Source organism: Aquarana catesbeiana, linkage group LG02 (assembly GCF_042186555.1).
Source record: "Aquarana catesbeiana isolate 2022-GZ linkage group LG02, ASM4218655v1, whole genome shotgun sequence".
Taxonomy (NCBI): domain Eukaryota; kingdom Metazoa; phylum Chordata; class Amphibia; order Anura; family Ranidae; genus Aquarana; species Aquarana catesbeiana.
In genome coordinates, this window is record NC_133325.1 from 43,920,473 (window position 1) to 44,064,651 (window position 144,179).

At 45.3% G+C, this 144,179-nt stretch overlaps 1 protein-coding gene across 1 annotated transcript; it reads left to right on the forward strand.

Annotated features, from left to right (window-relative positions):
- The first annotated feature begins 1,399 nt into the window (after positions 1 to 1,399).
- Positions 1,400 to 112,841, forward strand: LOC141126529 (uncharacterized). Its single transcript, XM_073612464.1, has 2 exons — positions 1,400 to 2,644; positions 112,554 to 112,841. Exons 1-2 carry the CDS (start codon positions 1,457 to 1,459, stop codon positions 112,839 to 112,841), a joined length of 1,476 nt encoding a protein of 491 aa, XP_073468565.1. The 5' UTR covers positions 1,400 to 1,456.
- The last annotated feature ends 31,338 nt before the right edge of the window (positions 112,842 to 144,179 follow it).

The following is a 144,179-nucleotide window of genomic DNA, read 5'->3' on the forward strand; positions in this document are numbered from 1 at the left end:
GTCTGTAAACACTATAGATGCAGATATATGAATATGTATTGCAAAATCTACCTGGGACGTGGTCATGAGTGTAGACACCTCCCAGCAACCAACCCCTAAAACAAGATGACTAGACGATTGGTTACTGGTCACTGTCAACACCCCCTTTGATGGGCAGTTCTCCTTTTACCATCCAAGAAGAAACATCTGCCAAGTCGAGAACCGATTACCTAGCTCATCGATTGAACTCTGATCAACCCTCGGACATTAATTGCAAGTATTCTTTCTTCCCAATTCTACCTTATTGCTTTGTGGCTGTATATTGTCTTTATCTTTTTGAAACATCTTTTTTCTGTAAATTTTTATTTTCATAATAAACCCTTATGTTGAAAAGTGTTAACCTTGTCTCTAAAGCTCTTAATGCAAGCTATAAACGAACCTGCCTCTTGAAGGGCGCTACTGTTGTAGAGTAAGACTCTGAGCAGACCTGTCTGTAGTGGCAGTGTGTGTGGCAGACGCTTATTCTAAAATTATAATTGGTATTGCAAAATTATGAGTCTCCCCCGGCTCGGTCTTTTAAACGGGGGTGGTGGCAGTTAAAGGGTTAATTGTGTAATTAGCCCAGTGACATTCGCTCTCAGGCTGCTCGCACCTAGATTGTGGTCCTGCAAGCTGGAAAATCTTTGTGCTGGGCGCAGCTGAGAGTGGCATTGTTACGTAAGTGACAGCGTGGTGTGAGGTTGGCCGGTCCTTTGTTGCAAGTTAGCGAGGAGGGCTGGGATCTGACACCCGCGTTCGTCACATATTGGCTGGCAGCGTAGCGGGATAGTTTCGCATTAAGAGCATTTAGTGCATTGTTAGGAATTAGCTCTGCACTGAAGGATTGTAACCTTTGTGGAAACAGTCTTTAGAGACAAGCTGGTGCATATTTTTTTTGATTTTTATTTTTTCAAGAGAGACATACAGCAACAGCTCCTTCCTACACCTTCTTCCTATCTCTTCTTTCTGTTCTATCTCTTCTGCTTGCAAAATGTCTGGGTTATCAGCATATAAAAAGATGAGCAAGAATGAACTGGCTGTTGAGTGCGCAGAAAGAGGAATTGACGTTGGTGGCAAAAATCATGAAGGCTTGATACATGCCTTACAGGAGTTTGATATCCGTGCAGACCAGAACCTGGGGGAAACTGGACCAGAAAGGGTTTCCGCTACTCCAGAGCCCAGTGGTTCAGAGGCGGCCTCACCAGATGGGCAAGCAGAGACTGACACTGGAATACCACGGATTGTTACCTCCAAGCCATCACAAGAGCAGGCTAGCATCAGATTGCCTGAAACCATCATAGACTCTCTTTAAATGCAAGAAACTCTACAAAACCTCAGGGAGACGGATCCTGTGGTGTACTTGCAGTTTCTGGAACGCCAGGCCGAGCGAGAGGAACGCAAGGCTGAGAGGGAGGCTGATCGTCGGCACGAACTGGAGATGGCTAGGCTCCAGCAGCAGCGACAGGCTCAGAACCTCGGATCCCTAGAGCACAGGGATGCCTCTCTGCCAGTGACCCCGGCAGCCAAGTTTCCAGTTATGGAAAAGGACAGTGATATTGACGTGTATCTACTGTCGTTTGAAAAAACTTGCCGTCAGTATCATCTGCCCCCAGCACAATGGGCCCAGTACCTGATGCCAGGGCTACGAGGCAAGGCTCTGGATGCTTATGTCGAACTGTCAGAAGAGCAGTGTGACGATTATGAGGCCCTAAAGGCTGCAATCATCCAAAAGTTTCAGCTAACCCCGGAAGTGTACCGGAAGCATTTTAGGTCCTTGCAAAAGGGGCCTGGGGACTCATACATGGATGTGGTAGGTCGCTTACGTACCACATTCCGGCAGTGGACTAAAGGCTTGAAAGCCGATTCTTTTGAATCCCTGGAAGATCTTATGATTGAAGATCAACTTTTGCACATCTGTCCTACAGACGTCAGACAGTTTGTGCTGGAGCGAAAGCCAACCTCTGCCAAAGCAGCAGCAGAACTGGCAGATACCTATATCCACTCTCGGGTATCTGACCATCGCAAGGTTCCTCCAAATGGCTGGAAAGGAGGGAAATCGCACACGGCAACCCCTCCTCTGCCTACCAACCAAGTTCCTCAGCAGCCGGAACCTGCAGCTCCTGGAACCAAGACCTTCCTAACTGACAAACGCAAATGCTACAACTGTGGGGAAGCCGGACATCTCAGGACGCAGTGCCCTGAGCGGAAGAAGAAGACATCACCTGGCCATCCGGCCAGCAACCCTTCTTCCGTGCTGTTCGTCCGCAGGAAAACTCGGGTAACCACCGCCAACTTGCAGCCAGTCACTGTGGGACACCGGATCATTACTGGTTTCCGTGACACAGGAGCTGAAGTCACTTTGGTCAGACCAGAGGTGATAGAAAGAAGGGACATCATCCCTGGAAAGTTTTTTACCCTCCCCGGAGTCGGGGGGACCCGCTCACGAGTACCCCGTGCCTATGTTTTCATTGATTGGGGTGCCGGAAGTGGGATGAGAGAAGTGGGAGTCTCGGAGGAGATCCCCACTGCGGTGTTGTTGGGTGCTGATTTAGGTACCCTTGTTTCTTACTATACCCCTGCTAAAAGCACCCAGGATGCTCCCACGGAACTCTCTGGACCTACCAAGGTACTGTTTACAGATGTTGGGGTAATATCTGGGCAACCTGTGGATGGACAGAGGGAGGGGGAGGGTGGAGTGGAGGTTCAGGGGTCTTCTTCCCCTACAGAAGGAGAGGAGGCCCCCTTGCATGTGCCAATATCAAATGCTTGTGTAGCTGATGTTAAGAATGTAATAACTAAATGTAATGATGTTATGTCGTTGTTGGAGGTCACCCACAATGCTGGGAGGGTGGAGAAGATAGAGTCTCTGGCGGCAGAGCCCAGGAGTGGCCCAGGTGGCCCCATTCCTGACTCTGACCCAGAGTATTCTGCCTTGACTACACCCCAGCAGTTGTCCTTGTGTGTCACAGGATGGCTGGTTGGTACTTGTAGTCCCACGCCTCAGCCAGTACTGCTGAGAGACAAAGGCTTTGCAGTGTTCAGCAGGCCAGCTGTTAGCTCCCCTGCTGAGAAAAATAAACAAAAGCATGATAGGGACAGTGGGCAGAGAGGCTGTACTGGTCTACAGGCAGGAGGCCTGGAGACTGAAAGGGTTAAACAGTTGCTCACTGTGTCCAGTCAGCCTAAGGGGAATGTGTTGAAGGTGTCACCTGATATGGTCTGTGAAGGTCCAGGTGAAATCAGGAGGGCCAGGGTTGGAGTGAAACACAATGGTTTGTGGCCTAACTTGATGTTCACACAATGTCCCAGCACAGCACCTGTCATTGGCAGAGACCGTATACCTGAATGGAAAGAGTTAGGTGCCCTGCTAGAAGTGATAGCTGACACTCAGGGAGTGGGCTTAGGCCTTCAGTCCCACTCACCTTTCCTTCCCCTCCAGGCACCCATGATGCTGGCAGTGCTTACAGCATGCCGTGTTTGGGTCATGGGAAACCCTGGGAGGGCACCCCATGGCGTCCACAAGGTGGGCGACCGGGTGTATCCTCCCCTCACCCTTGCAGCCCACCTTGCCTTGCAGGAGGCGCAGACAGACGGGGCAAAGGAGACTGAGGAAATTATGCAGTTAGGGGTCGTTCAGGGAGCTCGGACAGTCTGGGCGCCACTGGTAGTCTTGGTCCCCAAAAAGGACCAGACGACCAGGTTCTGTGTGGACTACCGGAAGCTGAATGCCATCACTACTGCAGATGCCTACCCCATGCCCCGGATTGATGAGTTGTTAGATAGGCTGGCGGCCGCCCATTATATAACAATCATGGATCTGAGCAGGGGGTACTGGCAAATTCCTCTGGCCCCTGAGGCTCGGGAAAAGTCGGCCTTCATCACCCCATTCGGATTGTTCGAGTTTACCGTTATGCCGTTTGGGATGAAGAATGCCCCAGCTACCTTCCAGAGAGTCATGAATGACTTACTGGAGGGGCTGGAAACCTTTGCCGTAGCCTACCTGGATGACATCGCCGTGTTCAGCCCTACCTGGGAAGAACACCTGGTGCACCTGTCACAGGTCCTGGACCAACTGACAGCTGCCAATCTGACTGTAAAACCCAGTAAGTGTCAGATTGGCATGACTGATGTGCAGTACTTGGGACACCAGGTAGGAGAAGGTACCCTGAAACCCGAGACAGGGAAGGTTGAGGCCATCCTGGCCTGGCCTACCCCCCAAACCAAAAAGCAGGTTATGTCTTTCTTGGGGACCGCTGCCTACTATAGGAAATTTGTATGTAACTATAGTAGCCTGGCCAAACCTCTGACTGACCTAACCAAAAAGAAACTGCCCAAGGTGGTGTCTTGGACACCAGAATGTGAGCAGGCCTTTCAGGCCTTGAAGGAGGCGCTGGCCAGCGCACCTGTGCTGCTGGGTCCAGACTTCACCCGCCGTTTCCTTGTGCAGACGGATGCCTCTGCCTTTGGATTGGGTGCAGTCCTGAGCCAGGTGGACGAGGCCGGAGAGGAGCATCCCATCCTCTACCTGAGCAGGAATCTGCTTCCCAGGGAAGTAGCATATGCCACGATCGAAAAGGATTGTCTTGCGATCGTGTGGGCTCTCCAGAAGTTTCAAACGTACCATTATGGACGGCACTTCACTGTGATCACGGATCACAATCCCTTGAGCTGGCTAAATCGTGTTGCTGGGGAGAATGGCAAACTACTTCGGTGGAGCCTAATTCTTCAGCAATACTATTTCACCATCCAGCATAAGAAAGGCAGCGCCCATGGCAATACTGATGGGCTGTCACGACAAGCCGAGCCTGCAGGAGTTGGTTGCGTCAGGAGGGAAATTGTAGTTCCCTCCCATGCAACCACCTAAGGGGGAAGTGTAACGATATCACGTATGGGACATGAAAAGCTGTAGCTAGCTGCCATCTTGTGTGGAAGTAGCCATGACAGTTTGGCTAACCATGTAACCTTACAGAAAACTCTGAACTCCCTCCTTCCTTGTCTTAGGAATTCAAAGCTTTTTAAGTTCAACAGAAAAAGTTATCTCAACAGAGAAAACAGAACCAGGTTAGGTCAGTAGAAAACATTTGTTGTAAGGGCAGTGTTCAGGCCTGTCGTAAAACTGTCACCCTCCCCATTCAGAGACCTAACAGGCCTCGGCTGTAAATTGTCTGAATACACCTCAGTAGAATAAGTATGAAATTTCAGCATGTTTCATAACTTCTGACTTAGTAATAGCACAGCCATAATCTGGACATATTTAGTTTCCTCAGATAATATGGAACGTTTCAAGTCCAGACACCCCTATGTCAAGTCATATGGGAAACCCCTGGGACCACTTATTCCTCCAAAGCAGGCTATACCTTATAGAGATGGCATGTTTAGACTTGTTTTGAAGGAAATCTCAAGTTGAATAATAATATGGATATTTGGAGTCTGTAAACACTATAGATGCAGATATATGAATATGTATTGCAAAATCTACCTGGGACGTGGTCATGAGTGGAGACACCTCCCAGCAACCAACCCCTAAAACAAGATGACCAGACGATTGGTTACTGGTCACTGTCAACACCCCCTTTGATTTGACAGAAAAGAGGAGATGCCAAGACAATGGGCAGTTCTCCTTTTACCATCCAAGAAGAAACATCTGCCAAGTCGAGAACCGATTACCTAGCTCATCGATTGAACTCTGATTAACCCTCGGACATTAATTGCAAGTATTCTTTCTTCCCAATTCTACCTTATTGCTTTGTGGCTGTATATTGTCTTTATCTTTTTGAAACATCTTTTTTCTGTAAATATTTTATTTGCATAAACTTTGACCTTTTCATAATAAACCCTTATGTTGAAAAGTGTTAACCTTGTCTCTAAAGCTCTTAATGCAAGCTATAAACGAACCTGCCTCTTGAAGGGCGCTACTGTTGTAGAGTAAGACTCTGAGCAAACCTGTCTGTGGTGGCAGTGTGTGTGGCAGACGCTTATTCTAAAATTATAATTGGTATTGCAAAATTATGAGTCTCCCCCGGCTCGGTCTTTTAAACGGGGGTGGTGGCAGTTAAAGGGTTAATTGTGTAATTAGCCCAGTGACATTCGCTCTCAGGCTGCTCGCACCTAGATTGTGGTCCTGCAAGCTGGAAAATCTTTGTGCTGGGCGCAGCTGAGAGTGGCATTGTTACGTAAGTGACAGCGTGGTGTGAGGTTGGCCGGTCCTTCGTTGCAAGTTAGCGAGGAGGGCAGGGATCTGACACCCGCGTTCGTCACAGCTACTCTCTTAGTTCAGTCCTCTGCTCCCTATGTAGCAGTAATCTTCTGGTGCTTTAATACGAGCATGTCATAAGCATTCATCAAAAGTGGCAACTATGACCACCTTTTCCACCCCCCTCCTCCATTCATAGAAGCTGTACTATAGCTTCCAGCAATGAAAATCCACTCTTGAAGAATGTCTATGAAAGGTCCAGCGGCTTTAACCCCTTCCTGCACATCTGCGTACTCGGCTTTCGGTGGTTATACCGGGATGATGCCCGCTGCTGCAGTACCGTTGTTTCGAGCGGGCGATCGGCTATCCGTATATAACAACCGATACGGCTAAAAGCCGCTCGGCTGTTATACCAGAGGAGCGGGAGGGGACGCCCCCCCTCCCGCTGCCTCCTGCCGCTCTTACCGGGCCTCCTGTGCGATCGGGAGGCCCAGTGTCCAATCGGCTACCTCCGGCTGCTGTGGGTGGGCTGGAACGAAGCTGTGGGTGGATTTGTTCCAGCCTTCTCAATGTAAACGCGGAAGTGACATCATGACGTCACTTCCCGTTTACTCGGCTGCCAATGGCGCCGAATTTTAAAAAATACACAGTATTCAGAATCGACGTTTTCAGCAATCTGAATACTTTGAAGTGCAGAGGAGGGATCGGGGGTCTTTTAGACCCCCGATCCCTCCATAAAGAGTACCTGTCACCACCTATTACTGTCACAAGGGATGTTTACATTCCTTGTGACAGCAATAAAAGTAAAAAAAAAAAACATTTTCTTTTAAACACAATTTATAAGTATAAAAATAAATAAAATAAATAATAAAAAAAAATTTTTTAAAGCGCTCCCGTCCCCGCGAGCTCACGCAGCGAAGAAAACGCATATGGAAGTCGCGCCCGCATATGTAAACGGTGTTCAAATCACACATGTGAGGTATCGCCGCGATCGTCAGAGCGAGAGCAATAATTCCAGCCCTAGACCTCCTCTGTAACTCTAACCGTAAAAAAAATTTAAAGCATCGCCTATGGAAATTCATAGCTACCATAGTTTGTCGCCATTCCACGAGTGCGTGCAATTATAAAGCATGACATGTTTGGTATCTATTTACTCGGCGTAACATCATCTTTCACATTATACAAAAAAATTGGGGTAACTTTACTGTTTGGATTTTTTAAAATTCGTGGAAGTGTCCCTTTTCCAAAAATTTGCGTTTAAAACACCGCTGCACAAATACCGTGGGATATAAAATATTGCAACAATCTCCATTTTATTCTCTAGATTCTCTGCTAAAAAAATATATATAATGTTTTGGGGTTCTAAGTAATTTTCTAGCAAAAAATATGGATTTTAACTTGTAAACACCAAATTTCAAAAATAGGCTTAGTCATAAAAGGGTTAATAACCCCCACATCACTGGAAGATTACCGGTGCTGAGATATGGGAGGGCAAAGAATGGAGGATTTCAAGAGACCATCCACCAGCACAAGGGACATTTCTCATTTAATATTAGCACTGTCCCTTTTGCTGATTTAAAAAAAAAAAAATGAACTAAATCTAGCTTGTAAGATAGCCAAGAGACCAGCATTTTCACTCTGAGGTCAGCAATGACAGCGTAAGAAATTGAAGCCAAGGGAATACCATGACAGCTAACCAACTAGAATTTTCAAAAGAAGGCCAGCAATGCCAGCAAACCTATTTCATGTATGTAGCCTAATAAAGGGATCATTTATTGTTAGTAACGTCCTTTGTGCGGAATTTTTTTTTAAACTAAATTTAACTTAACTTGTCTTTAATGATCTGGCTTCAACACATTCTGGGACACTGATATGCAGGGCTTTTTTTCAGCTGGAACATGGAGGAACTCCAATCCGTCACCTCCGCCTCTTGCCCTCCGCTCCCTGCAAACCAACGTCATTTGCAAACACAGAAGCCTTCTGGATTTACAAGGAGAGCTTTCCTCTTGGTGGCTCTCACAGATCATGGCGGGAACAAGGGAGATTCAGTGTGGGATGGAGCATTACGTGGTAAGCTGCACTGTGTTCCCCATCTGTGTTTGGGTGCACAGATACCGACCAATGATCTCCCTGCAAGTGAGAGAGAGAAGGAGGAGTAAATTCGACTTGAACACCAGTTGTCCGTCCTTTTGCTGAATTCCGAACATTATGGAGCGTTCGCTGGAAATTTGAGTGCCGTGGAATGCCCCATAATGCACTGTGAGATCGCATTGCATTGATGTCCGATGATTGGCTTAAAGCATGCACCTGGCCTGCATGCTTTGGCCAATCACAGTGTGCTCTGCTGTGAGAGCCATGATTGGCCAAAGGCAGAGTGCCTTTGGCCTATCATGGCTCAGGTGGCTAAGTCCACGCCCCACACTATGTAAGGCTGTTTACAAAGCGGCCGTATATAGTGTAATGAATGAGAGCAGCAAAATGACATTTCTAAAGGAAAATATGTCATTTAAAACTGGATGCCGGATCCCGGCAATATAGATAAAAATCAATGAAAAAAACGGTGTGGGTTCCACCCCCCCAGTCCATAACAGGCCCTATGGGTCTGGTATGGATATTAAGGGGATAGCTGCACCAAAGTGTAAAAAAAATGGCGTGGGGGTCCCCCTAAAATCCATACCAGACCCGAGCATGCAACCTGGCAAGCCACAGGAAAAGGAGGGGGGAAGAGAGAGCGCCCACCCCCATCCTGAACCGTACCGGGCCACATGCCCTCAACATAGGGAGGGTGCTTTGGGGTCCCCCCAAAGCACTTTGTCCCCATGTTGATGGGGACAAGGGCCTCATCCCCATAACCCTTGCCCGGTGGAAGTGGGGGTCTGCGGGCAGGGGGCTTATCGGAATCTGGAAGCTCCTCCAGATCTCAGCCCCCCTTATGTGAATGGGTATCGGGTACATTGTACCCCTACTCATTCACCCAAAAAAGTGTCAAAAAAGTAGAAATGACAGGAGACAATTTTGGACAATTCCTTTATTAAAAAAAAAGTGTCCCGCGATGTCCATTCATCTTCAACCACGGCGCCGACGGTTCTGAAAAGAAAAAAAACAAAATGGAAAACTCTGCCTCGATGGGAGGCGTCCCGTTGACTGCTGTCTTTTCGCTGTGACAGCTCTTATATAGCCAAGGACGGGGCCACCCGGTGATGTAAATGGTTGACGTCATATGCTTTTTTTTTCTTTAATAAAAGGAATTGGCAAAAACTGTCTCCTGTCGTTTTTAATTTTTTTGACACTTTTTTTGGTCAATGTACGCGATACCCATTCACATGGGGGGGCGGGATCTGGGGGACCCCTTGTTAGAGGGGGTTACCAAATTCTGATAAGCCCCCCACCCACAGACCCCCACAACCACAGGGCAAGGGTTGTGGGGAAGAGGCCCTTGTCCCCATCGACATGGGGACAAGGTGCTTTGGGGTCAGACCCCAAAGCACCCTCCCCATGTTGAGGGTATGTGGCCTGGTACAGTTCAGAAGGGGGGACGCTCTCTCGGTCCCCCCCTTTTCCTGTGGCCTGCCAGGTTGCTTGCTTGGATAAGGGTCTGGTATGGATTTTGGGGAGGACCCCCATGACATTTTTTTTTTAAATTTGGCACGAGTTCCCTTTTAATATTCATACCAGACCCAAAGGGCCTGTTATGGACTGGGGGGGGGACCCACGTCATTTTCTTCAATGATTTTTATGTATATTGCTGGGATCCGACAATATATTACAGCCACAAGCAATGCTAAATGACTTTTTTTCCTTTAGAAATATCATTTTGCTGTGGTATTGTTATGAACATGGTAAAGTGCGTTGCTTTGCAGGTAGACTAAGAAGACCCCCCAGTCACAATTTTTAAAGGAATATTTCATTTTTATTGTTTCACTTAAAATCACTGCTCCTGAAAAAAAATGGCCATTTTTGAAACTTTTTTGGCATTGGTACATGTTCCCTGGGGCAGTACCCCATACAATTTTTATGGCAATAACATGCATATGAGCCTTTAAAATTAGCACTTTTGATTTTAAATGTTTGTGTCCCATAGACTTTAACAGTGCTCGCACAAATTTTTTGCCTGTTCTGCTGCGAACTGAACTGGGGGGTGTTCGGCTCATCCCTAGTGCCTACACAGCTGGGAGGTACTAGAGACGGGCTGGGTAGGTGGGACGCAAGGAAGTCCCCTGATGAAGTCACGTGTTGTGATGTAACACATAGGGAGTGGCCGGATATATACCGAATGAACCGGAAGTGATGTAAGAGGTGTCTACAACGCTGTCTACAACGCACTGTTTGCACTATTATTGCTTTTATAACCGTTTTTAAATGTAAGAGCCCACTTTGGCCTTTAATAAATTTTATTGATCAAAACGTTTTTACGCTATGGGAGGTTTTTTCTTTATCCTTATATAACATTTGGAAACATCAGTACCACCATATGTTTGGGAGCCTTGGAAGTCAGTGACATCATTGAAAACCCTCAACCGAGTCCAGCAATACCAGGAACTGAAGTTTCGTTGAGCAATCTGGAGTTGGAGAGTGGAACTCTCCCGAGGAGATCGTTAAGGCTGATTACATCCCTCATTGAGATAGGAGCTCTGGGAGCATTACGTTTACAAGAACCACAAAGATTACTCACAGAAGAATTGTTTGTCACATGATTTTTTGACACATCACCTGAAAGGACTTTTTTCACATTTGCACAGCAATTAGTCATTTATATCATTCTATATTGTGTATTTCATTTTTATTTAGATATATAGGAAGTTGCGCTGATCACTATTCATTCATACCCATTTTTGTGCACTGTGTACACTTAAGGTCTAGCAACAGTTTTCACTCATATATTTAAACGTATTTATTTAGTTTATTTTGTTCAATGGGTAGCACGAGGGATCACACCATTTTCTTTATGATAGTGGTGCATAGGTCAGAGTCGAGGAGGGGTGGAATTGAGATGTGGACAGCCTGTGAAAGAGAGTTGAACCCTGTACACTGTGAGTAGCACACCCTTAAACCCTGTACCCTGTATGTGGTGCACTCCTCAACCTTGCACTCTGTACATAGCGCATCTCTGAACTCTGCACACAATGGGGGGGGGGGGTGGCGTGGTTGAGTTCCTGCACCAAGTCTCTGAGAAAAAAAAGCCCTGCTATGAGTATAATAATTTTGACGTCACTTGATTTACACTAATGTCATTGAAAGTAGAGAATCTGGAAGATCATCGTGATAACAAGCCAGCTACCATTTTCAGAAGACAGTCAGCGACGGCAATCGATGGCAATCTACTCTACATAATTCTGTCTTACCAGATTTCTTTACACTTATTTATTTATTTATTACAGGTATTTACATAGCGCTCAATTTTTGCAGCGCTTTATATATACATTGCACATTCACATCAGTCCCAACCACTTGCTGATTGCCTAACTGTAAATGTTCGTCATGTTTTTGACGTTAAATACTAGGAGGAAGGCAACGGCTAGCGGCCATAACCCTCCCGGTATCTTTTTTTTGTTTTCATTAGGCACCAGCTTTCCGATAAAAGTGATCCCAGTGGCGGATTCACCACGGAATCAATTTTATAGGCGGCGGGAAAGGTGCCCCCTCCTGCTGCTTCTCAGTTGTTTTCGGGTTCACCGGAGCCGTCCGTAAACCCGGAAGCAATGGCTTGGCAGGAAGTCAAGTGAGGGCAAGATGGCACTCATTTGGCTCTATGCTCTTGGAGGACTGTAGCGACCTCTGATTTCACTTCCAGGTCTCGGCCATGAATACATTTTTTTTTTTCCTAAAGTCAAAATGTTAAAAAAAGTTTTTTTTGCTTTTGCTTTTAAAGGTAAATGAGAGATCAGGGGTCTTTTTGATCAAAGTGATGAAAAATAAATACATTAAATTAAATTAATTGAATTAAATAAATTAAATAAAATAAAGTGACAATGTAAAAATAAAAAATAAAAAGTAAAATAAATAATAAAATGCATTTTTTTTTTTAAAACGCCCCATCCCTCCGAGCTCACACACAGAAACAAATGCATACATAAGTCGCGCCCGCATATGTAAACGGTGTTCAAACCACACATGCGAGGTATCACCACGATCATTAGAGCCAGAGCAATAAATCTAACTCTGTAATTCTAAACAACCTGTAAAAACATTTAAAGCGGAGGTCCACCCTGAAATAAAAAAATTACATTAACATTCTCCAAAAAAATCTATAAAAAAAATTTGAAAATTTTTTTTTTATACTCGAGTCAAGCACTTTTCTGCAGCAGAGAATGACATTTCCAAATCGAATTTGGGGGCTCGTATCTCGGGGCCACTTGGATCTAGAAACCCCAAATTTGGTGTGCAAACCCAGTGGAACTAGCACTACAATATATCCAAAGCTGGTGTTCTTAGCACTAAGTGGCTTTGAGATACGGGGACCCAAATTCAGTTCGGAAAATGTCATTCTCTGCTGCAGAAAAGTGCTTGACATTTTCCGAACCGACTTTGGGGCCCGGTATCTCGGGGCCACTTGGTGCTAGGAACCCCAGCTTTGGATATGTTGTAGTGCTAGTTCCACTTGCTAGTTCCACTGAATTTGCACACCAGAGTTGGGGTTCCTAGCACCAAGTGGCCCCGAGATACGGGACCCTAAAGTCGGTCAACTGTGTCCATCTGCAGCAATGTCATTTCGGGACCCTTTGGGTCCAGAGACCCCAAATTTTGGCTGCAGCTAGGGGGCATCTAGGAACCCTTGACTACTGAGTTTGAAATTCAAGGGACCTATGGCTGCAAATGGGCACAGTGAGGCTGCAAATGGGCATTGTTGACCCTCTTTTCCACTTACAGTAGCTGCGCATTTCTCACCCTAGGCTTATACTCGAGTCAATAAGTTTTCCCAGGTTTTTGTGGTAAAATTAGGTGCCTCGGCTTATATTCGGCTTATATTATATTTTGGCTTATACTGCCAAAACCAATGGCCACTACTCCATACTCATACTTTTAGACCTCTCTGCTGCCTTTGACACAGTTGACCACCTGCTGCTCCTCAGCAAATTACACTCCCTTGGCCTCCGTGATTCTGCTTTATCCTGGTTCTCCTCCTACCTATCTCAGTGCACTTTCAGTGTCACTTACAACTCCATCTCCTCCGCTCCCCTTCCTCTTTCTGTTGGGGTACCCCAAGGCTCCATCCTTGGGCCCCTTCTATTCTCACTCTATACCTCTTCCCTGGGCCACTTGATAACCTCCCACGGCTTCCAATACCACCTCTATGCCAATGACACACAGATCTATCTCTCCACTCTTCAACTCACCCCCACTATCTCCTCACAGGTCTCAAACTTGCTGAATAACATATCGGTTTGGATGTCACACCACTTCCTCAAACTTAATCTTTCTAAAACTGAGCTTGTTATATTTCCTCCTTCACGGTCCCCCTCCTGTGACTTCACCATTAACCACTTGAGCCCCGGACCATTATGCTGCCTAAGGACCAGAGGTCTTTTTCCAATTTGGCACTGCGTCGCTTTAACTTTTAATTGCGCGATCATGCAATGCTGTACCCAAACGAAATTTGCGTCCTTTTCTTCCCACAAATAGAGCTTTCTTTTGATGGTATTTGATCACCTCTGCAGTTTTTATTTTTTGCGCTACAAACGGAAAAAGACCGAAAATTTTGAAAAAAAATGATATTTTCTACTTTTTGTTATAAAAAAATCCAATAAACTCAATTTTAGTCATACATTTAGGCCAAAATGTATTCGGCCACATGTCTTTGGTAAAAAAAATGTCAATAAGCGTATATTTATTGGTTTGCGCAAAAGTTATAGCGTCTACAAACTAGGGTACATTTTCTGGAATTTACACAGCTTTTAGTTTATGACTGCCTATGTCATTTCTTGAGGTGCTAAAATGGCAGGGCAGTACAAAACCCCCACAAATGACCCCATTTTGGAAAGTAGACACCCCAAGGAAATTGCTGATAGGCATGTTGAACCCATTGAATATTTATTTTTTTTGTCCCAAGTGATTGAATAATGACAAAAAAAAAAAAAAATATTTACAAAAAGTTGTCACTAAATGATATATTGCTCACACAGGCCATGGGCCTATGTGGAATTGCACCCCAAAATACATTCAGCTGCTTCTCCTGAGTACGGGGATACCACATGTGTGGGACTTTTTTGGAGACTAGGCGCGTACGGGACCCCGAAAACCAATCACCGCCTTCAGGATTTCTAAGGGTGTAAATTTTTGATTTCACTCTTCACTGCCTATCACAGTTTCGGAGGCCATAAAATGCCCAGGTGGCACAACCCCCCCCCAAATGACCCCATTTTGGAAAGTAGACACCCCAAGCTATTTGCTGAGAGGCATATTGAGTCCATGGAATATTTTATATTTTGACACAAGTTGCGGGAATGTGACACTTTTTTCTTTTTTTTTTTTTTTTTTGCACAAAGTTGTCACTAAATGATATATTGCTCACACAGGCCATGGGCATATGTGGAATTGCACCCCAAAATACATTTAGCTGCTTCTCCTGAGTATGGGGATACCACATGTGTGGGACTTTTTGGGAGCCTAGCCGCGTACGGGGCCCCGAAAACCAATCACCGCCTTCAGGATTTCTAAGGGCGTGAATTTTTGATTTTACTCTTCACTGCCTATCACAGTTTCGGAGGCCATGGAATGCCCAGGTGGCACAAAACCCCCCCAAATGACCCTATTTTGGAAAGTAGACACCCCAAGCTATTTGCTGAGAGGCATGGTGAGTATTTTGCAGCTCTCATTTGTTTTTGAAAATGAAGAAAGACAAGAAAAAACATTTTTTTTTTTCTTTTTTCAAATTTCAAAACTTTGTGACAAAAAGTGAGGTCTGCAAAATACTCACTATACCTCTCAGCAAATAGCTTTGGGTGTCTACTTTCCAAAATGGGGTCATTTGGGGGGGTTTTGTGCCACCTGGGCTTTCCATGGCCTCCGAAACTGTGATAGGCAGTGAAGAGTGAAATCAAAAATTCACACCCTTAGAAAGCCTGAAGGCGGTGCTTGGATTTCGGGGTCCCGTACGCGGCTAGGCTCCCAAAAAGTCTCACACATGTGGTATCCCCGTACTCAGGAGAAGCAGCAGAATGTATTTTGGGGTGTAATTTCACATATTCCCATGGCATGTTTGAGCAATATATCATTTAGTGACAACTTTGTGCAAAAAAAAAAAAAAAAAAATTTGTCTCTTTCCCGCAACTTGTGTCGCAATATAAAATATTCCATGGACTCGACATGCCTCTCAGCAAATAGCTTGGGGTGTCTACTTTCCAAAATGGGGTCATTTGGGGGAGTTTTGAACTGTCCTGGCATTTTATGCACAACATTTAGAAGCTTATGTCACACATCACCCACTCTTCTAACCACTTGAAGACAAAGCCCTTTCTGACACTTATTGTTTACATGAAAAAGTTATTTTTTTTTGCAAGAAAATAACTTTGAACCCCCAAACATTATATATTTTTTTAAAGCAAATGCCCTACAGATTAAAATGGTGGGTGTTTCATTTTTTTTTTTCGCACAGTATTTGCGCAGCGATTTTTCAAACGCATTTTTTGGGGAAAAAACACACTTTTTTAAATTTTAATGCACTAAAACACACTATATTGCCCAAATGTTTCATGAAATAAAAAAGATGATCTTAGGCCGAGTACATGCATACCAAACATGACATGCTTTACAATTGCGCACAAACGTGCAGTGGCAACAAAATAAATACATTTTTAAAAGCCTTTAAAAGCCTTTACAGGTTACCACTTTAGATTTACAGAGGAGGTCTACTGCTAAAATTACTGCCCTCGATCTGACCTTCGCAGTGATACCTCACATGCATGGTGCAATTGCTGTTTACGTTTGACGACAGACCGCCGCTTGCGTTCGCCTTAGCGCAAGAGCAGGGGGCGACAGGGGTACTTTTTTTTTTTTTCTTTATTATTTTTTTGCTTTTTTATCTTATTTTTAAACTGTTCCTTTCATTTTTTTTTTTTTTTATCATTTTTATTGTTATCTCAGGGAATGTAAATATCCCCTATGATAGCAATAGGTAGTGACAGGTACTCTTTTTTGAAAAAATTGGGGTCTATTAGACCCTAGATCTCTCCTCTGCCCTCAAAGCATCTGACCACACCAAGATCGGTGTGATAAAATGCTTCCCCAATTTCCCAATGGCGCTATTTACATCCGGCAAAATCTAAGTCATAAAATGCTCGTAGCTTCCGGTTTCTTAGGCCATAGAGATGTTTGGAGCCACTCTGGTCTCTGATCAGCTCTATGGTCAGCTGGCTGAATCACCGGCTGCATTCTCAGGTTCCCTGTTGAGACAGGAGAGCCAGAGAAAAACACGGAAGACGGTGGGGGGGGGCATTCCCTCCCACGGCTTGTAAAGGCAGTCTAGAGGCTAATTAGCAGCTAGGATTGCTTTTACATGAAAGCCGACCGCTGGCTGAAAAGAATGATACCAAGATGATACCTAAACCTGCAGGCATCATTCTGGTATAACCACTCAAAGTCGTGAATGGCGTACCTGAAGACAAAAAAATGGTTAACAATAAAGCACAGTAAACGGTAAAGTATAAATAATTACATACCTGAAAAACAAACATGATAAAACATAATAACAATAAAACATTGCAGAATAGAATACAGTAAAAAAGAGCAGAACAATAGAGAGAGAGAATAGAGAGAGAGAACAATAAAACGACAACAATTTTTTTTTTATTTTATATATATATTTTTTTTTACACTTTTTTTGTAACTAACTTTTATAACGGTAACCGGTTCCAGGTTCGGGTCTCTCAAAATGCGATGGCATCTTGGGAGACCCTGTGAAAGTGTGCCTAGTCTGTGCAATGCTGTACCCTACGCTAATACTCAACTAGTGAATGGTAGCGTTCAAAACATTCACCAATGCAAAGACCAGGATTGTCAGGACAGGAGGGACAATAATAGCGGGTGTCACGCCTATATCCGCGCTTGCTGCAGACACGACATCTTTTTTGGGGGGGTTCGTTGGGTAGGGGTACTCGGGAGGACATAAAGAAAATGCCTCTCATGCAGCCGACTGCATTTGGTTGGGGATGTGAATGGGGGAAGTACGGGCGCTGCAGAAGTGGTGGGTTCCCAATTAGGATTGGCGAATGCAGCAGGAAGGGCACTATGGGCACGACGGGCCTGTGTTTGTCTTCTTGGTGGCAGCGGGACACTACTTGTGCTTGCCACCTCACCAGCTTGAACTGCACTTATGGGACTCGCCACGTCACCAAGTGTTACTGCAGTGCTGGTTTGACTACGACCGGGGTGTACTAGGCCGCTGGTGCTTGCCAGTTCACCAAAACGCTACAAAAAAAACTGTTAGCGATCGCAGGGATCAGGCCTGACTCTGCGAACGCTGCAGTTATGCGTTTAGTGTTTTGTAAGTGACAGTGATCAATCGATACTGCACTTGGGTGGGCTGGGCCGGGCCGGGCGGAGGGGCAAAACGCAGGTGCTAGCAGGTATCTGGGCTGATCCCGCTAACACTGCGTTTTTGGGAACCCTAAACTGCTGGGGACGCCAGTATAGATCTGATCGGATCAGATATTGATCCGTTCAGATACTATACCACTAAGGGAGGTGTACGGTGCGTGCGTGGGTTATAGCGGTACTGGCGCTAACCTGACGCTGCCTGGGGCTGGTGCTTGCCAGTTCACCAAAATGCTACCAAAAAAACTGTTAGCGATCGCAGGGATCAGGCCTGACTCTGCGAACGCTGCAGTTATGCGTTTAGTGCCTTGTAAGTGACAGTGATCGATCGATACTGCACTTGGGTGGGCTGGGCGGAGGGGCAAAACGCAGGTGCTAGCAGGTATCTGGGCTGATCCCGCTAACACTGCGTTTTTGGGAACCCTAAACTGCTGGGGACGCTAGTATAGATCTGATCGGATCAGATATTGATCCGTTCAGATACTATACCACTAAGGGAGGCGCATGCTGCGTGCGTGGGTGTTAGCGGTACTGGCGCTAATCTGACGCTGCCTGGGGCGCGCATATCACCGCCGGGCGATCGGGGGGCTAAACCTTTATTCGGTAATAAACGGCGGGTTCCCTGACACTATAAAAAATAAACGAACTAACCAGCGTCACCCGTAACGGTTATACGGTGATCAGTGGTGAAAGGGTTAACTAGGGGGCAATCAAGGGGTTAAAACATTTATTAGATAGTATATGGGGGTCCCTGTCGCTATAAAATGCTGACGGCGAACCTAAATATTTACCTCACTAACTAGCGTCACCAGCGACACTAATACAGCGATCAGAAAAATGATCGCTTAGCAACACTGGTGACAGGGGGTGATCAAGGGGTTAAAACTTTATTAGGGGGGGTTAGGGGGGTATCCTAGACCTAAAGGGGGGTAATACTCACTGTTCCAACACTGTAACTGTCACAAACTGACACCAATGCAGTAATCAGAAAAAAAAACAAAAAAAACAAAAAACTGCTGGTGTCAGTTTGTGACAGGGAGGGGGGGGGGTGATTGGGGGGGGATCGGGGGGCGATCGGGGGGGGATCGGGGTGTTTTGTATGCCTGGCATGTTCTACTGTGTTGTGTAGTGTTGGTGCACTCACATTGATGTCTTCTCTCCTCGGCGCTGCAACGGAATACCGAGCCGAGGAGAGATGACATCATTTCCTTTGCTGCTGTTTAGCATACAGCAGCAAAGGAAGTGATCTGATTGGCCGGCGGCGATCGCGAGGGGGGGGCCACGAACGGATGGCCTCCCCCTCATCTCCGATCGCCGGGGGACCAAACGGGACCGCCTCGGGCAGCGGGGGGGGGTCCGATCGGACCCCCCACCCGCGGGAGGCAAATCACGTACATGTACGTGATTTTGCCTGCCCGTGCCGCCTTGCCGACGTAAATCGGCGTGAGGCGGTCCTTAAGTGGTTAAGATCAACAACACAACCATTGGTCCCTCCACACATGCTGGGGGGTCCTGGGTGTAATCCTCGACTCTAACCTCTCCTTCAGCCCCCATATCCAATCACTGGCTAAATCCTGCCGCCTTAACCTCCGCAACATCTCCAGAATTCGACCCTTCCTGACTAATGACACCACAAAGAAACTTATTCACTCCTTGATTATTTCCCACCTTGACTACTGCAACTCTCTCCTTAATGGCCTACCCTTAAGCAGGCTATCCCCCTTCAGTCTATTATGAATGCTGCTGCTAGACTAATACACCTCACTAATCGATCCGTGACTGCTGCTCCTCTCTGCCAATCCCTTCACTGGCTTCCCCTACCCCACTGTGTAAAATTCAAAATGCTAACCATAACATACAAGGCAATTCACAACATCGCCTCCATCTATATCACCAACCTCATCTGCAGATATCGCCCAAATCGCCCCCTCCGCTCCTCCCAGGACCTCCTGCTCTCTAGCTCCCTTGTTACCTCCTCCCATGCTTGCCTTCAGGACTTCTCCAGAGCCTCTCCCATCCTCTGGAATTCTCTGCCCCAGTATGTCCGATCAGCCCCTACCCTGTCCACCTTTAGGAGATCCCTGAAAACTCATTTATTCAGGGAAGCCTATCCCACACCCACATAACTGTCCCTGAGCCACCCCCATCAAATCATTCTTTGCAGCTATTACCTTTTGTTCCACCACCCCCTCCCTTTAGAATGTAAGCTCTACGTCCCTTCTGTATTGAACTGTACTGTAATTGTGTTGTCCCCCTTATACATTGTAAAGCGCTGCGTAAACTGTTGGCGCTATATAAATATATAAGCTCTACGTCCCTTCTGTATTGAACTGTACTGTAATTGTGTTGTCCCCCTTATACATTGTAAAGCGCTGCGTAAACTGTTGGCGCTATATAAATCTCGTATAATAATATTCGGGTTAGCTTATACTCAAGTACATATAGGTATAATGTTTGGGGGTTCTAACTAATTTTCTAGCAAAAAATCCAGATTTTTACAACAAATGTCAGAAAAATGCCCGGTCTTGAAGTGGTTAATGGCAAAACAAAAGTTACCAACTCAGAAAGTATACATATTTCTAATGGTTTATCTCTGGCATACACATTGCGGGACAACAGCAGATATTAAACACAAATCACAATTCTTTGCTGAATATTCATAATACATTTAAGAAAATTTGCATCTAATTTGTTTGTGATCTGCATTTTATTGCATATTAATTGCAAACTGGGATTCATTTTAGTGGCCACCTGGAAAAGAAGAATTTGCCTATTGGGGACCCAGCTTGTTCCGTGACCTTGGTCAATCCAAAAAATCTTATTTACATAATAAAGAACACAGGTGGATGGAGAACTTTTATTTTCCCGTTTTATCTTGGTCAGCGAAGCGCGATAATGATGATCAAGGCTTTAATGATCCAGAAGTATTTATGATGCAGCTTTCAGAACAAGTAAGGGGAAGACATTAAAATGAATCGAGGATTGATGTCTTTTTAATTTGCTCACTTATTAAAAGTGGGAGTTGAAAGCTTCCATTCAAACTTTGTTACAATGAGATCTCGTTCTTGAATGTTAGCATTTCCATATCAATGTAACATGTAAAGTGTTGTTTTGTGTTTGCGAGTGTTGCTTACACGCACCAGTAGGCCAGATACATTATATAAAGAGCCGAGAGAATATGATTTCTTTCAATTGACATCCAGGGTCCAGTACGTGATTTGTATCCCTGTTAGGAGTATTCAGTTGCGTTCCATTGGGACATCGAATATAACCAGTGACTTGGACCGCCTCTACAATATTGCAGACAAACACGTACAGATCTAATCTGCTGATAAATTTACCATTTTTATAACCTTATTCACAGTCACTAGGGATGAGCCGAACACCCCCCGGTTCGGTTCGCACCAGAACCTGCCAACGGACCGAAAGTTCGCACGAACGTTAGAACCCCATTGACGTCTATGGGACTCGAACGTTCGAAATCAAAAGTGCTCATTTTAAAAACTAATTTGCATGGTATTGTCCTAAAAAGGGTTTGGGGACCCGGGTCCTACCCCAGGGGACATGTATCAATGCAAAAAAACCTTTTAAAAACGGCCGTTTTTTCGGGAGCAGTGATTTTAATGATGCTTAAAGTAAAAAAAAAAAAAGTGAAATATTCCTTTAAATATCGTACCTGAGGGGTGTCTATAGTATGCCTGTAAAGTGACGCGTGTTTCCCGTGTTTAGAACAGTCCCTGCACAAAATGTCATTTTTAAAGGAAAAAATCTCATTTAAAACTGCTTGCGGGTTTAATGTAATGTCGGGTCCTGGCAATATGGATGAAAATCAGTGAGACAAACGGCATGGGTACCCCCCAGTCCATTACCAGGCCCTTTGGGTCTTGTATGGATATTAAGGGGAACCCCACACCCAAATTAAAATAAGGAAAGGTGTGGGGCCACCAGGCCCTATATACTCTGAACAGCAGTATACAGGCGGTGCAAACAAGACAGGGACTGTAGGTTTGTTGTTAAGTAGAATCTCTTTGTAATTTTGAACGGGTACATTTTTAACGTGTTTAGCTCCAGCCAAAAAATCTTTTTTAAGCTTTTTGGAAAACATAGGGAAGGGTTATCACCCCTGTAACATTTGTTTTGCTGTCTTTCCTCCTCTTCAGAAGATTTCACCTCACTTTTTGTCCCAATGGATTGGAAAGCATCAGTGGAAAGGAGAAATGTTTTTCCCATATTAACTCTTACAGGAGAGAATTTCCCTTCCTAGGGGTAGATTTCATCTCACTTCCTGTTGTCTACTTCCGTTTGCAAGTAGGAGTCGTTTGTAAGTTAGTTGTTTGAAAGTAGGGTCCTGCCCTATATATTCAGCAGAAATTTGGGCCTTAGGTGTTGCTGTGGCCACAACACTGTAAGCCCTCACAGGGCCCTGCTGTGAAATATTAGATCAAGAATTGTAATTACATGCCCCTGTTGAACAGGAGCTGAAAAATTAGGCCTTAGGCACTGGTGCCACAACACTGCAACCACTCACAGACACTCTAGTTGGAACGCAGGAACGAGCCCTGCTGCAAAGTATTGCATCAAAAATTGTAATTACACGCCCCTGTTAAACAAGAGCTGAAAAATTGGGCCTTAGGCACTGGTGCTGGTGCCACAACACTGCAACCCCTCACAGACACTCTAGTTGGAACGCAGGAACGAGCCCTGCTGCAAAGTATTGCATCAAAAATTGTAATTACACGCCCCTGTTAAACAGGGGCAGAAAAAATGGGCCTTAGGCACTGGTGCTGGTGCCACAACACTGCAACCCCTCACAGACACTCTAGTTGGAACGCAGGAACGAGCCCTGCTGCAAAGTATTGCATCAAAAATTGTAATTACACGCCCCTGTTAAACAGGGACAGAAAAAATGGGCCTTAGGCACTGGTGCTGGTGTCACAACACTGCAACCCCTCACAGACACTCTAGTTGGAACGCAGGAACGAGCCCTGCTGCAAAGTATTGCATCAAAAATTGTAATTACACGCCCCTGTTAAACAGGGGCAGAAAAAATGGGCCTTAGGCACTGGTGCTGGTGCCACAACACTGCAACCCCTCACAGACACTCTAGTTGGAACGCAGGAACGAGCCCTGCTGCAAAGTATTGCATCAAAAATTGTAATTACACGCCCCTGTTAAACAGGGACAGAAAAAATGGGCCTTAGGCACTGGTGCTGGTGTCACAACACTGCAACCCCTCACAGACACTCTAGTTGGAATGCAGGAACGAGCCCTGCTGCAAAGTATTACATCAAAAATTGTAATTACACGCCCCTGTTAAACAGGGGCTGAAAAATTGTGCCTTAGGCACTGGTGATGGCGCCCAGAACCAAAAATGTTCTTACAAGCTATCAGCGTGATGATTGAGGAGGAAGAGGATAATTACTCAGGGATAGTCACTCAGCATCAGCATAGGCAGTCTTTGAAGGGATCTGAGATTTCAAAAAAAATTATTCGGTTACATCAGCATCAGGTGCTTGGTAGCTGGTGGTGATCCAAGACTGATTCATTTTTATGAAGGTCAGTCGATCGACCGAGTCAGTGGACAGACGCACCCTGTGATCGGTTACCACGCCTCCAGCAGCACTGAATGTGCGTTCCGAAAGAACGCTGGATGCAGGACAGGCCAGTAGCTCAATTGCATACTGTGCAAGCTCTGGCCAGTGATCCATCCTCAAGACCCAGTAACCCAGAGGATTTTCGGTGGGAAAGGTGTCCAAGTCTGATCTTGCCCCTAGGTATTCTTGCACCATGTAAAACAGACGCTGGCGATGGTTGCTGGAACCGATCATGCCTTGGGGCTGCGGACCAAAAAATTGTCTGAACGCATCGGTCAGACGGCCACCTTCTCCACCGCTCCTTCTTTGACTGACCGAAGCCTCAGCAACACGTTGTCCAGAAACAGGAGTTTGTAACCTCCCAGTCTCTGGGAACGCGTTGCACAGACCTTTCTGCAAGGCCTCCCGAAGATGTTTCATCCTCTGCTCCCTCTGCGATGGCAAGATAAGGTCCGCAACCTTACCCTTGTAACGTGGATCAAGGAGGGTTGCCAGCCAGTGTTGGTCCTTCTCCTTGATACCACGAATACGAGGATCCTTACGCAGGCTTTGCAGGATCAGGGAGGCCATGCAGCGTAGGTTTGCTGAGGCATTCGGTCCGGAGTCCTCTGGGTCACTAAGGACGACATGGTCCGCAGCCACCTCCTCCCAGCCATGTACAAGTCCATGTGTTTCTTGGGACTGATCCCTTAAAGACTGCTGCTGATGCTGAGTGCCAGGCTCCACCTCCATACTGACACAATCTTCCTCCTCCTCCTCCTTCTCCTCCTCCTCGTCCTCTTCCTGTGTGATCGGCGGGCACGCAGGAACACTGTCTGGATAAAGGGGGCCTTGAGAGCTAAGGAAGTCCTCCTCTTCCTGCCTCTGTTCTGCCTCAAGTGCCCTGTCCATTATTCCACGCAGCGTGTGCTCCAACAGGTGGACAAGGGGGACAGTGTCACTGATGCATGCACTGTCACTGCTCACCATCCTCGTGGCCTCCTCAAATGGTGACAGGACAGTGCATGCATCCCTGATCATGGCCCACTGGCGTGGGGAAAAAAAAACAAGCTCCCCTGACCCTGTCCTGGTGCCATAGTCGCACAGGTACTCATTGATGGCCCTCTGCTGCGTGTGCAGCCGCTGCAGCATGGCCAACGTTGAGTTCCACCTGGTGGGCATGTCACAGATTAGGCGGTTCTTGGGCAGGTTAAACTCCTTTTGGAGGTCCGTCAGCCGAGCACTGGCATTATATGACCGGCGGAAATGCACACAGACTTTCCTGGCCTGCCTCAGGACATCCTGTAAGCCCGGGTACCTGCCCAAGAACCGCTGCACCACCAAGTTAAGGACGTGAGCCAAACAGGGCACATGGGTCATTTGTCCCTGTCGGAGGGCAGAGAGGAGGTTGGTGCCATTGTCGCAAACCACCATTCCTGCCTTAAGTTGGCGTGGCGTCAACCACCTCTGAACCTGCCCCTGCAGAGCTGACAGAACCTCTGCCCCAGTGTGGCTCCTGTCCCCCAAGCACACCAGCTCAAGCACCGCATGGCATCTTTTGGCCTGCGTACTTGCGTAGCCCCTTGAACGACTACGGAGCACCGCTGGTTCCGAGGAGGAGGCCATGGAGGAAGAAGAAGAGGAGGGGGTGGAGGAGAGAGGTGTGTCACAATCATTAGCATTTTGGAGGCATGGTGGCGGAACAACCTCCAACACTACTGCACCTTGTCCTGCATCCTTCCCAGCTGCCAGCAGAGTCACCCAATGCGCCGTGAAACTTAGGTAACGTCCCTGTCCATGCCTGCTGGACCATGAGTCAGCGGTAATATGCACCTTACCGCTGACCGCCCTGTCCAGCGAGGCATGGACATTGCCTTCCACATGCTGGTAGAGAGCCGGAATCGCCTTCCGTGAGAAAAAGTGGCATTTGGGTACCTGCCACTGAGGAACCGCACATTCCACAAACTCACGGAAGGGGGCAGAGTCTACCAACTGAAAAGGCAGCAGTTGAAGTGCTAGCAATTTTGCCAAGCTAGCATTCAACCGCTGGGCATGTGGATGGCTGGGAGCAAACTTCTTTCGGAGGTGCAGCAGCTGGGGCAGGGAAATTTGCCTGGTACAATCTGACGTCGGTGTACCAAAATCAGATTGCCCACAAGTACTTGGCTGTGACACACCTAATTCTACACCTTCATTCCTCTCAGTGCAGGTCTCAGAGAGGACTGAAGGTCTAGTGGGGTTGGAAATCTCAGCTGATGAGGAGCAAGGAGAGGTCCTCTTTGTTCTTTGGTGTGGGTCTTTTAGATACGCTTGCCAACGAACTGCATGGCAGGTCAACATATGTCTGGTCAAGCATGTGGTACCCAAGCGGGAGATGTTTTGGCCACGCGAGATACGCTTGAGACATATGTTGCAAATAGCAGCGGTGCGATCTGATGCACTCGTCTCAAAAAAGGCCCACACCAAAGAACTTTTTGAATAACGCGCAGAGACTGCAGCGCCCTGCACATGTGGAGCTTTGGGGTGTGATGCAGTCAATGTGCTGCCCTTAGGCTGGCCCCTGGAGGGCATCCTGCCTCGTTGGTGATGTGCCGCCTCCTCCTCCTCCTCCTCCTCCTCTCTCCTATCAGGCACCCACGTTGAGTCAGTGACCTCATCATCCCCTCCCTCCTCATCACTGGAGCAAACCTGGCAGTATGCTGCAGCAGGGGGAGCATGACTGCCAGATTGCTGTCCTTCTTGGGCACCCCTCTGTCCGTGCTCATGTTACTGCCTTCATCGAGCTCAGTATCATCATCAGAGCCTTCCAAACGCTGGGCATCCTCCTGGAGCATGTACCCAACACTGTGGTCAAACAGTTCGAGGGACTCCTCAGGAGGACATGGTGGGGCTAGGGAAGGAGTCACTGATGACATTGAGCCGAGGGAAGAGGCCGCTGCTTTGCAAGACAAAGTACCCTGGGCATGGGTGAGAGAGGATGAGGAGGATGAGGACGGCTTGGTCATCCATTCGACCAAGTCTTCCGCATGTTGCGGCTCAACATGGCCAGCTGCCGAAAAAAAGGCCAAGCGTGTCCCATGGCCACGTGCTGATGAGGATGCACCGTCTCCACGACCAGCACTAGACACAGAGCCTGCTTGCCCTCTCTTATTGGCTTGTGACTGTCTGCCTCTCCTTCTTGGCCTTCCAGACATACTAATGGCCTGTAGCTGCACTAAGCTGGGATATATATATATATATATATATATATATATATATATATATATATATATATGTACTGATACTGCAGCTAGCAAAATCAACTGCCTGCCTGTAGTATGAGAACACCACCAACCTTCTACAGGTAGCTTTAGCTGAACACTGTGAGGTGGACGCACCCCACTAACTTGTAGGTTTAGCTGAACACTGTGAGCAGGACGCACTGCACTAACTGTAAATAGTCTAGCTGCCTGACTGTGGTACTAATAGGATCAAAAGAACACCAGCAATTTTCTTCAGGTAGCTGTATTTACTGTAACAAGACAAGCCTGCCTGTCAGTAAGAAGATAACAGAAACGGATCTAGCTGAACACTGTGAGCAGGACACACCCCACTAGCTTGTAGGTTTAGCTGAACACTGTGAGGTGGACGCACCCCACTAACTTGTAGGTTTAGCTGAACACTGTGAGCAGGACGCACCCCACTAACTTGTAGGTTTAGCAGAACACTGTGAGCAGGACGCACTGCACTAACTGTAAATAGTCTAGCTGCCTGACTGTGGTACTAATAGGATCAAAAGAACACCAGCAATTTTCTTCAGGTAGCTGTATTTACTGTAACAAGACAAGCCTGCCTGTCAGTAAGAAGATAACAGAAACGGATCTAGCTGAACACTGTGAACAGGACGCACCCCACTAGCTTGTAGGTTTAGCTGAACACTGTGAGGTGGACGCACCCCACTAACTTGTAGGTTTAGCTGAACACTGTGAGCAGGACGCACCCCACTAACTTGTAGGTTTAGCAGAACACTGTGAGCAGGACGCACTGCACTAACTGTAAATAGTCTAGCTGCCTGACTGTGGTACTAATAGAATCAAAAGAACACCAGTAATTTTCTTCAGGTAGCTTTATATACTGTAACAAGACAAGCCTGCCTGTCAGTAAGAAGAGAACAGGAATGGATCTAGCTGAACACTGTGAGCAGGACGCACTGCACTAAATGTAAATAGTCTAGCTGCCTGACTGTGGTACTAATAGGATCAAAAGAACACCAGTAATTTTCTTCAAAATACTGTAACAAGACAAGCCTGCCTGTCAGTAAGAAGATAACAGGAACGGATCTAGCTGAACACTGTGAGCAGGACGCACTGCACTAAATGTAAATAGTCTAGAAGATAACAGGAACGGATCTAGCTAAACTGAATACAGTGTATATATATATATATATATATATGCAACACCTGGGATGCATATATATAGACAATACACTTTAAGTGCAGCTAACTGACTGACTGTCCTGCCTAATCTAGCTAACTCAAATGAAATGACACTGTCTCTCTCTCTCTCTATTTCTCAGCACACCGGAACACACTGCACAGGGCCGCCGTGCAGGCGGCCTTATATAGTGTGGGGCGTGTACTAAATCCCCTGAGCCATAATTGGCCAAAGCCTCCTTGGCTTTGGCCAATTACGGCTCTCTGTTAAGGCGGCGCTGTGATTGGCCAAGCATGCGGGTCATAGTGCATGCTTGGCCAATCATCAGCAAGCAATGCACTGCGATGCCGCAGTGAATTATGGGCCGTGACGCGCCACACGAATTTGGCGCGAACGGCCCATATCGTTCGCAATTTCACGAACGATCGAACAGCCGATGTTCGAGTCGAACATGGGTTCGACTCGAACACGAAGCTCATCCCTAACAGTCACTAAAACAATGTATGCAAAATTTAGAACCTGCTAAAACCTGACCAATTATGTTGCCTAACTGATTGTTCTGTAGTTAGTGTAACGGTAAATTGAATCAAGCTTTACTTTTCACAGGTTCTCTACATCGTCAAAAGTATTAGGACACCTGCTTTTACACACGCGTGAACTTTAATGGCATCGTACACAGGATCGGACTTTCCGACAAACAAAAGCGTGGATTTTTGTTCGAAGGTTATTAGCTCCAACTTGTCTTGCATACACACGGTCACACAAATGTTGGCCAACAATTACGAACGTGGGAACGCGGTGACGTACAAGACGTATGACGAACCGAGAAAAAGGAAGTTCAATAGCCAGTGCGGCTCCTTCTGCTTTATTCCGAGCATGCGTGAACTTTTGTGCGTCGGACTTGTGTACACACGATCGGAAATTCTGACAACAGAGTTTTGTCGGCAGAAAATTTGAGAACCTGCTAGCCAAAATTTGTTGGCGGAAAGTCTGACAACAAATGTTCGATGGAGCATACACACGGTCGGACTTTCCGCCAACAAGCTCACATCCAACATTTGTTGTCGGAATCCGATCGTGTGTACGCAGCATAAGTACTCGCTCATCCATGTCTTTATGGACCTTGATTTGTACACTGGTCCAAATCATTTGGTGGAGGGGGGGATTATGGTGTGGGGTTGTTTTTCAGGGGTTGGGGTTGGGCTTGGCCCCTTAGTTCAAGGGAACTCTTAAGGCGTCATCATAACAAGACATTTTGGACAATTTCATCCTCCCAACTTTGTGGGAACAGTTTGGGGATGGCCCCTTCCTATTCCAACATGATTGCGCACCAGTGCACAAAGCAAGGTCCATAAAGACACGGATGCGTGAGTTTGGGGTGGAGGAACTTGACTAGCCTGCACAGACTCCTAATCACAACCCGATAGAGCACCTTTTGGATGAATTAGAGCAGAGACTTTGAGCCAGGCCTTCTCGTCCAACATCAGTGCCTGACCTCACAAATGCACTTCTGGAAGAATGGTCAAACATTCCCATAGACACACTCCTAAACCTTGTGGGCAGCCTTCCTAGAAGAGTTGAAGCTGTTATAGCTGCAAAGGGTGGGCCAACTCAATATTGAACCCTACGGACTAATGCCCTGTACACACGGTCGGACTTTGTTCGGACATTCCGACAACAAAATCCTAGGATTTTTTCAGACGGATGTTGGCTCAAACTTGTCTTGCATACACACGGTCACACAAAGTTGTCGGAAAATCCGATCGTTCTGAACGCGGTGACGTAAAACACGTACGTCGGGACTATAAACGGGGCAGTGGCCAATAGCTTTCATCTCTTTATTTATTCTGAGCATGCGTGGCACTTTGTCCGTCGGATTTGTGTACACACGATAGGAATTTCCGACAACGGATTTTGTTGTCGGAAAATTTTATCTCCTGCTCTCCAACTTTGTGTGTCGGAAAATCCGATGGAAAATGTCCGATGGAGCCCACACACGGTCGGAATTTCCGACAACACGCTCCGATCGGACATTTTCCATCGGAAAATCCGACCGTGTGTACGGGGCATAAGAATGAGATGCCAGTTATGTTCATGTGTGTGTAAAGGCAGGTGTCCCAATACTTTTGACAGTATAGTGTATTTGCATAGCATGGTTATATTTCAAATGGCATCTTGTGCATTAACATACCTCCTTAGACCCACTCTGTCTGGACTTTGCACCATCCACAGGCAGCTTAAAAGAGAAGTATGGAGTTGTTTTTTTGGTTTTTTTTACAATCATAATTACCTAGGTGGATGCAACATCGGTCCAATGCTGCATCTATCCCCACAGGCTCTAAGACTGAGAATAGAGCAATCAAACAGCGCTGATCGCTCGGTTTTCAGGGCTCCTGAGCCAGTGATTGTAGGTCACTTCTGTCTGCTCTGTCCCCCCCCCCCCCACACACACAGACACACACACACTCACTGGAGTGCTGGGCTGTGGAGGGGGGTGGGAGCGGCTGGCTCAGGCTCTCAGCGGCTCACTGACAGCCTGACCTGGGTGCCGGTCACATGTCGCTGGATCCACACTTAACTGTTGCAATCTTGTCTGGACCAGGTCTGTGATGTCAGCCCACTGTTTGCTGAAAACGGGTCACAGGAGTGCAGAACAAACTGAGCTTTGGCTCTACGTCTTTAACTCTTCAATAAGGCAGGTTATACATGATTCATTTTTTTTCCGATCAACTAGCGGGTTGAACGAAAAACAAATTTAATGTGGATGGGGGAGAATCACTCCCACTGAGCTATTGTATCCTGCTAGTGGGGTGCCTTCCCCCAAGGCAGAATACAGTCAGTGTTGCCAGTTATAGTCAGCGGTGCTGATCGCCCGGGAAACACCCAAGAGCCTTGTTGTACACAAGTTGATCTATAGATCGACTTGCGTACAACCAGCTAGCCCACACATTAATTGAAATTTGGCTAGTCCCTGCTGAATTAGCTGAAGTTTGATCCATGAATAGCTGGCTTAATGTGATTGAAAAGGTAAATAAAAAACAAAACAAATACTGTATGTTTATACTTGCCTGCAATGGAATTCTCCTTCTCTTTTTGGGTACCATGCTGGCGCTCCTGGCTTCTCCCACTCTGTCCAGTGCCCGCATGGGAAGCCCCTTCCCATGGGGACACCCGTGTGTGCCCGCACCCGGGCCCCTCTGCTGCGTCCATTGGCACAGACAGTGGGATTTGGCCCTGTCCCCTGGTCCCTCCTCACTGGCTTTGATTGACAGCTCTGGGACCCAATGACTATAAACATATGATGGTCGTAAATGTCTAGTTAAACAAAGGGTTGACACCAATAGATGTCAGTGAGCCCCTGTGCATCAACGCGTTACGCTATTTTGCTTCGTCAGTACACACTTGGGGGTACTTGACCTGTCTGTTATGATTCATTGTTAATAAAGTAAAAATTTTACTATACTCTCGTCCATTTTGCCTGTAAAGTCCGAATTAGGGCCTTTTGGTTCTTTACTCCTTCTTTCCCTCAAATTCAGATTATACGGATGTGGACTTAGGAGTGTTATCTCAATTTTTACAATCCCTGTTGTGTTCCTGCTGGAGCAGACTTTGCATGGCATTATGGACAGGGCACTGGAGACAGAGCAGCAGGAGGAAGAAGAGGACTTCCTTTCAAGGCCCATGTCACGTACCTGAAGGGAGACTGAAATGAAGAGGTCGGCCTCTCTTGTATCTCCAGCCCAGGTGAAAGTGAAACAGAAGGAGCTGAAGGACCGGAAGCACACGAGTGCCTGCAGGTGAAGCCCTGAAGACTTGCAGCAGGAAGTCGCAGCTGGTCGCAGGACTGTGGTGGCAGACACTCGGATAGTAGTGCTGAGCCGAGCAGGGCACAGAAGCAAGGCCACAAAGAAAGCCGGGTTCGTTAACAGGCGGGCAGCAGGGTACCAGAACATCAGGCTGAGGCAGGTCAGGGAGGAAGCCGGGATCGTCAGCAGGTGGGCAGCAAGGTACTAGAGCGACAGGCAGAGACATGTCAGATGGGAAGCCGGGATCAGAAACCAGAGATCAGATAGGCAGAGTCCAGAAGCAGGGTCAACGGAAGCCAAGGTCATCAATAGGTATCAGACGGAACAAACACAGGTTTCAGAGCAACAGGATAACAGCTGAAGACCAGTCAGCACAGATCAATGGTCGGGGCCTCCTTTAAGTAGGCCATCTGGCGCCAATTGGCGCTAAGGGTGCACTCCTGCATGTGCACGCTGGACGCCGCGCACGCACATAAGCGCGCACGGGCATCTGCAGTTGCCGCGAGCGTGCGCATGCGCGCGCCGGGTGGTTTCTATTAGTTTCCTTACAGCCCACTTTATCCAGACATCATCATTCCTATGTCACAGAACACACGAGGGGAGAGGGGAGGAGTGTGAGGAGGAGGATTCTGGCACTATCATAGGCTTTGAAGAAGAGGAAGACATGCGTCAATCTGTAAGCGATGGCTTTCCAACCCCAGGACCCTTGGGAGTAGTATGTGACTGGGAGGAGGAAGTTCCAGATGCGGTCATCCTGAGTGACCTTCTCAAGCCTCTGCAAATTTGAGGCGCATGGGCAACCTCATGCTTCAAAGCCTGCGAAAGGACCTAAGAATACGTGGCATAAAGGAGAAGGATCATTACTGGTTGGCGACCCTCCTTGACCACCGTTATAAGGGGAAGGTCTCAGAACTCTTCCCATCCCCACAGAGAGTGCAGAAGATAAAATATCTTGAGGACACGTTAAAGAGTATTGAACATTTTTCCTGACTTCAGTAGATTACAGTGTCATGGAAAACCTAGTTTTGAGTCTTCTGCTGGTCAAGAGAGGAGCGTTGGAGAAGTGAGGCATTTCAGAATTTTTTTAGTCCTCGCTGCCCAGGGCTGTCAGCTTCCACATCCCATCCGCAGCGTCTGTATCACATGGTGGACGATTACCTCGAGGCCAAAACAGTGATGGAGAGCTTTCCAGCTGATGAGCCACTGACTTACTGGGTCATGAGAATAGACCACTGGTCAGAACTTGCCCAGTATACTATTGAGTTGTTGGGCTGCCCTGCATCCAGCGTGCTTTCAGAATGGGCATTCAGTGCTGCAGGAGGTTTCGTCACTGATCATAGAATGTGTCTGTCCACAGACTCCGTGGACTGTTTGACTTTTATAAAAATGAATCAGTCCTGGATTACCAGCTATGAAGCCCCTGATGCCGATGTCACTGAATAAGTCTTTTTGGAATGTGGAATCTCTGCAGGACTTCGAGGCTCCCTAGATTTGAGGGTATTCAACCATTTCATCTGGAGGAATGTTTTTGGTATAGGTTTGATGGGCACAATTAACACCCAAAAGACCAATTTTTTAGCACCTGTTTGACAGGTGCACATCATTGCAAATTTGTTTTGCCTTCATCAAGGGCACCTCTATAGGGTTACGGTTGGAAGGTGCCACCGACGCCCAAAGACCAATTTTTCTGCTTGACAGGTGCATATCATTGCAATTTTTTACAGCAAGGCCAATTCTTGCTTTCATCAAGATTGCCTCTATAGGGTTATGGTGGGAAGGCGCCACCAACACCCAAAGACCAATTTTTACGCACCCGTTACTTTTATTCAAAGTCAAAGTGACACTAGAATGTATCCCAAAAAATCTCTAATCTTGTTCCCAGTGCACTACATTGTGGCCTCATCATACACACTGGCTCCCCAGCTGTTGCTGAGCAAAATAAAGGCAGCTTGCAGGAAAAATTTCATTTTTATGGGATTTATAAATGCAATTATTGCTGCAGCAGATTCTAGACATGGTACAGATCTGCCACTTTACAGGTAGACTAAGGGGACCCCCCAGACACTATATTGGAAGGATTTTTTTATTATTATGCTTTCACTTTAAAAATCAAAAAATCACTGCTCATTAAAAAAAAAGACGTTTTTCACAAACTTTTTTTTTTATTGATACATGTCCCCCAAGGCAGGACCCCAAGCCCTATAACAATTGTATGCCCAATTACTTGCATATACGCCTTCAAAATGGGCACTTTTGATTTTTAACGTCCCTTTGACTTTAATAAGGTTCGTTATTCGGGTCCGAACTTTCACGGTGTTCGAAAGTTTTGGTGCGAACCGAACAGGGGTCCGTTCAGCCCATCCCTATTCTCTTGTTCTGCAGCTGAAGTCTATCATTTGCTACTAGCCTGGACTTCATTTAAAGCTTGCTGTGGAAAGAAACCAAAGCCTCAGTGTATATAGTTCTTATTCTTGGAGTATCCCACCTCTACCCTAACCCTATCCAAGTTCTCCAAAAATAAAAAATAAAAACAACAACTAAATCCCTAGACTGGTCATTGAAGAAACAAGCAGAAGTGTGGGTTGAACTTTGGGAAGACCTGGGCAAAACTCCTGCAGCTCCTACGGGAGTAGCGCTATAGAGAGGTATAGTATTTACAACAAAAAGGGGCATCTTGGCCCAGTCTCGGCTCCCCCTGATTACTTAGCTGCTGTTAATAATTTGCACAAAGCATTTTCGGTCTGCTTGCCGACATTTAACTGTTGTTATTCTTAATCTACAAATGATAAGCATATTGCCAAGACATATATTTGCCTTCCGTCATAGCTAAACATTCCAGTGTTGACATAACAATGATGTATTAGTCCATCAAGCCCTGAACTGCTAGCGGTTGAATATTCAAGTGGAAAAATGATTAATGCCGAAATCTGCATTCAGAGTGGTCCTCAATATCAATATTTCAGCTTAGGTAAACACAAGTAAGATTATTTATTAGTTTTTATTATGGATGGCTGTCGCAGTCAAAAATCTCCCCCGATCCATGCAGTGACCTTTCCTGTCCTTAAAGTCAATCATAAAGTTATCTATAAAGGATAGGCAGTGACTATGTCATTAAAAAGAAAAATTAATTGAAGCTGCTAACAGGTATACAGAGTCATGGTACCAAAGCGCTAAGGTATTAGGAGAACAAGAACAGCATCAGTGCAGGGATATTGCAGTATTCATATGCTGGTGTGCTCCACCAATGCAGCCCTCTTCAGATAGGGGAACCCTATTGATAAATGAACAAAACACAAACAAAAGAGTGCAGGGCCTAGCCTTACCTAATATCCACTAATATACCTAATATACACTCACCGGCCACTTTATTAGGTACACCTTGCTAGTATCGTGTTGGACCCCCTTTTGCCCTTAGAACTGCTTTAATTCTTCATGGCATAGAGTCAACAAGGTGTTGGAAACATTCCTCAAAGATTTTGGTCCATATTGACATGATAGCATTACGCAGTTGCTGCAGATTTGTCGGCTGCATATCCATGATGCAAATCTCCCGGTCCACCACATCGCAAAGGTGCTCTATTGGATTGAGATCTGGTGAGTGCGGAGGCCATTGGAGTACAGTGACCTCATCAGTGGTGACCCGTCCATTAAGGGCGCACAGGCGCTGCCCCATCTATCATGCCACCCCCTATATGCTTAATGGATAGATTTGTGCATAGCATGTATCTATCCCATGGCCACCCCCTATTCAGGCGTCCGGCCCCTTTTCGGACGCCGGGTGCCTGAATTACAGCGACGGCTCTAATAGGCTACGAAAAAGGTGGACTTGGAGTGCAGAGCATTGCACTCGGAGCCCACCAGAGTGTGTTAGAAAACCAAATGAATATTTGCTTTTCTAGCACTGAACCGGCTCTCTGCCAATCAGGAAGCGTGGGTCTAATCCCCGTCACCTGATTGGCTGAAGGCACAGGCGATCCTATTGGACGCCTAGCAGAAGGGAAGAAGAGACGCATGGGAAGCATGGAGGACACAAAAGCCATCGCCTGACCCACAGCTCGCCGCGTCACCCACTGCCTGACCTGCCACCATGATGGGGTAAGTGCCGGTCAGACAGCCGGTGGGCGGGGGGGTCACAGTGAGACTGCATTTGATGGGGCACAGTGACTGCATATGATGGGCACAGTGGCTGCATTTGATGGGGTTTTTCCAACCTTCTATTGTCTAGTTTTGGTGAGCCTGTGATAATTGTAGCCTCACTTTCCTATTCTTATCGGACAGGAGTGGCACCCGGTGTGGTCTTCTGCTGCTATAGTCTATCTGCTTCTAGGTTCGATGTGTTGTGCGTTCACAGATGGTATTCTGTATACCTTGGTTGTAATGAGTGGTTATTTGAGCTACTGTTGCCTTTCTATCATCTTGAACCAGTCTGCCCATTCTCCTCTGATATCAACAAGACATTTTCGTCCACGCAACTGCTGCTCACTGGATATTTTCTCTTTTTAGGAACATTCTCCGTAAACTCTAGAGATGGTTGTGCTTGAAAATCCCAGTAGATCAGCAGTTTTTGAAATACTCAGACCAGCCCATCTGGCGCCAACAACCATAGCATGTTCAAAGTCATCTTCCCCATGTCTAGATGTTTAAATGCATTGAGTTGCTGTCATGTGATTGGCTGATTAGCAAGTGTACATTTTCATTAAATATACAATTATGGCAAATGCATACTGAGCTCATCAGCCACTAACAGTCTACAGTGTTCCATGTCTATGAAATGTTTGTTGAAACAGCCACTTGTAGTCTCCATTGGAATCCCGTGTGACAGCACCGGAGCAGAACTGGGAGATATAGACAGGGTGTTGTCACTGTATAACAAAAAAAAACACACAAACAAAAATAAATCCAAACAATAACAACCACCTTCATGGCAGGATCAACAGGTATTATTTTAATAAAAGCTGCCAATTTAGACTATTGACTTGCCAACCGCCTTCCACATATATCCTGCGGCAAGGCAGCTCAGCTGCACAAAACCGACGTGCCTGTACGTTGGTCTGTGCATGTGGTCCAGCGGACTCGAGGCCAAACGGGGATCTGCCGAGAGGGAGAGAGAGGCCAAACGGGGATATGCCGAGAGGGAGAGAGAGGCCAAACGGGGATCTGCCGAGAGGGAGAGAGAGAGGCCAAACGGGGATCTGCCGAGAGGGAGAGAGGCCACACGGGGAACTGCCGAGGGATAGAGGATGTGGAGAGAGGCCAAATGGGGATCTGCCGAGGGAGAGAGACTAGTGATCAAGAACAGCGATCTCTCTACTTCCTGTCAGTCCGTCCCCCTGACAGTTAGAAAGCCCCTCCCTAGGGAACAGATAACTCATTCCCTGCCAGTGCCATTTATACAGTGATCAGTGCATTTTATAGCACTGATCACTGTATTGGTGTCACTGGTCACCAAAAAGTGTCACTTAGGTTCAGATTTGTCCATCGCAATGTCGCAGATCGCCGCCATTACTAGTAAAAACAATTAAAAAAAAAAAAAAAAAAAAAGTAAAAAACAATATAAATAAAAAAAAAAGTCCCTAAATATTTCCTTAATTTTGTAGACGCTATAGCTTTTGCGCAAACCAATTAATATACACTTATTGTGATTTTTTTTTACCAAAAATATGTAGCAGAATACATATTGGCCTAAACTGAGGAATAGATTTGTTTTTCCTTTATATTTTTTGGGGGATATGTATCATAGCAAAAAAATCTTTTTTTTTCAAAATTATCAGTTTTTTTGTTTATAGTGCAAAAAAAATAAATAAAAATATGCAGAGATGATCAAATACCATCAAAAGAAAGCTCAATTTTTGGAAAAAAAAAATCAAATTGTTTGGTTACAATGTTGCACGACCACGCAATTGTCAGGTAAAGTGACGCAGTGCCATATCGCAAAAAAATGCCCTGGTCATTAAGGGGGTAAATCCGGGGCTGTAGTGGTTAACATATGAATTTTATCTTCCCCATAAGGTTGCTTTCAGATGGGCTGTAGTATAAACCGGCAGCTGAGCCATGGTTCAGTTGCCCCCTTGAATTGGCAAAAAACAGCTGGACAGGTCTGTGAGAAGCTTTGCAGCTGTTGCATTATTAATGCAGGCTGTAGAATTTAACAAGCACTACCAGTTGCCATGCTTGCCCGTTGAGTTGGGGCAACACCACAATCGTGTGCAATGCCCAAGTGCGGCATTTCAGGCTTACTATAAATCAGGTAGCCAGCAGGCCACTTCACCACCTGTCAAATGCCACTGAGTTTTTTTTTGTTTTTTATTTTGTTTTTTTAAATACAGGAAAGGTCCAATGCAGAGCGGTGTAAAAAAAAAAAAAAAAAAAAAAAAAAGGGGAAGAAGTATAACGTAGTTTCCAATGTAGTTCAAGAGTGTCCATCTTCAGTAGAATTTAAAATGTATAATACAGACACCAAGTGTACAATGCCTATTTCTCAGCTCTGCAGGCATATACCAGTATAACATTTTTTTTTTTTTTCAAATTATAGTTTATTCAAACACCAATAGGGGTACAGCTCCATCAGAGTAATGACAAGGCAAGCATATATATTACTCGGTGAGGTCGCAGCCTCCAATAGTTCAATCACTTACTATTAAAATAACAGTGCAGTCCATACAATCCAGAACAGTCAGAACTACGTACCACATAAGCCTTATCCGGTTTGAAATAAAAGTGAATGGGGCTAACCCCTCCATTTTCCGCTTTCATTACTGAAAAAAGAGAAAATAAAGAAGAAGAGCAAAGAGATAGAAAAATAAAAGAGGAAAAAGTAAGAGAGAGTGCAGGGGGGAAATTAGGGAATAAGGAAGGAAGGGAGGGGGAAGACAGGGATTGGGTGGGAAAAGACTGTGACTAGGGGAGGATCATGGAGGAGGACCAGGCCCATAAAGGCAGCCAGGACATACAATAACCACATCAAATCATCAAGGATTTCTGATAGACAATCTCCAACGGACTTATTCTATAAGAGGTCTACACTAGACTTACAAGTTCATACCCAGAAGTGACTGGCCTTCTTCTGAGTATATAAACATGTTCCATCTTGTCCAAGTTCTGGAGAATAGCTCATTTTGATGTCTAGCTGTCAGGATTAGATCCTCCATTTTTTTAATATCCTCTACCTTCCTGACCCACGCTCCCACTGAGGGGGGCTGTGTCGATTTCCACATCAAAGGAATACACGCCTTAGCTGCATCTAGCAAGTGACGTATCAGTGATTTTTTATACACTTTACTTGATGAGTGAGCCGCATGGAGCAGGAAGAAGGCCGGATCATTTGATATTTGACGATCAGTGAACTTCTGGATGGTATTCTGAACAGTCCTCCAGAACCGCCCCAACAGGGGGCAGATCCAGAAGATGTGGAGAATAGTACCCCGTTCATTCTGACATCAACACCTATCCGAGGAAGATGGAAATATCCTATGTATTTTTGCAGGAGTATTGTACCACCTAGTAAGTATTTTATAGTTTGTTTCCTGCATTTTCGTGCAAATCGAGGATCTATATGTAAAGTGTATGATGTTCTGCTTTTGACGGGTCGTTAATGTGCATTGCAAGTCTCGCTCCCACTCATCTATGTAATGTAGTCTGAAATCGTCCGGTGGTGTAATTAGTAATTGATAAGTAGCAGACAGGACATGAGACATAGTGTCTTCTTCCGAGCAGTAAGTTTCGTATGTAGTCAGATTTTGGTCAAAACTCCTGGGGGACGGTAGTGTTTTAAGGAAGTGGTTGAGCTGTGCCACTCTCCAGAAGTCTAAGTGAAATGGGCCTGTTTGGCTCATCAGCTCGGATATGGTAGGCCATTTACCATCTAGGATAAAGTGAGAAGCCTGGAAGTATTTCAAGTCCCTCAGGGATTGGAATACCGGATCTGTATATCCTGGGGTAAATTCTGGCGTTCCTAAGATCGGGCGAAGTGGAGACGCTAGGGATATGAGACAAAATTGTGTAAACAATGCTGCACATGTGCGTATGGTCACTCCAATCAGGGGATGGGTTTTTACAGTACTTGGAAGTCTATCATAACACCATGGTGCTCTGTTCAGGGGAATGTCACTTTGGGTTTGTTCCAGTCTAGTCCATAATTTAGTAGTCTGATGGCAATTCCAGTCTATAAGTCTGGTCAAGTGGGTAGCGTAGTAATATTTGCGAAGATCCGGTATTGCCAGCCCTCCATACAGTTTGGGTAGGGTAAGCAACCTCCTCGCGAGTCTAGGTCTCTTATGGGCCCACACAAAATCAAAAAATAGGGCATTAATCTGGTCAAAGTAGGAAGATGGAATTTGAATCGGCAGGGCCTGCAACAAATATAAGAATTTGGGCAGAATACACATCTTTAGGATGTTGCATCTCCCGAACCATGAGTGTAAACCTGTATGCCAGTTAGTTAGTAGGGTCCTAACCGATGTCAGGAGTGGGGGAAAGTTTAGTGCGAATATCTTTGATAATTTGGGGGGAATGTGAGTTCCCAGGTACTTCAGGGCCGTGGAGGTCCATTTAAAATGGAAGTTATTTTTGAGGGAGGCAAGAAGACGTGGCTGTATACCTATACCCATAGCTTCGGACTTGGATAGATTAATTTTCAGGTTGGATAAATTGCCATAGGTTTTGAATTCTTGTAGTAAATTTGGGAGGGAAATTGCTGGGTTAGTTAATGAGAATAGCATGTCATCCGCATATGCGGCTACCTTCTGTTGGGAATCTCCCATCTTAACCCCAGTTATGTCTGTATTGGAACGTATGGTACACAGGAAGGGTTCCAGTGACAGGGCGAAGAGGAGTGGGGATAAAGGACATCCTTGGCGTGTTCCGTTTTCAATAGCAAACGGATCTGACAAGACTCCATTGGCTCGAACACGCGCTGTGGGGGTGGAGTAAAGTGACTTTATCCAACTGAGCATGGTATCGCCTAGCCCTATGTAATCCAGAACGGAAACCATAAATTGCCAATTCACCCTGTCAAAGGCCTTCTCTGCGTCCACGCTCAGAATAATGCAAGGTGTCTTAGTATGGTTGACTGTAAGAATAAGGTTCAACACTTTAATCGTGTTGTCCCTTGCCTCCCTGGTTGGGACAAATCCCACTTGGTCCAGGTGGATTAGGGACGGGATATGCTTTTGGATCCTGATGGCCAAGATTTTGGTGAAAATTTTTAGGTCTACGTTGAGTAATGATATTGGCCTATAACTGCTACAGGACGTAGGGTCTTTTCCGTCTTTTGGGATCACTGCAATATGTGCAGCTAGTGTGTCTCTTGGAATAGTCGTTCCTGACCCTAAAGAGTTGTAAAATGTAAGCATATGTTCCCCCAGGGATGGTAACAAATTTTTGTAATACTGTGCCGTAAGCCCATCTGGCCCAGGAGCCAGTATAACATTATTTATGTCAGTTCTACTTTTATACCATGTGCCTGAAGAGGTTTGCATTAATTTACACCAGGAAGTAGAGCATGTGTGTAGAAGGGTTGGTGTCCTAATAGTATGGAGAAATGCGAAAAAAAAGTGTTCCTTTCGTTATCACCACAATTCATAAATCCAAAAATTTAAAAAAAAAAAAAAAAAAAAAAAGTAACTATAAAATTATAGGTATTGGAATTTCCTTTCAAATTTGGCTGTCAGTGAATGTAACAAATACAAATTTATCCGAAATAACGAATACCGCATCTAAACAAATGGAACAAAGTAATAATAATAAAAAAGTTATTATTTGTTACGTTCCATTCGTGTGGATACAGCTTTCATCATCACAGATAATTTGTATTTGTTACATTCACTAACAGCCAAATTTGAAAGGAAATTCCAATACCTATAAAACTTAATAGTTAGTAATAGTTTAGTTATTATTTCAGATTTTCGAATATTCAGAAAAATTAACTGAATGGGTTTTCGTTAATTCGGACATTTTGGAATTAACTAATTTGTTGAAATTCGTTAAAAACAAAAATTTAAAAAAAAAGGAATTGCACGTGTCCAATGGCACTAGAGACGTGTGCAATGAAATAGAGAGCTGAGCATGCTTCGTTTGTTTAATCTGGGCAATTCTGTGTATGGGTTGCAAGCACCAAGAGATGCAGGTAGTTAAAATTTCAAAAGTATGTTTTTATATTAGATTTTAAATAGTTGGTTTGCATCTACTTTAATTCAAAATCAGTGAATAGGGGGGGGGGGGGGGGGGGAATTTTAATAGCAGCAAGCCTAGCACACTTGCAATTGCGGTTAAGTGCAACTCAGACTCTACATTTAATTTCCTTCAACTGCAGCTTCCTGGAGTTTGCTTATGAAATAATAAAAGCTGTAAAAAAATAAATAAATAAATTTTTTTTACTACACAAAAGTTTACCTATACAGCACACCAAATGTCTTCAAGTTAATGTTTATTCGTTATAAATATTACGAGAACAATTTAAAATATATAAATTGGACCAGTAGCAGGATAATTTGAAATTCAAATTGCATACACAAGCCAGCCCAATGGATTCTTTTTTAAATAACTTTATGAGCAATGAATGACTTCTGGGGGATCACAACGCAGGCCGAGCTGACCAACAAAGGTTTCACGTTTCAGGCAGCAATATTTTCTGTGTGCTGCAAGGTGTCATCAAGCTCATCAGCTAGTTCTTCTTTGGCTTCATCTTGGGTTTCAAGTTTCTTTTCTATGAGCCTAGCTGCAGAGTTTTCCCCATCTTGCATCCCTGTTTGACTTTTGTAGTCTTGAGTTTTTGATATTTCTTCACCCTCTTTTTGCGCCATCATTTTATTTTCAGTGTCTATGTTCGCCTCACTCTGCTGTGTACATCAGAAACAAAATGGATTATTTTATTAGAGAGGCAGCAGCCCAACGCCACTAAACTCCACTATAATTTGCATGGAAATGCGTGTTGTGTATGACAAAGTTTGCATATGGCCCAAGGGAGCTAGAGAGCAGGAGGTCAAGGGAGGAGCAGAGAGGACGGTTTGGGTGAAGTTTTGGGGACAGAGGCTCTTAATTGGCTTAAAAAAAAAAAAAAAAAAAAAAAAGTGGGCTCAGTGGCACAGAGCCCCAATCCCACCCAGTTGTGTGACGATAGCAAATTAATTTCGCTATTGTCACACTAAAAGTTCCTCCCTCGCTAATCAGGAGGCAGGGTCGTGAGACCCGTTTCCCGATAGGATCACCTGGTGCTTTGGCCAATTGGATGCCTAGCGTTTAGGAGGAACAGAGAGGAGACACGACGGAGGAAGCTGTGGGAGGAGCGGGACACTGGAGCCACTGCCCACACCCCGGGAGAGGAGGCGAGGACACCACAGCCCTAAATCGGGTGGGCGCTGACTGATAGCCGGGGTGGGGGGGCGGACGGTTGTCAGTGCCGTGCTGCCGGCCTCCCAGGGAGTGATGGGGTCAGTGCCGCAGAACACTGGCCGCCTGGAGGGGGGGGGGGTGCTAGTTTGCTGCCCCCTTCAAACGAAAAACCCACCAGCCACCACTGCCTGTGTACCTTACTACAGATGCCAGCTCCTACATCCGAAGCCGCTTAAAGAATTGGCTCGGGTTAGAACATTGCGGGATCCCTGGACAGGCAAGTGTCCTTATTTTGAAAGTCAGCGGCTACAGTATTTGTAGCTGCCGACTCTTTTTCTGAAGGAGCCTGGAGCTCCTCTTTAAAGTAGAACTTCAATCAAAAATTAAAGTTCCTCTAATGGTTTTCCTCCCACCAGGCTTTAAATGAAATTAAGCTTTTTTTGCTCCTTCAACTTCCTAGGCATGAATTACAACACCTCAGGTCAGCCGTGGCAAATCAGAAGCCACTGTAGGGATTGGCGGAGAGGGACCCCTCAGATTCCGATAAGCCCCCCGCCCGCAGACCCCCACAGCCACCGGGCAAGGGTTGTGGGGGATGAGGTCCTTGTCCCCATCAACAAGATGCTTTGGTGGAAGGCCTGGTACGGTTCAGAGGGGGGGTGGGGGGGGGGCACTCTCGTTCCCCTTCCTTCCCCCCCCCCCTTTTCCTGCAGCCTGCCAGGTTGCGTGCTCAGATAAGGGACTGGTATGGATTTTGGGGGGACCCCTACGCCTTTTTTTACATTTTGGCACAGGGTTCCCCTTAATATCCATACCAGACCTGAAAGGCCTGATGTGAATTTTGGGGGGGGACCCACCACGCATTTTCTTCTTTTAATTTTGGTGCATGGTTCCCCTTAATATTCATATCAGACCCAAAAGGGTCTAGTAATGGGCTGGCTGGGTGGAGGGACCCATGCCATTTTTTTCAGTGATTTTTATCTACATTGCCGGGATCCGACAATTCATTACAGCTGCGAGCAGTTTTAAAAATTACTTTTTTTTTTTTTCGGCAGAGAAGATACCCCGGTTACTAACAGTCACCAGTTCTCTGCTCTAAGACCAGCGGTGTTTAATTGCTCGGTTATCAGTCTTAGAGCCAGCGGGGGGGGACAGATGCAGCATCCGATCGATGCTGCATCCACCTAGGCAAGTACGAGAAAAAAAAAAAAAAAAAAGCGTGGGGGTCCCCCTTCAGGTCTGGAATGAATATTAAGGGGAACCCTGTGTCAAAAATGTAAAAAAAATTAAAATCCATACTTTTCTTTCAAGCAGCACACAAGACTTTCTGCAGAGTTTCTGCAGAGAAGAATTGTAGTTTTACAAAGTTTTAGAAGCTTTCTCTGGTGAAAAATAATAAAATAAATACACACACATGCAGCATGGCAGTTTAGACTTCACTGGATGCATACTTGTTTTAGGCAAGTTTTGTGGCTGGAGAAGATCGACCCCTTCAGACTTGAAAACCTGGGCTTGTTGGAAGTGACCAACCTTGTATATCAGGTTAAATGAGACTTGACAAAGTGGCAATGCAACATGATGATATATGTGAAGCTATTCTATGCATGCCCTCAATACCTTATTATTTGGGTATAATTGGTTTATACACCATTGTATACTGGTATTTGCATTTAGAGGGCTCCTTGATGAGTTATAGGGGGATTTACCGGTAATTGGTTTTAGGTGTTATGTCTTTTTCCTATTGCTGTATTAAAACTATACACATTTGACACACGCAACATGGCTGATTGCATTTTTTTTTTTTTTAAAAGGGGATAAATGCATCCTCCTTTGCATACATGTTCTGGGTCAGCGATTCAAAGTTTAAAAAAAAAAAAAAAAAACATTTAGGTGAACTGGGGGTGGGGGTGAGATCTCATAGGTTCACTTGGAGGACCCTTTTGCAAAATGGTGCTGACTCACCTCTTATGATCAGCCATCAGTGGCCAAAGGTTAGTTTTAGATACTTACAGCAAGGAGGGCTCTGAGCGTTTTGCAGCTGAGCCAGCATTTGATCCACAGATGACCATGTTCTCTAGCAGTACTTGCTGTCTGGCCACAATGATACTCAGTGTTCTCTCCCTGAGATCTTCCTCCTAAAAAGAAGAATAGTAAACTTGCTTATGCCCACTATCAATGTTTAGCACCCTCTAGTGTGCTAGAATGTTAGGGTAGGAACATTTTAGCTTGACTCAGGGCCAAGCCTGGGCTGCGATTCTGGGTAAGAGTTTAGTGACTCAGGAGCTGGATGACTCCATCTGGCAGCTCTTTCTGGCACTTCCCCCAGGGCTGGAAGTTGGTAGAAGCTTCCAGGGCTGGAGGGTGGGAGTAAGAGGGGGCTGCCATGCATATTTTTGAGGACTTCAGCCAATCTCCAGTAAAAGGGCTGTTCAAGGGGCAGGCCACCTTATAAATAGGCATGGGTCATGCCAGCAGGGGGCAATCGGGTGGATGATAGAGATGGGTGCTGAGAAGGCAGTCAGTGGCCCTTGGGGGTGCTCCATAGTCTGGGGGAGAGTTGCCTCGGGCCTAGGGCTTGGTGCTGGAAGATTCCTTACCAAACTACAGAGGAAAATTCTTCCTGGAGGCATGGGAGCAAGGAGAGAGGACAGCAGGAAGCAGATCAGAATTTACTGGGAGAACTCCTGAGCATCAAACCTGGAGGACTGTGAGGAGAAGATAGCCTGGAGGTAGAGCTGCATGACTAATCGTTAAAAAAAGATTGTGACTGATTCAACCTCCACCCCCCCAATGATCTTAATCCAGCATTTCCACCGATTCACATAAGTGCAGAACAGTTTCCTGCTCTGTTTAATCAGCCCAATTAACTCCTTATTCTCCTTCTAATTATTATTCTGCTGAATTTTTTACTTACTTCTATTTTATAAACTATTAAATAATTAAAGTTTTTTTTTTTTTTTGTTCATTAATATTTTTACACCTTTAACATATACACGTACCATTGCCGACAGCTGAAGTGTAAACAAAGTTGCAGTAGGTATCGGTATCAGAAGAGATACTATATATAGAAATCAAAATTAATATAATATAAAATATAATATACAGTGGGGCAAAAAAGTATTTAGTCAGCCACCAATTGTGCAAGTTCTCCCACTAAAAAGATGAGAGGCCTGTAATTGTCATCATAGGTATACCATAGTTGCCAACATTGAAAAAAAATTTTTAGGGACACTTTCTTGGCTGTAGGCGGAGTCTTGTTTTAATTAGGGGGCATGCATTTGTGGGCGTGCCAAAGGAAAAAGCAAAAATGCGGCGCGCAAAGGGATGGAGGGACAGCAGCCCCAGATCCTACACAACAATGAAAATGTGTATTCTAGAAAGTTTAACAATCAGCAGATAAAGATACTCCAAACACCTGGTGTTAGCACTTCAATCATCCCGGCACCATGGTTGTTATGGTGTCAGGATGATTGAAGTGCATTATTTCTATTATTACATTGTAATAAAAAAAAATGAAATCATTCAACTCACCATAATGCTGAATCAGTGGGATCCCTGAGCGTGTCACCTGCCACGTCGCCTGTCACCAGCCGTCCGTCCTTGCATCAGGTGCCCCCAGCGCAGCCCCCCTCGCATCAGGTGCCCCCAGCGCAGCCCCCCCTCACATCAGGTGTCCCCAGCGCAGCCCCCCCTCACATCAGGTGTCCCCAGCGCAGCCCCCCCTCACATCAGGTGTCCCCAGCGCAGCCCCCCCTCACATCAGGTGTCCCCAGCGCAGCCCCCCCTCACATCAGGTGTCCCCAGCGCAGCCCCCCCTCACATCAGGTGTCCCCAGCGCAGCCCCCCCTCACATCAGGTGTCCCCAGCGCAGCCCCCCCCCTCACATCAGGTGTCCCCAGCGCAGCCCCCCCCTCACATCAGGAGTCCCCAGCGGAGCCCCCCCTTCACATCAGGAGTCCCCAGCGGAGCCCCCCCTTCACATCAGGAGTCCCCAGTGGAGCCCCCCCTTCACATCAGGAGTCCCCAGTGGAGCCCCCCCTTCACATCAGGAGTCCCCAGTGGAGCCCCCCCCCCTTCACATCAGGAGTCCCCAGTGGAGCCCCCCCTTCACATCAGATTCCCCCAGCGGTGCGCCCCCCCCCCCCACCTCGTGTCCTTGTGGTGTAGTAGACAATGTATACTGTCTCCCTCCGCCGGCCGCATGGCTAGAACCCCCACCCCTTTCCATAACAGACTGGCAGTGGGGTGGGGGGTCTGCAGGGCGAGGCGGAGGGTGGGCGGCGACACAGGAGCTCCGTCTAGCCCCCCCAGCCATCTTCCTGGTCTTCTTTAAAATGGCGGCCGGTGGAGACAATGTCTCCTCCAGCTGTGGACCTCTGGCGGCGGCGGCGGCGGTGAAAATCCGTGAAGAACCGGATTTCTCTGGACATTTACCGGGAAACGACAAATTCGGGAATGGAGTCTAAATCCCGGACAGTTGGCAACTATGGTATACCTCAACTATGAGACACAAAATGTGGAAACAAATCCATACAAATCACATTGTCTGATTTTTGAAAGAATTTACAAATTATGGTGGGAAATAAGTATTTGGTCACTTACAAACAAGCAAGATTTCTGGCTCTCACAGACCTGTATCTTCTTTAAGAGGCTCTTCTGTCCTCCACTCATTACCTGTATTAATGGCACCTGTTTGAACTTGTTATCAGTATAAAAGACACCTGTCCACAACCTCAAACAGTCACACTCCAAACTCCACTATGGTGAAGACCAAAGAGCTGTTGAAGGACACCAGAAACAAAATTGTAGACCTGCACCAGGCTGGGAAGACTGAATCTGCAATAGGCAAGCAGCTTGGTGTGAAGAGATCAACTGTGGGAGCAATAATTAGAAAATGGAAGACATACAAGACCACTGATAATCTCCCTTGATCTGGGGCTCCACGCAAGATCTCACCCCGTGGGGTCAAAATGATCACAAGAACGGTGAGCAAAAATCCCAGAACCACACGGGGGGGGACCTAGTGAATGACCTGCAGAGAGCTGGAACCAACAAAGTCTAGCATCAGTAACACACTATGCCACAAAGGGACTCAGATCCTGCAGTACCAGACGTGTCCCCCTGCTTAAGCCAGTACATGTCCGGGCCCGTCTGAGGATTGCTAGAGAGCATTTGGATGATCCAGAAGAGGATTGGGAGAATGTCATATGGTCAGATGAAACCAAAGTAGAACTGTTTGGTAGAAACACAACTCGTCGTGTTTGGAGGAGAGAGAATGTTGAGTTGCAACCAAAGAACACTATACCTACTGTGAAGCATGGGGGTGGCAACATTATGCTTTGGGGCTGTTTCTCTGCAAAGGGAACAGGACGACTGATCCATGTACATGACAGAATGAATGGGGCCATTTATCGTGAGATTTTGAGTGCAAACCTCCTCCCATCAGCAAAGGCAATGAAGATGAAATGTGGCTGGGTCTTTCAGCATGACAATGATCCCAAACACACCGCCCGGGCAACGAAGGAGTGGCTTCGGAAGAAGCCTTTCAAGGTCCTGGAGTGGCCTAGCCAGTCTCCAGATCTCAACCCCATAGAAAATCTTTGGAGGGAAGTTGAAAGTCTGTGTTGCCCAGCGACAGCCCCAAAACATCACTGCTAGGGATGAGCCAAACACCCCCCTGTTCGGTTCGAACCAGAACATGCAAACAGGCAAAAAAATTGTTCGAACAAGCGAACACCGGTAAAGTCTATGGGACTCAAACATGAATAATCAAAAGTGCTAATTTTAAAAGCTTATATGCAAGTTATTGTCATAAAAAGTGTTTGGGGACCTGGGTCCTGCCCCAGGGGACATGGATCAATGCAAAAAAAAAAAAAAGGCCATTTTTTCAGGAGCAGTGATTTTAATAATGCTTAAAGTGAAACAATAAAAGTGTAATATCCCTTTAGATTTCGTACCTGGGGGGTGTCTATAGTATGCCTGTAAAGGGGCGCATGTTACCCATGTTTAGAACAGTCTGACAGCAAAATGACATTTCCAAAAGGAAAAAAAATTCATTCAAAACTGCTCGCGGCTATTATGAATTGTCAGTCCGAAAATACACATAAAAGTTCATTGATAAAAATGGCATGGGATTTCCCCACAGGGGGAACCCCGAACCAAAATAAAAAAAAAAAAAAAAAAAAAAGCGTGGGGGTCCCCCTAAATTCCATACCAGGCTCTTCAGGTCTGGTATGAATATTAAGGGGAACCCCGCACCAAAATTTTTTTAAAAAAAATGGTGTGAGGGTCCTGCCTCAAAATCCATAAGGTCTTATTTGGATTTTAAGGGAACCCCGTGCCAAAATTAAAAATGTATGCATGCATGCATGCATGTATGTATGTATGTATGTAGTGGGGTCCCCCCAAAAATCCATACCAGACTTTTATCTGAGCACGCAACCTGGCAGGCCGCAGGAAGAGAGGGGGGGGCAAGAGAGCGCCCCCCTCCTGAACCGTACCAGGCCACATGCCTCAACATTGGGAGAGTGCTTTGAGGTAGCCCCCCAAAGCACCTTGTCCCCATGTTGTCACCCATTACGTAACCGGGTGACCCCACAGGGAAGTCCCCGTGCGTCAGAGGGGGGCGAGGTCACCAGGTGGCCCCGCCCTCCATTATATAAGAAGAAGTGTCAGAAGAAAAGCGTCACACAGCGGGAGCCTCCATGGATGCGGAGCGGCCCAAGAACGAAGCGGGGAAGAAGACGCCGGAAGGAAGGGTCAAAAACTCATCATTTTTGACACTTTTTGTGAAACGGTAGGGGCACTTTTGTACCCCATTACCATTTCCCACAGGTGGGGGGTGAATTCTGGGGGTCCCCTTGTTAAAGGGGGCTTCCAGATCTGATAAGCCCCCCCGCAGACCTCCACAACCATCGGCCAAGGGTTGTGGGGATGAGGCCCTTGTCCTCATCAACATGGGGACAAGGTGCTTTGGGGGCTACCTCAAAAGCACCCTCCCAATGTTGAGGGCATGTGGCCTGGTACGGTTCAGGAGGGGGGCGCTCCCCCCCCCCCCCCCCCCCCCCCCCCCATTTTCCTGCATCCTGCCAGGTTGCATGCTCGGATAAGGGCCTGGTATGGAATTTAGTGGGACCCCAACGCCATTTTTTTTTTTGGTTCGGGGGTTCCCCTGTGGGGAAATCCCATGCCGTTTTTATCAATTAACTTATATGTGTACTGTTGGACCGACAATTCATTAATAGCCACGAGTAGTTTTAAATGACTTTTTTTTCCTTTGAAATGTCATTTTGCTGTCAGACTGTTCTAAACACGGGAAACATGCGCCATTTTACAGGCATACTATAGACACCCCCCAGATACGAAAATTAAAAGGAATATTACACTTTTATTGTTTCACTTTAAGCATTATTAAAAATCACTGCTCTCGAAAAAAATGGCAGTTTTTAAAACTTCTTTTTGCATTGATACCTGTCCCCTGGGGCAGGACCCAGGTCCCCAAACACTTTGTATGACAATACCATGCATATAAGCCTTTAAAATTAGCACTTTTGATTTCTCCCATAGACTATTAAAAGGGTGTTCCGCGGCTTTCGAATTTGCCGCAAACACCCCAAATTGTTCGCTGTTCGGTGAACTGGCGAACAGCCGATGTTTTGAGTCAAACATGAGTTCGACTCGAACTCTAAGTTCATCCTTAAATCACTGCTCTAGAGGAGATCTCCATGGAGGAATGGGCCAACATACCAGCAACAGTGTGTGACAACCTTGTGAAAACGTTTGACCTCTGTCATTGCCAACAAAGGATATATAACAAAGTATTGAGATTTTTTTGATATTGACAAAAATACTTATTTTCCACCATAATTTGCAAATAAATTCTTTAAAAAAAAAAAAAAAAAAAAAAAAAAAAAAAAAACGACAAAATGTGATTGTCTGGATTGGTTTCCACATTTTGTCTCTCATAGTTGAGGTATACCTATGATGACAATTACAATTGGTGGCTGACTACATACTTTTTTGCCCAAATATATATTTATCACACACACACACACACACACACACACACACACACACACACACACACAAATTCAATTAGAATAGAAAAACAAATAAAATATAAATTTTTTTTTCTAGCCTAATCTTTTGTATTCAAATTCATTCTATACAAAATTAGACTAGAAAAACAATAGAAGAAAAATATAACATATTATATTTTATTGTGTTCTATTGTTTTTCTAGTTTATTATTTTCTATTCTAATCTATTTTAATCAAATTCAATTTCATTCTATACGAAATGAATAGAAAAATAGAACAGAACAGTATATTATATTTTATTCTATTGTTTTTCTATTTTAGTTTCCATTGTTTTTAATTATTTTTTCAAGCGATTCTTGAATTAGAATTTATACTATTCAAAATTCGAATTTAGGAAGACGGTCATGTTCTATTTTAATTTAATTACATTCTATTATTTTTATTCTGTTGCTTTAATATTCTATTGTATTATTTTTTAGAAAATCCATTTGAATTTGTTTTCGAATGCAAGCCGTTTTTCTTTCGGACTCGTTTAAAATTCGTTACCATTGTAATTCGAAAATTCGGATACATTCGAATTCCCGAATGAAAAATTTGTCCGAATTTCGATTTGGAACGAAATGCACATGTCTAGCAAAGAATATTAGGTCTTATATTATTGCCATCTTGTTTGATAACCTAATGTTCAGGGGTTGTAATTTTTTTTTTTTTTAATTTAAAAGAGTTCTTCAGAATTGTCAGAGAATCGGGATCTTTTTTTTCCAATAAAAGGATTCTCATTTTATCCAGAATCATGCAGCTCTACCTAGAGGGCTAGTGAAAGTGGCAGCTGCAGCCAGGCAGGTTGGTAGTGCCTGAAGAGGTGGTGCTGGGATCAGTAGCCACAGGAGTTATGCAAGCTAGACACTGAAATACTACACATCCAGTGGCAGCTTCCCCTGCGTCTCCTCTCTCCTCCTCGGCCAATAGGATCGCTTCCCGATTGGCCAGGAGGAGAATCAGGAAGACAATAGCGGATATTAATTCGCTATTGTCAAGCAACTGGGTGGGCTCAGGGCACCCCTTTTTTGAAGCCTATTACAGCCTCTGGCACTAATCACGTGCTAAAAAACAAAAAAACACCCCTATTGAATCCATGCGTCTGGCTGCCCGCATGTAGATAGGGGCCGGACGCATGGATGGGCTGACACTGTACACATCTTAGGTGCCTTGAGTTCCTGCCTGTAATGGGCCATTGCTTTATCTGACTAACTGTCAGGTATGGTCCATGTTCCCTTAAGGTTCTGCAAGCGTGTGCTGGGAAGCTGTTTATAGAGGTTGCCCCTGAAGTTGAAGTGAAATGGGCATCCCATAACTTCCAATCCCTATACAAAGTTATTACCCTCAAAGAAAAAAAAAAAAAAAAAAAAACCCCAAACACACGAGGGAGGACAGCATGGCGATTGGTGGCGTGTCAGTCTGACACACCGCTACACCGATCTCGGTAAAGAGCCTCTGACGGAGACTCTTCACCACGTGATCAGCCGTGTCCAATCACAGTGTAACAGGAAGAGCTGTCTGACAGACGCAAGTAGAGGAGAGACGATGGGCGGCTCTCCTGATGGGGGGGGGGGTTGGGGTGGTTTGCGCTGATTGTTTATCAGTGCAGTGCCCCCATGGATGCCCACACAGTACCCTAACAGATGCCAGAGGCCAGAAATGGTGCCAGTCAGTGCCAACTACAAATGCCTGTCAGATGTCTCCTCATCAGTAATGCCCAGCAGTGCCACCCATAAGTACCCATCAGTGCTGCATAACAGTGCCACCTATCACTGCCCGTCAGTGAAGGAGAAAAAACACTTATTTACAAAATTTTATAAACATACAAAAGAAAAACATTTTTTTTCTAAATTTTTGGTCTTTTTTTATTTGTTGCAGAAAAATAAAAACCCCAGCAGTGATCAAATACCACCTAAAGAAAGCACTTTTTGTGGGAACAAAATGATAAACTTTGATTGAGTACAGTGTAGCATGACCGCGCAATTGTTATATAAAAGTAAGACATCACTGAAAGCTGAAATTGGTCTGGGCAGCAAGGGGCGAAAGTGCCTGGTATGAAAAAACCATCACTGATTGGTTAAACCCACAAGTTAATAATAATATTATTATTCCTTTATATTGGCTTTTGAAATTTGCAAATGCAGCAATTTAGAGATGGGTGAAAGGTTTACCAATGTAAAACACTTTTGGAAAGATAAATAGTGCATTTTATATAGAACTATATAGATCCGACCAAAATGAGGGACAAATGAGGAGGAAAGAGGGACTTTGTTCCTTAATCAGACAGGGACAGTTGGGCGCTATGATCATAGCAGACCATACAACTGCTATGGGTCTCAGAGCTGTCTGGATACTCCAAATTTAGTCATGTAGCAAAAGCATTTGGCAAATTACATTTGGATAAATAAAACACTGTAAGTTTGCATTCTCAAAGTTTACAACAAAAGCACAATGTCACTCAAGTCATTCTCTTGCCAGTTCAGCTACCGCCTCCCTGCAGTGACTCAGCAGCTCAGCTCCCCCTCCCAGCAACAACTCTAGCCATCTTGCTACCACCTCCTAGCAGTGACACAGAAGCTTATCGGACCCTGCTTGCTCCTCTTAGCAGTGACTCAAAAGCTAATTTCTTACCTGCTCCCCCTTCCAATAGTAACTTGGCAGCCTTTAAAACACAGAGCGATGCACTAGGAGAGGGGGAGCTGAGCAGCTGAGGTAGTAACTTAGAAGACTTCAGTGCTATGTATTTGTACATGGTGATCATATCCCCCGTAATATCCTCTTTAAGAGATAATAAATTCAGTTCCTCTAATCTTTCCTCATAGATGAGCTCCTCTATGCCTCTTATCAGTTTGGTTGCCCTTCTCTGCACATTCTCCAGTTCCCCCGATATCCTTTTTAGAGAACTGGTGCCCAAAACTGAACTACATATTCCATCTCTCTGGGGTCCATACCTCTCCTAATACAAGAAAGGACTTTGCTCGCTTTGGAAACCACAGCTTGGCATTGCATGCTATTAGCTTAGATCTGGAAATTTTGATCCGAGATCATTTCTCCACTTTGGATTCCCCCAGTATGTATGATGCATACATATTCTTAGCCACCAAGTGCAGAACTTTACATTTGTAGCACCCTCTAATTAGTGAGGTGCTAGAGTGAGGTTTTTCTCTGGCAGTGTAGGTAAATTTAGACAGGCCTAGCTGGCTGCTAGGCCTGTTTTCATTCTGGGCTGGGAGTAGCTTAGGGCAGCAGCTGATGACTCACAGTCAGTTTCACTTTGCGGTTACCGTCCTCTTCCTTCTGGCATTTTCTAGAAGGAGAGGAGGGGAAGAGAGTTGGAGCTGCCTGTGGCATCATAAGGAGCCCTGACCAATCCCCAACTTGAATTGGCAGGCCTCCTTAAATACCTGGGGTCCGCTCAGCTGGAAGAGATCAAGTGAGAGGTGTGGAGGCTGTCCTGGCCAAAGGATGAGCTCCCCAGTTTGGGGGAGGGCGGGGTTGTGGCTGGGCTGACCCTGAGCTGGGCTCAGGTGCATCCAGGAGGCGTGTCGAGATCCTGAAAGGAGGAGAGGCACATGAGAGGAGCAAGTAGAGGACAGCAGGAGAGAACACCAAGTCTTCATGGAGGACTACTGGTCACAGCCAGGATGGCTGGTGAGTAAGCACAGTCGAGAGGACTGGGGAGGCACACCTGAGAGAACTGGGAGATTTCAGTTTGAGAGATGGGTGCAGAACCAGTGGAGAAAGGGCGGTTGAAAGGGGTCTTTGAAGACAGGCAGGCTGGCAGGGCCTGAAGAGAGCTGTCTGGGAGTGGTAGCCAAGTAGAGGACAGCTAGCACCTGGACTATTCTACACCACAGGGGCCCGAGGTCCCTGTCCGCAAAAAGCAGTTCATTGAGGCCTGGCTGAAGAAGGAGGGTCAGGCCTACCCTAGCTACTCTGGAGGAGTGACAGTCTGCAGCAAGGGAAGTGCTGGAGGAGGAAACGGTGAGCAGCAAGGGTTTGTGCTTGAGAGAGAATAGTGAAGTATATATTAACAAGTCCTAAGCAACTTTGCATTACATTTTCCTGGGCATCCCATAATTCCCAAATCCCCATCCAAGTTTAATCCCCCTCAAATAAACAAAACAAGGCAATGAACTGGTTTCTGTCACCGAGTGACTGGGATGGATGTCTGGCTGGGCAGGGTGACAGGTGAACCACTACACACAGCAACCCCTACGGGGGGCATGGCTACATTTATCAACATTAAACCTCATCTGCCACTTAGTCGCCCAATTAGACAGTGCATTGAGGTCGGCTTGTAAATTGGAGACATTCTGCAAGGACGTTATTCCACTGCATAGTTGCATGTGATCTACAAAGACTGAAATTGTACTTTAATCCCAGACCCTATATATAATTTATAAAGATATTAAAAAAGGTAAGGGCCCAGCATTGAACCTTGGGGGTACACCACTGACCATTAGAGTAAGAATTAACCACTACTCTCTGAATTTGGCCTTTTAGCCAGTTTCTATCCATTTACAAACTGTTCTTTCCAAGCCTGTAGACCAGGGGTCTCAAACTGGTGGCCCTCCAGCTGTTGCAAAACTACAAGTCCCATGAGGCATTGCAAGGCTGACCATTACAAGCATGACTCCCTGTCAGGGCTGGGCTCAGCCCTTTCTTCTCTGAGCTGGTCGTTCAGCTGTCGGCTCATTGCCAGCTCCTATCGCTCCACAGGTACCCAGCTGTTGATGATATCCTGCTCATCAGTCCTGCCTACTTAAGCCGTCCAGCCCAGAGGATCTCTGCCTTCGCCTTGGTCAACATCACAGAGACACTCTCCTGAACGCCCGTTTAAAGACTTGCTTGGCTGACATCCCTTCTGGCTCCAGATCCTGCTTGCTGTTTTACTACGCTCATCTCCGGCTCCCTGATGTTTGGCTTGTCTGACTATGTTTTGACTACGTTTGTGCTATTTACTTTTATTATTAAAAACGATTGTGATTTAACTGTACTTCTGTCTCGGCCTGATTTCATGGTTTCTGACACTCCCACAGACAGATGCATGATGGGAGTTCCGCAACAGCTGGAGGGCTGCCAGTTTGAGACCCCTGCTGTAGACTTTACCTTACACATTAGCTGTGTGTGAGGAACTGTGTCAAAAACACCCCTCTGTGTTGTGTATTTGATAAGAGAAAAAAAAAAAAAAAAACAGCATTTTCTCTCTTTCATGATTGGATGGTAAAATCAGCAGAGCTTCCCCTCAGATTTACAGCGACTGCACTTGTAGTGCAAAGTGGATTTGCCTTTAGTAAATAAACCCCATAGCCTTTTATAGCTATGCAAAATGTTCCAGCTCATACTTGCCACATCTGCTAAAGCTAAATTCTATGATGATCATGTATATAATGTTTGCTGAATTTTATATACACCTAGCTTTAAAAATCCTTCACCACTGCGCTGTCTGGCGACAGCTGCAGAAGATGGAGGAAGCTCATCTGCACTGTGGATGGAGTGTTCATAGGACTCTGGTCTCAGTGTGCTCCTGCAGGGGAGGCGTGCCGTTCACAACAGGTACATGAATTTGTCACCTGCACCAACATTTGTCATGTGGTGTGGCGGCACAATGGAATTCTAAAGAGTGTCTTTATGAATTCCCCTGACAACGCGCAGGACCGAGGAATCGCTGAAAAAAAAAAAAAAGTTTTAGCAGTTAAATGCTGGTCTCTGAAGTAGAGGAAGAGGTGACCTAGATTCCTCCAGGTCGCTGTTCAGTCTATCCTTTCTTGATCTGCTCGCCACTCAATTGGCTACAGAGTATGATGCAGCCAAGAAGGGCGAGGAGTACAGGAAGAGTGGACAGCACTCATGATCTCTTCTTACACCAAGGGTTCCTTCACACCATAGAGCATATGGATAATGTGCTTGAGGAATGTTTTCAATGCATTTATTGCAGCATCCAGGATTCAATGTAAACGGCATGCTCTATTTTTAAAACAGGTTCACTTTATAGTGACCCTTCTTTCACTGAAAAGAAATAAAACTCATGTAAGAAAGCACTTTATACCGTCCAATACACCAGGAGTTAAAGCTTTGCTCTGTTGAAGGGCTCTGGGTGTCACGGTCAGGCTTGGAGAACAGTAACTATAACAGGAGAGTGGCTCCCACCATCCTGCAGGATAAGTAAACAAGCAGGTCATCCAAGAAAATGACATGGTCACACAAGTCTAAGCAATAACTGGTATTCACTAGAGCACCTGATAGCAGAGATGGTTTTTTGCTGCGTGTTAGTACTAGGTTGCAGTCCACAGAATCACCCCACCAAGGGGAGCAAACCGGGGTCCAGTAGCACACATAGCAGGTAGGGATCAAACATAATGGTAGTCAGTAAACAAGCCAATGGTTGGTTACAAGTGATTGTAGGTTTAGTTCAGGCAGAAGCATAGTCAAAGAACAATCCAAAAAGGCAGATAACAAGTGGTAGAGGAGAGAAGGAAAGCTGCAGGCAAGCAAAGGATCAAGATATCGGCTGGAGAGAGTGCAATAATCTGGCAAACAGGAATTGTAGAGACCTGGCTTGAATCATTCATGGGAGGAGCAAAGGGTTCAAAGTTCACCAGAAACAAAGACAAGGCAAGAAAGTCCAAAATGATCAGACAAAGGAACTATCCAGCATCTCAGCAAGAAGAGCCACTGCTGGGCACAGTAGAGGTAGTGGGTTCAGATCCCAGTTCTGACAATGGGTCTGTAAAAGGAGTGTCCCCCACTGGGCACTGTAGTTCCTCCATACCTCCCAACTTTTTGAGATGGGAACGAGGGACACCTATTAGCAAAAGTATGTAGGCATAGGGCACATCTACTTCCACGCTCCTCTAAAGGAGGAGGATTATAAAAAAAAAAAAAAAAAAAAAAAAATTTATATATATATATATATATATATATATATATATATATATATATATATATATATATATATATATATATATATATATATATATAAAATATAATACATTTATGTAGTGCTGGTAGATTTTTTATCTACCGCTGAAAGGTAAATCTAGTGGGTCACGTGTTAGAGGAAGTCAGATTTGCCTCTGTTCCAGCTTGGCTGAGTTGCATGTGGTTCCACACTGTGCCGGTGGGTGTCGTAGTCACCATGGGCCAGTGTTGGAAAAGCAACGTGTTGAAGCTAATGAGAGCTCCTCTGTCCCGGGGACAACTCGGTGGAGGTGGTCCTCCGAGTTGCATTCTGGGAGAGGGTATTTATGGTACAGACGCCATATTTTGGGGTTCCATTTCAGCCACCTACTGGCCCTCCTGGCCGACAGGTATGTGTTAAGAGTACCACCTCGTGGTCCTCAGTGATAGATTATATATATATATATATATCTCTCTCTCTCTCTCTCTCTCTCTCTCTCTCTCTCTCTCTCTCTCTCTCTATCTCTCTAGCTATCTATCTATTTTTTTTTTTTTATTATAATAAACCCACAAGTGTTTTTTTTTTTGCTTTTAAACACACCACTACTATTCCTTTATTCTGGCTTCTGCAATTTACAAATGTAGAAATTGGATGAAAAGGTTTAGCACTGGAAAACACTTTTTGAAAGATAAAGTGCATTTTTTTTTTATACAACTATAGAGGTCAGACCAAAATGAGGGACAAACGAGGAGGAAAGAGGGACAGAGGGCCTTTGTTCCAAATCTGGGACAGTTGGGAGCTATGGTTCCTCCCATTAACCTCTAGGTCACAGTATTGCCAAAGAGGCCTGCAGAAGGAACCACACATAAGATGCACCTGAAGGATCAAGCAGCAGTGCAGTGTGGCCCTCTGTGTAGAAAAGATGCTCCCAGAGCTTTTTCTCATAAGGACTGGAGTGCTCACCATTCCCCTGGATTTGCAGGAGGCTATCGAGGAAGCCAGGAGGAAAGGCTAGTAAAATGCCCCCCCCCCCTTTCAGAACCCATTCACACTAATGCATCAAAAAACAAACACCAAAAAAGTGCATGTTTGAAGGGCACTGCAACACATAGGGGTTGATTTACTTAAAAAAAAAAAAAAAAGGCAAATAGACTGTGCTCCAGAGCCTAGAAAATGAGGTATACCTTTTCTTTGCAAAGAATACCTAACCACATGCAAGGAGGAAGAAAAAAAAAAAACCCACACCACACCCGAACAAACAACATTTTTGCTTGTATGTAATGGAAGTAAGCAGAGCTTCTGCTCATTTACCAAGCTCTGGAGCAACTGCACTTGCAGAGTGCAACTGACCCTGCAAAGTGCACAATCTATTTGCCTTTGGTAAATCAACCCCATAGTGAGTTTCCATGCCTTGTGCACATCTGTTGGCAAGGCATGTTGGAGTTCCATTCAGAATAAATTGCACTAAGACAAGCAACATGTGCAGCTTACCACAGTGCAATAGTGTAAAAACCAGACCCTTAAACATGCATTGTGGTGCATGTCTGGTAACAAGGAACATTGGAGCACCATTCAGAAGGGAGATTAACATCTCGGTTTGTTCTGGATTTCCAAAGATGAAAGTGAACAGAGAATCTGAAAAATTTGGGTTGCCATCAGAACAGGAATAGAGGGGGAATCCTCCAATAGCTCTGGTGACCTGGGATTTCTTCTCACTTCTTGTTTTGACTATGATACAGGAAGTGTGAGAATTTTCCCTAATGGGATACAAATAGCAAAAAAAAAAAAAAAAAAAAAAAAAAAAGGGAAGGGGAGAACCATACACAAAAAAAATGTTCTGCTAATGAGGCAACAAGTAGCTGATCGCTCAGTAGCAAAGAGATTTGCACTTGTAACCCCAGCCTAGTCTCCTGAAATGATCTCATCTAATCCAGAAGCATAGTCTGCTATATTTTCCCCAGGAGTTCTCAACTTCAACCCAATCTCAAAACCCAATACAACTGGTATTGAAATACATACAGATAGCTCTCTGTCCAGTTTGCTAGATCTGATCTTTCCCGTATCCTCTTCATCCACCTGGAAATTAAAAAAAAAAAAAAAAATCTCACTCTGGTGTACAAAGTACATCTAGAAACTACTGTAGAGTTAGCAGGACTTGCAACCTGAGAATTAGCACTCCAGGAGGCAGTGGGCTCTGGGATATTGATTTCTGGAGAAAGCATCCTTGGTGTGAATGTCTCCATCTGCCTTAACAGGTTCATTTGTAAGCACCAGCTGATACAATCTGTGTGACTAGGCTACACCTGAGTAACTGACGAGTACAGCCACAGGATCTTCTTAAAGAGACCCTGTCACCAGTCCATTGTTCTGAACAACAAAGATTATACGTGCAATTAATCCATGCTGGTAGGTCAATTGGCTCCTGTCTAAATTGTATGTATGAGTTTGATGTGGATGTACTATATATATTTATATATATATACACACACAGCTACTTTCACACCTAGACCTCCGCGCGGTGGTGGTAAAGCGCAGCTGGTTTTACTGGCACTGTAGTGCCTCTTTGTAGGCGGTAGCGGGGGCTTTTAACCCCAAAGAAGGGGCTAACAAGGGGTTAAAAGCGCCTGAAAAACGCTTTGCAGGTGCTTTGGCAGCGCTGCCCATTCATTTCAACGGGCAGGGCATTTTGAGAGCGGTGTTTAAATTTTTTTTCCGTCCTGCAAGGGCACCCCAGTGTGAAAGAACTCAGGCTTTCACACTGGGGAGGCATGAGAGACGCTTTTCAGGCGCTTTACAGGCACTATTCTTAGCGCTAAAACACCTGAAAAGTGCCCCAGTGTGAAAGGGGTCTATATGTAAAGCGCTGTGTAAATTGACAGCGCTATATAAGTACATGTAATAAAATAAAATAATAATAAAGTTACCAAATTTTATATATGTTATTTTACTGTAAAAAAAAAAAAAAAAACTCATTTGTGTAAACACCCAAAAGCCACCATCTTGGATGTAATGTCAGCAGTAGGGATGGGCGAAGGGTTCGGCCCGAGCATAAGTTCGGGCCGAACTTTCGTTGTTCGGACGTTCAGCGAACAAACGGATCGTTCGACCATTTGTTCGGCCCCCCGAACCAACCACAATGCACTGCGGTGCTGAACAGTGCACTGCAAGCCCTGATTGGCTGAAGCAGTGAAAGCTTCAGCCAATCAGGGCACAAACAGGGGCGAACTGACAACTCATGGGGCCCCCGGGCAATAGGGGATCATGGGGCCCCCTTTGTTCCCACCCACCCACACACAAGCCACACCCTCACAAAGCCCCACGTATATATTGCACTGCTACATTACATGCATTGGTCACAGAATTTCTATACTGTATGTTCAAAATAAATGTTTAAAGAGTTAAGAAAATAAAGTAAAATAAACTCACATTAACCACGTACATTTACTGCGCGGCTGCGTCTCCTGTGAGCAGAATCACGTACAGGTACTTGATTCTGCACTTGCGGGTCTGCGTACTGTTTGACTCGCTGCGATTGGACACACCGAGAGCTAATCAGCGGGTCCGGAGGACCTGATGTCCGCCGGGCCCTGACGATCATTTCCAACAGAGGCAGAACGCCGAACGGTGGTCTGCCGATGTAAACAAGTCCCCAGAGAGCCTCCCCTTACATCAGGGTCCCCAGAGAACCTCCTCTTACATCAGGGTCCCCAGAGAACCTCCTTTACATCAGGGTCCCCAGAGAGCCCCCTCCTTACATCAGGGTCCCCAGAGAGCCCCCAACCACCCCTTGCATCATGGTCCCCAGAGAGCCCCCACTTACATCAGGGTCCCCAGAGAGCCCCCTCATTACATCAGGGTCCCCAGAGAGCCCCTTCTTACACCAGGGTCCCCAGAGAGCACGCGGCCCCCCCTTACATCAGGGTCCCCAGAAAGCCCCCCCTTACATCAGGGTCCCCAGAGAGCCCTCCCTTACATCAGGGTCCCCAGAGAGCCCCCTCCTTACATCAGGGTCCCCAGAGAGCCCCCAACCCCCCCTTACATCAGGGTCCCCAGAGAGCCTCCCCTTCCATCAGGGTCCCCAGAGAGCCCCCCTTATATCAGGGTCCCCAGAGAGCCCCCTTACATCAAGGTCTTCAGAGTGTCCCCCATACATCAGGGTCCCCAGAGAGCCCCCCCCATACATCAGGGTCCCCAGAGAGCCACGCCTTACATCAAGGTCTCCAGAGAGCCCCCCATACATCAGGGTCCACTCCCCAGAGAGCCCCCCCCCATACATCAGGGTCCCCAGAGAGCCCCCCCATACAACAGGGTCCCCAGAGAGTCCCCATATATCAGGGTCCCCAGAGAGCTCCCCCATACATCAAGGTCCCCAGAGAGCCCCCTATACATCAGGGTCCCCAGAGAGCCCCCCCATACATCAGGGTCCCCAGAGAGCCCCCCATACATCAGAGTCCCCAGAGAGCCTCCCCCCATACATCAGGGTTCCCAGACTTAAACCCCCCCAGAGGTTCCCCTGTACCTGGCTGTGCACCTCCAACCCCCAGCACAGGGGGAGGTGGGAGGTGGCAATCGGCAGCTCTATGGTGCCTGTTGACCGTGGGATCTCACTGGGGCTTGTAGATCTCTTCCTGATTCTGTACAGTGGAGAGGGGAGGGGCCTCTGACCCGGGCAGTAGTCGGCAACAGTGTACAAGCAGAGCAAGTCACTTGTACTCTGAAGAGTACAAGCCCCAGGGAGATGCCGCGAGCACCATAGAGCTGCCGATCGCCGCCTCCCACTGCATCCCAAACTAAAAGCCAGAGGTGCGGGGGGAGATGCTGTGACTTGGGGCCCCCCTCAGTGGCAGAACGGCTCCGCTGCAGCACTGACAGCAGCATACCCCTAGATCCGACGAGCATCTCTTAGGAGCTTCTCACGGGCCCCCTACTGGCTGCGGGCCCTCGGTCGGCGTCCAAATGCCCGAATGGTCACTCCGCCCCTGGGCACAAAGCACTGTCAGAGTCATGATTGGACACTGTCATCATGACTTTATCCAATCATGGCTCATTCCCGCCCCACAGCATAAAAGTATTCTTTCAATGGCAGCCATTTTCAATGTGATTTTTGCGTGGAGAGAGATAGAACAGGGCTCTGTTCGGTGCTATTAGTTAGTGTGCTATACTGTGCTATATTGCTTCAATTGTCAGTGGAGAATATTAGTTTAGTGTCAGACTAGGGATAGTGTGAGTGTAGTGAGGAGGACCATCATTCAGCTTTGCATAGTGTGCAGCTAGAGTAGGGACAGCTCAGATAGTTTCACTGTAGTGTAGTGAGACCGTTTCATTTATACATACATTAGTATAGAGTCGGGGCAGCTCAGATAGTTTCAGTGTAGTGTAGTGAGACCGTGTCAGTAATCTTAACATTAGTGTATAGCTAGAGTAGGGACAGCTCAGATAGCGTCAGTGTAGTGACGGTTGAACACCGTCCATTTGATTGCGATACTGCCAGTTTAACACCATTTACTTCTGTGTGCATTACTGCCAGTTTAACAAACGCCATATAGTTCTGTGTGCGTTACTGCCAGTTTAACGCCATATAGTTCTGTATGCGTTACTGCGAGTTTAATGCCATATAGTTTTGTGCATTACTGCAAGTTTTACACGATTTACTTTTGTGTGCGTTACTGCAAGTTTAATGTCATATAGTTCTGTACGTCACTTTATGTTTAGCGCATTATATTGCAGTATATTATAGTGTATCTGTGGAGTGTGTCTGTGTAATGTGAGTACTCAAATTACAGAGCACCAAACACCACTTTACATTGATTAAAGTGCATCTTCGTACAGATTTCCACTTCTTTACATTTGCTTATAAGCACCGCCCCCTCCCTCCCAATAATATCTGGGAGAACAACAAGGAAAGGCAGACGTTCCCTTGGCACTGTAAGGGGGCCAGCAACAAATGTGTCTATAGGCAAAGGTGGACAGGGTGGTCAGCCCTCAGGCAGGGCATCATTTCCTCTTCCCCTTTTGTTTAGTGAGTTTGCCCGTGCTATCCAGCCACAGCATGCAGAGAAGGTGGTGGACTGGCTTACTAAGCCTTCCTCATCCTCTGTCACGCAAGCAGAGACAAGTGTGCAGTCCCCTGTAGTTGCCAGAGAGGATAAACCTGCCTCCTTGTCCACATCTATTCCCGCCATAGCCCTAACATCAGCCATTGAGGAGTCAGCTATTATTTGACCACAGCGTCAGCCACTTGCTCCTTGATGATGCTCAGCCATTACTGCATTCAGACGTTGGTTCTGAGGTTGAGGATTACAGGAACATGAGCCCAGAGAGAGGGGAGAACACTGGTAAACAAATTGGAATTCATGTTCCCCCAGCCGCAGCGTATTGCCAAGTTGTCTCCAGTGGTAATGATGATGATGGAGATGATGATGATAATGAGGTCAATGAGACGACTTGGGTGCCAGATAGAGCAGAGGAGGAAACTGAAGGTGAGGGGTCACAACCCGAAGGAGGCTGACGTCAAGAAAGAGTAGAAAGCAGCCACCTATTCATCACATTATCTCCCGGCCCACTCCCCAAAGCTCAGCTGTCTGGGCCTTTTTCAGCACATCTGCAGCAGATCGCACTGTTGCTATCTGCAAACTGGGTCTCAAGCACATCAAACGTGGCAAAAACACCAGCCATTTGGGTACCACATGCTTAACAAGACATTTAACGTCCAACCACTCAGCCCGTTGGCAAGAGCACCTAAAAGCCACACAAAAGGGACACAAATCTGTTCCTCCTCCTTACCCACTTCAGTCTGCCCCTGCTATACCCAGTCATTACCTCTCAGCAGCCTCCACTGACAGGGATCATGGTATAGCACAGGGTGTCCCAGGTCCTATAAGCACATCTGCCAGCAGCACACCACCAGCTGTAGACTGTAGCCAGCAAATTTCCCTGCCCCATCTGCTGCAGCGGAAAAAAAATACAGTCCCTGCCACCCACATGCCCAGTGTCTGAATGCAAGCTTGTCAAAGCTGTTGGCTCTCCAACTTCTGCCTTTCAGCCTGGTGGATTCTGCCCCCTTCCATGAATTCGCACAATGTGCTGTACCACAATGGCAGATTCCCAGTCACTACTACTTTTCACGTAGGGCTGTTCCATCTCTCTACCATCACATGGAAGGGAATGTTCTGACATTGTTGGGCAAGGCAGTGAGCCGTAAAATCCACCTTACTGCTGACATGCAAGTTCCAGCAAGCATGGGCAGGGACGATATATTTTGTTCACAGCACACTGGATAATGCTGCTTGCAACTCGAAAGGATGCAGGACTGCAGCTTGTTGTGCCCCCACGTCTCCTTACAGCTGATGGTGATGATGCCAGACCTGTGAGTTCTACCCCCTCCTCCTCCTCCGCCCCCTCCATGCCCTCCTCTGCAAAATTGTTCTATGAACATCAGGTACCCCCTAAGCGTTCAAAGGGCTATTCCCAGAGTCAGGCTAAAAGGTGCCATGCAGTGCTTCAGCTGGTGTGTTTAGGGGACAGGAACCACACTGGAGCAGAGATTCTTGCAGCTCTGCAGGGACAGGCCCAGAGGTGGTTCACACCACGCCAGCTGGAGCCAGGAATGGTGGTGTACAATAATGGCTCAAATCTCCTGTCTGCCCTTGGACAGGGAAAGTTGTCCTCAATTTGGTGGTGCAGGATTTCCTAAATATGTCCCCAGGGTTACAAGATGTGCTAAAGCTGGCCAGAAGAGTCTGTAGCTGTCAGGAAAGGTCTCCTCCGCTGGTAATATCGATCATTTGGCGTGCAGTACTGAGGTCCACCAGCAGGTGTCTCCTGGCAGTTCGGAGCTGTCAGAAGTGCTCTTTCCTGCAAGTATTCTGTCACCTTTGGGCCGCAGTACTGGCGTCCACCAGCAGGGGAATCCTGGCAGTATGGAGCAGGTATTCCCCTCTGCAGACAGGTGTCACCTGACATTATTTAGCAGAGCTGCAGTATAAATACCCGGCAATTGCACACTTATGTTACCCTGGTATTGTCCTTGAGAACTGACCTGCTGCCTGCTTCCTGCTTCCTGCTTCCTGGAACCTGTTGATCCTGTTTCCTGTCTGTTACCTGAACCCTGGACCCTGGACCCTGAGCCTTGTACCTGTCCCATCCCTCCTGTGATCCATCCATCCTCTCTTGTCCTGTTTATCTCCCTTCCACGCTACTGATTCCCTGTTTATGACCCTGGCCTGGCTTGACAACGATTCTGGTACTCTCTCTTGCTACATATGCTGGTTGGTTTTATATCACTGTTTGTTTGGTTGTTCACTCTGTATTGGTGGTGTGTTCACATATGCATTTTCCTTAATAAACTTACTTTCACCTATTTATGTCTGGTTCACTCTGTCGCAGTCACACAGTTCTGGTCACATCTGGTTTATGACAGTAGCCATTTCAGGTGGTCATACACAGCCTGTGCTCGGTTGGCTGAAATTCAGCGGGAAATCCACCTGCCTTTAAACCGCCTGATTTGAGACATGCCCATCAGGTGGAACTTGACTTTGTCAATGCTGCAGCGCTTATACATGTTGCAGAGGGCCGTCAATGAGTACCTGTGCGAATATGGCACGACGACAGGCTCAGGCCACCTCGGCTTTTTTTCCCCACACCAATGGCTGATCATTAAGGATGCATGCACTGTATTGTGACCATTTGAGGAGGCCACAAGGATGGTAAGCCGTGACAGTGCATGCATCCGTGACACAATCCCTGTTGTGTTCCTGTTGGAGCAGACTCTGCGTGGCAATATGGACAGGGCACTGGAGGCAGAGCAGCAGGAGGAAGAGGAGGACTTCCATTCCTCTCAAGGCCCACTTTATCCAGACACCATCATTCCTATGTCACAGCACACACAAAAGGAGAGAGGGGAGGAGGATGAGGAGGATGATTATGGCACTTTCATAGGCTTCGAAGAAGAGGAAGACATGCGTCAATCTGATGTGATGTAAGTTTCCAACACCAGGACCCTTGGGAGTAGTACGTGGCTGGGAGAAGGAAGTTCCAGGTGCTGTCATCCTGCGTGACCCCAAGGAGTCTGCCTCTCAAGCCTCGGCAAACTTGAGGCGCATGGGCAACCTCATGCTTCAAAGCCTGCGAAAGGACCCAAGAATACGTGGCATAAAGGAAAAGGATGATTACTGGTTGGCAACCCTCCTTGACCACCATTATAAGGGGAAGGTCTCAGAACTCATCCTGTCCCCACAGAGAGTGCAGAAGATAAAATCTCTTGAGGACATGTTAAAGAGGACTTTATTGAACGTTTTTCCTGACTCCAGTGGGTTACAGCGTCATGGAAAATGTAGTTTTGAGTTTTCTGTTGGTAAAGAGAGGAGTGTTGGAAAAGGCATCCGCCTAAGTGAGGAATTTCAGAATTTTTTTAGTCCACGCTGCCCAGAGCTGTCAGCTTCCACATCCCATTGGCAGCATCTGCATCACATAGGGCGTTGGTGTGTCGGGACGAATTAAGTCATCCTGGCTAACCAATAGAGGCCTTGGCTGCCTTGATCTGGACCTCCTCCCTCATCGTGTGCCAGCGTGACGCTAGTTGGGCCGGATGGATAACAGTGGGCATATTCACCTCGGCCATTGGTTGCAGTCCATTCCTGCTTTCAATTTTATCCTTACTGCTGGGCTTCATGTCTCTCCAGGGCAACAAAGGTATTTCCCCTTCACCCATTTTTTCATTTGGGTTGGAAGTTTGTGCTTATCCCTAGTCAACCCACTTGGGTACTAATGTCACTCATCATTTAATTTAGATTGGAGCCCTTGCTTTTTCCACCCATCAGGTGGACATACCCTTACCTGGGAACCTGGCCGTGGTTTCCCACTGGCCCCACTTCAGCTTCCGGTTTGCAGACTACCCGGCGGCCCATGGGTTCCAACTCACACACACCTCTGCATGCTTCAAATGAGTAAGTTGTCTGGAGATGGACCATCTCTGTGTTAGTGTACTCCAGTCCTTGGGTGGTGTGTCCAAATTTACACAATATGTATATGTCCTTCTGCAGATTTTACTTTATTATGCATCCCTCCATGAAGATTAGCAATTACGCCATGAAACGCGTCGGACATGCACAAATGCAATATGATTCAACTTCAGGACCCACCCCGGTTTCGATGTTTCCACTTGTGAGAGGATTTTTTAGCAATGCGAGGAATAAGTCCTTTTACTATGTTTTATGGTTTCTTGCATCATGCTTTTTACATGTTTACTATTATGTATGCCTACTATTATGTATGTACTTTAAATTGCATGCTCTGCTAGGTGTTTTATACAAATAAACACATCTGTGTTACGTGGTCATATCCTTGAGTCCTTTCATGCACTCCTCATTTAAAGTCCCAAAAAAAACCTTTTTTCGGAATTAATAGGGATAGAGATTATGTTCTCATAATTCTCATTTAAGGTCCCGCAACCCCTTCTGTTATTGGCAGTGTCTGCATCACATAGTGGACGATTATCTCAGGGCCAAAACAGAGATGGAGAGCTTTCCAGCTGACGATCCACTGACTTACTGGGTCATGAGAATAGACCACTGGCCAGAACTTGCCCAGTATACTATTAAGTTGTTGGGTTGCCCTGCATCCAGCGTGCTTACAGAATGGGTATTCAGTGCTGCAGGAGGTTTCATTACTGATCATAGAACGCGTCTGTTCACAGACTCCGTGGACCGTTTGACTTTTTTAAAAATGAACCAGTCCTGGATTACCAGCTATGAAGCCCCTGATGCCGATGTCACTGATTAAGTCTTTTTGGGATGTGGAAATCTCTGCAGGACTTCGAGGCTGCCTAGCTTTGAGGGTGTTCAATCATTTCATCTGAAAGGATGTTTTTGGTATAGGTTTCATGGGCACAATTAACACCCAAAAGACCAATTATTCAGCACCTGTTTGACAGATGCATATCATTGCAATTTGTTTTGCCTTCATCAAGAGCACCTCTATATGGTTATGGTGGGAAGGTGCCCCCTACACCCAAAGAGTAATTTTTCTGCACCTGTTTGACAGGTGCATAGCATTGCAATTTTTTATAGCAAGGCCAAATCTTGCTTTCATCAAGAGTACCTGTATAGGGTTACTGTGGGAAGGTGCCACCAACACCCAAAGACCAATTTTTTTGCACCTGTTACTTCTATACAAGTCAATGTGACACCAAAATGTATCCAAAAAATCTCTAATCTTGTCCCCAGTGCACTACATTATGGCCTCATCATACACACTGGCTCTTTTGCTGAGCAAAATAAAGGCAGCTTGCAGGGAAAATGTAATTTTTTTTGGCTTTATAAATGCAATTATTGCTGCAGCAGATTCTAGACATGATACAGATCTGCCACTTTACAGGTAGACTAAGGGGACCCCCAAGGCACTATATTGGAAGGATTTTTTCATTTTTATGCTTTCACTTTAAAAATCAAAAAAATCACTGCTCATTTAAAAATTATATTTTTCACAAACTTTTTTTTTTTATTGATACATGTCCCCCAGGGCAGGACCCAGACCCCTATGACAATTGTATTTCCAATTACTTGCATATAAGCCTTCAAAATGGGCACTTTTGATTTTTGACGTTCGGGTCCCATTGACTTTATTGGGGTTTGTTATGCGGGTCCAAACTTTGTTCGAAAGTTCTGGTGCGAACTGAACAGGGGTCTGTTCGGCCCATCCCTAGTCAGCAGTAGGGATGAGCTCAGACCTACCTGAATGAGCCCACCATGAAGGTGTCACTGTACTGGTCCAATCATAAGCGTAACATATACATGCAGGTCAGGGAATGCTCTAGCCACAGGTGATAGGCCCTGTACAGGTGACAGCTTTTTGGCAGGCTTGCTCAGGAGGGTTTGGACTGGATTCCAAACACACCTAATTTTAGGTGTGCCATTGTTTGTGAAATATAAAATATAGAGTCCATGTGGGACTCTACTCAAAAGTCAGTTTTTAGTTTATTTCTACTGTATGTGGTACTATTTGTACTAACAGTTAATTTTTCATGACAAACCTTTTTAGTTATCCAGAACAAAGTCTTTTACCTCTTGCCAACCAAGCAACGCAAAGGTATAACTAGAACCTTAAGGGCCCCATGCAAGCAACCATAAAAGCCCCCCCTGGTCCCCGACCTGGGCCCTTCCCACTGATCCTGGGGCCCTTTACTCCCATTGTGGGTCCCTTTATTACAGTCCCACAGCAGGCCACCTTCCTGCCATCTTGGGGGCCCCAAGTCACAAGTGCGACCTTTGCGACCCTGGTAGTTCTGCCACTGGTGTCAATAGTTTTTTTATTTTGTTTTATTTTTTTGTAACCATTTAATTTTATTTCTCTTTTTTTTACAGTTTTTTCTTACAATTATGTCATACTTTTTAGGACCCCCCTGTTTTTAGACAGAGCCCCCCCCCCGTGACGGAACGCCAGAGCCCGGTCGCAAGTACAACCTTTGTGACCCTGGTAGTTCTGCCACTGGTGTCAATAGTTTATTTTTTGTTTTATTTTTTTACAATCTTTATAACTTTGAATTATCAGGGTTCTGAACAGACCCCAGATGTCTCACTTTTTAGACAGAGAAAGGGACTGAGGACAGATTCATCAGTCTCTTTCTCTGCAGCTGCACAGAATAAATTAACAGGAATAGCTCTGTACAGAGCTTCCGTTCATTCAAAATTGAAGCATAATACATTTGCTATGCCTAAGCTATGAATGAATAAAAAAAAAAAAACACTGACTCTATTCATTAAGACAGGGAAGAGGCTGGTAAATGACACATTTACTGTCTTCTTCCATGCTCTCCATTGACAGAACCCACACAGCAGCCGGCGCGAGGTGGGAGGGGGAAACCCGGCAGTGCTGCATGGGGGCAGGGAAGCACACAGTGGCCCGGGGCAGCAGGAGAGCAATAGGGAGGCAGCAGAACCGATGCCCTCCATGTCCCTCCTTGTAGCCGCTGAAACGGGCATTCAGAGGCTACAAGGAGGGATTGGTTCCTCCACATGCTGAATTCAGGGGCAGTCTGTCCATTAAGGGCAAACGGGTGATTTTTTGTACACAGTTTTCTCAATATTGTGCTGATTACATATTGCTTCACGGTTTCTCTACATGCTGCCACCCTCTTACCCAGCTTCAGTGGTGGCAATTGTTTTTGGGGGGATGGTAAACAGTGCACCCACAAACAACACCCCCCCCCCATCGGGTCGGGTTGGTTGGTTGGCCTGTCGGTGCACTTAGCCCATTCTTGGCAGGCAATCACAGGAGGCTTTCCCAGCTCTCCTCCGAGGGCATCACCTTATTTCATAGCAGGCATCACAAGCAACTTCTCCTTCCCCTGCTCGGTGGTTTCCGTCTCCTCACTTCTCCTCGGCAGCCAATCAGAACGTGTCAGGAGCATCTAGTTCTCCTGTTCCTCATTCCAGCATCTGCGGTTTTGGCTATGGCACTCTACTTGTCTGTCTGTCCACCTGCAGGCTGATTAATGTGATCAGTCTCTAGCTGGAAACCAAGCCTGTTATAAGCCAGCTAAAACCTCATTTGGGTGCTTGTGATAGAGAGTGATACGTGTGATGTTCCTGATCAGGCTCCCTATCTGTCTGCCCTGCTTTGCTAGTTTGAATTTTCCTGTGTATGACTTTGGACCGGTTTATTGGACTATTCCTTGAACTCAGCCTGCCTTTTACCTGGACTGTCAAAGAACCACGTTATCTGTCTGATAACTGCAAGTTTCTATTTGCTTTGCTCAGTTCGCATCTGCCCTGGCGTGGTGGCCAGACACTATAGCATTGTGTATAAGTCCTGGGGGCACCCGAGTACTGGTAGTCCTGCTTGCCTTATTGGAAAGGGGGCTGCTATAGGTGAAGAACACAGTAGCCAGCTATAGTGTCTGACCACCTGCGTTGGGGTAGACGTGATCGAACGCTTCTCCTTTCGGCCAATCGGGAAAGGGGGGTCTTAGACTTGTGCTTCGTGATTGGCGGAGAGGTGATTCAGTGTGAGAATAGGAAATATTAATTTCCTATTCTCACACACCTGGGTGGGCTGTGAGCGCATTCTCAGCGCCCCGAGTCCACCCTATTTTGAAGCTTATTAAAGTCTTTTGACTCTAATCAGTGCTTCAAAAAAACACCCACCCCGCATTAGAATCCATGCGCCTGGCATCCTGAAAGGGGCCGGAGGCATGGATGAGGGGCGGCAGCGATGGATAGGGGAAGCGGCGGTCGTGCGCTCTTAATGGACGGGCCGCCCTTGTCCAGCTTTGAAGCATGGGGCCAGGTCACAATGGCCCCGTACGTACACCCCTGACGTAACGCATATGTGTTGCAGCAAAGAAGGTGGGATTTAACGGCAGCTACCACACATATTCGTTCAGGGTGGCCTGATGTTGTGTGCTCACTGACAGCTTTTGCTCATGGCGAATGATCAGCGATCATATGACCACTGTGAGATCCAATCACAGCGGCCGGTCACATAAAAGAGGAGCTGCACCGCCTCCCGGTCACTAAAGCCCACTTCAAAGGTGCGCCTAGCAGTGGCATGAAGGCCCCCGGAAGGTGGATGAGGTCCGTGCCCAAATGGTTCAGCGTGCTGGACCTGAAGAGCGGGTACTATCAAATCCCCATGCATCCTGAGGATATGGAGAAGACCGCCTTTATTACCCCGGAGGGGTTCTTTGAATTTCGACCGCATGTCTCAGGGCTTGTCCGGCGCCCCAGCCACTTTGGAGAAGACCGTGGGTGATGCAAACTTGGAAAAGTTTTATGCACCTCCAAGTGCAACTTATATCTTTCTTATTTCCTTTTGCAGAGAAGGATTACTTTCTAATAAAATGTAATGTTCCTTCGATGGGAACCGAGGGTGATAGTTTGGTTACTATACAAAACATCGAAATATTAAAATAGCTTTTTTTTTTTTTTGCTTGCTTATTGCTGCTTCATTATTTGTTTATGTTTTTGTAAGCATTTGGGCTTTTTTTTTTTTTTTTTCCATCGTATCCTCTAGCATATTTTGACTGTTAATATATGCAGCAAAGACCATTCAATTTGCATATTTTAGATTTTAAACAGCATTTTCTATAAAATGATGGAGTTTAATAGCGTTTGCAAGCAAGGCAATGCAACCCATGATTGGGAATCTTTCATTTTTATAGTAACTCTATCAAAACGATATTATTTTTTAAAAGGCTAAGTGCTGACATGGGCCTAGTGATAAAGAATTTATTTTGCATATACTAACAATTTAGTGGCACAATCAGAAGAACAAAAAAAGTTTATCTTGGAATGAAAGTTTTTTTTTTTTGTTTCTTTTTTTTCTTATTTATAAAATGTAGGTGCTCATTTCTGTGTTGCCTGAACTTGCAAAAATGGAAAAAAAAAAGGAGCTAAGCAGGAATTTAAATGCATTGCGCCATACGCAGGTCTTTATGTTCTAAGTGGTTTGCTGGAAAATTGTCTTAGTCAGGCAGATAGGTTACTCCCAAATACCTTTACGGTACACCGAGAAGAATAAAATGCTATTATATTTTGCACTGCATCCTCAGTGTCGTTTAAAGCATGGGTTTATCTTCATTACGTTACATACTTGCATCATTTTTGCTGTGCGTTGTACTTTTTGGGGGCCCATTCCCTATGTGTTTGCTTTAACGCACACATTTTTATGCGTTGAGGTACGTTGCATTAGGAAGTTCAGCCAATGTGGATGGGCTGTCAGCACACAGAATAAACAGGTCTTTTGCTATGTTTAAAAACACAATATTCACACATAAAGCTGAAATAACAAAGCGAAAATACAAGGATAAGAATTTTTAGTTTTATATTCAATAAGAAAATTTGACAAGGAAAAAGAATTTTTATTTTGAGCCCTTTCACACCGAGCCTGCCCATAGCATCGGCGGTAAAACGCCGCTATTCTTAGCGGCGTTTTACTATCGGATTAGCGGTGCAATTCGGCAGCTAGCGGGGCGCTTTTACCCCCTGCTAGCAGCCGAGAAAGGGTTAAAACCGGCGGCAATGCTCCGCAATAGCGGCGTTTTGCCGGGGGTATCCCAGCGCTGCCCCATTGATTTCAATGGGGAGCAGCGGTGGAGGAGCGGTAAACGCTCCAAAGAAGCTGCTGGCAGGACTTTTCCTGATGTTCTGCCAGCACAGCGCTCCAGTGTGAATGCCCTCGGGCTTTCACACTGGAGACAATGCTGCAGCTGTTTGAGGGCGGATTTTTAACGGTATTGCGCCTGCAAAACGCCCTTGGTGTGAAAGGGGTCTTTTAGCTGTGTGACAGTTATTTTCAAATCTTATTAGACTCAACTGAAAATAGCTGTCGCTATTTTGCAAATACATCATTGTGTGCATTAGCTTTGTGAATTGAACCTGTAGTATTCACATACATTTACCGGCCACTTTATTAGGTACACCTGTTCGATTGCTTGGTAGCACAAATTGCTAATCAGCCAATCACATGGCAGCAACTCAATGCATTTAGGCATCTAGACGTGGTGAAGACGACTTGCTGAAGTTCAAACCGAGCATCAGAATGGGGAAGAAAGGGGATTTAAGTGACTTTGAATGTGGCATGGTTGTTGGTGCCAGGCATGCTGGTCTAAGTAAAACTGCTGATCTACTGGGATTTTCACACACAATCATCTCTCGGGTTTACAGAGAATGGTCCAAAAAGGAGAAAATATCCAGTGAGCGGCAGTTGTGTGGAGGAAAATGCCTTGTTGATGTCAGAAGGTCGGAGGAGAATGGGCAGACTAGTTTGAGATGATAGAAAGGCAACAGTAACTCAAATAAGCATTCATTACAACCAAGGTATTCAGAATACCATCTCTGAACACAAAACACATCTAACCTTGAAGCAGATGGGCTACAGCAGCAGAAGAGCACACCGGGTGCCACTTCTGTCAGGTAAAAACAGGAAACTGAGGCTACAATTCACACAGGCTCACCAAAATTGGACAATAGAAGATTGGAAAAGCATTGCCTGGTCTGATGAGTCTCGATTTCAGCTGCGACATTCAGATGGTAGGGTCAGAATTTGGTGTAAACAACATGAAAGCATGGATCCATCCTGTCTTGTATCAATGGTTCAGGCTGGTGGTGGTGGTGTAATGGTGTGGGGGATACATTCTTGGCACAAGAATAGTACCAATTGAGCATCGTTCAAATGCCATGGCCTACCTGAGTATCGTTGCTGACCATGTCCATCCCTTTATGACTACAGTGTCCCCATCTTCTGATGGCTCCTTCCAGCAGGATAATGCACCATGTCACAAAGCTCAGATCATCTCACCACTGGACAATGAGGTCCCTGTACTCCAATGGTCTCCACAGTCACCAGATCTCATCCAATAGAGAACCTTTGGGATTTGGTGGAATGAGAGATTCGCATCATGAATGTGCAGCTGACAAATCTGCAGCAACTGTGTGATGCCATCATGTCACTATTAAGCAAAATCTCTGAGGAATGTTTCCAACACCTTGTTGAATCTATGCCACGATTAGGGATGAGCTTCGAGTTCGAGTCGAACTCATGTTCGACTCGAACATTGGCTGTTCGCAAGTGAACAGATAGAAGAAAGAGGAAGCATTTAAATAAAGGAATTGTCAAAAACTGTCTCTTGTCATTTTTAACATTTTTGACAGTTTTTTAGTGAAATGGTAGGTCTAAGTACCCCCTTACCATTTCACACAGGGGAGGGGCCGGGATCTGGGGGTCCCCTTGTTAAAGGGGGCTTTCAGATTCCGATAAGCCCCCCACCCGCAGACTCCCACAACCACCGGCCAGGGTTGTGGGGGTGAGGCCCTTGTCCTCATCAACATGGGGACAAGGTGTTTTGGGGGGCTACCCCAAAGCACCCTCCCAATGTTGAGGGCATGTGGCCTGGTACGGTTCAGGAGGGGGGGGGCCGCACTCTCGTCCCCCCCTCTTTTCCTGCGGCCTGCCAGGTTGCGTGCTCGGATAAGGGTCTGGTATGGATTCTTGGGGGGACCCCATGCCGTTTTTTTTTTTTTTGGCACGAGGTTCCCCTTAAAATCCATATCAGACCTGAAGGGTCTGGTATGGAATTTAGGGGGAACCCCACGTCATTTTTTTTTTTAATTTGAGCCGGGGTTCCCCTTAATATCCATACCAGACCTGAAGGGCCTGGTATGGAATTTAGGGGGACTCCCACGTCATTTTTTTTTTTTTAATTTTGGTTCGGGGTTCCCCTGTGGGGAATTCCCATGCCGTTTTTATCAATGAACTTCTATGTGTATTGTCGGCAATGCAATAGCCGCGAGTAGTTTTAAATGGGTTTTTTCCTTCGAAATGTCATTTTGCTGTCAGACTGTTCTAAACAGGGGAAACATGCGCCCCTTTACAGGCATACTATAGACACCCCCCAGCTACGAAATTTAAAGGGATATTACACTTTTATTGTTTGACTTTAAGCATTATTAAAATCACTGCTCCTGAAAAAACATCCGTTTTTAAAACTTTTTTTTGCATTGATCCATGTCCCCAGGGGCAGGACCCAGGTCCCCAAACACTTTTTATGACAATAACTTGCATATAAGCCTTTAAAATTAGCACTTTTGATTATTCATGTTCGTGTCCCATAGACTTTAACGGTGTTCGCGCGTTCGAACAAACTTTTTTCCTGTTCGCATGTTCTGGTGCGAACCGAACAGGGGGGTGTTCAGCTCATGCCTAGCCACGATTAATGAAGGCAGTTCTAAAGGAAAAAGGGGTCCAACCCAGTACTAGCAAGGTGTACTTGGGGCCCGGTGAGTTTATATGGGTTGGGGCGTGCTATAGCATGGGTGCACTTCACAAATAGAAATGCATCTCAAAACACATATATACAGTCAGGTCAATAAATATTGGGACATCGACACAATTCTAATCTTTTTGGCTCCATACACCACCAAAATGGATTTGAAATGAAACGAACAAGATGAGCTTTACCTGCAGACTTCCAGCTTTAATTTGAGGGTATTTACATCCAAATCAGGAGAACGGTGTAGGAATTACAACAGTTTGTATATGTGTCTCCCACTTTTTAAGGGACCTTGTGGCCCTTTTGTTGCCTGGGCCATTTGTGGCCCCCTGATAATACTATAATACAAAAAAGAGTAAATGACACGGAGGAGAGCAGGAGGAACCAGGGGACTCTGGAGAAGGACACTCTCAGAATTCCTTTTCGATGGAAGATTTCTGATGAATGGAGAGGTGTTCTGGTTGTGCATGCAGTGGTAAGGATAAGTATTCCTTCTCTTCTTACACTTACTTACATAACTTGTATGCCATGATTGGATTGCTTTGATTTGTACGAGGCTCCTGCTCTTGTCCAGCTGATAAAGGTTACATTTCTCTATATATTTTTTCTACTCAGTACAGGTGACCGCAATATTGTGTCAATCTCGCCGCACTTCTCGGCGAGATTTGACACCTACGAGCCCCGTCGCAGCAGCCAGCGCCGAGATGGCTCACTCATCGGGAAAGGAAAACTTTGTTTTCCTTCCGCGATGAGTGACAGGCAGTGCTGACAGCTGTCTGGTATGAATCCTGAGGCGGGAACACCGCGCCAAATTTTAAATGAAAAAACCGGCGTGGGCTCCCCCCTCGGGGGCATACCAGGCCCTTAGGTCTGGCATGGATTGTAAGGGGAACCCCCTATGCCGAAAAATCGGCGTGGGGGTCCCCCCCAAATCCATACCAGACCCTTATCCGAGCACGCAGCCCGGCCAGCCAGGAAAGGGGGTGGGGACGAGCGAGCGCCCCCCCCGAGCCGTACCAGGCCGCATGCCCTCAACATGGGGGGCGGTGCCTTGGGGGAGGGAGGGCGCCCTGCGGGCCCCCCCACCCCAAAGCACCTTGTCCCCATGTTGATGAGGACAAGGGCCTCTTCCCGACAACCCTGTCTCGCCGCTGCTGGCTTATCGCCGCTGTCTCGCCGCTGTCTCGCCCCGCCCCCTTATGACGTCATGGTCCCAGCATGCGCAGGGACTCTGGCGTCATAAGGGGGCGTGACCCCAGAGTCCCTGCGCATGCTGGGACCATGACGTCGTAAGGGGGCGGGGTTACCGCCTATATAAATGGCTCCGCAGCTCGCACACAGCATTCGAGCCGGAGAGAGCGTCGTGTCAACATCGGGGAAGAAGAAAAGAAGAGAAGAAGCGGCGAGACAGCGGCGACAAGACAGCGGCGGCGAGACAGCGGTGGCGAGACAGCGGCGACAAGACAGCGGCAGCAGACCGGGCCCCTCGCTGGCAATAGAGCTGGAAGAAGATAGCGGCAGGGCCCGGGAGAAGAGGCCGAACACTGGGAGAAGTCGGAAGGAGACCCCCCGAAGTCGGAAGAAGATCCCGGAGCTGACTAATAAATTATTCTTAAAACCTGTGTACTGCGTTTTTTTTATACTGACACTTTTCCCTAGGTGAATGGGTAGGGGTACCATATACCCCAAACTCATTCACACAGGGTGGGGGGGGCTCCCGGATTCCGATAAGCCCCCCGCCCGCAGACCCCGACAACCAACGGCCAGGGTTGTCGGGAAGAGGCCCTTGTCCTCATCAACATGGGGACAAGGTGCTTTGGGGTGGGGGGCCCGCAGGGCGCCCTCCCTCCCCCAAGGCACCACCCCCCCATGTTGAGGGCATGCGGCCTGGTACGGCTCAGGGGAGGGGACGCTCGCTCGTCCCCACCCCCTTTCCTGGCTGGCCGGGCTGCGTGCTCGGATAAGGGTCTGGTATGGATTTGGGGGGGACCCCCACGCCGATTTTTCGGCATAGGGGGCTCCGCTTACAATCCATGCCAGACCTAAGGGCCTGGTATGCACCCGAGGGGGGAACCCACGCCGGTTTTTTCATTTAAAATTTGACGCGGTGTTCCCGCCTCAGGATTCATACCAGACAGCTGTCAGCACTGCCTGTCACTCATCGGGGAAGGAAAACAAAGTTTTCCTTTCCCGATGAGTGAGCCAGCGCGACATTCACAGTACTCTGTCGCCGAGAACCAGCGCGATGGTATCGCGCTGGAAACACAATCTCGCGGTCAGGTACTGTACTTCAGAAAATGTTCTATAGCCCCTTTCTCTGAGATAAATGTTTTAAGTTACAGCTATTACTATAATGTGAATTGCCAAAGTGCTATAATATTTTTCAGTAATAAAAATGTACCTGAACACTAGAAATATTAATTGTGCCTAAGAAGTACTGTGAAAAATGTACCTTGCATCTGGAATTCCTCCTGCAACATTGCCGTGCAATACCTGGTATATGAGTGTGCCTACAACCTGATATCTGTATACAGTGGGGGAAAATAATTATTTTATTCCCTGCGGATTTTGCAAGTTTGCCCACCAACAAAGAAATGAAGGGTCTATCATTTTTATCACAGGTGTATTTTAAATGACAGAGACGGAATATTAACCAAAAGTCCAGAAAAAAAACACATAAAACAAATGCTATAAATTAAGTTGTAGTTCAGTGAGTAAAATAAGTATTTGATTCCCAAGCAAAACATGACTTAGTACTTGGTGGAGAAACCCTTGTTGGCAAGCACAGAGGTAAAACGTTTCTTGTAGTTGGTTACCAGGTTTGCACACATCTCTCAGGAGGGATTTTGGTCCACTCTTCTTTACAGATCTTCTCTAAATCTTTAAGGTTCCTTGGCTGTCTCTTAGCAACTCGAAGTTTCAACTCCCTCCATAAATTTTCTATAGGATTAAGGTCTGGAGACTGACTAGGCAACACTCCATGACCTTAATGTGCTTCTTCTTGAGCCACTCCTTTGTTGCCTTGGCGGTATGTTTTGGGTGATGCTGGAAGGCCCATCCACGATCCATCTTCAGTTTTCTGGCTGAGGAAATAAGGTTCTCATCCAAGATTTTACAATACATGGCCCCATCCATTGGCCCCTCAATGCGGCAAAGTTGGCCTGTACCTTTAGCAGCTTCAAAGCATAATGTTTCCACCTCCATGTTTGACTGTAGGGATGGTGTTCTTAGGGTCATAGTCAGCATTTTTCTTCCTCCAAACATGGCGAGTCAAGTTAATGCCAAAGAGCTCAATTTTGGTCTCATCTGACCACAGCACTTTCTCCCAATCCTTCTCTGAATCATTTAGATGTTCATTGGCATGACTGTACATGTGCTTTCTTGAGGAGGGGGACTTGCCGTGTTTGGAGGAAGAAAAATGCTGACTATGACCCTAAGAACATCATCCCTACAGTCAAGCATAGAGGTGGAAACATTATGCTTTGGGGCTGTTTCTCTGCTAAAAGTCCAGACCGACTTTGCCGCATTGAGGGGCCAATGGACAGGGCCATGTATTGTAAAATCTTGGATGAGAACCTTCTTCCCTCAGCCAGAACACTGAAGATAGGTCATGGATGGGTCTTTAAGCACGACAATGACCCAAAACATACCGCCAAAGCAACAAACAAGTGGCTCTAGAAGAAGCACATTAAGGTCATGGAATGGCCTAGTCAGTCTCCAGACCTTAAACCTATAGAAAATTTATGGAGGGAGTTGAAACTTTGATTTGCCAAGTGACAGCCAAGAAACCTTAAGGATTTAGAGAAGCCCGAAAGGGCCTAGTGTGGATTCTGGAGGGGACCCAATGCCGTTTTTTTTTTTCAATACATTTTGCAATGCTAACATTGCCTCTGAGCACATGTCGCATGTCAGTTGTATCAGTTAAGATGCTGATCAGACTTGGATGCAACATCCATTAAATTCAGTGGGCTGAAATTTGACCCAAGTCGGACCAAAGTAGTGCCCCAAAACACCCCCCTGTGTTGAGGGCATGTGGTCTGGTATGATTCAGGGGGGGAGGTGCTCGCTCCCCCCCCCTCCTTTCCTGGCTTGCCAGGCTGCATGCTTGGATAAGGTTCTGGTATGGATTTATGGGGGGACCCCACGCCATATATTTTATTTTTATTTTGGCATGGGGTTTCCCCTCAAAATCCATACCAGATCCAAAGGGCCTGGTATGGATTTTTTTTTTGGGGAGGAGGGGGCACAATGTTTTTTTTTCAATACATTTTGCATTGCTAACATTGCCTCTGAGCACATGTCGCATGTCACAAGTTGGATCAGTTAAGATGCCGATCCGACTTGGATGCGACTTCCATTAAATTTAATGGGCTGAAATTGAACCCAAGTCAGACCCAAGTAGTGCAGGAACTTTTCCAAAAGCCGGACCGACACAAGTCGGACCAGTTAGGACGGCTCTCATAGGGAAACATTGACTTTTACATGTCTTGGAACTTGTGCTCTCAAAGTCGGAGCGTATGTTGCACCAGTGTGAACCGGGGCGGAAAAATAATAGATTTACTGGCAGAATCAGCAGGTAACAGACCCATGTTACAGGAAACAGGAAAAATTTAAAAAAACAACAACTGCTGTGTGTTGATCCTAGTGACATACTTCTGCGTATAGTATGTCATTTTTTTTTTTGCCCATAGTTCTCCATTAAAAAAAATAGAGCCCGGAGTTTCACTCACTGGGGTGGCTCAATAAGAATAAACTTGAGAACATAGCACGGAAATATGGCCTTGGATTCCTCTACTGCTTTGTCGCATTAAACTGGCCAATGTAAGCTTGCTGAACATATTCAGAGACCAGGGGGTTAAGCCAGCTAAAAACCAGCAAATGCTCTTTGAGATGTACTAAATACCGAGAACCCAAGAGACACTGAGCTAGAAATATCTCTACAGCTTATGTAACCTGCAGTGTGAAAAGGTTTCTCTTTGCACCTCTTCTTTAGCTGATGTTTAGAGAATTGAACATCGCATGAAAGTGACCTTGCCAAAACCGAAAAAGAAAAAAAAAATTAAAATATCTGCCACTATTTGCAAATTTTTCCCACCATGAACTTTTATGGGGTTAAAAGAAGAAAAAAAATTGTCAAACACGTCGCTCTTTTCTTTAACCTGAATATGCAGCTTCAAAGGAAGGTGGAAATTTTATGTGTTTTGATAAAAATGTAGCTAAATTATATTTAAATGCCAATGTCCTTTTTTTTTTTTTTTTTAGGACTTGTTTAACCACTTCATCCCCGGAAGGATTTACCCCCTTAATGACCAGGCCATTTTTTGTGACGCTCAACGCTGTACCCAAACAAGATTGACGTCCTTTTTATCCCCACAAATAGAGCTTTCTTTTGGTGGTATTTGATCACCTCTGCGGTTTTTATTTTTTGCGCTATAAACAAAAAAAAAAGACTAACATTTTTGAAAAATAAAACAATATTTTTTACTTTTTGCTATAACAAATATCCAAAAAAATAAAATAAAAAAAAAATCTTCATCAGTTTAGGCCAATATGTATTCTTCTACATATTTATGGTAAAAAAAAAATCGCAATAAGCGTATATTGATTGGTTTGCACAAAAGTTATAGCATCTACAAAATAGGGGACAGATTTATGTCATTTTTATTATTATTTTTTTTTTTTACTAGTAATGTTGATTTTTAGCGGGACTGCGACATTGCGGCGGACAGATCAGACACTTTTTTGGGACCAGTGACATTATTACAGTGATCAGAGCTAAAAATAGCCACTGATCACTGTATAAATGTCACTGGCAGGGAAGGGGTTAACACTAGGGGGGCGATAAAGGGGTTAAGTGTTCCCTAGGAAGGTGTTTCTAACTGTGGGGGGAGGGGACTGACAGGGAGTAGGGGGAGATTGCTGTTCCTGATCACTAGGAACGGCAGATCTCTCTCTCATCCCCTGGCAGAACGGGAATCTGTTTGTTTACATTGACAGATCCCCGTTCTGGCTCTCTGTGAAGCAATCGCGGGTGGCCGTTGGACATTGCGGCCGCCAGCCACGCGCATCAGCTCCAGCGACGAGCCGCCTGCTATAGCCATTAAAGGGACCCTGTACTGGTACGGCAATTTATGCAGTCGAGCCAACCTGCCGCAGTATAACTGCGGCGGCTGGTTGGCAATCGGTTAACCGCTTGCGGACCGCCCACCGTACATATACTGTGGCAGGGCGGCTGCTATGTGCCAGATCACATACCTAGTGACACCAATCTGACACTTCTGGGTCTGGGGCGCGGGCCGCCGGCGACCCACTCCCAATGTGGGAGTGGGTCGCCAATCATGTTCGTTTGGGAGACTAGCAAAACGGCGGTTTGCCTATGTAAACAAGGAAGGTCGCCGTTTTGTGAGAGGGGAATGTACTAATCCTGTGTTTCTGCTAAGCAGGAACACGGATCTCTACCTTTCCCCAGTCAAAGCACCCCCCCCCCCCCCCCACAGTTAGCAAGCACATTTAATACTTCAATCGCCCCTGATGTTAACCACTTCCTGCCAGTGTCATTAGTACAGTTATGCCCCATACTCAGGATAGGATTTTCCGACGGAAAATGTTCGATAGGAGCTTGTTGTCAGAAATTCTGACCGTGTGTAGGCTCCATCGGAGTCATTTTCCATCGGAATTTCCGTCACACAAAATTTGAGATCTGGTTCTCAAATTTTCCAACAACAAAATCCGTTGTCGTAAATTCCGATCGTGTGTACACAATTCCGACGCACAAAGTTCCACGCATGCTCGGAATCAAGCAGAAGGGCCGCACTAGCTATTGAACTTAATTTTTCTCGGCTCGTCGTACGTGTTGTATGTCACCGCGTTCTTGACGTTCGGAATTTCCGACAAGATTAGTGTGCCCGTGTGTATCCAAGACAAGTTTGAGCCAACATCCGTCGGGGAAAAAAAAACATGGAGTTTGTTGTCGGAAAATCCTATCGTGTGTACAGGGCATAACTGTGCTGCATATGTTTTAGCACTGATCACTGTATTAGTGTCAATGGTCCCCAAAAAGTGTCAAAAGTGTCAGTTGGGTGTCCGATTTGTCTGCCGCAATATCGCAGTCCCGCTATAAGTCGCTGATCGCCGTAAAGTAACTAGTAACAAAAAAAAAAGAAAGCAAAAATTAAGAAAAATGTCCCATAGTTTGTAGATGTTATAACATTTGTGCAAACCAATCAATATACGCTTATTGGGATTTTGCCATTCATTTCTATTTTAAACGGAATGGCTTGTTTTAAAAAGTGAGAGTCTACATACATGAGGGGCGTTCAAGTCAAACTGGGATTTTTAATTTTACAGGTATAAAAAGGGATGCTAGCAAGGGCGGCCTGTCCATTAAGGGCACATGGGTGCCACCTGCTCATCGCCCCCCAACCCCCCCCCCCCCCCATCCATGCGTCTGGTCCCTTTCAGGACACCGGCGCATGGATTCCAATGTGGGGGGGGGGGGTTTGAAGCACCAATTAGAGCCAGAGGCTTTAATAGGCTTCAATATAGGGCGGGCTCGGGTCGCAGAGAGTGCGATCCGATCCCACCCAGGTGTGTTACAACAGCGAATGAATATTCGCTGTTGTAACACTGATCTTCCTCCCAGCCAATCAGGAAGCGGGTTTTGACACCGATCACCCGATTGGCTGAAAGGACAGGCGATCCTATTGGACGCCTAGGAGGAGGAGGGGAGGAGTTGGAAGCTGCCATGGAGGAGAGGACACGGAGCCGCTGCACCACTGTCTGCCACCCACCACCCGCCACAATAGGGTAAGTGCCGGACCGACCGGCAAACAACGGGGGGGGGGGGTGTGGGTGCCGCTCGCGGGGGTAGGTAGTTGTTTGATGCCCCCCCCAGAAAAAAAAGCACCAGCCACCCCACTGGATGTTAGTGAAGAGCTACTACATGAAGTAGTAAGTGGCAAATATGTCCTATTACTGATACTGATAGTTGGCGCACATGTCGCAGGCCAGTCCAGAGACCGTTAATCAAGATGGCAGACAACAGTGTCCGTGCGTGCATGGAACAGTGTATGGTGATGAAGTTTCTTGTGAACGAAGCCGTAAAACCCGCAAATATCTACAAAAGACTCGAAGCACAGTACGAGGATGAGACGCTCAGCTGCAGTACACATGATCGGATTGTTGGCCAACAAAGCGTCAGACTTTTGTCCGAAGGGCATGTGCCAGTAACTTGTCTTGCATACTAACGGCACACAATTGTCGGCCAACAAACACGAACGTAGTGATGTACTACGTGGAATTTCAGCTCTTGGGTGCCACCCTTTGGGCACCTGCTAATGTCATGTTTGGTGAGCATTAATTCCGAGCATGCGTGTTTGTACTTTGGACTTTTGTGTGACGGAATTGTGTACAGACGATAGGAAAATCTGACAACAGACCGTTGTCTGCCGAAAATTTACTAGCCTTCCATCCAACAGTTCTTGGCAGAAAGTTGGACAACAATTGTCCGATGGAGCGTACTAAAGGTCGGATTTTAGGCCGACAGTCTGTCATCACACAATTCCCTGCCGAAAATGCGATCGTGTGTAGGCCTCATTCACATGATCAGATTTTCCGCCAACAAAACCATGTTGTCCGAAGGGCGTTGGCCCAAACATGTCTTGCATATACGGCACACAATTGTTGGCCAACAAACACGAACGTAGTGACGTACTACGTGTTTTTTCAGCTCTTTAGCGCCACCCTTTGGTCTCCTTCTGCTAATTTCGTGTTAGTAGAAGTTTGGTGAGTGTTGATTTGTGCTTTTCTTTTCGCGCTTTTCATTTAGCGCTTTTCCATCCGCACTTTTCAGTTCGTTTCTGCACGGCCGTTCGTCCACCAGACATGTTGCGGAATCTTGGGAGATAACGTGTTATTTATTATTGGCCTTGGAGTTATTGCTTTGACCCAAGTCCAGTCCAGGAACAGGAGGAGGAGGATTTCTTGGACCAAAAATTGGTTGCTTTATTAGTGACCAATCATGTCATATGCCTTTGCTGCGGGAGCTCCAGAAGAATAATCCGGATGATTTTCAGGATTATCTCCGGATGATGGACCCCTGCTTTCACCAACTCTTGGCATTGCTGACCCCCTATATTAAGAAGCAGGACACATACATGAGGCTTTTATTTTATTTTTTGGTTAAATAATAATGATTTGATTTGGTATATTTTCTATATTTTTGGATGCATAGAATGCACTTTTTGGTTAAGTTCTATTGGCAGATAGCATGTCTAATTTTATTTGTTTTCTTTTTTTAATGCACAATAAAAAAAATTGTGGAGAATAATACTTGGCTATGTGTTTTACTTCAAATGACAGTTTGGGAGTAGGCAGTTACATTTCAAAAAATACAATGTAAAATTAACAAGGGACACCAACATAGTTGTATCTTTGATCTTAAAAACTACGGGATAATGGTGTTGTGGTAACTTGCTCAAATTAAAAAAAAAAAAAACCATAATAATATTATTCTTGATATCACTAGAAAAAAAAAATCCTTTGAAAATTTGTTTGCAATAACTCCATCAGTATCACCAGAAAAGCAGCTTCATTATTATCCCATTAAAGAAGAAGAGAATTGTGCGCTGCATTTCAAGATTTCATAATTTGCCGCGTCACGAATGTTAACTCTCCATTACGAACGCCAGTTTACAAGACCGACCACTTCCGGCTCATCCTTGCTTCCGAGCATGCGTATTTGTACTTTGGACTTCTGTCCGACGGACTTGTGTACACACGCTCGGAAAGTTCGACAACACACATTTGTCCGTGGAAAATTTTAAAACCTGCTAGCCAACATTTGTCTCCGGAAAATCCGACAACAATTGTCTGATGGAGCATACACACGGTCGGATTTTCCACTAACAGCCTGTCATCGAACATTTCCCATCGGAAAGTCCGATCGTGTGTACGAGGCTTTAGACATATGAATGGTGTAAATATTTCAAAGATGGCCGTATGTCCGTCAGTGACGATCCCAGCTGTGGTGGTTCCCACAGCGGTCATTCCTGTGAAAATTCAGTGCGTGGAACTCCTGATCCTGGATAATCGACGCATAATAGACATGTGCAATTCGAATCAAAATTTGGTCAAATTTTGCATCTTTCGGACATTCGGATGCATCCAAATGTATGAAGAAAAAAATAACGAATTCCAACTAATACGAAAGAAATTAAAACGAAAATAAGGAATGAATTTGGCGTGCTTTGTTAATTCGTTAAACGTCTAATGAAACAAAAGGTCGACTCAGAGTAAATCTTACAGTCCAATCGGCTGATTAATTTTGTGCTGGAGGCTGGATTACTGGCAAAATGCATTCCTGGGAATTGAGTGAGAAGGGTGTTGTATTGCATTTGAGCAGAGCAGAAGAGATATTGTCATTGTGTGTATTAATGGATTCAATAAACAGACAACTTTGTGAACTACGAATTGTTTTTACGAATATAAATACACACATAAATAACAAATTATCTGAAAACAAAACAATTACAGTTCCTTGAAAAAGTATTCATACCCCTTGGAATTTTCCACATTTTGTCATGTTACAACCAAAAACGTAAATGTATTTTATTGGGATTTTATGTGTTAGACCAACACAAAGTGGCACATAATTGTGAAGTGGAAGGAAAATGATAAATGGTTTTCAAACTTTTTTACAAATCTGAAAAGTGTGGTGTGTATTTGTATTCCGCCCCCTTTACTCTGATACCCCTAACTAAAATCTACTGGAACCAATTGCCTTCAGAAGTCTCCTAATTAGTAAATAGAGATTAATTTAGTCTCAATATAAATACAGCTGTTCTGTGAAGCACTCCGAGGTTTGTTAGAGAATCTTAGTGAACAAACAGCCTCATGAAGACCAAGGAAGGAAGGAACGCACCAGATAGGTCAGGGATAAAGTTGTGGAAAAGTTTAAAGCAGGGTTAGGTTATGAAAAAATATCCCAAGCTTTGAACATCTCACGGAGCTCTGTTCAATCCATCATCCGAAAATGGAAAGAGTATGGCACAACTACAAATCTACCAAGACATGGCCGTCCACCTAAACTGACCGGCCGGGCAAGGAGAACATTCATCAGAGAAACAGCCAAGAGGCCCATGGTAACTCTGGAGGAGCTGCAGAGATCCACAGCTCAGGTGGGAGAATCTGTCCACAGGACAACTATTAGTCGTGCTCTCCACAAATCTGGCCTTTATGGAAGAGTGGCAAGAAGAAAGACATTGTTGGAAGAAAGTCATAAGAAGTCCCTTTTGCAGTTTGCGAGAAGCCATGTGGGGGACACAGCAAACATGTGGAAGAAGGTGCTCTGGTCAGATGAGACCAAAATTGAACTTTTTGGCCTAAAAGCAAAACGCTATGTGTGGTGGAAAACTAACACTGCACATCACCCTGAACACACCATCCCCACTGTGAAACATGGTGGTGGCAGCATCATGTTGTGGGGATGCTTTTCTTCAACAGAGACAGGGAAGCTGGTCAGAGTTGATGGGAAGATGGATGGAGCCAAAAACAGGGCAATCTTAGAAGAAAACCTGTGTGAGTCTGCAAAAGACTTGAGACTGGGGCAGAGGTTCACCTTCCAGCAGGACAACGACCCTAAACATACAGCCAGAGCTACAATGGAATGGTTTAGATCAAAGCATATTCATGTGTTAGTATGGCCCAGTCAAAGTCCAGACCTAAATCCAATTGAGAATCTGTGGCAAGACTTGAAAATTGCTGTTCACAGACGCTCTCCATCCAATCTGACAGAGCTTGAGATATTTAGCAAAGAAGAATGGGCACAAATGTCCCTCTCTAGATGTGCAAAGCTGGTAGAGACATCCCCAAAAAGACTTGCAGCTGTAATTGCAGTGAAAGGAGGTTCTACAAAGTATTGACTCCGGGGGGCGCCATACAAATGTACCCCACACTTTTCACATATTTGTTTGTAAAACATTTTGAAAACCATTTATTATTTTCCTTCCACCTCACAATTATGTGCCACTTTGTGTTGGTCTATCACATAAAATCCCAATAAAATACATTTACGTTTTTGGTTGTAACATGACGAAATGTGGAAAATTGGGGTATGGGGTATGGGTATGGGGTATGAATACTTTTTCATGGCACCGTAAACAATAAAATGAATCGATTTGTTTTAACGAATAGCTATACTCTACAGAAATAGCTAATTATCCGAAAACGAGTTAACATAACATAACGAATATAACCGAACGAAATGTATTTTACAAATGAAATCAGAACTGAATGAAATTTTCTGTCGTGCACAAGTCTAACGCATAACCTGTCGTTAATTTGTACAAGAGACAAATCTTTCCGAATCTTTCTGATGATGAAGCAGGCTTTCCTAGGATGGTTCCGGCATACTGACAAATCTTTCTATGGCAAAGCTTTCCAGGCATCAGTTAACCCCTTGCGGACCGCCCACGTAGATATATATGGAACGGCCCGAATGTGCCAGATCACCTACCTGGTACGTGATCCGACACCTCCAGGTCTGGGGCGGGCATGCCGCCCCCGCCAAACCTTCGGTACAGAGAGAGAGCGGCGGTCTGCCTATGTAAACAAGGCAGATCTCCATTATGTCAGTACAGAAGGCATGGATCCTGTAACTCTGCAAAGCAGGGACACGGATCCATGCCTTCCCCTAGTACAAGCACTTCCCCCACAGTAATAAAACACTGGTTAGGCACACATTTAACCGTTTGATCACCCCTGATGTTAACCCCTTCCCAGCCAGTGTCATTAGTACAGTGACAGTGCATATTTTTTAGCACTGATCACTGCATTAGTGTCACTGGTTCCCAAAAAAGTTTCAGTTAGTGTCCGCAATGTCTCATTACCGCTATAAGTCGCTGATCGCCGCCATTACTAGTAAAATAAATTAATTAATTAATAAAATTATCCCATAGTTTGTAGATGCTGTTATTATTATTATTATTATATGCAAATTATATATAATATAGCGGGGGAGGTGCTACAAAAGGTAATAGATGCCGGGAATGATTTGATGAGGGGTGGCTCGGGGACAGTTGTTGGGTGGGTGTGGGGTAGGCTTCCCTGAATAAGTGAGTTTTCAGGGATCTCCTAAAGGTGGAAAGGTTAGGGGCTGATCGGATATACCAGGGCAGGGAGTTCCAGAGGATGGGAGAGGCTCTGGAGAAAACGCTGGAGAAGACGCTATTACTTTTGCGCAAACCAAGAAATATACGCTTATTGAGATTTTTTTTGTTTATACCAAAAATATGTAGCAGAATACATATTGAATAGAATAGAAAAGAATAACTTAGAATAGAATAGAAGATAAAAGAATTTAATTGACTAGAATAGAATAGACTAAAACAATACAATAGAATAGAAAGACTATAACCATCTTCCGAAATTTGAATTTTGAATACAATAAATTCGATCAAGAATGTAATTTGATGGAATTCGAAAATTCGAGTCAATTCAAATCTGAGAAAACGTAAACGAATTAAACAAATTGAATTAAATTAATTTATACAAATAATAAATCGAAACGAAATTAAACAAACACTTTTTTTCATTTTGCACATGTCTAATGGCCAACTGTTGCACAAACCAATCAATATACGCTCTTTGGGATTTTTTTTTTCACCAAAAATATGTAGCAGAATATATATTAGCTTAAATTGATAAAGAAATGAATTTTGTTTTCCAAATTTTATTGGATGTGTTTTATAGCAGAATGTAAAATATATATATTTTTTTTTAATTTTTTTTTTAAATTGTCGGTCTTTTTTGTTTATAGTGCAAAAAATAAAAAAACTTTCTTTTATGGTCTTGGTATAACTAATTAGGGCCACTAAGATAATTAACATACATTTGGATTTACTTTCCAGACCCCTTCATTCTCTCCCTATGGTTGCATATATGCCCTCTAAACTCAGGCTTCAGTCCAGGAATCAGGATTTTTCAATTATTTCAAGCAATACCATGAATGAAAGCATCTGGTAGGCATGCATTCTCAGCTCACTATCAATATACAGTATACAAATAAACAAAAAAAAGAGCAACAATTTTGAAAAAAAAAACAATATTTTTTTACTTTTTGCTATAATAAATATCCCCCCAAAAATATCTAAAAAAACATTTTTTTTCCCTCAGTTTAGGCCGATATGTATTCTTCTAAATATTTTTGGTAAAAAAAATCGCAATAAGCGTATATTGATTGCTTTGCGCAAAGGTTATAGCGTCTCCAAAATAGGGGATAGTTTTATGGCATTTTTATTATTAATTTTGTTTTTTTTTATTAGTAATGGTGGCGATCTGCGATTTTTATCATGACTGCGACATTATGGCGGTCACATCAGACACTTTTGACACTATTTTGGGACCATTGTCATTAATACAGCAATCAGTGCTATAAAAATGCACTGATTACTGTGTAAATGACACTGGCAGGGAAAGGGGTTAAACAGTAGGGGGCGATCAAGGGGTTAAGTGTGTCCTAGGGAGTGATTCTAACTGTGGTGGGGGATGGGCTACCACTGACATGACAGCGATCCCTGCTCCCGATGACAGGGAGCAGTAGATCCCTGTTATGTCACAAGGCAGAACAGGGAAATGCCTTGTTTACGATCGTGGGCCCCTGGCGGACATCGGGTCCAGAGGACCCGCGGGCACGGGCACGCTGTACGCGGCGGGCGTGCACGCGTTCGCTAGCCCCGCCAATTAAAGGGGACTTACAGGTACGCCCATTTGCCCACCGACGCCATTGTGCCGACGTATATCGGCGTGCAGGGGCCGGCAAGTGGTTAAAGAAACATACATCTAAATAAAATTTATGTTTTTCTAAACTTACTGTATATTTTTTTTGGTACCTCTAAAGTCCCGCTTGTCTTTTACCAATTGTTCTCATTTATTTAATGGGATGTGCTACCTAGTTCTGATCCCTCGTTGCCCAGTTTCAAAATTAAATTTCAGGAAACACATATTACACATGCCTCAGGGAGTATTATTATTATTTAAGGTACTTATACAGCGCTGTCAATTTATGCAGTGCATATACATTGTACATTCACATCGGTCCCTACCCTCAAGAAGCTTGCAATCTAAGGTCCGAACTCACATTCATATACTAGGGCCAATTTGGACAGAGGCCAATTGGCCCACCAGCATGTCTTTGGGGTGTGGGAGGAGGCCAGGGTGCCAGGGGGAGGCCCACACGGGCAACATGCAAGCTCCAGGAGGGTGGTGTCATGGTTGGGATTTGAACCAGTGACCCTTTTTGCTGCTAGGCGAGAGTGCTACCCACTACACCACTGTGCCGCCCCAAGGCTATCTTTTCATTTTTTCCCCCACGTGGTTCTATGGGGACTCAACATCAAGTCGCTCACGGGGGTTATAGGATTTGATAGAAACACAGTGTTCGTGGTAAGGGAGCGGCTGGCAGACCCGGAGGGAAGATTCCTCTTGATAAACGGGAAATTATTCAATATGGAATGTACCTTGGCAAATATTTATTCCCCAAACAGAGAACCAGATAGATTTCTGAGAACATTTTTGAAAAAACTGATGGAATTTAAAGAAGGGAAACTGATAGTTACAGGGGATTTTAATATGTGCATAGATCCATGGGTAGACACCACTTGGTCCCCCCCCGCTTCCCAGTTCAGGCAGAATAAAATTAAGAAGTTGTTATCAGAGTACCAACTAGAGGACGCCTGGAGGATTAGACACACAGAAGCTCGGGATTATACGTTTTATTCTTCAGTGCATGGGTCATTCTCAAGAATTGACTATGTATTAATAGAACATCAACTGCTACCCTCTCAAACCACTAAGGCCCCTTTCACACTGGGGCGGGGGCGGTGTCGGCGGTAAAGCGCCGCTATTGTAAGCGGCGCTTTACCGTCGGAAAAGGTTAAAAAGGTTAAAAACCACCGCAAAGGCGCTTTGCCGGCGGTATAGCCGCGCTGTCCCATTGATTTCAATGGGCAGGATCGGTGAAGGAGCGGTATACACACCGCTCCTTCACCGCTCCGAATATGCTGCTAGCAGGACTTTTTTTCCCGTCCTGCCAGCGCACCGCTCCAGTGTGAAAGCCCTCGGGGCTTTCACACTGGAGACAAAGCAGCGGCACTTTCGGGTCAGTTTGCAGACGCTATTATTAGCGCAATAGCGCCTGCAAACCGCCCCAGTGTGAAAGGGCCCTTAAGGACCGAGCCTCTTTTTTAAATTTGATGTTTACAAGTTAAAAACATTTTTTTTTGCTAGAAAATTACTTAGAACCCCCAAACATTCTTTTTTTTTTCTAACACCCTAGAGAATAAAATGGCGGTCGTTGCGATACTTTCTGTCACACCGTATTTGCGCATTGGTCTTACAAGCGCACTTTTTTTTTTTAAAAATACACTTTTTTGAATTAAAAAATAAGACAACAGTAAAGTTAGCCCAATTTTTTTTTCATATTGTGAAAGATAATGTTACGTCGAGTAAATTGATACCCAACATGTCACGCTTCAAAATTGCGTGGTGGAATGGCGACAAACTTTTACCCTTAAAAATGTCCATAAGTGACATTTAAATAATTCTACAGGTTGCAAGTTTTGAGTTACAGAGGAGGTCTAGGGCTAGAATTATTGCTTTTGCTCTACCGATCGCGGCGATACTTCACATGTGTGGTTTGAACATCGTTTTCATATGTGGGCACTACTCACGTATGCGTTCGCTTCTGCACGAGAGCTCGGCGGAACGAGGTGCATTTAAAAAAAAAAAATTTCTTATTTATTTTACCTTTTATTTTTTATTTTTACACTGTTCTTTCAAAAAAAAAAATTGTATCACTTTTATTCCTTCTACAAGGAATGTAAGCATCCCCTGGCCCTGTGGGCGGAAGTGACGTTTTGACGTCGCTTCCGCCCTGCAATGGTATGGAGACGGGTGGGGGCCATCTTCCCCTCACTCGTCTCCATGCCACTGATGTGAGAGGATCCGATCGCCTCCGCCACTGCTGACGGCTCCAGTAAGCGGCGGAGGGCACCGGAGCGAGGCGGAAGGGGGAGCCCCTATCCCGCCGCCGATAAAAGTGATCTCGCGGCGAATCCGTCGCAGAGACCACTATTATCGGAAACCAGACTGCTGGCCAAAAAAGAGGATACCGGGGTTATGGCAGCTAGCTAGATATTCCTCTTCAAAGTAAGAACAAATATCGGCGTGCGGCGGTCCGGAAGTGGTTAAAAACGCTGATATTAAAGCCATCACTCTATCTGATCATGCCTCAGTAGTGGCTCAATTACAAGTAATAAGAGGCCCCCCTATGGGGAGGAATGTGGAAGCTTAATGACTCTTTGATCCAGGACTCAGAGGTAAATAGGATGATAGAGCAGGAGTTGGAAGATTTTTTTCTTCACTAACGATACACCAGAATTCTCAAGGGCTACTCTGTGGGAGTCACACAAAGCTTATATAAGGGGTATATTAAGTATTGGAGCACAGAAAAAAAAAAGAAAAGGAAAAGAAGATTAATACCCTTCTCAGAGAGATGAGTTAGAACAACAGGCAAGACCCAAGGGCATCCCAGAGAAGTTAGAGTTAACGGTAAAAAAAAAGAAGAACTGGCAGTATTAATAGAGCAGGAGAAAAAACTAGCCTTCCATATAGTGGATAAAGAGAGATATTAGTGGGGCAGTAAACCCGTGAAATGGTTAGCGAGGGCAGTAAGGGAAAAATAAATTAATCTTTCATATCTAAAATGAACCTCTTGCTTACTGGGCACTTAAACCCCCCTCCTGCCCAGATCAATTTTTAGCTTTCAACGCTGTCGCACTTTGAATGACAATTGAACGGTCATGCTACACTGTACCCAAATGAAATTTTTATCATTTTTTTCACACAAATGGAGCTTTCTTTTGGTGGTATTTAATCACCACTTAGGTTTTTATTTTTTGCTAAACAAACAAAAAAAGACAGACATTTTTGAAAAACAAAAATAACATGTTTCATAGTTTGTTATAAAATTTTGCAAACGGGTAATTTTTTTCCTTCTAATATATTTGCTGATGAGGCTGCACTGATGGGCTGCACTGATGGGCACTGATGGGCTGCACTGATGGGCACTGATGGGCTGCACTTATAGGCAAAGATAAGGCAACACTGATGGGCACTGATAAGATGGCACTGATGGGCCCTGATGTGTGGCACTGATAGATGTCACTGATGGGCACTGATAGGTGGCACTGGTAGGTGGCACTAATGGGCACTGGTGGGTGGCACTGATGGGCACTGGTAGGTGGTATTAATAGGCAGCACTGGTGATGAGGCACTTATTGATAACATTTATAGGTGGCACTGTGAGCATTGAACGGTGACACTGTGGGCACTGATAGGTGACACTGTGGGCATTGATGGGTGGTACTGTGGGCACTGGTAGGTGGCACTGGTGGGCACTGGTAGGTGGCGCTGGTGAGCACTGGTAGGTGGCACAGGTGGGCACAGAAGCCTCTGCTGAGGCTCTCCACGATCGGGGCTGATGTCCCTCTCACAGCCGCCGCTGATCGGCTTTTTTTTTCTCCTCGCGCTACCAGCGTGAAAAAAAAAAAATAGCCGATTACCAGCTCTGTTTACATCACATGATCAGCTGTCATTGGCTGACAGCTGATCACATGGTAAGGGGTCGGGATTGACCCCTTACTTCGATCTGTGATCAGCTGAGTCTCAAAGACTCGCTAATCACACAGCGCGTCCCACACCCTACAGGGGGCGCACAGGCCGCTCGAGCACGGGAGGACGCCCTCCCGGCAAATTAGGTCCGCGCTGCAGCCGTCTTTCGGCTATAGCGTGGACTGGAGGTGGTTAAAAAGGATAAAGGAGAAATAATGCACTCATCCCCTGCAATAGCGAAGGCTTTTCATTTATACTATAGTCAGTTATATATGTAAGTGAAAAAGAATAAAATAGGGGGAGCAGGGAAGAAGTCCAAGAGTACCTGCGGGGGGCTAGACCTTCCAATGGTGCCTAAAGGGGAGTTGGAGCAACTAGAGGCCCCAATTACACAGAGAAATTATTAAGAGCAATAAAAAATATGGCCCTGGGGAAGGGACCTGGGCCCCGACGAGTACTCTACTTTGTACTATAATGCTGTGTACACACGACCGGACTTTCGACGGACTGAATCACGTCGGACTTTTCAATTGACTTTTCTACGGACTTCCATCGAATCGGACTTCTCTACACACAATCACACCAAAGTCCGACGGATTCGACCGTGATGACATACGACCGGACTAGAATAAGGAAGTTCATAGCCAGTAGCCAATAGCTGCCCTAGCGTCGGTTTTCGTCCGTTGGACTAGCATACAGACGAACAGATTTTTTGACCGGACTCGAGTCCGTCAGAAAGATTTGAAACATGTTCTAAATCTAAAGTCCGTCACATTTTCGACATCTGCAGGTCAGATGAAGCCCACACACGGTTGAATTGTCCAACGGATTCGTTCCGTCGGACAAGCTTGGTCGAAAAGTCCGGCTGTGTGTACACGGCATTAAAGGTTCCAAAAATTACTGATCCCAAAATTATGTGATTACCTGAAAGCATTGGCAGAGGGGGAAAACTTAGAGTCACTGCTAGCCAATATAACACTTATTTTGAAGAAGGGTAAGGATCCAATGGCACGGCAAAATCTAAGTCATGAAATGCTCGTAGCTTCCGGTTTCCTAGGCCATAGAGATGATTGGAGCCCTTCTGACCTCTGATCATCTCTATGGTCAGCTGGCAGAACCACCGGCTGCATTCTCAGGTTCCCTGATGGGACAGAAGAGCCAGAAAAAAACATGGAAGACGGTGGGGGGAAAGACATTCCCTCCCACTGCTTGTAAAAGCAGTCTAGAGGCTAATTAGCCGCTAGGATTGCTTTTACATGAAAGCCGGCCGCTGGCTGAAAAGAATGATACCAAGATGATACCTAAACCCGCAGGCAACATTCTGGTATAACCACTCAAAGTCCAGCAACATGCCAGTACGTTGCTGGCCTGTTGGCTGAACGAAAAAAGGAGATTGATCGGTGGGTATGCCCACCATTAGAATACCTCCCTTCATCCACCCACTTCTAATGATGGGCATACATGCACCATTTTGTTTTTAACTGTGGTGGTGAAATCACCTCAGACAGCGCTGGAGTCATGGCTTTATGTATCGTGGGAGCAAACGCTGTTGCTGTCAAGATAAATAAATCCGCGCTGCAACTGAATGGCGTACCTGCTAAGCAAATGATGGTTAACAATAAAACAAAGTAACATTACAGTATAACAGTAAGACATACCATACCTGCAAAGCAAATACAAAAAAAATAGCAAAAAAATTAAAACATTTTTTAACGCAATCTGTGCCTAAAATATATATATGCCGAAGCATGGGGGCATCTGCCCGCAAAAGTTAGGATCAAATCGCTCCTCCGCCCCTGCTGCCCCCATGCTTGTGCATATAAGCTCTTTTTTTTAACTGTGGTGGTGAAATCACCTCCGACAGCGCTGGAGTCACAGCTTTATGTATCGTGGGAGCAAACGCTGTTGCTGTCAAGATAAATAAATCCCTGCTGCCGCTAAATGGTGTACCTGAAAACAAAAAAATGGTTAACAATGAAACACAGTAAACAGTAAAATATAAAAAAATTGCATACCTATAAAGCAAACATGATAAAAACATAATAACAATAAAACATTGCAGAATAGAATACAGTAAAAAAGAGCAGAACAATAGAGAGAGAATAGAGAGAAAACACTAAAACGACAACTATTTTTGTTTTTTTTATTTTATATATTTTCTTGTGTTTTTTTCTTTTTTTTTTTTTTTTTTTACTTTTTTTTTTACTTTTTTTTTTTTGTAACTGTAACTGTTGTAACTGTAATGGTTCCAGGTTCGGGTCTCTCAAAATGCGATGGCATCTGTGCAGTGCTGTACCCTAAACTACTCTAATACTCAACTAGTGTATGGTAGCGTTCAAAACATTCACCAGTGCAAAGACCAGGATTGTCAGGATTGGAGGGACAATAATACCGGGTGTCACGCCTAAATCCGCACTTGCTGCAGACACGACATCTTTTTTGGGGGGTTCGTTGGGTAGGGATACTCGGGAGGACATAAGGAAAATGCCTCTCATGCAGCCGGCTTACTGCATTTAGATTGGGAAGGTGAGGTAGAGCGCCGTCTGGAAACAGAAGGGCTCTGACGATCTCTTCCTGGAATTTAAGGAAGGATCCAGTCTGTCCTGAAGCTCTGTATAGCACATGAGCGTTCAGAAAAGCCAATTGAAATAAATAAACATACACTTTTTTATACCAGCGTCTGGCCTTATGGGCAACTAGGTACTGTACGGCGCCAACAACTGGTCGTTGAGGTCCACCCCTTCCATATTTTGGTTATATTCGTGGACACAGAGGGGTTTCTCCACAACACCAGTCGCCGTAATAATTTGGACTGTCGTGTCTGCATGAAGGGAGGTGAGAACGAAAACATTCTTCTTATCCCTCCACTTCATAGCGAGCAAGTTATTACACTTCAAGCAGGCTCTCTCCCCCAGCCTAAGACGGGAATCTACAAGCCGCTGGGGAAAGCCCCGGCGATTAGGTCGCACGGTGCCACATGCTCCAATCTGATGATCAAACAAGTGACTAAAAAGTGGCACGCTCGTGTAATAATTGTCCACGTACAAGTGGTACCCCTTTCCGAATAAGGGTGACACCAAGTCCCACACAATCTTACCAGCGCTCCCTATGTAATCTGGGCAGTTCTCCAGCTCTACGTGACTATCTTTTCCCTCGTAAACCATTAAAACTACATGTATAGCCTGTGGCCCTGTCAGAGCTTATACATCTTGACCCCGTATCTGGCACGCTTGCTGGGAAGGTACTGTTTGAATGACAAGCGGCCAGAAAACTTAATCAGGGACTCATCAACGCAGACAACTTGATGGGGTGTAAACAAGTCTGCAAAACGTTGGTTGAAGTGGTTTACGAGGGGCTGAATTTTGTAGAACCGATCGTATCCAGGGTCTTTAGGAGGACAATAGAGTTCATTGTTGTTGAAGTGCATGAACCGCAAAATCTGCTCGTATCGTGCCCTGGTCATGGAGGCAGAGAACACGGGCATATGGTGAATTGGGTCAGTGGATCAATATGACCGCAACATACTCATTTTAACTATGTGGAGGGAAAGGTCCAGAAAGGTCTTAAATTCGGAGACCGTAATTGGTCTCTAATCTCTGGCAAGGGAGGACAGTGATCGATCGATACGGCACTTGGGTGGGCTGGGCTGGGCTGGGCGGAGGGGCAAAAGGCAGGTGCTAGCAGGTATCTGGGCTGATCCCCCTAACACTGCGTTTTTGGGAACCCTAAACTGCTGGGGACGCTAGTATAGATCTGATCGGATCAGATATTGATCCGTTCAGATACTATACCACTATGCTGCGTGCGTGGGTGTTACCGGTACTGGCACCAACCTGACGCTGCCTGGGGCGACGCAGACCCTAAAACCTAACTGATATCACCCGCCGGGCGATCAGGGGGTTAAACCCTTATTAGGTAACAAACGTCGGGTGCCCTGACACTATAAAAAACAAACTAACCAGCGTCACCCGTAACAGTTATACGGTGATCACTGGTGAAAGGGTTAACTAGGGGGCAATCAGGGGGTTAAAACCTTTATTAGGTAGTATATGAGGGTACCTGACACTATAAAAAGCTGATGGTGAACCTAAATACTTACCTGGCTAACTAGCGTCACCTGTGACACTAATACAGCGATCAGAAAAAAGATCGCTTAGTGACACTGGAGACAGGGGGTGTTCAAGGGGTTAAACCTTTATTAGGGAGGGTACCTTAGACCTAAAGGGGCCTACCACTAACTGCCCTACTACTTATAACAGTCACAAATTAAACCAATGCAGTAATCAGTAAAAAAAAAAAAAAACTGCTATTGGTGTCACTGTGACAGGGGGTGATCGGGGGGTGATTGGGGGGTGATTTGTGTGCCTGCATGTTCTACTGTTAGTGTAGTGTTGGTGCACTTACTTGGATGTCTTCTCTCCTCGGCACCGGAATGAAAAGACCGACACGAGGAGAGATGACATCACTTCCTCTGCTTCTGTTTATATTATAGAAGCAGAGGAAGTTTCTCATTCGCCAGGAGCGATTGCGAGGGGGTGGCCATGAATCAGGGGCCTCCCCCTCAGCACGGATCGCTCCTGGAGGGATGCCGACTGCCTCGGGCACCTGCAGGAGGGGAATAAGGTACCGGTACGTTAATCTGCATGCCCGTGCCATTCTGCCGCAGTATATCTGTGTGAGGCGGTTGGCAAGTGACTAACCTGTAAAATCTATATAAATAAAAAAGATGATATACAAAAAAAGAATGAGAAAAAAAACTGATCCAAATCCTCCCTGCTATGTCTTTGAATTGTCACAGTGGGGAGACTTCCTTGCTGTCAGAATGCATTGTTCAGAACTGCAGTCTATAGCTTGTAGCGCTGATCAACAGGGTAATTGAACAGAAGTCAGTCAGTAGATCGACTTTTGTTCAACCACAAGGGTCATACATGGATCAAAACGTAGCCGGTCCTTGCTGAACCAGTCAAGTTTCGACCCATTTATGGCCAGTAGACACGCGCGGTTCATTTCGTTACAAATTCAAAGTCGGACAAATTTTTCATTATTCAGAAATTCGGATGTATCCGAATTTCCGAATTACAATGGTAAAGTTATTGGACGTATCCTACATAACAAATCGAAATCTCATACGAAATTCTAATTCAAATCGTTTTCAAACTGAATTAGAATTTCTAAAGAAAAGAAAATAGAATAGAAAATAAAGGAATACAATAGAAAAGAATAGAATAGAAAAGAATAGAGTAGAAAATAAAAGAATAGAATATTAAAGAGTAAAACAGAACAGAATACAAAAAAATAATAGAATAGAATTTAATATAATAAAATAGAAAGAATATAATTTTCTGAAATTTAAATTTTAAATAGACCGAATAGAAAAAAATGGAATATAAACAAAAAATAAAAGAATATAACCATTTGCCAAAATTTGAATAAAATAAATTTGAATTAAAATAAATTAGAATAGAAAATATAAAAATAGAATTGACTAGAATAGAAAAGAACAGAATAGAGTAAAATAAAATATAACAAAACAATAGAATAGAACAGTGTTTCTCACCTCCAGTCCTCAAGGCCCCCCAACAGGTCATGTTTTCAGGCCTCCCATTATTTTGCACAGGTGATTTGATCAGTTTCACTGCCTTAGTAATTACCACAGCCGTTCCATCTGAGGGAAATCGTGAAAACATGACCTGTTGGGGCACCTTGAGGACTGGAGTTGAGAAACACTGGAATAAAATAGGATAAAAGAATATAACCATCTTTAAAAAATTCAAACTTCGAATAGAATAAATTCGAATTCAAATAGAATTTGAAAAATTTGAGTCATTTCAAATTCGAATAAACGAAACAAATTCCGAAAACAAATTTAACTAAAGGAATTTATATAAAAAAATCAATCAAAACGAAAAATTCAACTAAACAAATGTTTTCATTCTGCACATGTCTAATGGCCGGCTTTACTTTAATAATTGCCTTAGGCCGGTGTCGCACTGCTGTGCTGCGGTTTGGCTGCAGCACTGGTGTATCTGTGAATTTCATCCATTTTCCCCCATGGTTTCAGCTGCCGTCCCACTGACTTTTGTCATAGGTTGCGCGTTCTTGGAGCATTTTTTTTAAAGTGCACCAAAGATGTAGCATGCAAAAACTTGCAACCTAATGGAAAGTCTATAAGACTGTAGGCTAAAACTGCTTGCAAAATGCACGAAAACCATGCAGCCAAACCGCAGCGCATCAGCGCCGACTTTAGTACACAAGGGGGGGTACACAACTATGAGGCATAGTAAACAGCGCTTCACTTTTTCCACATTTTGTTATGTTACAGCCTTATTCCAAAATAGATTAACAGCGCTCATCACCTTGCCTTTTGTTTACATAGTAAAAAAATATATAAAAAAAAAAAGCAGAGGTGATCAAATACACCAAAAGAAAGCTCTATTTGTGTGAAAAAAAAACATATAAATTAAATTTGGGTACAGTGTTGAATGACCGCGCAATTGCCAGTTAAATTAGCTCAGTGTCCAACACAGTGTTGGCCCGTAATGCAGGGTGCATGGGCGCAACCCCCCCATCCATGCGTCCGGACCCCTAATCTACATGCAGGGGCGCCAGACGCATGGATTTTTTTTTTAAGCACATGATTAGAGCCTGAGGCTCTAATAGGCTTCAAAAAAGGGGGGGCTCGGGGCGCAGAGCACTGCTATGCATCGCATTGTAGCCCATTATGTATCACTTACCTGACACAGGAGCCTGCGATGTCACCGCTTTCCCTTCTTCCACGAAGCGTCCATCTTCCTTCCGGGTATCACGGCTCTGTGATTGGCCAGAGCCGCAATGACCTCACTACCGCGCATGCACACGGGAGCCGACACTAATGCCACGATCGCCGTTAGAAACGGCACGCTCAGTGCGCCTGCGCGCCATTATCTACGGCGCATACCCCGTAGACATCAGTGCCGGTCTTTTGCAAATATCTCCTAAACCGTGTAGGATTAGGAGATATTACTTGCACCTACAAGTAAGCCTTAATCCAGGCTTACCTGTAGGTAAAAGTGGTCTGTAAGGATTTACAACCACTTTAAACCATGAGTAATTGGAGATTTCTGCTAATTGCTGTTTGGACACAACACCAGCAACCGAATACAGTCCAGTACAGGAAGATTTTACTGTTTTGACACCACAGCGGCTGACAAGGACAAAGTTGTTGCTGCCTCGGAGGCAGCCATTTTGTTGGTTAGTATCGGTGCGGAGTAACAATCTCCACTCATAATATCATGCAGCGGACTGTAAACGGTTGCTGGCGTTGTGTCCAAACAGCAATTTGTCGAAATCTCCAATTACTGGTGGTTTAAAGAACATGGAAATGAGGTGGTTGGAGTTTCTGACGAGTTGGCTAATTTGACAGAACACCGGGCTGATAACCGTCCGACCAACCGGGGGGGTGGGGGTTGGGTGCGGATGACCCCACCAACCAATTTGGTCCGGGGTTGGGGGTGTACAGCTGCCACTGGTCCAATACCAAAAAAATGGCCTGGTCATGAAGGAGGTAAAATCTTCCAGAGCTCAAGTGGTTAAATATCTGCTTTGCAGGGAGCACATTGTAGGCTATTTTTTGAAGTCGCACTAAGACAAAAGTGGGGGGGGATTAGTGAAGGAAAAGGACTGAGGTTAATTGTCAAATCTTTCGGGTAGTTGCAAAGGAAGTATTCGTTTTGTGAATTTTGTCACTCACTTCATGCACTCATTTCACCTTGTAGCTGGCGGTGGCGGTAAAACAGCGCATGCCGCTGTACCGGCAGCTGTGCTACCATTATTAAGTCACCACTTTTGAAAAAAATAAATATGTAAGCTGGGAAGGGAAGTGCGCTCAATTATTCAATAGCCAGATTCATATGTCAGCCTGACTGAGGGAAAATAAAAGTAATGTTGAACATTAAGGAAACACATCAGGTTCAGAGGTCTGTAATGAATCTTGTCAGGGGGAGCTTTCTGCCGCTTGTCTAGTCAGGGATGTGCGCCGCGGCGGAATCTAAGTAGAAAGCGGAGTACACCCCCCGAGACCTCAACCCATTTCACGGCGTACGCCGGAGTTCAGTGAGGTTCCTGCTCATTACTACCCAAACCACATATTTAGTAACATTAAATTTTAACTAAACACCTTGTAAATATTTCATGCCAAACAAAATCATTTTTTTTTTATCTTCCCAAGCTGGACGGATATAGAAAGTAAAGCTCTTCTGAAAACATATAGACTGCTTTGCTGCTTTTTAGCTGGACAGAATTTAAAGTTGAATTTTAATCTGCTTATATTTTCTTTTTCCTAGTTTCTCCTTTCCCTCCTTTCAAAATTTTGCCATAGACGTGCGCACAGGGTGTGCCAAGTGTGCCTAATCACCCCACCATAGGCGTGCACACAGGGTGGGCCAGGTGTGCCTAATCACCCCGCCATAGATGTGCCATAGACATGTGCACAGGGTGTGCCAGGTGTGCCTAATCACCCCGCCATAGGTGTGCGCACAGGGTGTGCCAGGTGTGCCTAATCACCCCACCATAGGCATGCACACAGGGTGTTTCAGGTGCGCCCAATCAATAGACGTGCCATAGGCATGTGCACAGGGTGTGCCAGGTGTGCCTAATCACCACACCATAGGCATGCGCACAGGGTGTGCCAGGTGTGCCCAATCACCCCGCCATAGACGTGCCATAGGCGTGTGCACAGGGTGTGCCAGTTGTGCCTAATCACCCCACCATAGATGTGCCATAGGCGTGTGCACAGGGTGTGCTTAATCACCCTGCCATAGGCGTGCGCACAGGGTGTGCTAGGTGTGCCCAATCACCCCACCATAGATGTGCCATAGGCGTACGCACAGGGTGCGCCAGGTGTGCCTAATCACCCCGCCATAGATGTGCCATAGGCGCGTGCACAGGGTGTGCCAGGTGTGCCTAATCACTCCGCCATAAGCATGCGCACAGGGTGTGCCAGGTGTGCCTAATCACTCCTAATCACCCTGTGTGGTGCAGATTACCCCTGTTAAGACCTCTGATGTTTCACCAAAGCCCTCTAAAGGGGCTCCTTAAAAAAAAACTGTAAAAAAAAATAAAAAATAAAATTATTAACAATAATAAAATAATAAAAATAAAAACTACTGACACCGTCCACTGCCCTACTGACACCAAACTCTGCCCTTATGACACCCTCCACTGCTCTAGTGACACCGGCAGTATATATATATATATATATATATATATATATATATATATATATATATATATATATATACACACACATGCACATGCATATGTATTTGAGCTTTGGGGCGCACACTCTAATGCAATAGGCTATGCACACCTATGCATCTTGCTAATGCCTGTGGTAGCTCGCTCCAAAACGCAAGGTACCGCAGTAGCTTATTTGCGCATTTCTCGAGCATTGCAATTAATGGGCTGCCCTAAACGCAATGTATGGGCACCCATGGAAACGTGCACAGAACCGCGTGCACTCGGTTATACCTCCTGGTGTAAACAAAGCCTAATTAATAAAAATCCCATGTGATCCTGCCATGAAGGTCCTTGTTCTGGTACTTCATGTTGTAGGGTGACAACTGTCTTACGGATATTCTTTTCAGTTATCACCCGGCCACATGCACATCCAGTGGAGATAAGATGCAGCTGTGCCATCATACATTGTGAAGGCATGGTCTACTGCTGTCGCTATCAGAAAGTTGGTGCAGAGCAATGATTAAGGATTTTTGGTAGCTATTTACACAATGTAGTCTCATCTTATATTAAAAAATTGGATAGAATATTAAAAACACCTAACCACCATGATTTTATTCTCCAGGGTCTCTGTTTTTAGAAAATCTATAGGGCCAGATGTACTGTGGAAGGGAATTCAGACGCTACTCAAAGAATAGTAGACAAGAATAAGGATAGTGTAGATTACAAATGTATTCAAGCAATATTAATAAACCTCAAAAGAGGAAAATCATTTAGCAAAAGTATAAAGTATAAAATCACACAGTGGTGCCAGTATAGCAATACATTAGAGATAGATAATGCTAAAATAGGCAGGCAACAAAAATCTCAACGCGTTTCAATAAATTGTCTTCTTCAGGGGGTGAAGATGTCCACTTAAGGAGGGTATCTAATAATATTCCAGAATATACTTAAATATAAGGGTGTAAAAATGTGGATATTAACAAACATCACACAGCAGGTATTAATACTTCTGTAAGGGTACTTTTTGGGTTTTTGTTGTCCGCCTATTTTAGCATTATCTAATTTGTATTGGGTCTATCTCTAATGTATTGCTATACTGGCACCACTGTGTGAATTTGTATTTTACACTTTTGCTAAATGATTTTCCTCTTTGAGGTTTTTTTAATATTGCTTGAATAAATTTTGTAATGTTTTACCTCTACACTCTCCTTATTTTTTTTTACTATTCTTTGGGTATAGTATAGTCCCTCCCATATCCCCCTGTGGGTTTTCTGTATTGCATTACAATACACAGCGTGCCACTGCCCGGGACGCCTTGCGTTCCACAGGACAAGAAGCTGGAAACTGGAAGTGACGGACGTGATGACGCTCAAAGCCCCACACTACGCATTGAGAACTGTCCAATCACATGAGACCAAGCTAAAAAAAAAATAGAGATTCACTAAAATCAAAAGTGGAAGGGTTCGGGGCGCAGTGGCTTGATCTAAATCAAGCCAATTTGAGCTCTCAGTCTCAATCACATGCTTTTCAAAACTTTAAAGGGGTTGTAAAGGTAAAAATTTTTTCACCTTAATGCATTCTATGCATTAAGATGAAAAAACTTTTGACAGTACCGCCGCCCCCAGCCCCCCCGTTTTACTTACCTGACGCCTCGAATCTTCGCTGCTCGTCCTCGTCATCTTCATTGCAGCTCAGCCTGGTCGCTGATTGGCTGCAGTGGATGGATTGAAAGCAGCGCAGCCATTGGCTCGCGCTGCTGTCAATCACATCCGATGACGCGGCGCGCCGGGGGGCGGGGCCGAGTGATACAGCGAGCGGCTATAGCCGCCGGCTGTATCACGGGAGCGCGCCCGCAAGCACTCACCACCATGCGAGCCCTCGCATTAAGGTGGTAAATGCTTGCGGGGAGGAGCTGAAACAGCCGCCGAGGGACCCCAGAAGACCAGATTCGGGGCCACTCTGTGCAGAACGAGCTGCACAGTGAAGGTAAGTATAACATGTTTGTTATTTAAAAAAAAAAAAAAAAATAACTTTACAACCCCTTTAACCACTTGACGACCGCCTCACGCCGATGTACGTCGGCAAAGTGGCACGGACAGGCAAAATCACGTACAGGGTACGTGATTTGCCTTTCGCGGGTGGGGGGTCCGATCGGACCCCCCCCCGGTGCCCGAGGCGGTCGTCTTTTGTCCAGCGGCGATCCGTGATGAGGGGGAGACCATCCGTTCGTGGCCCCCCCCTCGCGATCGCCGCCGGCCAATGAAAACACTCCTTTGCTGCTGTATGCTAAACAGCAGCAAAGGAAGTGATGTCATCTCCCCTCGGGTCGGTATTTTCCGTTCCGGCCCGAGGAGAGAAGACATCTATGTGAGTGCACAACACACACACACACAGTAGAACATGCCAGGCACACAAAACACTCAGATCCCCCCCCCGATCGCCCCCCGATCCCCCCCCAATCACCTCCCCCCCCCCTGTCACAAACTGACACCAGCAGTTTTTTTTTTTTTTTTTTCTGATTACTGCATAGTGTAAGTTTGTGACAGTTACAGTGTTGGGACAGTTAGTATTACCCCCCTTTAGGTCTAGGGTACCCCCCTAACCCCCCCTAATAAAGTTTTAACCCCTTGATCACCCCCTGTCACCAGTGTTGCTAAGCGATCATTTTTCTGATCGCTGTATTAGTGTCGCTGGTGACGCTAGTTAGTGAGGTAAATATTTAGGTTCGCCGTCAGCGTTTTATAGAGACAGGGACCCCCATATACTACCGAATAAATGTTTTAACCCCTTGATTGCCCCCTAGTTAACCCTTTCACCACTGATCACCGTATAACCGTTACGGATGACGCTGGTTATTTCGTTTATTTTTTATAGTGTCAGGGCACCCGCCGTTTATTACCAAATAAAGGTTTAGCCCCCTGATCGCCCGGCGGTGATATGCGTCGCCCCAGGCAGCGTCAGATTAGCGCCAGTACCGCTAACACCCACGCATGCAGCATACGCCTCCCTTAGTGGTATAGTATCTGTACGGATCAATATCTGATCTGATCAGATCTATACTAGCGTCCCCAGCAGTTTAGGGTTCCCAAAAACGCAGTGTTAGCGGGATCAGCCCAGATACCTGCTAGCACCTGCGTTTTGTGCCTCCGCCCAGCCCACCCAAGTGCAGTATCGATCGATCACTGTCACTTACAAAACACTAAACGCATAACTGCAGCGTTCAGAGTCAGGCCTGATCCCTGCGATCGCTAACAGTTTTTTTGGTAGCATTTTGGTGAACTGGCAAGCACCAGCCCCAGGCGTCAGGTTAGCGCCAGTACCGCTAACACCCACGCACGCAGCATACGCCTCCCTTAGTGGTATAGTATCTGATCGGATCAATATCTGATCCGATCAGATCTATACTAGCGTCCCCAGCAGTTTAGGGTTCCCAAAAACGCAGTGTTAGCGGAATCAGCCCAGATACCTGCTAGCACCTGCGTTTTGCCCCTCCGCCCGGCCCAGCCCACCCAAGTGCAGTATCGATCGATCACTGACACTTACAAAACACTAAACGCATAACTGCAGCGTTCGCAGAGTCAGGCCTGATCCCTGCGATCGCTAACAGTTTTTTTTGTAGCGTTTTGGTGAACTGGCAAGCACCAGCCCCAGGCAGCGTCAGATTAGCGCCAGTACCGCTAACACCCACGCACGCACCGTACACCTCCCTTAGTGGTATAGTATCTGATCGCATCAATATCTGATCCGATCAGATCTATACTAGCGTCACCAGCAGTTTAGGGTTCCCAAAAACGCAGTGTTAGCGGGATCAGCCCAGATACCTGCTAGCACCTGCGTTTTGCCCCTCCGCCCGGCCCGGCCCAGCCCACCCAAGTGCAGTATCGATCGATCACTGACACTTACAAAACACTAAACGCATAACTGCAGCGTTCGCAGAGTCAGGCCTGATCCCTGCGATCGCTAACGTTTTTTGGTAGCGTTTTGGTGAACTGGCAAGCGCCAGCGGCCTAGTACACCCCGGTCGTAGTCAAACCAGCACTGCAGTAACACTTGGTGACGTGGCGAGTCCCATAAGTGCAGTTCAAGCTGGTGAGGTGGCAAGCACAAGTAGTGTCCCGCTGCCACCAAGAAGACAAACACAGGCCCGTCGTGCCCATAGTGCCCTTCCTGCTGCATTCGCCAATCCTAATTGGGAACCCACCACTTCTGCAGCGCCCCTACTTCCCCCATTCACATCCCCAACCAAATGCAGTCGGCTGCATGAGAGGCATTTTTATGTCCTCCCGAGTACCCCTACCCAACGAACCCCCCCAAAAAAGATGTTGTGTCTGCAGCAAGCGCGGATATAGGCGTGACACCCGCTATTATTGTCCCTCCTGTCCTGACAATCCTGGTCTTTGCATTGGTGAATGTTTTGAACGCTACCATTCACTAGTTGAGTATTAGCGTAGGGTACAGCATTGCACAGACTAGGCACACTTTCACAGGGTCTCCCAAGATGCCATCGCATTTTGAGAGACCCGAACCTGGAACCGGTTACCGTTATAAAAGTTAGTTACAAAAAAAGTGTAAAAAAAAAAAAAAATATGAAATAAAAAAAAATAGTTGTTGTTTTATTGTTCTCTCTCTCTCTATTCTCTCTCTCTATTCTGCTCTTTTTTACTGTATTCTATTCTGCAATGTTTTATTGTTATTGTTATTGTTATTATGTTTTATCATGTTTGTTTTTCAGGTGTGTAATTATTTACACTTTACTGTGCTTTATTGTTAACCATTGTTAACCATTTTTTTGTCTTCAGGTACGCCATTCACGACTTTGAGTGGTTATTCCAGAATGATGCCTGCAGGTTTAGGTATCATCTTGGTATCATTCTTTTCAGCCAGCGGTCGGCTTTCATGTAAAAGCAATCCTAGCGGCTAATTAGCCTCTAGACTGCTTTTACAAGCCGTGGGAGGGAATGCCCCCCCCCCCCCACCGTCTTCCGTGTTTTTCTCTGGCTCTCCTGTCTCAACAGGGAACCTGAGAATGCAGCCGGTGATTCAGCCAGCTGACCATAGAGCTGATCAGAGACCAGAGTGGCTCCAAACATCTCTATGGCCTAAGAAACCGGAAGCTACGAGTATTTCATGACTTAGATTTCGCCGGATGTAAATAGCGCCATTGGGAAATTGGGGAAGCATTTTATCACACCGATCTTGGTGTGGTCAGATGCTTTGAGGGCAGAGGAGAGATCTAGGGTCTAATAGACCCCAATTTTTTCAAAAAAGAGTACCTGTCACTACCTATTGCTATCATAGGGGATATTTACATTCCCCGAGATAACAATAAAAATGATTAAAAAAAAAATATGAAAGGAACAGTTTAAAAGTAAGAGATTAAAAAAGCAAAAAAATAATAAAGAAAAAAAAAAAAAAAAAAAAAAACACCCCTGTCGCCCCCTGCTCTCGCGCTAAGGCGAACGCAAGCGGCGGTCTGTCGTCAAACATAAACAGCAATTGCACCATGCATGTGAGGTATCACCGCGAAGGCCAGATCGAGTGCAGTAATTTTTCCAGTAGACCTCCTCTGTAAATCTAAAGTGGTAACCTGTAAAGGCTTTTGAAGGCTTTTAAACATGTATTTATTTTGTTGCCACTGCACGTTTGTGCGCAATTTTAAAGCATGTCATGTTTGGTATCCATGTACTCGGCCTAAGATCATCTTTTTTATTTCATCAAACATTTGGGCAATATAGCGTGTTTTAGTGCATTAAAATTTAAAAAAGTGTGTTTTTTCCCCAAAAAATGCGTTTGAAAAATCGCTGCGCAATTACTGTGTGAAAAAAAAAAATGAAACACCCACCATTTTAATCTGTAGGGCATTTGCTTTAAAAAAATATATAATGTTTGGGGGTTCAAAGTAATTTTTTTGCAAAAAAAAAAAACTTTTTCATGTAAACAATAAGTGTCAGAAAGGGCTTTGTCTTCAAGTGGTTAGAAGAGTGGGTGATGTGTGACATAAGCTTCTAAATGTTGTGCATAAAATGCCAGGACAGTTCAAAACCCCCCAAAATGACCCCATTTTGGAAAGTAGACACCCCAAGCTATTTGCTGAGAGGCATGTCGAGTCCATGGAATATTTTATATTGCGACACAAGTTGCGGGAAAGAGACAAATTTTTATTTTTTTTTTTTTTTTTTTGCACAAAGTTGTCACTAAATGATATATTGCTCAAACATGCCATGGAAATATGTGAAATTACACCCCAAAATACATTCTGCTGCTTCTCCTGAGTACGGGGATACCACATGTGTGAGACTTTTTGGGAGCCTAGCCGCGTACGGGGCCCCGAAAACCAACCACCGCCTTCAGGCTTTCTAAGGGCGTGAATTTTTGATTTCACTCTTCACTGCCTATCACAGTTTCGGAGGCCATGGAATGCCCAGGTGGCACAAAACCCCCCCAAATGACCCCATTTTGGAAAGTAGACACCCCAAGCTATTTGCTGAGAGGTATAGTGAGTATTTTGCAGACCTCACTTTTTGTCACAAAGTTTTGAAAATTGAAAAAAGAAAAAAAAAAAATGTTTTTTCTTGTCTTTCTTCATTTTCAAAAACAAATGAGAGCTGCAAAATACTCACCATGCCTTTCAGCAAATAGCTTGGGGTGTCTACTTTCCAAAATGGGGTCATTTGGGGGGGTTTTGTGCCACCTGGGCATTCCATGGCCTCCGAAACTGTGATAGGCAGTAAAGAGTGAAATCAAAAATTTTCACCCTTAGAAATCCTGAAGGCAGTGATTGGTTTTCGGGGTCCAGTACGCGGCTAGGCTCCCAAAAAGTCCCACACATGTGGTATCCCCATACTCAGGAGAAGCAGCTAAATGTATTTTGGGGTGCAATTCCACATATGCCCATGGCCTGTGTGAGCAATATATCATTTAGTGACAACTTTATGAAAAAAAAAAAAAAAAAAAAAAAAAGTGTCACTTTCCCGCAACTTGTGTCAAAATATAAAATATTCCATGGACTCAATATGCCTCTCAGCAAATAGCTTGGGGTGTCTACTTTCCAAAATGGGGTCATTTTGGGGGGTTTTGTGCCACCTGGGCATTCCATGGCCTCCGAAACTGTGATAGGCAGTGAAGAGTGAAAGCAAAAATTTACACCCTTAGAAATCCTGAAGGCGGTGATTGGTTTTCGGGGCCCCGTACGCGGCTAGGCTCCCAAAAAGTCCCACACATGTGGTATCCCCATACTCAGGAGAAGCAGCTAAATGTATTTTGGGGTGCAATTCCACATAGGCCCATGGCCTGTGTGAGCAATATATCATTTAGTGACGACTTTTTGTAAATATTTTTTTTTTTTTTTTTTTTGTCATTTTTCAATCACTTGGGACAAAAAAAATAAATATTCAATGGGTTCAACATGCCTCTCAGCAATTTCCTTGGGGTGTCTACTTTCCAAAATGGGGTCATTTGGGGGGGTTTTGTACTGCCCTGCCATTTTAGCACCTCAAGAAATGACATAGGCAGTCATAAACTAAAAGCTGTGTAAATTCCAGAAAATGTACCCTAGTTTGTAGACGCTATAACTTTTGCGCAAACCAATAAATATACGCTTATTGACATTTTTTTTACCAAAGACATGTGGCCGAATACATTTTGGCCTAAATGTATGACTAAAATTTAGTTTATTGGATTTTTTTTATAACAAAAAGTAGAAAATATCATTTTTTTTCAAAATTTTCGGTCTTTTTCCGTTTATAGCGCAAAAAATAAAAACCGCAGAGGTGATCAAATACCATCAAAAGAAAGCTCTATTTGTGGGAAGAAAAGGACGCAAATTTCGTTTGGGTACAGCATTGCATGACCGCGCAATTAGCAGTTAAAGCGACGCAGTGCCAAATTGGAAAAAGACCTCTGGTCCTTAGGCAGCATAATGGTCCGGGGCTCAAGTGGTTAAGGACCTAATAGACGGGGGGCATGGCCGGATGTGAGCGAGGCAGCTAGCTTTTCTTCAGAGCTCCGTCCATCCTGATCACAATCCGCTATATTGGAGCATTCCGATCCGTTCTAAAACAGAACCGGCACCTGGGGGAAGGTGAGAGGATCACAGAGATGCCTTCCGTGGCCTCTAAAATGCAGCAGAAGGGTCATACAGAGCAGCGCCAGACTCGCTCCGCTAAGGGGACGAACAGAGGCTCCGCCCCCGCCATCTTGTCTTCCCGGAAGCCTGAACAGCGCGCCCAGCACACAACCAAGATGGCACAGGCAGAGGACGCAGAGGAGCTGCTGGCTGATGCAGAGGGGGTTGAGGAGCAGGCTGTGACGGTGGATCACAAGACCGATCCTGGAAGCCATCAGCGCTAGTAAGTCAGAATTAATGGGGAGAATTGACCATTTATCTTCTGAATGCACATTGATCAGACATGATCTTGACAAAATTAGAGGTCGGCTGACCACAGTGGAGGACAGGGTTTCCGGGGTAGAAGACACATCCCACACTCAGAGCAACCAGCTTGCTGAACTCCACGGCCTGGTAAACTCCCTGCAACGCAGAGCAGATGACGCTGAGGACCGCCAAAGAAGAAACAATGTAAGGGTGGTTGGCCTGCCAGAGGGAGCAGAAGGGGACAGCCCAGCACTATTTGCTGAAGAGTTCTTCGCAAAGCTCCTCTCGCTGGAAGATTTACCCCCCACTTATATAGTGGAAAGAGCGCACAGGGTCCCCACTGGAAAAAGACCACCAGGAGCCTTCCCAAGACCCTTTATGGTGAGATTCCTAAACTATAGAGATAGGGACATGATCCTGACGCAATCCAGGAAGGCCAAAGAATTAAAATTTGAAAATGCCAAGATAATGCTGTTCCCAGACTTTTCTGCAGCCATGCAACAACAGCGTCGTTCCTTTAATGATGTACGCAAACGTTTACGGGAGAAGGAGGTGCAATACAGCATGCTATATCCCAGCAGGCTCAGGATACAGTACAAAGGCAATGTGAGATTCTTTGATAATCCCGCTGAAGCATGTGAATGGATGGACAAAGAACTCTCCTAAATTCAGTGATTAGAAAGAATGATACTTGGGTGGACAGATGCAGTTTAACCTCTTTAAAGGCACCACTGTTTGAAAGCAAGGTTGTTATTTGCTAAAAATCATTCCCGCTGTTGGAGATGGAAGTATGCCAATTGGTCATGTGTCGGATCCAGCGCCAGGAAGATACGTCATGAAGCTAAAAAATGGAGAACTTATGACTGCTCCTGGAATTAACATCGCAACCAGAAGGAGTTAACATATGACTACAGGGCCTGGGAGTTAGGAAATATCCCGGTTTCAGCCTCCAGAACTTTAGAACAGTTTGGCAGAAGTTATGACAACCTTTCTGAAGGTCTCCGCCTCAATTGGTGTTGACACATATGAAGCTGACTTTCATTTTTATTCTTTTTTCGGATCTATTTCTTTTTTACTTTTTTTTCTTTTTGTTCCTGTTTGCCCTTTGGGTGGGAAGTATTTCACCAATAAAGGGGTGGGGTGGTCCTCCTTAAGGGTGTCTAATGGAGATCACTCCAATCATACCCGCCCCCAAAACCCAAAAGCGAGCGGAGGGCCCTTGTAGGGACTCTCATTTAAGTCCCCTAATTCCTCTAAAGTTTACAGGCTCCAAAGAATATGTTGCCCGGAGCGTTTTGAAGGAAGAAGAGTACAGTAGAAGAGCTGTCAGACTTTCGTCGTATGCGGCAGATGCCCACGTTATTTTTTGGTTTTTTGGTTTTTGGGATAAAGCTACATGCCAGACGTTTTTATGTTCGGTTGGGGTTGATCACTGGTATAATAGCAGGGGAGGGAGGGTATAGCAAACTTGTCATGGCTCAGATAGATAAAAGTGGAATAGATTACATAACTAGTTGGTGTTTAATGCAAAGGAGGGAGAAGTTTTCTTTAAAATGTGGTAACAAATTTTATCATCATTCCAATGACAGGGACGGATAATTTGCATATAGTGTCTTGGAACGTTAGAGGCCTAAACAATAAGTTTAAGAGGGCTTCGGTGTTTCAATACCTAAAGCAATCAAAACAGCACATTGTATTTTTACAGGAGACACACTTGGATGGTGGCAAGGTGATGTCTCTCCGCAAACCATGGATACAAAAAGCTTTCCACTCCACCTACTCCACTTTTGCTAGAGGAGTATCGGTACCGGTTAGCAAGACAATTCCGTGTAACGTACACCAAATTATATCAGACCCTAATGGCCGCTATGTGGCAATGGTAATGGATGTGTATTATAGTAGGATACTACTGGTAAATGTTTACATTCCTCCTCCTTTCCAGATCCAGATGCTATATGACATGTTGACCCGATTGGCCCAATTTCTGCATCTCCCTCTGCTCCTGATGGGAGACTTCAATGCGGTACTAGATGCTGCATTGGACTCGTCCAATCCGGGCAGGGTGAGTTCGGCGGACCTGTGTGGATGGGCCTCTGCGGCGGGCCTAATAGAATTATGGAGATGGAAACATCTGACGGATAGATGTTATTCTCACCTGTCGTTGACACATGGGTCGGCAGCGAGAATCGATCTAGCCTTTGGTAATAATAAAATCTTACAATATGTGGGTAATACTGAATATCTGGCCGGAGGCCTTTCTGATCATAATCCTCTCTCTCTTGCTCTGTCCCTGCCATCCAGGGCAAGGGGGGGAGGATGGCGCCTCTCAGCCGTCTGGTTGCAAAATGAGCAGGTGGCAACACAGATAGAGGAAGTTACTAAGTCATACTGGGCGGTTAATTCAGAGTCTGCTGAACCAACAACGGTGTGGGATGCTTTCAAAGCAGTAACTAGGGGGGAATGCATATCAGCTATAAAAACTGCAAGAGTAAATGAGAATGAGGAAATGGAAACTTTAAAACAGGGTGAGAGTGATTGTGCTGAGGTTCATGCTAGTACTAACAATGGGTCCTCCTATGAAGCTCTGCTAGAGGCGAGACGGCGATTATCTCTACATGTGAAGGGTTTAACTAGCTCAGACTTGACAAGGGCAGCACATAGGGTGTTTGCAGAGGGGGACAAGAATGGCAAGCTCCTGGCTATGCTAGTGGCAGACCAATCACCCATTGCTCATATACCGGTCATTAAAAACAAGCAGGGTGTTTTGGTCAATGAACCGACCTCCATAATGCAGGAGTTTATTGACTTCTTCTCCTCCCTATACTCACCAATCCCTAACTATAACATGGAAGAGATGCACGCGCTATTAGAGGGGCTACCTATCCCGAGATTATCAGATAGTGATTGTCAATTATTAGAGGCAAACATAACAATTAAAGAAATACAGGCAGCAATATTTGCTTTCCCACCCAACAAGGCCCCGGGGCCGGATAGGTTCCCCATAGATTTCTACAAGGTTAACGTAGAACAGTTGGTGTCCAGACTTAATTGGCTACTGGAGTATTGTCACAAAAATTCTTCCCTTCCAAACTCTATGCTAGAGGCATATATGATCCTGTTGCTGAAGCCAGGGAAAGACCCTACGGACTGTTACAGGCCAATAGCACTTTTAAACACAGACCTAAAGATTTTAACAAAAATTCTTGCGACAAGACTAGCGACGGTAATCCCGACCATAGTAAATATCGATCAAACGGGATTTATGCCAGGTAAATCGACAGACACAAACTTGAGGAGACTATTTACTCACTTGCAGCTACCGCCCTCAGACTCGGAAACAAGGAATGTAGTATCCATAGACATAGAAAATGCATTTGACTCGGTCGATTGGAACTTCATGTTTAGGGTGCTGGAGGTTATGGGATTTGGTCCGAATTTCAGGAAATGGATTTATATGCTTTACAAGAATCCAAAGGTAGCTATAAGACTTGGATCTACAGTTTCCACATTCTTTGAGGTGGGTAGAGGTACTAGACAAGAAGGGGTATGGGGTAGGCTTAGACTGTACCTGTTAGGATTTAGACATGTTAGGCCATGCAAGGCCAAAGTTTACTGGGAGGGTGTCACGTTGACGCACCCACTTGTACACTACTCTATTGAAAAAACTCAATAAAAAGAAGTTTTTTTTTAAAAAAAGGACCTAATAGACACACACCCATTAGTCGGGTGCCCCACACACACTTCATGAACGAAATACACTTTCATTTTTTTTGGTTGTTTCTTTTAATAAATGATAATATATATGACTAAAAGTTTTTTACCATGTTAAAACTTTGGGACCCTTATGGACTAGCCACCACTGCCATCAAAATACAGCTTCCTACATTCTGGAACCAGGAACTTGGTGTTATAGCTGAGCATTGCACCCAAGAACTAGACGACACTAGCTTAGGTGCAATCTGGAACTGACTTTATTGTAAATTCACAAGTTGGCAGAAACCTTCATAGCTTCCTTGACATTTAAATCTGGTCATGTCATCTTGCATTATATAACAGGACATCTTCCTGAATGCTTCACAGCTGTCAGCATGGACTTCCTGGTCACACATGGTGTCCATGCCTCATCTCCTCTGGCCTTTTGGATCACAGACAGCCCCTTGAAGAATTGAGCGAATGGCAATTTTTTTGCCCCCAGACTATTCAAGCAGATACCTTTGTGGATCTTGTGAGTTTTTTAACCTTTATGGAAGAAAAAAAAACTACTGCTGCACTTAGATGGCATCTCTTTCTTCTTTCATTCTTCCTAAATGTTTGTAGCTCCCTTAATTGCCAGGGCCCATAGTCAGTAGGCAAGAGGCTACCCTGAAGTCCAAAAGCCCCTGTCCAGTTTGGGTCTGTCACAGTAGCCAATCATGGTTTTAAAGGCTGAAGGTTTTTTTACCTTCATGTATTCTATGCATGAAGGTAAAAAAAACCTTCAGGGTGCAGCTTCCTTTTCAGTTCCCCCTAATATTCACCTGAGCCTGATCCAATGTTGCGCACGAGAGCCAAGGCTCTCCCGGGGCTCCCTCTCCTGACTGGATGAGACACAGCAGTGGGAGCCATTGACTAGTAATAAGGCAGCAGAGGGCACAACTGAGCCACACTTTGTGTGTTCCATAGACACACTGAGGCAGCTCAAGAGCGAGCACACACAAGTGCAAGGTGGAGGAGCCAGAGAAGAGAAGGATTTGGGGCTGCTTTGTGCAAAACCTGGAGTTGGGCTTTAATATGCTGCACCCTCCTAGTTAAGGTATAAGAGGCTAGGTAAATTTAGTTTGGCAGGCAGTTGGTGTGATTATTTCCTCCTGCATTTTAGAGGGTTCTGGAATCACAGTGGGAGGAAAAGCAGAAGGGCAATCTGAATAGTTATAGGGACCCAGCCAATTCCTGGAGAGGTGTGCCTGGTGAGCGCATAAATAGTCAGAGGCTTGGTGCAGTGTTGGCCCTGGGTCCAGCTGTCCTGCAGTATTGTGAGTTTTGTTTCTCCCTCACTGAAGATTGCCTGGTGGATATTAGCAGCCAATGATCCTGTGTAGGGATGAGCCCGATGTTCAAGTCGAATGTAAGTTTGGCGAATCCCAAACATTATAGGGCGTTCGCGGCAAATTCGAGCGCCACAGAACACCCCATAATGCACTGCGAGATGCAGGTCGGGTGCAAGCTTTGGCCAATCATCAGACATAAATGCAATCACAGCGCACTCTGCTATGAGAGCCATGATTGGCCAAAGGCAGGGTGCCTTTAGACAATCATGGCTCAGGGGGCTAAGTTTACGCCCCACACTATATAAGGCTGCTTACACGGTGGCCGTATATAGTATTTATGAATGAGAGAAGTTAGCTAGAGGCAGGTTAGTTAGTGGCGTGCAGGTAGTCTAGTATATATATATATATTTTATTTATATATATATATATATATATATACATATATATACAGTGTAGTCAGTGTACAGTATATAATACAGTGCAGGGTATATAGTGCAGTGTACAGTATATAATACAGTGTATTGAAGTGGTTAAGGGGGACCCTATGACGGAATTAAGAAAAAAAAACTACATGGGGTCCCCCCCCACTCCATATCAGCCCATTCAGGTCTGGATAAGGATAATAAGGGGAACTCCACGCCAAAATTTAAAAAAAAACAGCGTGGGGTCCCCCCCAAAATCCATACCAGGCCTTTTGGGTGTGGCATAGATTTTAAGGGGAACTCCACGGCAAATTGAAAAAAAAATTGGCGTGGGTCCCCCCAAAATTCGACCCTTGTCCCCATAGCCATGGAGACAAGGTGCTTTGGGGAGGACCCCAAAGCACCCTCCCCATGTTGATGGCAAGCGGCCTGGTATAGTTCAGGGGGGGCTCTGGCTTCCCCCCCCCCTTTCCTGCCAGGCTTCTTGCTCGGATAAGGGCCTGGTATGGATTTTGGGGGGACCCCACGCCATTTTTTTTTTATTTTGGCATGGAATACCCCTTAAAATCCATACCAGTCTCGAAGGGCTTGGTATGGACTGGGGGGGGGGGGGGCACGTCGATTTTTTTTTTTTTGCCCCATTTATTTATTTTTTCTTATACAGCCGCGAGCAATTTTAAATTACATTTTTTCCTTTATAAATGTCATTTTGCTGCGGCACCGTAAAACACATCAGACAGATGCTCTACTTTACAGGCAGACTAAGGGGACCCCCAGGGACGATATTTAAAGAAATATTTCATTTTTATTGTTTCACTTTAAGCATTATTAAAATCACTGCTCCTGAAAAAACGGTTGTATTGAAAACTTATTTTTTGGATTGATACATGTCCTCTGGGGTAGTACCCAGGTCCCCAAACACTTTTTATGGTAATAACATGCCTTTAAAATGAACACTTTTGATTTTTCACGTTTGTGTACCATAGACTTTAACGTTATTTGCATGTTCGCACTCATTTTTTGTCTGTTTGCATGTTCTGGTGCAAACCGAACTGGGGCGGGGGGGGTGTTCGGCTCATCCCTAATCCTGTGACATTGTGAGTACTGACCTAAATTTTGAGCCCTAGTGACTGTGTTTTTGTTCTCTTTTCTTCAGAGGGCTCTTGGGATCTTTCGGCCTACAGGGGACCTTGTGAGAACTTAATTCCAGCTACTTCTTCTGCCCTGATGCACAGAGACTGTTAAAGTGGTTCTAAAGGCTGAAGGTTTTTTACCTTCATGCTTTCTATGCATGAAGGTGTAGCACCCCCCCCCTGGGTCTACTGAAGGCAGGGTGTAACCTCCAGAGGCAGGGGCGAGCTAGCATTTACCCCAGGGCTGAGTCCATGGCTATAATGAGAAGTTTGGAACAGAAATTGGGTGCCAGTCACTTTTGATATTTTCAAAGCTTTAATGCAGAACTTGAAAGTAGGTAGTAGGAGAGAGGGTTAGGGGTCTCAGATACCAGTAGCAGATCACCAGAGGCGTATCTAGTGAAAATGGTGCCTATGGCAAGCACTGAAACTGCGCCCCTGTCAAAACATTTGAAACCCATCTTTCAGATTACCTTAACAAAAAAAAAACAGCTAACTAAACTACAAGTAAAGCTCTTTAATCTTTCATTTAACAAATTATGGATTGGCACTACAAAAAAATTTCAACTGCACCTTCCTTGCTTTCACTGATGCAAACTGGTCTATGATGTGCTCAAAGTCATTTTTTTCTGTTTCTTCTCTTTCTACACCCAGCAGAGCAAGATCACAGAGTCTGTCTTGACCCATGGAGGCTCTCAAATACGAAAGTATTTGTTTTAACTTGCTAAATGATCTCTCACAGCTGGCGATGGAAACTGCAATAGTTATGCCCTGTACACACAATAGGATTTTCCGACGGAAAATGTGTGATAGGACTTTGTTGTCGGAAATTCCGACCATGTGTAGGCTCCATCACACATTTTCCATAGGAATTTCCGACACACAAAGTTTGAGAGCTTGCTATAAAATTTTCCGACAACAAAATCCGTTGTCGGAAATTCCAATCGCGTGTACACAAATCTGACGCACAAAGTGCCACGCATGCTCAGAATAAATTAAGAGACAAAAGCTATTGGCTACTGACAGGTTTATAGTCCCGACGTATGTGTTTTACATCACCACGTTCAGAACGATCGTTTTTTCCGACAACTTTGTGTGACCGTGTGTATGCAAGACAAGTTTGAGCCAACATCCGTCGGAAAAAATCCATGGATTTTGTTGTCGGAATGTCCGGTCAATGTCCGACCGTGTGTACAGGGCATAAGTATTATCTGAATAGCAATGCGAAGATTGGGGAAGACGCTCTCATCTCCATATTGAACAATAAATTCAAGAAGCTCTTTAAGTCTTGATATTTGCATGTTGGCCCGACTTAATAGCAACATTCTGTAATCCAAAATGTCTTCATATAGCTGCTGTCCATCAACATCAGAGCTGTAGAATTCTCCCAAATTTTCACACTTCTTTTTTAGGTCATTATTATAGGCGCCGGAGCACAGTCCCTCCACATCGAGAAGAAACCCAAACTTGGCTTCAGTGTCATGCAAACAGGTGAACCTTTCATCCATTTCTCTGTGAAGACGGTCGAGTGTTCCCTTTATGACTCTTTCCATCTCCTCCTTGGCTGATAACACAGCATCTCTTGAGTTTTCACCAAGCATTTGTTTCTTTCATCTCTGACGTCTTTCAACTTCAATATTCCAGTCTTGACAGAGACCTTCTTCGAGTGACTCACTGACTAACACTTCTCTGTTATCATCAAAATGATCTCGGAGGGCTTTCAAATCCAGGGCAGCATTGTGGAAGTCCATGCTAGGATTCTGCAGCCTCTTTTGAATACGTGCGAATGAGTACTTTGTTCCAAAATCCCAGCAAAGTCAGAAAATCATAACTCAACATGCGGTTATACAGCTGTCTTGCATCACTTCTTTTTTCACTGGTCTCGTCATTGGCTGTCATGTCCTGGAGAAATTGAACTATGTCCTTAAAGTAGTTATTGACCGGCTTCACTGCTTCTGTCCTTTCACTCTAACTTGTTTCGGACTCTGACTTAACAACCACAGGCACAGCGTTTTTGAGTTTTTCCCAGTGCTGTGTTGAACGAGAGAAGAACACAGAGAGCTTCAATGGTGCCAAAAAAAATGACCATCATTGTATCCTGCTTGCCTGCATGTTCACCCACCAAGTTGAGTGAGTGATCGTTGCAATTCAAAAACACTGCCAGGTTGTTTTTCTCACTTATTCTTTGATGAACACCACATTTGTGTCCAGCGATCACAGCAGCACTGTCATAGCACTGTGACCGACAATCTTGTAGCTCCACTCTGTCCTTTTCTAGCTGTTTAAAGATGTCTTCCGGGTAGGTGGTTGCCCTTCTGCCCTGTGTGGGGAAACCCGTCCTTCCCACACTTCCGGACAATCCCTGACCCGCAGCTCTGGGCCCGGTATAATATCAAATTACTAAAAGATGTTGTAGTAGCGGGATCTCTCCGATCCTTCCAAGAATTGGTTAGGGTGAATGGTCTTCCTCTGTGGATGTTGTTCCGTTACCATCAATTGAGACACACCTTCCATGCACAATTCCCAATTCCACCCGATCTCACATCTGATGCGGTTGAGGAATTGTTGGCCCAGGAGACCCTACCCAAGCCTCTGTCTGCGCTGTACTTAACTCTCATTAGGAAAGATTCTCCAAAGATGGATGTACTCTGGTCTATGTGGGGGGCGGATATCCCTACACCGGATAGGGAGTCTTGTGAGGAAAGTTTTGAAGAAAGTTTTAAATTGGTGATATCTTCTAGGGACAAATTGATACAGCCCAAGTTCTTCCATAGGACATATCTCACGCCTCGGAGACTGCACAGAATATACCCAGAGAGGTCCCCGGATTGCCCCAGATGTAGGTCTCCGGATAGCTCATATTTCCATATGTTCTGGTCTTGCCCCAGACTATCCTTCTACTGGTCTGCCATAATGGAAGGCATTAACGCTCGTCTATAACTTGAGATACCTATGACCCCAGAATTAGCTCTGTTAGGCATACATGATGATGACTAGAGACCTAGATATACCAAGCTGTTAGTTTCACTGCTGCTCTTTTATGCCAAGGAGATTTTATTAAAATGGAATTCTCATAGATCTCCTACGGTAGGGGCGTGGGAAAATTCGGTTAATGCTGTCTTACCTATGTACAAACTGACCTATATAAATAGAGGATGTCCTCAGAAGTTCACGAGAGTGTGGCAGCCTTGGACGGACCCTGGATGAGGTCTCCATTATATAGGTGTTAACATTTTCCTGGATATGCATTGTATGGTGTTATTGCTGGCTCCCCCCTCCTCTTCCCCCTCTCTTCCTAATTGATCCTTAACCCTCTTCTCCACCCCCCCTCCTGCTTCGCTCCCCCCTCCCACCTTCTCCTCCTCCTTTTTATTGATGACACGAACCAGTTAATGTACTTATGATATGCACTATATGTACTCGATCCTTCTCTATGTCATGTGTGTATTATTATGTGGCCACTTTACTGTTCTGACCCACTCTACATTGTATACCATTTTTTTTTCAATAAAGACCAACCTTGTTAAAAAAAAAAGATGTCTTCAACCAAGCTCTCAGCATCCTTCTGGCTTATCTGTATAAATCCAAGGAAGGACTCTCTAACACGGACAGTTTTCCACTCAAAATCAACTTCCACAAACCTCACTACTTCTCATATCTGCTCACGGTGCGCCTGATTAGGAGTCAAGTTAAACACGAGACCATAGTACTTGGTCTTACGAATGCTTCTCAGTAAACTCTGGCGAACAGCAGATGCCATCATGTGAATTAATTCATTCTGAACACCTGGTGAAAGATAAGACGTGGATTCAGGATGACTTTCCACATGACTGAGATGTTCTTTCATGACAGTGTCAAAGATGGCCAGTAGTTTCAGTAGGCCAAGGAAATTTCCCACATTGGAGTCATCATCCAGCTGAAGTGATTCCCTATGTCCTTGCAAAGCCAGGTTCTGAGTTACAAGGAATTTTATACAATGAAGGATTCTCCTCAAGATATCACGCCACTTCTGCTATTCCTTCTCCATCTGTGACTGAAGTTCCACGTCAATAACTCCTCTGTTTTCAGCTAAATTTCTTTCCATTTCTTTCCACTGTGTTAAGCACTCCGGATGATTCTTAGCATTTTCATGAACACTGAACCTTTCAGGTGCTTTCCATTGGATGAATCCACTTTCCTGCTCCAATGAGGATTGATAGTCTGACCGGGAATAGAGAAGACAACAGATACATAATGCAGACTTTAAAAAGGAGAATAGACCAGCCAAGAGCAAGTCACTTCCTCACCTCTTGAACCAAGTTTTGTTCATTGAGCGGTTATTTGTTGGTAGGAAAGGCCCCTCAGTGTTCTGGAAATACTTTGAACCCAGCTTTATGCCAGGATGCCAGGGACAGGGAGGGACAGGGAGGGACACTGGGGACAGACAGAGAGGGATGCCAGGAATAGGCAGGAACACTGGGGACAGAGAGGGATGCAGTGTGACGAGGACAGAGAGGGATGCCAGGGACAGGGAGGGACACTGGGGGCAGACAGAGAAGGACACAGTGTGATAAGGACAGAGAGGGACGCCAGGGACTTTGAGGGACGCAGTGCGACAAGGACAGAGAGGGATGCTGGGGACAGACAGAGGGAAGCAGTGTGATGAGGACAGAGAGGGACGCCGGGGACAGAGAGAAATGCAGTGCGACAAGGACAGAGAATTATGCTGGGGACAGACAGACAGAGGGACTCAGTGTGATGAGGACAGAGAGGGATGCAGTGCAGACAGGGGACTCAGGGAGGTGCCGGGGGGACCATGTGGGGACATAGGGGGACACTGTGGGGGGACCAGGAGAGTACCATGGGGCCTCCTGCGGTCCTGTTGGGGCCCAGACCCCCTACATCTGTACTGGCTGCCCCCTCTCCCCTGATTGTGGCGGCCCTGGATCCCCTGATGAAGTCACTTGACTGTAACGATACGCGTCAGGATTGGTTCAGATAGGCACACCGGAAGTGATGCGGGAGTACGAGCTCGCCGCTCATGGAGTTTTTGGCTGTTGTTTGCTGTTTTTATGTGAGTCATTTTCAGCAGTTTTTACTGATTAAAAAGTTTTAAAAATGTTACTACACTATCTGGGCCCCCCCTTTCTTTTATACCTATGCTATTGGAGTCACCTGCAGGCACCCCCAGTTCATATTACTCATATAGAAGATTCAGGATTATCCGCTTCGTGGAGAGATCTCATCTAGTCCCTCGTAACACGTCTCTTCTCATCACAGACCCCGCTCCAGGGAGAAGATGATGTCGGCCGCGCAGAGGAAAGTAGGCGGAGCATTAGACTCCACCAGTTACCCTACCTGTAACACTGTAAGCACGGTTTAAATGTAGATGCTTCCTCCAAATGAGTCACCGGGCCCACCTGAGAGACCAGCATCCTGGCTCTCTCCAGCAAGGGTCCTCCCCTGGATCTTCTCAGTTTGGCTTGGCTTCTTCCACGCCGGGCAAGACGGACCGACTTCTGGGCTTACTTGCAGAGTTCACTTCAGCAGCACGTCCTCAGTCCAGAGAGAGAGAGAGCACATGGCCCAGCCCAAATAAACATTCTCTCCCAGAATGCACCAGTGGCCAAGCACCTCCTACTGGGCTGGCTGGAAGAAGAATAAATATTCATAACTCAACCTAGTTGTACTATCTCACACAGGCCTGTGGTAACAGTGACACCTACTGCTGGCAACAGTGAGAAATGCACAACTTAATTGAGATTAGGGAAAGACCAGATAAACTGTACAATCAGTCTCAGCTGTTTACAGCCCAGCCAAAAACTAAATTTACATGATAGCCCCAGTTTAGGACAAGGGGACTACAAAGGTAAAGAACCTTCTGTGTGCAGCAGCCTCCCCCCCCAGTCCCTCTCTTGATCCAACTTTTTTGTGCCTTATTTTCACCTGGTGATCCAGCCGGTAAGTCCTTTATCTAAGGAAGTACAGTAGTACCTTGGATTACAAGCATAATCCGTTCCAGAAGAATGCTTGTAATCCAAAGCACTCGTTTATCAAAACGAGTTTCCACATAGGAATCAATGGAAACTCAGATAATTTGTTCCACTTGTCTATGCAGTGCCACATGTGGCCAGAGGTGGGGGGGCGCAGGAGACACTCGGAAACACTCGTAGAAGCTCGGAGACCACTCAGAGACACTCGGAGACATTCAAAAACACTCGGAAACACTCTGTTCCGAGTGTCTCCGAGTGTTTTTGAGTGTCTCCGAGCGCCTCCAAGTGTCTCAGAGCATCACCAGTGCCCCCACATATCTGGCCAAATGCGGTACTGCACAATCCAGAGGCTTGAATCCCGCAAGACAACGCTCGCAAACCGAGTCAGGCTATAAAATAAAAAAACAGCTTGTATTGCGTAAAACGCTCGTAAAGCACGTTAGGTTTTACTGTACTTTATCCCAAAGAGTGTCTCCATTGCTCCTCGTGGAGTGGAGACATCTTAAGATAGGAAGCGTGTTACTGGCCGGATCTCCAGGTGAAAATAAAGGAAAACAAAAAAACATAAAGGAAAAACAATAATGCAGCCACACATTAAAGAATAGCTAGGCTACAATTTATTACATTTCTATTTTCCCGACCGCTGCACGCCGATGTACGTCGGCAGAATGGCACGGGTGCGCAAAAGGTTGTACCCGTACGTCCCCCTGCTGCATGACATAGGAGCATGCCCGCGGGTCCCAGCAATTCATTGTCCGCCGGCGGCCCGCGTTTGCGATGAGGACAAGCAGAACGGGGAAATGCCTATGTAAACAAGGCGTATCCGTGTTCTGCCTTGTAACATGACAGAGATCTACTGCTCCCTGTCATCAGGAGCAGTGATCACTGTCATGTTCCTGGTAGCCCATCCCCCTCATCACTAGAAAACGCTGAGGGAACACAGTTAACCCCTTGACCGCCCCCTAGTGTTTAACCCCTTCCCTGCCAGTGACATTTACACAGTAATCAGTGGCTATTTTTAGCTCCGGTCGCTGTATAAATGTCAGTGGTCCCAAAATAGTATCAAAAGTGTCCGATCTGTCCGCCGCAGTGTTGCAGTCCCGATAAAAATCGCAGATCACTTCCATTACTAATTTTAAAAAAAACTATAATAAAATGCCATAAATCTATCCCCTATTTTGTAGATGCTATAACTTTTGCGCAAAGCAATCAATATGCGCTTTTTGCGATTTTTTTTTTTTACCAAAAATATGTAAAAGAATACATATCGGCCTAAACTGAGAAAGAAATGTGTTTCTTTTATATATTTTTGGGGGATATTTATTTTAGCAAAAAGTAAAAAATATTGTTTTTTTTATATATTTTTGGGGGAAATTTATTATAGCAAAAAGTTAAAAATATAGATTTTTGATGTATTTTTTGGGGATATTTATTATAGCAAAAAGTCAAAAATATTGTTTTTTTATATATTTTTGGGGAATATTTATTATAGCAAAAAGTAAAAAGTATTTTTTTTATATATTTTTGGGGGATATTTATTATAGCAAAAAGTAAAAAATATTGCTTTTTTTATATATTTTTCAGAGATATTTATTATAGCAAAAAGTAAAAAAAATCGTTTTTTTATATATTTTTGGGGGGTATTTATTTTAGCAAAAAGTCAAAAATATTGTTTTTTTATATATTTTTGGGGAATATTTATTATAGCAAAAAGTAAAAAGTATTTTTTTTATATATATTTTTGGGGGATATTTATTATAGCAAAAAGTCAAAAATATTTTTTTTATATATATTTTTTGGGGATATTTATTATAGCAAAAAGTAAAAAATATTGCTTTTTTTTATATATATTTTTGGGTTATATTTATTATAGCAAAAAGTAAAAAATATTGCTTTTTTATACATTTTTTATTATAACAAAAAGTCAAAAATATTAGCTTTTTTTTTCAAAATTGTCGCTCTTTTTTTGTTTATAGCACAAAAAATAAAAACTACAGAGGTGATCAAACACCACCAAAAGAAAGCTCTATTTGTGGGGAGAAAAGGACGTCAATTTTGTTTGGGTACAGCGTCGCACAACTGCGCAATTGTCAGTTAAAGCGACGCAGTGCCGAATCGCAAAAAATGCTCTGGTCATTAAGGGGCTGAAGTGGTTAATATCGCTTTAAGGCAATGGGTATAAAAACATGTTGAGCTGTACTTTTTTTGGACAGCTCTCCATAAAAAAATATATATTGAGTCAAAGTCCTTACAAGTGCAAAGCCTTCAAGCATACAAAAAGTATATGAAAAAAAAATGAGGATGTCAAGTCAAATGTAAAAATAAATAAATTACCATAAATTGTATGTTTATCTGAAATGTAGATTTTTGCCTTTTTGGTTAAATCGGGAACATTGTGAACACCTGGTAAATATGTTATTTTTCCAAAGCTTAATAATAAATGATCACTCCAGGAAATACTGCCACATTTGTTCCTTCTGCTATCTGGCTTCATCATGTCATTTAAGGACAAGGAGGAGGAGGGGCTGGAGACAAGAAATACGTTGTAGCAGACAGTAATTATTGAATTATTTGTTGTCTAGGGGGCCGCAGGTTTTACAGATCTTTTCCTGGGGCTTAAAACCTTCATAACAAAAAAAAAAAATGATCTTGGACCAATTCATTTAAAGTGTTTCTAAGACTCCTGTTCCGACTGTGAAATTATTGAACTTTTCATTCCGAGAGTCTACAGTTTTATTACTCTTCCTTGCTTTATTGGCTTTTGACAAGCACAAGTGCCAAAAAATACATTATTAAAAGGTCCTCGGTGCATTGGTCAAACCTTCCAGCTTCAGAGGTAGGAAAGAAGGATACCTCCTTATGCCAAAATATTTTGACCGAAGATGGGTCACTGCTGCATCCCCAGTCATGCTGTCAAGGGTAAAGACCCAGGATAAGACCCGATTCAATATTGCAAAATTGAAATACAGTTCATTATAGGCCAACACACTGTGGCGAATGGGGGAAAAGTACTTTTAACTGTTAAATTGAGAAGTCAGACTTAGTCCAACACAGCTTCCGACATTTAAAGTGGAACTATCGCCAAAATTAAAAATGGCATACAGTGCATCCGGAAAAAAAAGTCAAAACGCTTCAATTTTTCCACATTTTGTTATGTTACAGCCTTATCCCAAAATGGATTAAATGAATTATTTTCCTCAAAATTCTACAAACAATACCCCATAATGACAATGTGAAAAGAAGTTTGTTTGAAAAAAAGTCACAGTAATGCCGCGTACACGCGGTCGGACTTTCCGACGGGAAATGTTGGATGTGAGCTTGTTGTCGGAAAGTCCGACCGTGTGTATGCTCCATCGAACATTTGCTGTCGGACTTTCCGCCAACAAATGTTTGTGAGCAGGTTCTCCAATTTTCAGCCAACAAGATTTTGTTGTCGGAAAGTCTGATCCTGTGTACACAAGTCCGACGCACAAAAGTTCACGCATGCTCAGAATTAGGGATGAGCCGAACACCCCCCTGTTCGGTTCGCACCAGAACATGCGAACAGGAAAAAAGTTCGTTCGAACATGCGAAAACCGTTAAAGTCTATGGGACACGAACATGAATAATCAAAAGTGCTAATTTTAAAGGCTTATATGCAAGTTATTGTCATAAAAAGTGTTTGGGGACCTGGGTCCTGCCCCAGGGGACATGGATCAATGCAAAAAAAAGTTTTAAAAACGGCCGTTTTTTCAGGAGCAGTGATTTTAATAATGCTTAAAGTCAAACAATAAAAGTGTAATATCCCTTTAAATTTCGTACCTGGGGGGTGTCTATAGTGTGCCTGTAAAGGGGCGCATGTTTCCTGTGTTTAGAACAGTCTGACAGCAAAATGACATTTTGAAGGAAAAAACTCATTTAAAACTACCCGCGGCTATTGCATTGCCGACAATACACATAGAAGTTCATTGATAAAAACGGCATGGGAATTCCCCAAAGGGGAACCCCGAACCAAAATTAAAAAAAAAAAATGACGTGGGAGTCCTCCTAAATTCCATACCAGGCCCTTCAGGTCTGGTATGGATATTAAGGGGAACCCCGGCCAAAATTTAAAAAAAAAAATGACGTGGGGTTCCCCCTAAATTCCATACCAGACCCTTCAGGTCTGGTATGGATTTTAAGGGGAACCCCGCGCCAAAAAAAAAAAAAAAAAACGGCGTGGGGTCCCCCCAAAAATCCATACCAGACCCTTATCCGAGCACGCAACCTGGCAGGCCGCAGGAAAAGAGGGGGGGACGAGAGTGCGGCCCCCCCTCCCTCCTGAACCGTACCAGGCCACATGCCCTCAACATTGGGAGGGTGCTTTGGGGTAGCCCCCCAAAACACCTTGTCCCCATGTTGATGAGGACAAGGGCCTCATCCCCACAACCCTGGCCGGTGGTTCTGGGGGTCTGCGGGCGGGGGGCTTATCGGAATCTGGAAGCCCCCTTTAACAAGGTGACCCCCAGATCCCGGCCCCCCCCCTGTGTGAAATGGTAAGGGGGTACATAAGTACCCCTACCATTTCACGAAAAAAGTGTCAAAAATGTTCAAAATGACAAGAGACAGTTTTTGACAATTCCTTTATTTAAATGCTTCTTCTTTCTTCTATCTTCCTTCATCTTTTGGTTCTTCTGGCTCTTCTGGCTCTTCTGGTTCTTCCTCCGGCGTTCTCGTCCAGCATCTCCTCCGCGGCGTCTTCTATCTTCTTCTCCTCGGGCCGCTCATGGCATGGGGGGGAGGCTCCCGCTCTTCTCTTCTTCTTTTCTTCTCTTCTTCTCTTCTTCATTTTCTTCTCCGGGCCGCTCCGCAATCCATGCTGGCATGGAGGGAGGCTCCGGCTGTGTGACGGCGCTCCTCGTCTGACAGTTCTTAAATAACGGGGGGGCGGGGCCACCCGGTGACCCCGCCCCCCTCTGACGCACGGTGACTTGACGGGACTTCCCTGTGACGTCACGGGGAATGTCACAGGGAAGTCCCGTCAAGTCACCGTGCGTCAGAGGGGGGCGGGGTCACCGGGTGGCCCCGCCCCCCCGTTATTTAAGAACTGTCAGACGAGGAGCGCCGTCACACAGCGGGAGCCTCCCTCCATGCCAGCATGGATTGCGGAGCGGCCGGAGAAGAAAATGAAGAAGAGAAGAAGAGAAGAAAAGAAGAAGAGAAGAGTGGGAGCCTCCCCCCATGCCATGGGTGCGGAGCGGCCCGAGGAGAAGAAGATAGAAGACGCCGCGGAGGAGATGCTGGACGAGAACGCCAGAGGAAGAACCAGAAGAGCCAGAAGAACCAGAAGAATCAGAAGATGAAGGAAGATAGAAGAAAGAAGAAGCATTTAAATAAAGGAATTGTCAAAAACTGTCTCTTGTCATTTTTAACATTTTTGACACTTTTTTCGTGAAATGGTAGGGGTACTTATGTACCCCCTTACCATTTCACACAGGGGGGGGCCGGGATCTGGGGGTCACCTTGTTAAAGGGGGCTTCCAGATTCCGATAAGCCCCCCGCCCGCAGACCCCCACAACCACCGGCCAGGGTTGTGGGGATGAGGCCCTTGTCCTCATCAACATGGGGACAAGGTGTTTTGGGGGGCTACCCCAAAGCACCCTCCCAATGTTGAGGGCATGTGGCCTGGTACGGTTCAGGAGGGAGGGGGGGCCGCACTCTCGTCCCCCCCTCTTTTCCTGCGGCCTGCCAGGTTGCGTGCTCGGATAAGGGTCTGGTATGGATTTTTGGGGGGACCCCACGCCGTTTTTTTTTTTTTTTTGGCGCGGGGTTCCCCTTAAAATCCATCCCAGACCTGAAGGGTCTGGTATGGAATTTAGGGGGAACCCCACGTCATTTTTTTTTTTTAATTTTGGCCGGGGTTCCCCTTAATATCCATACCAGACCTGAAGGGCCTGGTATAGAATTTAGGAGGACTCCCACGTCATTTTTTTTTTTAATTTTGGTTCGGGGTTCCCCTTTGGGGAATTCCCATGCCGTTTTTATCAATGAACTTCTATGTGTATTGTCGGCAATGCAATAGCCGCGGGTAGTTTTAAATGAGTTTTTTCCTTCAAAATGTCATTTTGCTGTCAGACTGTTCTAAACACAGGAAACATGCGCCCCTTTACAGGCACACTATAGACACCCCCCAGGTACGAAATTTAAAGGGATATTACACTTTTATTGATTGACTTTAAGCATTATTAAAATCACTGCTCCTGAAAAAACGGCCGTTTTTAAAACTTTTTTTTTGCATTGATCCATGTCCCCTGGGGCAGGACCCAGGTCCCCAAACACTTTTTATGACAATAACTTGCATATTAGCCTTTAAAATTAGCACTTTTGATTTCTCCCATAGACTTTTAAAGGGTGTTCCGCGGCATTCGAATTTGCCGCGAACACCCCAAATTGTTCGCTGTTCGGTGAACTTGCGAACAGCCAATGTTCGAGTCGAACATGAGTTCGACTCGAACTCGAAGCTCATCCCTACTCAGAATCAAGCAGAAGAGCCGCACTGGCTAATGAACTTCCTTTTTCTCGGCTCGTGGTACGTCTTGTACGTCACCGCGTTCCCACGTTCGTAATTGTTGGCCAACATTTGTGTGACCGCGTGTATGCAAGACAAGTTTGAGCCAACAACCTTCTAACATAAATCCACTGTTTTGTTGGCAGAAAGTCCCATCGTGTGTACGGGGTATTCGCATTCACAACCTTTGCCATGACACTCAAAATTGAGCTCAGGTGCATCCTGTTTCTACTGATCATCCTTGAGCTGTTTCTACAACTTGATTGGAGTCCACCTTTGGTAAATACAGTGGATTGGACATGATTTGAAAAGGCACACACCTGTCTATATGAGGTCCCACAATTAACAGTGCATGTCAGAGCACAAACTAAGCCATAAAGTCCAAGGAATTGTCTATAAACCTCCAGAGACAAGATTGTATCGAGGCACAGATCTGGGGAAGGGTATGGAAAAATTGAGCACAGTGGCATCCACCATCCATAAGTGGAAGAAGTTTGGAACCACCAGGACTTTTCCAGAGCGGGCCACCCGGCCAAACCGAGCAATTGGGGGGGGGGAGAAACTTCCAGAAGAACAACCACTCCACCAATCAGGCCTGTATGGTAGAGTAGCCTGACAGAAGCCACTCCTCAGTAAAAGGCAAATGACAGCCCACCTGGAGTTTGATAAAAGGCACCTCAAGGGCTCTCAGGCTATGAGAAACAAAATTCTCTTGTCTAATGAAACAAAGATTTAACTCTTTGGCCTGAATGACAAGCATCATGTCTGGAGGAAACCAGGCACAGCTCATCACCTGATCAATACCATCCCTACAGTGAAGCATGGCCGTGGCAGCATCATGCTGTGGAGATGTTTTTCAGTGGCAGAAATTGGGAGACTAGTCAGGATCAAGGGAAAGATGAATGCAGCAATGTACAGAAACATCATTGATGAAAAACCTGCTCCAGAGCGCTCTGGACCTCAGACTGGGGCAAATGTTAATCTTCCAACAGGACAACAACCCTAAGCACACAGCCAGGATAACAAAGTAGTGGCTATGGGACAACTCTGTGAATGTCCTTGAGTGGCCCAGCCAGAGCCCAGACTTGAACCCGATTGAACATATCTGGAGAGACCTGAAATTGGATTTGCACCGACTCTCCCGACTCTCACCGACTCTAGGTGTGCCAAGCTTGTAGCATCATACTCAAAAAGACTTGAGGCTGTAATAGTGCCAAAGGGGCTTCAGCAAAGTATTGAGCAAGGGCGGCGAATACTTACTGTATGTACATGGGATTTTTTTCGTTTTTTATTTTTAATACATTTTCAAAGATTTCAAACAAACCTTTCATATTGTCATTATGGGGTATTGTTTGTAGAATTTTGAGGAAAATAATTAATTTAATCCATTTTGGAATAAGGCTATAACATAACAAAAGGTGGAAAAAGTGAAGCACTGTGAATGTGGGTACACTGTATACAGTACTGTGCAAAAGTTTAAGGTAGGTGTGAAAAAATGCTCCAAAGAAAGAATGCATTCAAATATTCAAATATATATATTTTGTAAATGTATCTTTTTATCAATTTACAAAATGCAAAGTGAGCGAAAGGAAGAAAAATTGAAATCAAATCAAAATTCGGTGTGAGTACCCTTTGGCTTCAAACCAGCAGTAATTCTTACACTTGCACACTTGGTACACTTGCACAAAATCAGAGATTTTGCAGGATTAGAGTCAGGTGTATGATTAACCAGTTATACCATGCAGGTGCTAATGATCATCAATTGCATATGTAGGCTGAAACACAGTCATTAAATGAAACAGAAACAGCTGTGTAAGAAGCTTAAAACTGGGTAAGGAACAGCCAAACTCTGCTACTAAGGTGAGATCCTACAGGTCATACACCATGGCAAGACTGAGCACAGAAACAAGAGACAAGGTAGTTATACTGCCCCAGCAAGTTCTCTCCCAGGCAAAAGATCTCAAAACACACTGGGTTTTCAGCTCTTTTGAAGAAGCACAAAGAAATGGGCAATGCTGAGGACAGTAGATGCAGTGGTCGGCCAAGGAAACTTAATGCAAAAGATGAAAGACACATCATGCTCATTTCCCTTAGACATTGGAAGATGACCAGCAGTTCTGCTGACATAGAACTGGCAGAAACCATTGGGACCCAGGTACATCCATCTACTGTCAGGATAATTCTGGCCAGTGGTCTTCATGGAAGAGTTGCAGCCAAAAAGCCTCTGACATGAAAACAAGGCTAAGCGACTCAACTATGCACAAAAACATTGGAACTGGGGTGCAAAAAAATGGCAGCAGGTTCTCTGGGCTTTTGAGTCAAAATGTGAAACATTTGACTGTAGCAGGAAACAGTTTGTTCGCTGAAGAGCTGGAGAACGGCACAATAATGAGTGTCTGCAGGCAACAATTAACTACCTGGCATCCGCGCTATAGCCGAATGACGGCTACAGCGTGGACCTACATTCCCGGGAGGCCGTCATATGACGTCCTCCCCTGTGCACGCTCCCTGCGCGCGCCCTGCAGGGCGCGCGCCGGGCGCGTTGTGATCACCGAGTCACTGAGACTCGGCTGATCACCGATCTGTGTAAGGGGCCGGTCCCGGCCCCTTACCATGTGATCAGCTGTCAGCCAATGACAGCTGATCACATGATGTAAACAAAAGATCGGTAATCTTTTTTTTTTTTTACTCACGCTGACAGCGCGAGTAGAAAAAAAAGCCGATCACCGGATCGGATGTGAGGGACATCGGTCCCCAAGTGGAAGAGGCACATCTGCCTCATCAGTGCCCAATAAAAGTGCCACCTAATAGTGCCCACAGTGCCACCTAACAGTGCCCACAGTGCCACCTAACAGTGCCCACAGTGCCACCTAACAGTGCCCACAAGTGCCACCTCTCAATGCCCACAAGTACCACCTATCAATGCCCACCTGTAGTGCCAATCAGTGTCACCTGCCAGTGCTGCCCATCACTGCCACCCATCAGTGCCCATCACTGCCACCCATGAGTGCCCATCACTGCCGCCTATCAGTGCCCATCACTGCCGCCTCATCAGCGTACATCAATGAAGGAGAAAAATTACCCGTTTAAAATTTTTTATAACAAAATATAAAAAAATAAACTTTTTTTTAAAAAAAAAATCAGTTTTTTACATTTTTTTAATAAAAAGTAAAAACCGCAGAGGTGATCAAATACCACCAAAAGAAAGCTCTATTTGTGGTGAAAAAATGATAAAAATTTCATTTGGGTACAGTGTTGTATGACCGCGCAATTGTCATTCAAAGTGCGTCAGCGCCGAAAGCTGAAAATTGGTCTGGATAGGAGGGGGGTTTAAGTGCCCTGTAAGCAAGTGGTTAAGCATGGTGGAGGTTCCTTGCAAGTTTGGGCCATTTCTGCAAATGGGGTCGGAGATTTGGTCAGGATCAACGGTGTCCTCAATGCTGAGAAATACATGCAGATACTTATCCATAATGCCATACCATAAGGGAGGTGAGTAATTGGCCGCAAATATATTCTGCAGCAAGACAATGACCCCAAACATATAGCCAATGTCATTAAGAACTATCTTCAGAGTAAAGAAGAACAAGGAGTCTTGGACATGATGGTTTGCCCTCCACAGAGCCCTGATCTCAACATCACAGAGTCTGTCTGGGATTACATGAAGAGACAGAAGGATTTGAGGCAGCCTACATCCACACAGAAGATCCGTGGTTAGTCCTCCAAGATGTTTGGAACAAGCTACTTGCCAAGATCCCTTAAAACTGTGTACCTAGAAGAATTGATGCAGTTTTGAAGGCAAAGGGTGGTCACACCAAATATCAATTTGAATTGGATTTCCCTTTTGTTCATTTACTTTGCACTTTGTTAATTGATAAATATTTAAAGTGGATGTAAACCCAATGTCATCCTTTGTAAACTACTGCCATAGGGGTTATCTATAAGGATATACACGCCTCCTGCATGTATCTTTACCTGTCAAATGTCTCCCCTCTGTCTGTTATGAGACCCGAAAAACTGCAGATTCTGTGGGCGGGTCTGTTGTCTGGAGTTCGGTGGGTGGAGTTGTGATGTCAGTAGACTCCCCGCCCACCTCTACACTCCCCTTGTCATTACGCATTTTCTCCTGTGTATTTCTTACACTGAACTTCTGCTATGATCTCTAACATCCAGTGAAAAGACAGGAAAGTAACCACATGACTTCAGCATGTCAAATCATGCTGAGGTGTGGAACAGCCAATCCTTGCAGAGCTGCTGAAGAAAGGAGTGGGGGAGGGAATTAAAAAATAATACATGTCTTAGGCTAGTGCACGAGATATGTAAATCACCTGTCACTCACAGCAAGGGGGAGGATTTGACAAAGTTTTTCTCAGTTTGTCAAGATTTTTCTCACTGAACAATAAAAGAGGATTGCTCAGAGATGGATTAACTCTGTGTGGTATAACTGGGCTCAAATGATAGGAAATCTTATACTCTACAGTATGATAAAAAAAATTTGGGGGTTTACATCCACTTTAAATATTAACACTTCCATTTCTGAAAGCATTCTTCGTTTACGTCATTTTTCACACCTGCCTAAAACATTTGCACAGTAGTGTATATCACAGTCCATCACTAGCATTACCACAGCAGTTTTTATTTTTCCTACATAGTTTTAAAATGATGATCTGGTCAGTAGATCATTAATGCTGCACTTCAATTAACAAAGCTGTCCTGCATAAGTGAGAGTCACAGGGGTTGGAATACACCATTTAATACCAGTAGCTGCCTAATGCGGAACCAAATGTTAAAATTAGGAAAATTGTGAACAGGTGGGCTTTTTATTGCAGAAGAGAGATGCATTGTCCCTTCTGTTCTCAATGCTCTGTGGAATGTACACTGCATGTGCATTTGCAGCTCAGTTTAAATTTCCACATACTACAAGTACATCAAGATGACTGAACTCCCATGCATGCACAGGAGTGACGTCATCCCGCAGTGGCCAATCAAAGCAGCCTAAGACCGGCACCCGGAAAAACTCAGGAAGGTGATGTTGGCATCGACAAGGAACCTTGTGGGTGTCGGACTATTTAAACTATGGTAAGTAATGTATGTGTACCTTTCCCTGACACACTTATATTCATCTTACCTATGTTCCCTTGTTTCTTGCTCCTTTGCATCTGGCAAACAAAACTAGCACCTCCAGGTAATGGTAAAGCATGTGACCTGCTCCCCTGTAACAGTGTCTGGGCTAGACCCAAGCACTATCATATAAATGGGGTAGTTATGTCAACACCCTCTGTCTACCCTCTGGGTTGACGACATGTTTGATGTTAACATCAACTGCAGAGAAAGAAGGGCTTGCAAAGTAATACTTGTAGGTGGGGTGCAGTGTGGTGCGGAGACAGTAACTCACACAGTCTGGTGAAATAAGAATTTGTATTGAAGCAAAGCAGTAACAGTTCACAACGAACCCAGTGGGAAAGCTACCCAGCCGGGTACACTCACAGTTCCAGTAGCGTGACAGGAGCAGGTTCCATTCAGAATGACAGTGTCTGTTACGGGGGGAGCAGAATGGAGCCTGTCCGTCTAGTGCCCAACCAAGAAGGTGTCCAGAATGGATGCGACCCTACGCTCACCCCCCCCCAGTGAGGAAACTTTCCCTAACACTAGTACTGACCCTACTCTGTCCACTCACAAAAAGTGCACCAGCCTTGGACGCCAGGGCCTTAAATAGGCTCTGGTTGAGCCATGATGGCTGCTTGAGTCCCATGGGGCACCAGCATCCAATGGGATAGCTTCCTCAGTGACCCCAGAAACCATGGAGGAACCTAGTTCCTCCTAACTTCCTCTCCGATAACAGAGGAAGAGCACCCCCTGCCGTAGAGACAGTAGATTGCACTTGTCTACACACTGATAAGGTGAGTATAAGGAAATGCCCCTATAAAGAGACACTGTAACTTTGCTCTGCATAAGCAAGAATACAGCATCTATTTAAAGTTAATTTAAAACTGCAAGTCTATATAAGACTTCCCTGTCCCAGGTGATAACACCGCTGTGCAATTTTACTGTAGAATAAACACTGTTGGCACCCTTATACGGGAAGTGAAAAAAACAAACAATTCCTGGTTTATATAACAGCCACTTAAATTCAAATGAAATAGCCGCTAGATAGACCCTCCTTGGTCATCCTAGCCCCTCCCAACCTCCAATTTGAAACATCTCTTTGCTCCTCCCTCTACATCCCTTTCCCTTCCCCCTGTGTTTATCGCTTCACTCTCACACACTTCATTAAAGGAGTTGTAAAGGCAGAAGGTTTTTTTATCGTAATGCATTCTATGCCTTTAGAAAAAAAGCCTTCAGTGTGCAGCAGCCCCCCTCAGCCCGCCCTAATACTTACCTGAGTCCCCTCTCAATCCAGCGATGTGTTCAAGTGCCTTGGCCATCCGGGACTCTCCTTCCTGATTGGTTGAGACACAGCAGCGGTGCCATTGGTTCCCGCTGCTGTCAAAGTCAGTTAGCCAATGAGGAGAGAGAGGTCAGGGCCAAACTGTGGCTCAGTGTCAAAATGGAAACACAGAGCTGCAGCTGGGCTTGGGTGCCCCCATAGCAAGCTGCTTGCTGTGGGGGCACTCGACAGGAGGGAGGGGCCAGGAGCGCTGGCGGGGACCCAAGAGGAGGAGGATCGGGGCTGCTCTGTGCAAAACCATTACACAGAGCAGGTAAGTATAGCATGTTTGTTATTTTTAAACAAAATAAAAAGAGACTGTAGTATCACTAAGTTCTGTAGAAGACTGGATACGCCATATCTCAGGCATTCAAAAACCCAATAACTCATCAGAAGGCTTTAGATCACCCTAATATGAGAAATTGAAACTGCATTTAAATGTCTACTTAGCCTGCTAGAGTAAAAAACTTAAAGGAACTCTAAGTAGAAACCAACTAAAGTCCAGTTACAGATTGGAGAAAAAACCCTTGCAGTAGGACTTTCACAGATTCAGGAGGGCAAATATAAATCTGAAAGAGGCTTCTGGGACAACGGGACCAAAGCCCACTCCAAAGACTGTTTCTGTTTTTCTCTACTGCTGTGTCCACTGTTGCCTGGGCACCCCTGTATGGATTGCCAGCACCCTCAGTTGCCACCCATCTATCTTGATATCCCTGATAGAATTTTTAAAGGGAGTGGCTTAGGATGCTTCCTGGCCACACCATCTTGTCAAGTAAGGTTTTCAGCTGCTTCTCAAACCCTGGCATCATTTGCTGCCCCATAATACACATTTTTTTTTTAATCTGGTGCGGGTTTCCATTGACTTAAATGGGACTTCCAGTTCCAGGTTTTGTAATTGTTATAAAGTTTAAATGAACTACAACCTTTTTGAACTTTTCCGATGTTCGCTCATCTCTAGTCCCCCTGTTAATCAAAAGCTAAGCTTAGGTTGACTGTATAGATTCCAGTGTGTGGGCTTATCCTTTCCCAACTGTGGTCTGCAACAGGGAGGAGAACACTTGATCTAAAAATGGGAACATTGCAGAGAACGTTAGATGAGCCAGGTGAGCGCATGTATTGGAGGAGGGGAAAAGAGTAAGAAGGCTGAATTATACAAGTACCCTTGCAAAGCTGTGTCCATTTTGGCACAAAGGGTACTGTGGCTGTATTCTGTAGGCAAAGTTCAGGTAATCAAGGTCAGTCTAAGAAAGAGCAAGGAGTAGCAAGTTGCCCAAAACCAGGAACACCCAATCAGTCAGTTCATGTACCTTTACAAGCTAGCATGCTTGTCCGGTCCCCTCCAAGTAGGCAGCCACCAAAAAATCCTAGGTGAAATGTTGAATTAGGACTTGAAGGGGAGCATTTGGAATGCAGAACGACTAGTACAGGAAGTGCTAGGACCCAGATCTGAACCTGCCACCTCTACTGTGTTTGGCAGTATCTCTTCTTGCTGAGCTACCTGGAATGCTGGACAGCACCCTGGACAATCTTGTCTTGAACCTTGTTTCTGGTAAATTTTGAAGTCTTTACTCCCATGAACTTCCTATTTAAGCCATGCCTTTGCACTTCCTGTTTGCCAGATTATTGTGCACTTTCCAGACAATATCTCGCTCCTGTCACCTCTGCTGTCTGTATTTTCGCTACCACTCATTACTGACCTTTGGATTGTTCTTCAACTAAGCTTCAACTTGATCCCTACCTGCTATATCTGATACTGGACCCCAGCTTGCTCACCTTCTAGTAAGGTGATCCTGAGGACCCCGACCTGGTCTCTCACACGCAGCAAAATCCATCTTCACCATCAGGAGCTCTGGTCAATAACAGTTAATACTTAGACCTCAAACCTTGAGTGACCCTGCGTCACCCGCCACGGTGACCTGCTTGTATACTTATCCCGTTGGTTGCTGGGAGTCTCCCTACTGCTATAGCTACTGGTCTCCAAGCCAACAAACCACTATCCTTTCCTGGATCAGTGACTTAGAGAGTGTTACATACTTACATAGTAGGTGAGGTTGAAAAAAGACACAAGTCCATCAAGTCTAACCTATGTGTGTGATTATATGTCAGTATTACATTGTATATCCCTGTATGTTGTGGTCATTCAGGTGCTTATCTAATAGTTTCTTGAAACTATCGATGCCCCCCGCTGAGACCACCGCCTGTGGAAATCCACATCCTTGCTGCTCTTACAGTAAAGAACCCTCTACGTAGTTTAAGGTTAAACCTCTTTTCTTCTAATTTTAATGAGTGGCCGCGAGTCTTGTTAAACTCCCTTCTGCGAAAACATTTTATTCCTATTGTGGGGTCACCAGTACGATATTTGTGTATTGAAATCATATGCCCTCTCAAGCGTCTCTTCTCCAGAGAGAATAAGTTCAGTGCTCGCAACCTTTCCTCATATCTAAGATCCTCCAGACCCTTTATTAGCTTTGTTACCCTTCTTTGTACTCGCGCCATTTCCAGTACATCCTTCCTGAGGACTGGTGCCCAGAACTGGACAGCATACTCTAGGTGCGGCCGGACCAGAGTCTTGTAGAGTGGAAGAATTATCGTTTTATCACTGGAGTTGATCCCCTTTTTAATGCATGCCAATATTCTGTTTGCTTTGTTAGCAGAGCCTATCATCTACTAGGACCCCCAGGTCCTTTTCCATCTTAGATTCCCCCAGAGGTTCTCCCCCCAGTGTATAGATTGCATTCATATCACTGTTGATGTCACTGGATCAGTCAGGCCACTAGGATTTTCAAATGTAATTGTCATCAGCAGTCCACATATTCCAATCGGCACCAGTTTCCTTTAAAGTATAACTAAAAAACAAAACTTTTTTTTAGTTTTATGATAGAGCAGAGAGGGATTAGAACCCTTTCCAGCTTTTATTGTTTTCTGTGCCCCCGTTGGGGAGATTCACCCTCTCTGTGTTCTGTTTACCATTATCCTTAAAAGTAAAAGTAAAAAAGAATCCCAAATTGTGGGTTGTCCCCAGAAAAGTAATAGCGGGGAAATCTTTCAATGTGGACATTAGTTCTGGTGACCTGGTGGTCCACAAGGAATCCCCTTAATTTGCAGGTATTTATTTTCTCTTCCTGTTTGTCCTATGGGACAGGAAATTAAGGGAAATTTACTCAGTGGAACACAGATGGGGGGAAAAATATGAAAGTGGTTATAATCCTCCCTTGCGCTATCATGAAAAAAAAAGTTTTGCCCATAGTTCTACTTTAACCACTTCCCACCCGCCATATAGCAGAATGACGGCTGGAAAGTGGTTGCATTATCCTGACTGGGCGTCAAATGAATTCCAGCAGGATAAGCTGCTTGTGCGCACCTGCGGGGGCACGCAGCGCGCCGATCAGTGGTGCGGTCAGTCTGACACATCGCATCTCCGAACCCTGTAAAGAGCCTGATGTAGGCTCTTTACCATGTGATAGCTGTGTCCAATCACAGCTCATCACATGGTAACTAGGAGGTGCCACTGATCGGCTTTTCCTTTACTCGTGCTGACAAGGCATGAGTAGAGGAGAGCCAATCGGCTGCACTCCTGACGGGGGGGGGTCTGCGCTGATAGTCAGTGCATTGATTATTAGTGCCGACCCATTGAGGGTGCCCACTAGAGACCATCAGGGATGCCACTAGAGCCCACCAGGTATGCCCACTAGAGCCCACCAGGGATGCCAATTAGTGCCAATCAGTGCCCATTGAATTGTGAATCTGTGTCCATCAGTGACTGTCTGTCAGTGCCTTCTAACCAGTGCTGCCTATCATTTCATCTATCAGTGCCCATCAGTGCCACTCATCAGTGCCCATCAGTGCCACCCATCAATGCTAATCAGTTCCGCCTATCTGTGCCCATCAGTGCCCATCAGTGCCACCAATGAGTGCCCATCAGTGCCACCTATGAGTGTCCATCAGTGCCACCTATGAGTGCCCATCAGTGCCGCCTATGAGTGCCCACCAGTGCCACCTGTCAGTGCTGCATATCAGTGCCACCTATCAGTGCCCATCAGTGCTGCTTATCAGTGCTGCCTATCATTGCCCATCAGTGCTGCATATAAGTGCCTTATCATCAGTGCTCGTCAGTGCCACCTCATCAGTGCCGATCAGTGCCGCTTCATCAGTGCCCCTCAGTGCACCTTCGTCAGTGCTCATCAGTGAAGGAGAAATGTACTTATTTACAAAGTTTTATAACAGAAACAAAGAAAAACTTTTTTTTTCCCCAAAATGTAAGTTTTTTCTTTATTTGTAGCGCAAAAAATAAAAAACCCAGTGGTGATCAAATACCACCAAAAGAAAGCTCTATTTGTGGGGGGAAAAAAAATTATAAAAGTTTTGTTTGGGTACAATGTTGCATGACCGCGCAATTGTCATTCAAAATGCAACAGCTCTGAAAATTGGCCTGGGCAAGAAGGGGGGAAAGTGCCCCGGTATTGAAGTGGTTAAGATTGAGACTGGAAAGCCGTGAGCCCCTGTACTGCTTCGTTCCACTTAAACTGTCTCTGTGTGGTACCAAGACGAATTGGATGCTAAAATATTCACTCACCTCCAATTATTAGGGAGATTAATCACTGCACATTATAAAACTTGTTCCTTCTGGTTTATTGTTATTTGCATTTCAATATGTTGGTAAAGGGGGGGCGTGGCTAGCCGGCGCTGAAGATGGCTGCTTAATCTCATAGCTCCACAGCGAGGGAGAACACCGGAACGAAATACGCCTGACAGACCGGAGCGATTCACCCCAAAATCGCTACACAGCTTCCCGCAGTGCCGACCGACAATGTCCCGCAAACGGATGGGAGAAAGGGAAATCAGAAAACTTACTACGTTCCTGTTTCCTCAGGACAAGGTCAGTACTATCCAAGATGGCGCCGGCGGCCTGACAGACACAAGTGAGGCTTACACAGACCTCCCTGACGCCATCCACAGTGAAATGGGCACAGCTCCTCTGCCTATATCCCCTACCCAGGACCCTGGATCTGATCCCCTTACTTCCAGCCCTGCTAAAGCTCGGATGCGGATGGATATACCGCATTCACACTCTCCTCATATCAGCGCTGCAGTACAGGCCCAAGCCTTCAACCCCTTTCAGTCTAACCAGACGCTGCATAACTCCATGGCATCTTTCCCCACCTCAGGCCAGCCAGTAATAGACACAACCCTAAAAGAGATGCTGATGTCCCTGCAAACCTCTCTGATGACAGATTTATCATCCCTATTCAGTAAAATCTCCACAGAGATGCACTCTATGGACAATAGAATCTCTAATATGGAAAGGGGAATGACAGAATGCTCAGCCACAGTGAATGACATTATAGACGCGGTGGATGACATTAAAGATGAGCAACACTGGGTACGGGCCAAGCTGGCCGATTTGGAAGATCGCTCTCGACGTAACAACGTCAAACTGCGAGGGGTCCCTGAGTCCATACCCCCGAATGATCTCCCCAAATATGCCAAAGACCTCATACACACTATTTTACCCGACGCGGCTCCCAGAGATATCGTCATCGATAGAATTCACAGGATTGCCAAACCGTCTCATCTAGCAGCGTCAGTACCAAGAGACGTACTCATGCGAATCCATTTTTTCCACATAAAAGAAAAAATGATGTCAGAAGCCAGAGCCAAAGCTCCCCTGCCCAGACCCTACGAGGCAATACAGATCTTTCCAGATCTTTCCAAGTTCACCCTGCAAATGAGGAGGAAGCTAAATCCCATCACAAAAGGCCTCTCCAACCATAAAATCCCATATAAATGGAGATATCCGGCGACCATCCTCATC

Excerpts from the sequence above, each read along its gene's own strand:
- LOC141126529 (XM_073612464.1), top strand. The coding sequence starts at position 1,457 with ATGGCTAGGCTCCAGCAGCAGCGACAGGCTCAGAACCTCGGATCCCTA. Across the intron at positions 2,645-112,553 it reads AACTCTCTGGACCTACCAAG|AACCGGCACCTGGGGGAAGG; the intron begins GTACTGTTTACA and ends GTTCTAAAACAG.